Below are 140,217 nucleotides of genomic sequence, written 5' to 3' on the forward strand. Positions count from 1 at the left end.
CCTGAGTTGAGACATAAACAGAGAGACTCATCCTCCCTTGGGGGGCTGGCCACCAAGAATTTGATCATCCTCCATGAACTGGTTTTTTTCTCTCTTTCTTCTTTTTTTTGGGGGGGGGGACTGGCTCATGGGGGAGGAAGGACATGGGAAGACTGGGAGGTGTGATCGGGATGCATGATGTAAGATTCACAAATAGGGGCTGGAGAGATGGCTCAGCGGTTAAGAGCACTGACTGCTCTTCCTAAGGTCCTGAGTTCAAATCCCAGTAACCACATGGTGCCTCACAACCATTTGTAATGGGATCTGATACCTTCTTCTGGTGTGTCTAAAGAGAGTGACAGTGTACTCACATATATAAAATACATACATCTTTTTTATATATGTAAAAAAGATTTCCAAATAATAAAAAATTTTTTTTTTTAAGAATAATAAAAATAGAAGAAGTTGCCCAATGTTGACTTCTGGCCTCCATACACACACACACACACACACACACACACACACACGGGAACAAGACAAAACTTTAGGACATTGCTTGAATTCGGCTGTGATCAGCACCAAAAGAAATCTGGAGGCAATTTATTAAGAAACACAAAGAGGGAGATAGTGTGTGTGAATGAAAACATATGAGTCAGAGGCCTCTCACTCCTGCCTTTGTAATTAGGGAAATTGTCTCACGGGTCCAATAACAGACATCCCCGAGGGTACTTGTCACTAAGGTATTCAGAAGTGTCTGGAGATTTGGATGCAGTGATACATCCGTAAGGAAGGGAATAAGGATAGTATGTGATATGTGTTGCCTGTTTACCTCGTGATTATGCTTTCTAAATTAGGCCATGCTGGCCACTAATTCATTATCCTCTGCCTCGGCCTCTGCAATGCCGGGATTTATTAGCCACAGTCTGTGCCAACTGTCCATTCTTCGACCAGAGCAAGGATCAATGGCGTAGGTGCACCTACCACAAAAATGGATTCTTAGAGCCTGGCACCAGGTAGCGGAGGAAGCTAAGACACAGAAAGAGACCTTCACCACAGAGCTTCCTGCTTCAAGAAAGCCATCCTCACCTTTACTAGCAGCCCTTAGGAAGCAGAGGCAAAGGCAGAGGCTGGTGGAGCTCTGTGAGTTCAAAGCCAACCTGGTCTACATAGTGAGTTACAGGCCAGATGGGGCTATACAGCAAGACTGTCCGAAAAAAAAGAAGGGAAAAGAGAAGCACTCGGTAGCCAGCTGTGGAGGAGTAAGCCTGTGGTTCCAGCACTTCGGAAGTCGGGGCAGAAGGGTCAGGAGCTCAAGGTCGGCTTCCGCTGCATATTGGGTTCAAGGCAATCTAGACTGCACGTCTCAGAAATGAAATTAAAACAAAACCAACAAAACAAAACCCCGTCTCACAGTAGAATGATGAAATCACTCAACAGTTGAGCCTTGCGATTTAGGTGTCATTGCCACCTTGTGGTAGTAACTTTGAATTGAGCCAGAATGACAATTAAATTTTTTTTTAACTTGTTTGCTTGTTGGGTCTGGAAGGTGAGTAGGGTGTGGGCCAGCTCCGGCCACATAATGTGTGAAGGTCATGGGTCAATCTGCCTGAGTCAGGACTCTCGGTCCACTTTGCGTGTTCCAGGGATCAAACTTGGGCCCTCAGATTTAGCAACAAGCCCCGACACTTGCTGAGCCATCTCCCAGACCCCTTCCCAGACCCCTCCCCAGACCCCTCCCCACCCTACCCCACTTTCTTTGAGATAGAGCTCACTGTATATCTCTGGCTGACTTGAAACTTGCATGTAGACCAGGCTGCCCTCAAACCCACAGAGATCCACATCTCTTAAAGGCTGGAACTAAAGATATATGCCACTTTGTCAGGCTTCCTTTAAAAACAAACAAGCAATAAGAACAAACAAACGAGATTGGCCCAGATGAGTTGTACATTTTGAGACTGTATCAGGAGGCCCATGTGTGAATGTCATAGTTACAGGTCAATCACATGCTGTAGCCTTGAAGGTAACTAAGAAAGGCAGTAAAGGTGAACAAGCTGGCTTCAGTGCATTGTTTTCCAAAATTATATGTAGTATATTTTAAGATAGCAAAAGGTTTATCATGGTAAAGCACACACTAATAACATAGCCATCTATTTAATATTGTTTATTTGTTTTGAGGCAGAATCTCTCTATGTCACCAAAACAATTCTCTTGCTTTACCTCTCCTGTTGGGATTACAAGCATGTAACCTCAGGCTGGGCCACACACTCATTTACTGACTTTACCACGTATCATGTGCTGTATGTAATTTTATGAGATACACCTTTTAATCAGTGTGTGGTTTGCGCACGTGTATGGTGTGTGGGGTGTGTGTGTGTGTGTGTACATGCACACGTGCACCTACACATGGACAAGTGGAAGTCATTTCACCATGAGGGTCCTAAGGACTGAATCTGTCAGGTTTAGCAGCAAGCCTTTGCCCACTGAGCCATCTTGCAGGCCCCAAGCCACACTTCTGTACGATTGGCACAGCATTCCCACCAACATGTGAGTAGTGCACCCGGCTGGGTTACACTGGCTAGGACATCACTAGATGATAAGAATTCTCCAGCTGCCTCGTCATCTTACAGAGTGATTAAGCGTGCTGCCTGCTGTCTTCCCTCTGCTGAAATGTCATTATGCAGTACATTATACAGTCTTCAGTTTCAAGGGTCTCGTTCATATTCTTTCTTCCTCAGTGCCAGGGATGGCGCCAGAGGCCTCAGACATGCCAGGCAAGTGCTGTACCACTGACCTACATCCTCAGCATGAGTTATCAATTATTTTTGACAAGTGTATACACCTTTGTGATGAATGTCCTAAACAATATATAATAAGAGTGGCACACATGGTGTGGTGACACATCCCTTTAGTCCCAGCACTTGGGAGGCAGATCTGTCTCTGTGAGTCTGAGGCCAGCTTGGTCTACACAATGAGTTCCAGGACAGCCAGGATTATCCTGAAAGAATCTATCTTGAAAACACACTCTCTCACACACATACAGTTTGGTCTTGGACCCTGGGACAAAGAACTGAGGCGCATATTTTACATTTTGAAGTAGGCCTGGCCTCCAGGTTCTCCCATCATCCCTCAGTTCCTACCTGACATATCCTGTCCCCAACCCTGAACTTTTCAGCCCAGGGGCTGGGCTGCCTTCCCCCAGAGGTTCTTCCCTATGTAATCAAGATATTTTGGGCTCTCTCTTCTCTCTTTTCTCTCCCCACTTGTGCGCCCTTTCTCTCTTACTCTTACTCCCCTTCCCACTTTCCCATGGTGACTGTCCTGGCCTCAGTCCCTGGGGCTAATGAACTCACTTGAGAGCAGCCTCCCAAGAAATCTGCATTTACTATAATCTAATCTGGCTTGAATTGGCTCATTTCACTGACAGAGAAATAACTTATCATATATAACATATATGATATAGATACGTAAAGGTCCAAAAATCGATGAAGGAAGATCCCAGACTAGGATAGTATGCAAAAACAAAGAATGTTTATTCTGCAAAAACAACCAGTATGCATGAGTCAACCAGTTTTCTGAAATGGTGACCCCAGACAAAGGCTCAAAGGCCTTATAGGGAACCAGGGAAACTGTCTAGAGAGAGTAGGTAATCTGAAGTTTCCTTGGGGGGTGCTGGGGGGTCACAGGTGGTCAGTGGTTTGCTTTCCTTTGTCACAAACATTCAATCATGTGATCAAATAGGGCTGCCCAGCACGGAGGGCTCGTTCTGAGATAAGACGGTTCCCATTTTTGTGGTTTGTCCCCAGGCTGTTCTTTGGGAGGGGATTTTATGATCTTGTTCTGGATTCTATGGTCTGTCCCTGGAGCTGGTGCCCTATGGCCTAGTTCCTGGAACTTCAAGTCTGTTCCTGGAGCTTTCCAAGGCCTGTTTTCAAAATCAGGCCTGGCCCCTAAAGGTCCTTTCAGATATATATCTTAAAACTAACATCTGAAGGAATCCATTCTTGGTATAGGGACTTTATACCAGGCATCTAGTTAGGGTAGTCTTCTCCCGTTATGGAGAACATTCCATTTAAACTTCTTTTATATACGTATATATTTTAGAAAACTTCGACAGTAGTAGGTTCTCATGTGGCTTTTCTTTTCTTTTGTTATTTTTTTGTTTTTTGAGACAGGGTTTCTCTGTGTAGCCCTGGCTATCCTGGAACTCACTCTGTAGACCAGGCTGGCCTCCAACTCAGAAATCCGCCTGACTCTGCCTCCCCCATGCTGGGATTACAGGCGTGCGCCACCATGTGGCTTTTAAAAAGCCCCTTAGTGTTAGTTTCCCCCTCCGAGTTCCCCTCCACCCTGACGTCCCATGCTCCACCACATCTCAGCCTTCTTGTTCCATTTCCTACCCGTTATCCCTTTATAACACTATATATGCTCTATTTCTGCATCGTGAAAGGTCTCCTCCTCCCCAAATGGTCAAACTACAGAGAATAAGAGACTTTGGAAAGCTCAGGCCTAAATGAGATCCTTATATCACACTCCTCCCTTCAAGCCTCAGGGACCTACAGGGGTGCGGGGTAAAGACCAGAAGTGGTGGATGACTCCAAGGAAACAGCATTTTCCAGACACACAGGGCAGATGTGCATATGAACCTCAGAGCAATCAAGACCCGTGCAGTTCATACCAGATAAAATTCCAGCTTGGGGGCTGGAGAGATGGCTCAGCAGTTAAGAGGCTGCTCTTCCAGAGGTCCTGAGTTCAAGTCCCAGCAACCACGTGGTGGCTCACAACCAACTGAAATGGGATCCGATGCCCTCTTCTGGTGTGTCTGAAGACAGTGACGGTGTACTCACATACATAAAATAAATAAATAAATCTTTAAAAAAATTTTTTTCTCATCCCAGCATGGAAGAGGTGGGTGTGAAGCCCCACAGCTCCCTAAAGAGCTATTGACAGGCATTTGGTTGCAGCTAGGAGAAGGAACAGGAGGCTGACAGGAGGTGATGCTTCTGAGGGGGGTGCGGGGTCAGAGTAGATCTGGAGCCTCTCAAGAGAGGTCTCTTTCTTCATCAACCAGGTCCACAAAAATCTGGGAGTTAAGATAGCCACTGTGAAGAGACACTGTCGGTATGCGGGAAGCTTGGCTACAGCACTTAAATTGCCCCCTTAATCCATTCTAGCCACAGTTGAGATCCCCCTTTTGAAAGAGGAAGGCATCACCAAGGCCGCACAGCAGTAAGCCAAGGCAGGCTGCGCGGCAATGAAAGACAGGTTCCTGCCCTTCCCAGCTCCCAACTGCGCTCCGTGGGGATCCCGAAAGGAAGACCCGGCAGCTGTCGGAAAAGTTAAAAGGAAGAGGTGTTGCTCAGGGTTCCGGGACCTCTTCCGGGAGGTGGAAAGGACCAGGGGTGCCAAGATCACACCCTGCCCACACCCACCTTTGCAGAGTGTGGCAAGCAGGATCTTGGGCAGCTTTCAGGCGGGGCACGAGGCAATCACCACGGAGGGAGGAGCTGACAGCGCTAATGCCACACCCATCAACTCTAGGGAACAGTAAATATTTAGCGAGTGCCATTAGAATAGGAAAAAAAATCTTTTTCACCTGTCTCTGGACCAACACCCAGGAGTTGCAGAAAGGAGCGTCGGAAGTGAACAACTTTCTTAAGAGGAAGTGGACTAGGTTGGGCACCCTATTTTTTTTTTTTTAACCACCTTTGGGTCAAGACTTCTGTTAGACAGCATAATGTCTAATTAGTTCACTCTGCTCCTTTGGAACAATGTCGCACATGTCATTTTGGCTAATAGTAAAAGGCCAGCTCCCTGCCTACATTTATCCGCCGGAGAAATGAGTCTGTCCATTGCACAACCCAGTCTCTGTCTTCACTTGGGTATGGGGTTTTTGTTGCTTGCTTGCTGACTGTGGCTTGCGTTGATACTTCTTGGCTTGGTTTGGGCTTTCTGAGACAGGGTCTTTCCATGTGCCCTGGCTCTCCTGGAACTCTGTGGACCCGGCTGTCCTGACACTTACTGGTGAGGCACTCTTGCACCAAGTCATCTCTCTAGCCTGGCCAGGAACTGTAGTTTGCAGCCACATCTGTGGCACAGTGGTGTGGATTAAGCCTGTCTACAGCAGGTGAGCATGATTACAGCCCCTGAGCGATGGACGGCCTCTTCCTGTCTCTTCTCCTGCACAGGTATGAGTATGCGCGTACTCCCCCCTACACAGGCATGTACACTCACACAAACAGTCATGCACACAGGTAAGCAACAAATATTTTAAACAAATTTATCTATCTATCTATCTATCTATCTATCCACGCAGGTGCTTACTGTATAGCGCTGGCTGACCTAGAGCTATGTAGACCAGGCTAGCCTCAAAGTTACAGAGATTTACCTGCCTCTGCCTCTGGAGCACTGGAATTAATGGTGTAAACCACTATGTCCAGCCCAGCCCCCTCCCCTTTTTAAGATTTATTTTCTTGTGCTGCAGAGATGGCTCAGCAGTTAAGAGCACGAACTGTTCTTCCAAAGGTCCTGAGTTCAATTCCCAGCAACCACATGGTGACTCACAACCATCTGTAATGAGATCTGATGCCCTGTTCTGGTGTGTCTGAAGACAAGGATGGGACAATGTACTCACATACATAAATAATAAATAAATAAATCTTAATAAATAAATACATAGATAGTCGGAGCTAAGACTGTTGCCTTGTAGAACTATAAAATGGCAGAAATGTGCTCACAGCAATTTCAGCGATTGTTAAAAAACTCTATTCTAATCACAAACCCAAATCATCTAACAAAAAATTTATTCAAAAAAAGATTTATTTTCTTTATGTGTGTTTTGCCTACATATATGTCAATGTATGACATGTGTGCCTGGTGCCCATGGAAACCAGAAGAGGGCGCCAGAGCTACTGTAACTAGAGTTACAGACATCTGTGAGTCAGCCTGGTGCTGGTAACAGAACCCAGGTTCTCTGCAAGAACAACTCATGCTCTTGATCACTGAGCCGTCTCTCCAGCCCTGCCCAGCCTATTTTTATTTTTAATTCTGTGGTATGTGTGTGTGTGTGTGTGTGCAGGTGAGTGATCTGTTTGAGAAGGCCAGGGAGAGGAACTGGAGCTCCCGAAACTGGAGTTACAGGCAGTTTTAAGTCACGGAACATGGGTACTGGAAATTAAACTTGGGTTCTATTCAAGAGCAGTAAGTGCTGAGCCATCTCTCCTACCCCTAGTAAATCTTTTAAATGGGGGTCGGTGTTGGGGTTGACCAGTTCAAAGCCCTGGCTCGGGGTCTGGGTGGTAACCGAGTTGGTTGGCCTGCCAGCTCTCCTGTACCCACACCACCAGGGCCAGGACTGCTGTGCATACATACAAGCAGAAGGCCACCAGCTACCCCGCGGCGAGGGAAGGCGGAAGACACTTAGAGGTGATGTGGTGACGAGATGGGAGAGAAAGAGAGTGGAATGGTTTGAGCACTATGAAGAGGGGCGGAGCTAGAGATGCGAGGGTGGAGAGGAACAACCAATGGGAGTAGCCTACCCTGCCACCCGAGGCCACGGTGACGTCCCAGCCCATGCTGCTACTGAGAGCCGAGTCTGGGTCCAAGGCCGTGAAACAGAAGGGGTGCGTGCCACCATCCAAGGCCTTCACCAAGCTGACCCTGCTCCTCCCTGGCTGTGGCACTCAGGAGAGTGGCTGTACCTTGCCTGGGCGGCACAGTAGAGCAGGCCTGGAGGCTGGTGGGGCTGCACAGGTGACCTAACCCTTCCACTTGCTGGCTTTAGCATAGGGTGAGCTAGCCAGGGCAATGCTGGAGAGCTGGCCCTGGTGGTGTGGGAGCCGGAGAACTGGTGGACTGACCAACTCGGTTACCACCTAGGCCCAGAGCCAGGGCTTAGAGTTGGTCCGCCCCAACATCTGCCCCATCTGTGAACTGCTGGAGTGTGTGAAGGGGCAGATCCCGCAGAACCAAAACTTCAGGATCTCCATGACACAGCGCCACCACAGGATATCCGAGGGAGTCCCAGTGAGGATCCGGTATTGATAGTATAGCAGAGGCCTCAAAGCAGACCACTGACTCCTTACAATGAAGTGCTGGGAGACTGTTGTGTGCACTGTGTATTCAGATGCTGATTTCTGTGCCCAGAGGTCTGGTTGCAGTCCAGATGTTGGCTTTGTAGAGCATCTCCTGTCTCGATGTGTAAAAAATGTTTCCCACCACTTCTGATTGATTAATAAAGAGCTGATCAGCCCATAGCTGGGCAGAGGGAGGGAATTACAGAGAGAGAGAGATTCTTGGTGTGTGTGTGAGAGAGAGACAGAGACAGAGAGAGAGTCTCCGTGAGAGGACAGATGGAGCAGGAACAGCCAAAGCAACAGATGACAGATGAAAATGGGGCACACAGCTGGGTAGAAGGCAGCTATGAGTGGGTTAGAATATGGTTAGGGCAGATGAGGGCCCTGCCCAGTGCAAGAAGCTGGTTAATACATATGCCAGGTCTCCATGTCATTATTTAGAGCAAGGACAGGCGTAGAAAAAGCTTCATAGTTCTACAATGAAGTCATCTGCAAGTAATGATGTGTAGATGTGTTGTCACTGTATACTGTAACACACCACAGCTTCCATGGGAGAGATGGTTTTGGGTTTTGTTTGTTTTTTTTTCTTTTGTTTTTTAATTTTGTTTTTATTTTTTATTTTGGTGGGGAGAAAGGTCGCAAGGGTGGCGGGCAGCTAAAAATCAACAAGGCAATGAGTGGAACTGGGATGTGTAAGACCCTAAAACCGAGGGTGCCCCAGCACCCCACACCCCGGAAGGCGACACCCAAATCACTCACGAGAAACAATCTCGATGCAATAGCATGAAGATTTCTTTATTCCAGAATTCTGGGTTCCATAGCCGTGCACCACGCAGGGCTAGAGGACTATGGACCCCCAGTGCCGAATTGCGACAGCTTTTATAAGTTTACGACAGAGCCCACGAATCACAAACCAGTCATTTCTTAGCATGGAGAGCCCGCGAAATGGGAGCCAATTGATTTGTACCACTCCATAGTTTTTAGGCCAATCAGTTTAAATTATCGGAGCCGTGCTCAGTGGACCAATTAGTTTCCTATAATGTCTACAGCTGCGTGAACTCCTGCTTAGGGGTAAAGTTTACAGAAAATAAGCTTAGCACATTTCCTGTTACCCTATGGGGCCAGAATCACCTATTCAAGGCCTTTCTGCTAGATCTAAACAAAGGGCGGGCTCTGGAATGTGACCTTTTACCTAGTTTCTAATAAAGCGAGATAGCATTTTAAACTCCTGATTTCTTGGGGTCATTAGAGTTAGGCTGTATTATTTTCTATCCTTCAGAATGCATAATGTAAAATTCACAAAGAGCCAATTAAAAGGATACACACACACACACACACTTACACACACACATTTTTACAACTGTGGAAGGAAGCCAATGATGGTAGTTTGGTAATAAACACAGTTAATCCCAGCACTCAGGAGGCAGAGGCAGGCAGATCTCTGAATTCAAGGCCAGCCTGGTCTACTGAGAGAGTTTCAGGACAGCCAGAGCTACACAAAGAAACACTGTACCAACCCCCGCCCCTTTCATATCCCAAAAAGCAACGACAACAAAAACCTGTGAAAGGAAAGGAAGGCAATCAGACCCTTGAGCTAGCTAGCTTGTAAAAGGAACTGTGCAAGTGGTGCTCTGTCTGGAACTCTAGGTCTCTTACGCAGGCCCACTCTGAAGATGAGAACTGGATGATAGTCCTTCCAGCTGTGTGGATCAAAACAGAACTCCCTCCATGCACCAGCGGAGAAGAAGGGTGCTTGAACAGATGCCTGTGGCCCAGATGATGGTCTTGGGGTGGCTTTTGGAGATAGAGAACCACAGGAAGATCTTGAGGGAGATGCTGGGTTCTCGGGTGCCTAGAGAAGTTGGCCAAGAACTATAGAGGTAGTGTGGAATAAAGCACTGCCTCCTTCCTACCATGTGTGTGCACAACCTAGTGTGGCCAGTGGGTGAGAAAGAGGCGCAGGGTGATGCCCACCTCTGCTTAAGTACCGGGGCCATGGCGGTGCTGTCCACCTGTTCAGTTGAGTGGTTCTGGGTCGATGGCTGACTTTTGGACATATTAAGTAAAGGAGTCTATAGTATACAAAGGAAGAAGAAATATTTCCTATGTGAACTGCAGTTTCCAGAACAAAATTAAATGGTATAGCTATGTTTAAAGATTGTGGAGCTGGAGAGATGGCTCAGCGGTTAAGAGCACTGACTGCTCTTCCAGAGGTCCTGGGTTCAATTCCCAGCAACCACATGGTGGCTCACAATCATCTGTAATGGGATCTGATGCCCTCTTCTGGTGTGTCTGAAGACAGCTACAGTGTACTCATATAAAATAAATAAATAAATAAATAAATAAATAAATAAATAAATGAATAAATAAATCTTAAAAACAAAAGAAGTCCTCAAAAAAAAAAAAGACTGTACAAAGTGACTGACTGATTAGAACTTTGTGATTGTGGGGACTTGGAATGTTTTGGCTCTAGAGCCAAATTACCCTGGGCTATCTTTAGTGCCCTAAGTAATTACTTAATTATTAGCATGTCCTTAGCCTAACTTCCTTGTGTCTATCAGGTAAAACCTTCTAGAACAGTAGCTTTCATCGACCCCAGGGTTAAGAATCTCATCAGATAGTATCCGAGACCAAAGCAGGGACTCCCCTTCGTACTGTAAGCCAGTTACATGGTGCTCCCACCAACGTACTTGAAAAGGGACATGATTTATGACTTTCTTTTGTTGTGTAACCATAAAAACTCATGAAACTTTCTCCCCATTGCAACAAAGTAATTTCAGTCATCGATGTGAGTCCAAGTGGCTATGGTCACTTACATTTTACACTACAATAAACACTACAGCCTTTGTGCCGAGAGCTCTTTTGCAGCACCATTGCTATTTCTACTAGTACCCTGTCCACAGCGTAGCTGTGCCTGTCCCGTCTGCACTCCCAGACAGCTCCTTAAGGCTCGGTCGAGAGCTTTACGATCTCTGGAGTTCTCAACCCATGGGGCACCTAAGGCCATCAGAGAACACAGATGTTTGCATTAGGATTCATAAGAGTAGCAAAATATCAGTTATGAAGTAGCAACAAAAGCAATTTTATGGTGGGGGGGTCACCACAGTACAAGGGTATTGAAGGCATTGAAGGGTCTCAGCATTAGGAAGCTTGAGAACCACTGGACTAGCAGGTGGCAAATGATTGGCGTGCCACACAGTAGGTGCTCATCCTGTCTGCTGCGTGGCAGCCTGTTAAGTCCTCCTTGGATGACAGCAAGATAAGAGAACTATGCAGCAGCTAGGTCTGTGGTAATGAGACTGCTGACACCCCCTATTAGAGAGGGTGCACAGGACGCCACTGGCAAAGGACACTCCCTTAGGAGGACAGCTTCCGCTCCACCCTGCCCTGGTTAAGAATGCTGAAGTATGTCAGAGGTCCAAACACTAACAGGATTGGGAGTTTGTGGTACTCCTGTAAATAACCCAATTCACTTCTTAATTTACCAAGCTAGTCTTGGAGTCTCTTTAAAAAAAAAAAAAAAGAAAAAAGAAAAAACTCTTCCGGTATAAGGTTCAGTAATAGAGTGCGCACCTTGCCTGCCCCAAGTCCTATGTTCTATTCCCAACTACACATAAACCAGGAATGGTGGCTCATTCTTTCAAATCCCGGCTAACAGCACACTAAGAAAATCCTCCTTATGGGGGCTGGAGAGATGGCTCAGTGGTTAAGAGCACTGACTGCTCTTCCACAGGTCCTGAGTTCAATTCCCAGCCACCACATGGTGGCTCACAACCATCTGTAATGGGGTCTGATGCCCTCTTCTGGTGTGTCTGAAGAGAGCAATGGTGGTGCACTCATATGTATAAATTTAAATTTAAAGGATGCATTACCTTTAAAAAAACAAAAAAGAAAAGAAAATTCTCCCTGGACTTGAAGTTCACACACGTGAATAGCATCCCTCCCTCCTATGTACGGAGCCTGAGCACAGACTCAGAAGCAAAATGACAGAGAGTTTCAGAGTCAGGCATCTGAGGAGCCCAAGACAGCCAGGCGGTGGAGCCTCTCGGGTTCAGACCGGGCCTCCCACTTAGAGTGGGTGCCAACACCCACTGCGTGTCCCAGCAAGCACATGGGTGGGTGTGGACACTTTAGACTTCAGGAAGGGTGGAGCAGGAAATGGGCTGGGGCCAGGGAAAGTGGTCTAGAGACAAGCTGGCCGTGTTGGCCCTGCCATCTGGCAGGCCCAAAGCCTGCTTGAGCTCACTTAATCCAGCCCAAGCTAAATAAGATCCTATTCCCTTCGTCTATGAACTGGAATTTGTGAATCAGACGTCACGGATGAGCTGCTGCTGCTGTCATTGGGGAGTGGCAGTGTTTCCGGAAGGACTAGCCCCGCCCCAAGCTGGGCAGGTGGCTGGAGGTGGCTGGAGGGCCCCTGGTGAGAATAGGAGTGTTGGTCTGCCCAAAACACGTGTCCTGGCCTTTACCCCAATATGGTAGACCCTGGCCAGTGACCCTGCTAGTGCCCAGATTTAGGCATCTCTACTCTAACTGGAACCCAGCCCCTGTGTGGGCCTTGACCCTTCTCCTTCTAGAGATGCCTGCTCAGTTCCTTCCCTGGTGTCATGGCGGCTGTACCTAGTCTGTCTCTCATTCTCCTCTCCATGGCCCTCATAGCCTTCTGGGAGTTATCTGCTAGTAGTCTGTATTTTCAGGCCTATCTTTACCCTTTAAGATTTTATTTTTAGTTTTCATTATGAGTATGTAGGGCAGTTATTTGTGTATGAATGTAGAGCCTTCGGAGGCCAGAAGGGGGCGAGAGTTCCCCCGGCGTCCGAGTTACAGAGCAAGAGCGGTACCTGCCCTTAACCGATCGATCACTGAGTGAGCGTCTCCCCAGCACAAGCCATTTCTTGGATTCATGAACATCTTCAGGCCAAAAGAGAAAGAGCGGGCAGGCATGCTCACAAGTTCGCCTGGGGAGTTGGTGGCACTGAGTGTGGTGGAGGACTTGGCATGACGTGGGCTACCCCCGTCCTTGGAAGGATGCATAATTCAAGATCCCTGCTTCTTTGAAGCAAGTAGAGCCATTGGTAGGTATTCTGGCCGTGTTAATAGAGGTCTGAAGTTCAAAATGAGGGAGGAGACAAATTCCAGGGCCTCTCTGTCCCTTTCTCACTTCGATGTGAGACAATGACAGACGGGGCAGGAATCTGATAAGCAAGGAAGAGCTTCCCCAAAGACTCACTGTGTGCAAGGGAAAGGAAGCAGACAGGGGGCGTGACAGATCACTGGTATTTCTGCAGCTTAGGAGGCCAGAGTCGAAGCTGGGACCCTCTCAAGCCATGGGACAGCAGATCTCTTGGGCAAAAAGTTCTGATCAAAGCCTTCTAGTGATGAAAACGGCAGGTAGTGAGTTTCCTCTCCATCACTGCAGGATCAATGACTTTGTAGGAGGAGCTGCTGCAGGAGAATCTGTGTGGAAGGTGGGCATATGGACTCTAAGGACTGCTTTGAGGCTTCCTCTACCTTGCTTTACAACAGAAAATCATTCTTAAGTGTTTGCTTGGCTCAGCAGTCGAAGGTGTCTGCTACCTACCTCGAGGACCAAGGGGCACTTCAGGCAGGGCTCTACCACAATCTGACTGTAGAGGTAGGTGTCTGCCTCGCTGCCCAATGTCACCCAAAGAACCTCCCTATTGATTCATTATGCTTTCCTTTCTTCTTTATATGAAATGATTGTTTTTAAAGAAAAAAAAATTATGTGAGTACACTGTAGCTGCCTTCAGACGCACCAGAAGAGGGCATCAGATCCCATTACAGATGGTTGTGAGCCACCATGTGGTTGCTGGGATTTGAACTCAGGACCTCTGGAAGAACAGTCAGCGCTTTTAACCACTGAGCCATCTCACCAGCCCTGATACTGCTTTTCTTGAAAAGAATCTCATCTACATTCTGTGGAAATGCAAGCGGGCACAGAGGACCTGAAAAACATGATACTGTTTTCCTTTTTCTAAGTGATTGGATTTTAGCATTTGTTTATTATTGTGTGTACGTGCATGTGTGTGGAAGTGTGTGTGGGTGTATGTGGGGGTGCTTGTAGGCCAGAGGACAACTTTGTACGTCCTGTTCTTTCCTACCTTTTTGTGATTTCTGGGTGTTGATCTTGGTTGTCAGGCTGTGTAGGTTTCTCTGCTGAGCCGCTTCAACATTATTTTTGATTGTGAACTGTAGTCCAGGCTGGTCTTGAACACCTGGCGACAACCATCCTACCTCAGTCTCATAAGCCCTGAGAGGGCAGGTATTAGCCACCAAGGCCAGTTCAGCAGGCCTCTCTTACTATGTCCTAGTGAGAGGACATTACAGAGTATGGGACTAAGCCACGGAGTATGTAAAGGACGCTGTCGTTTTGTTTTAGATTTATTTTGTGTGTTTGAATGTTTTGCCTGCAAATATGCATGTGTGCTCTGTGCATGCCTGGTGCCCAACGAAGTCAGAAGAGGGCTTCAGATCCCCCGGGACTGTAGTTATTGATTGTTGTGAGTTATCATGTGGGTGCTTGGACTCAAACCTGGGTCCTCTGCAAGAGCACTCAGTGTTCTTAACCACTGAGCCATTTCTTTAGTCCTTATATAGTGTAATTCTAAAAATATATATTGCCAGTTAGTTGTCCCCACTTCATGGTATCAGAAAAGGTGCAGAGGTGACAGGCTCATCAGTTACGAGCATGTTACGAGCTGTTGCAGAGGATCCAGGTGTAGTTGCCAGCATCCCTGTGCTCAGTCAGCCGTAACTCCAGCTCCCGAGGATCTGACGCCCTCTTCTGAGCTTCATAGGCATTTGCACTCATACATGTGCAAACCCACACACGACCACACAGACACGCATGTAAGGAAAACGGTTTAAAACATTAAAAAAAAACAAAAAGCAAATTTTAGGGGCCAGAGACACGCATCCTTGGTTATAGTGTTTTACAGCCACCCATAACTCCAGGGGCTCCAACACCCTCTTCTGACCTTTGAAGGCACCAACATACACATGGTGCCCACATATACATACAGGCAAAACACTCATAAAATAAAAGTAAATCTTAAAAAAAAAAAACTTTAAAAATGTTTTTCAAGGGCCGGGCGGCGGGTGTGGCGCACATCTTTAATCCCAGCACTTAGGAGGCAGAGGCAGGCGGATTTGAGTTTGAGGCCAGCCTGGTCTACAGAGTGAGTTCCAGGACAGCCAGGGCTACACAAAAATAAATCTTTAAAAAATCCTTTAAAAAAGTTTTTCAAATCAGTTTCATTTCCCTTCACCTTCGTAAAGTCTGCTGTCTCCACCCCTGGCCCGGCAGAACCCTAGGACGGAGGCAGAGCCAGAACTATCATCTCTGTGTTGTATGTGGGTAAACCGAGACCCAGTTGGGCAGGCCTGGTTGTGCTGCTTGGAGGAAGGAGGCAGAACACCCAAGCTCAGGGGTTGCCCGGGCTACAGAGTAAGGTGTGTGTGTGTGTGTGGGGGGGGGGCAGAGTACACAACCTCTCTGGGATCCTGTCTCGATAAACAGATAGCTGGGGATGGATCAGTAGAAAAGCATTTGGCCAGCACTCCCAAAAAACGCAAACTCAGTCCTCAACACAGAACCAAATAAACACTTAAGTGAGGTCTGAATAAGGAAAGTGGCTTGTCACAGATTTGGCAGAGGCGCCCATGGCTCTCTTCCCCTCCCCCTGCCTCCTGCTGCCCACCCGTTACTGTCATTCCTTACTGCCGCCTGGGCTCTGTTTTGTGTTTCTCTCTGCTTCCTCTCCCTCCCACTCCTTGCTTTAATCAACACAAGGAGTCAGCCTTGCAGCCTGTCCAACCCTTTGCTCGCTCTGGATGCCAGCCAGCTCCAGCCCTCAGGCCCAGCGTCCTGTCACCACAAAGTCAGCCTCAGCCTCGAGCCTTGAGCGAGCCCTTCCCAGGTGTCAGGATGAAGAGATTAACTTGGGGTGACACCGAGGCTGCCAACTGGTCACAGATAAGATAAGAGTGAAGATCAGCACAATAAATAGGTTCCAGCCTCCCTGTCAGCCCAGCCCACACTTGGCTGTGGTCACATAGCTCACAGGCAGCATGGCTGTTCCTCTGTGGTTGGTCACCCTGACCTTGGTTCCCCTCCTTGCCATGGACAGGGGTGAGTGGGCAGAACTGGGGCTCTCTGAAGCTTGATCTTAGTAGGTGAGCTTGGGAGTGGGGGTGGAGGCGAGGCCTGGAGCATCCTGTGAGGCCTGGGCTTCCTGCATAGCTCTTCCGTCTGTGTTCATCCTACTATAGTAGGCAAAACACTGGGAGACAAGGGATGGGTTCAGTCCTGCCTCTGGACCAGAGCTGCCAAGTCCTCATCCCTTGGAACTGTGAAGTAGGATTCTATTTCAGTTTGAAGATGCACTGAGCAGTCCTGGACTGGAGGCTGAGGAGACAGAAGGAACAGTCAGGCCTCAGGTTGACTGTGGGATAGTGAGTGCTAAGAGACACTTAGGTGTAGTAGGGGACCCAAGACAACCATTTGAGCATAAAGTGGGGGCCTTGGGTGGTTAGACACATACATCAGAGGTGGACTTCCTCAAGGCCAGGAGCATCTCGGCAGTCTCACAGCTGCTGTCAGATACTTTTCTTGTCCTTTAACATAGAACGGAGCAAAACAAAAAAGGCGCCGTCCCAACAGATCTTAAGCTTAGTGGGAAGGTGGGGCGGTAATAGACAATAAATAGTAAACAAGAATATGATAAGGATTAAGAAAAGTATGCAGCTGGGTGATGGGGACTGGGAGGGAGCTACGGTGTTAAATCAGGGGAGGTCTCTTAGATTCAGGTTTGAGGAGAGCTTGAAGAAGGTGAGGGGGTGAAGAAGGTATTTTGGATAAGAATGTCCTGGTGGAGGAACTATCCAATACAAGGGCCCTGAGGTAGAAGCGTGGTAGAGTGTTTGAGGTGCTGGGTGTATGGAGGGGGGTGAAGGGCATGGGTACAGAGTAAGAAGACAGGAGAGGAAGGAAGGGGAGGAGGGGGAGAAGAGGGGAGGAGGGAGAGGGGAGGAAGGGAGAAGCAGCTGAGAGCTATGTTAGGCAAAGTCTTGGGAATCAAGGTGAGAACCTTTCCCTCCGAGTGAAGAGGGAGCCAGTGTCAGGTTTGGAGTGGAGTTAAGTTAATCCTTTAAAGAATGTACTAGTTTGTGTGTTGAGAACATACAGAACAGGGAAGCAGAACTAGCCTGAGAGTCACATTACAAAGCAGTGTGCCAAGGACTTCAGGGCCGTTGACCCCATGCCCCACACCTCCTGCTGGTCCCAGCTGGGAGCAGGGTGAGGAGGAAGGGGCCTGCAGTCTCTGGTCAGACACAGGCTGCCTCCCCCAGGCCTGTTCCCCATTTCCCAAGCACCTCCTCCTGCAGTGGGAGGCCCTTGTAAACATTTCACATTCCAGCCCTGCTGGAACAAGAAGGGTGCACCTGGGTCAAGGCAAGGGGCTCCTGGGGTGAAAGATAAGTTTTCACAACCCTAGGAAGAAATTCTGACTGTGTAGGGTTCTGGACTTTCCCACACCACGCTTTAGTGCTCGATTCCTGAATATTCACTGGGTGAGGCACTGATGAGGAGCCACGGGGGGAACCCCAAGAAACTCAAGTTCATAGGAGGCAGGGGTGACCCGGTGAGTGGGACAACATTTGGTTTTGTGACAAAGCTCAAATCCAGGTCTCCTCAAGGAACTGTGGAGGACAGTAGGGAAAGGTTCTGAGCCTTGGGAGGATGCTATGACGGTGTGTGGTGTGTGTGTGTGTGTGTGTGTGTGTGTGTGTGTGAAGTGGGGGGACCTGGGGCATCTCAGGCAGCAGGTCTGCATGAGTCAGAGAAGGCACTGCTTCAGGACCATGAGCTGTGAGGGACCCTTGGGTCCTAGGGACATTGAGGATATATTAGATCGCAAGCCCCGGGAGCAAGGCTGGGGGCGAGGTCGGTTCACACGGGCCCTGAACATGTGGCTGCGACATGCTGGTCCAGAGGGAGTTGAGTAACAGTGACGGGAGCCAGAGTCCCCATCATTTAAAAGCGTTCTGCCTTTTAAATGTTTGACATTTCTGTTCTGCTACAGAGCTGGGTCTCACTTGGGACTTCTGGTTGGTCTACCTCAGCCCCCTAAAAGCTAGGACCATAGGCCTCCCCAGCACATTTACTCAGCCATTGTAGTGCTTTTCTCCTAACAGTTACCAGCCATGGCACACGTGGTATTTCTACTCAGTACTTCTTATGGATGAACGGTGACAATGCACCTCTATGTCTCAAACCTCTACCAAGATATAGAACTTGGGGACTGGAGAGATGGCTCAGTGGTCAGGAGCACTGACTGCTCTTCTGGAGGTCCTGAGGTCAATTTCCAGCAACCACATGGGGGCTCACAACCATCTGTAAGGAGATCTGATGCCCTCTACTGGTGTGCATGAAGACAGAGCTCTTATATATATAAAATGCATGAATAAGATACAGAACCTAGCTGGGCAAGGTGGTACACTCCTGTGATCCCAGGACGAGGCAGAAGCAGCTTAATCTCCATGTGCTTGCGGCCAGCCTGATCTGCATAGGAAGACCTTCTTAACAACAGCAAACAAGATACACAATACAACAGAATGTTTCCATCCCTCCAGAAATTTCTTTCTTGCTGGTCCATCCTGAACTGTCCCTGTCTCAGAGACAGCAGTAATGTTCAGGGCTCAGAGGCAAACACACACACACACACACACACACACACACACCCCTCACCCCACACACACCTCACACCCACACACACACCTCACACCCACACACACCTTACACACACACACACCTCACACCTCACACACATACCACACACACACACACACACACACACGCGCGCACTTCACATGTACACACACCTCACATACCTCACACCTCACACACACACACATCACACCTCACACACACACACACCTCACACACACACCTCACACACACACACAAACACAAACACACACACATACCACATACACACACACCACACACACACATACACACCACGCTGATCTGCCTTCTCTGTCACACTTTACTGGCAGGTCTGTTCTAGCTGTGACACGAGTGGAGTCTCACTCCACGGAGCCTTTTGTGTCTGCTTTCTTTGCTCAGCTAAATCTTTTTGCAGTTTAGCTTCTCTATGTGCGTGGGGTGCTTCCAATGTTGTTGTTGCTGTTACTCTGTTTTATCTTTTCAAAAGAGTTTACTTTTTAAGATTACACATGTGTGCTAGTGTGTGGAGTATGTATTTATGAGCGCAGGCACCCGAGGAGACCAGAAAAGAAGCATTGGACACCCTGGGGCTAGAGCTGCAGGCGGTTGTGAGCCCTTCAGCACTGGTGTTGAGATCAGAACTCAGGTCTTTGCAAGAGTGGTATGTGCTCTGGGCTGTCCCTCCAGCCCTGCGTAAGGATTATTTCAGGCGGGGTCTTTGATGTCGTCTAGGCTGGCTTCAATTTCCTCATCTTCCTGCCTCAGCCTGACTACTGGCCCTGTAGGCGTCCTCACTGTGGTGGTTTGGGTGAGAATGGCCCCACAGGCTCCGGCATTTGGACGCTGGCTCCCCAGTTAGTGTGCTGTTTCGGAAGGTTGTAGAACCTTTGTGAGGTGGAGCCTCCGTGGAGGAAGTGCATCACTGGGACTAAGTGTTGTGTGTTTCCAGTCTTTGTGCGAGGAGTTGAGGATGTGAGCTCTCAGCCTCTGTTCCGGCCACCACGCCTACTACTTATGTCCTTTGCATGATGGACTCTTAATCCCACTGGAACCAAAAGACAGAATAAATTCCTTCTTTAAGAAGTTGCTTTTGGTCATGATGTTTTATCCCAACAATCAATGAAAAGTAATGAATGCACACATGGCTTGTTGCTCTTTATTTGTGTGTGTGTTGTTTTCAGACAGAGTCCTACTCTGCAGCCCTGACTGATCTGGAACTCACTCCACATGAGGTCCAGGCAGGCCTCGAACTTGTGGTAATCCTCCTGCTCTGCCTCTTGAGTGTACTTGTTTTCCTTGCTGTATAGTACTCCCGCTGTATTTAAGTTTCACACTTTATCCGTTCTCCTGTGGGAGGACATTCAGGTCATTTCTAGCTATGACTGAAAAGCTTGAGCATTTTGGTGACAAGTTTGGATTCACATTTTGATCTCCCATTGCCAAGGTGACAGAGCATACCAGGGTGACAGTTTTAGTCCCTTTTTCCTCTCTGACTGGGAAATCTCCATGAAAAGGTCAAATCAGCTAAGCTTGCAGTACATGTGGGACTCTGATGCTGGAGGCAGCTCCCTTTGCATCACAGTTTTCTGCTCCATATGGAAACGTAGCCCACTTCCCGGCAGCCCACCTCCTGCAGCCCACTCCCCGCAGCCCACCTCCCGGCAGCCCACCTCCCGGCAGCCCACCTCCCCGCAGCCCACCTCCCGGCAACCCACCTCCCCGCAGCCCACCTCCCGGCAGCCCACCTCCCCGCAGCCCACCTCCCCGCAGCCCACCTCCCCGCAGCCCACCTCCCGGCAGCCCACCTCCCCGCAGCCCACCTCCCCGCAGCCTCGTGCACTGCAGGGCTCCTCTACATGAAAGGAAAGAGCTCATCCGGCTCTGGATAGCTCTGCAGAGGCATCCAGAAGCATCCACCCCTTCCCCCACCTTCAGAGCCACTCTTCCCCCCCACCCCCATCTGGGCCTTAGACACAGCTCAAGGTCTCTCGCCCACCCACATACCCGTGGTCACACAGCTTTGCTCACGTCCTGTAAGAGGCTCAGCCAAGCCTTCCGGGCACTAACTGTGTGCGTGGGGAGTCCGACTTGGGATGGTGTAAGTCCTAGCTCTGCCTTACAGGACCATGTCATTCAAGCCTTCTGAGACTCTCACAGGTCAGCCAAACGCTCCAGCAGGCAGACCTGAGCAGGCAGACCTGAGCCTGAATGCATTACTGACAAGTGTGGGAATGCTCCCTGGCCAGAGGGAGGGAGTTGGCTGATGTGACCATGTGTAGGGTGGCCCTGCAGGGAGCTTCGGAACTGTGTGGCACCTCAGCATGTTCCAGAGACACCCCATTGTCAGGGGATGTCTGTGATGCGGGAGGCAAGGCTGGCTGAGGCAGCCCCATTCCCCAAGGCTAATTCCACAGAGGGAGGGACTGACTGTGAAGGGACTGGGTGTGCTCGCACTCCCAGCAGCTGGGGCTGGCGGTACCTTAGGCCCGTGCTGGCCTCTGGCTGGCAGATACATTTACTGCCTCCAGTCACTCTTCTGTTCCGGTGGTGAGAGGTGTGGAGAGAACCAAAAGACATATTTGCCATGTCCAGCATACAGCTAACAGCTGATTTATTTTATTATTATTATTATTATTATTATTATACAGGACACAAAATTCCCACTGGGATCTGAGTAATTAGAAGCAGGTTGATTTGTCACTCCCCAATACCAGACTTTCTGACTTTATTCACATAACTCAACACGATGTCAGCTTTCTGGTGGTCCGGCCCTCTGAGTCTGTCTGCCTTTCCTGGAGAAGTCGAGACTGAGGGCCAGGTGCCCCGAGCAGGAGGGGTCCCCAGATTCTCCCCTGGCAGCCAGAGCTCACAGCATCTTGCTTTGTTCTTTTTGTCCCCCAGAGCTGCCGGTGTCAGCGGGGAAGCTTGCTCTCTCCAGAATGGTAAGGCCGTCGTCACTCTGCAGCAGTCCTCTCGTCCACTGGAGGTCAGCTCTTCTGCTGACACCTTCAGTGGTCACAGGGTAGCCTAGGTGGCCTCCTGCACTCGCGTTTTCCTCAGAATACCTCCTCCGGACGGAGCAGGCCCAAGCTTCAACCCCGGCCTCAGCCCTCAGGATCTGACTCTGTCCTGTTCTCCAAGGTCCTTTCCTCCGGTTGGTGGTCACCCAGCTAAGCAGGGCACCTCACCTGCTGTGCTGTGTAGCACAGGACCGGCTGCAGGTCTCAGGCCAGAGAGGTCACACCCCGCCAGAGTGAAGGCTCTGTGAATGTCGCTCTTTCCCAAGCTCATCTCCTCCTTCACCCCCACTGCCACAGACCACCCCAGTCAGGCATGGGGGTCCCTGGGATGAGGGTCCTAGAAGACTAGGTGGGTAAGGATTCGTCAGTGACAAACAGAAACAAACACAGAGGCAGTTTGAGTATGAGTGTATTTTGTAGCTCTCAAGCAAGGGTTTTTATACATTTAAAAAAAAACCCAGATATTACAACTCTTAGAAGATGTGTACAGTGAAGCATCCATGAATACCACCATTATCATTTGGCACTGTAAAGCACAAAAATCAAGCAAACATTACAACTCTGAAAAGATGTATTCAGTGAATCAGAAACAGAATGGGTAATATCATGATTATTTGGCACAACAGAATTCATCCAAGTATTACAACTCTGAAAGGATGTATTCACTGGGAAGTCATCCAAGGCTAGTGGCATATTTCCAAGAGCAGGTTAATAAATCTTTACGGTCAATTATTGTTTAACATCTAATGCCTGATTTTTCTTTTTTCTTTTTATAAATCTTCAACGCATAAATTTAAACTGTTTTAATTCTTTTTGAGGCTTTCTTTACCATATACCAAAGCTCACCTCCGATGACACACGTACAGTTATATGAAACTTTATTGCTGGGAAAGTTTTTAATCTATCATAATACTATTATATAATTTTGTAAATGATTTATAAAGTGTTGGTTTCCCCGGAGATAAGGTCATGTTAGTGGCCCTGTCTCAAGGGATGTTTTTTCTCGCTTAAGATCTTGGCTTAGGCTATCAGGAACATGTCGTAAATAAGAAAAGGAAGAAAAGAAAACAAAACAGATAAATTGCCATGAAGCTACAGCTCAATATTTTGTTCTGGGCAAGAATTCCACAACCGGTTCCGGGAGGCTTCCTTCTTTTGAAATTTTTGCCTCAGTCTGTGGAACTTGTCACACAGATTCTACTGGGGTTGGTGTGGCACGTCACTCTAAGTGCGCAAACACCAAACTGCGCTGCCAGGTTCCACCTTGGGTCTCGCACCTCCAGTGGCAAGGTCCAAGCACCAGCCTCAGGATCGTCCCTATCCGTTAGTCCAAGCAGACCCAGCTTCACGTACTTGGTTCCAAAGAACCAGGTGCTTCACGTGCCGACTTCAGCCAGTCCTCGCGAGGCGAACCCTGCTATGTACCATTTTCGCTGTGGAGGAAGCTGGGACGCTGAGAATGGGGACGGCTCACACGTTTGCAAAGCCTCAGTGGCTGGCTGATCTGGGCTCTCTGGAGCGCAGGCTTTAGGTGTTATGTTTTTTGAAACAGGGCCTCGCGTGGCAGAGGCTGATTTTCAGCTACCTCATGATAAGCTTGACCTTGGGATCCTCCTTCCGCGTCCTAACTGCTGGTCTCACAGCTGTGCACCGCCATGCTGAGCGAGCCCTAGAGCATGGGTATCTTCCACTCCCCTACACTGCCCCCGCCCCCCACTCTATCTTTGATCCAAGCTCCAATCCCAGTCTTGGGTCAGTTCAGTCCGAGAAGCTTTCAGTTGGAGTCTGAGCTGTAAGCCACTCCCCCCACTCCCCACCCCCCCACCCCTGCACCATTTCTCCAGCCTCCCCACAGAGACCTGAAAGACCACGTGGAGGGCTGGGGGAGCTCAATCAGTAATGGCTTGCCTTGCAAATGTGAAGACCTCTAGCATCCATATTATAACCCTGACCTGGCGCTTGGGAAGCAGAGGTAGTGTGGTGGTTTGAGTATGCCCAGGGAGTGGCACTATTTGGAAGTGTGGCCTTGTTGGAGTAGGTATGCTGTTTTGAGTTTGAGCTTTAAAACCCTCATCCTAGCTGCCTAAGGAGTCAGTGTTCTCTTAGCAGCCTTCAGATGAAGATGTAGAACTCTTGGCTCCTCCTGCACCAGGCCTGCCTGGACGCTGTCATGCTCCTAATTAAAATGCTGTCCTTGTAAGAGTTGCCTTGGTCATGGGGTTCCACCATTAAATCCCTAACTAAGACAGTTAGGAACCCCCGGAGCTTGCTGGACAACTGGCCTGGCCTCCTTGGTAAGTTCCAGACTATGAGAGCACCTGTCTGGAAAAAACCACCACATCCAATGTTCAGTGGCCTCTGCATAGCACACATGCACATATATACACACACATGTACACCCCCCTCCACATACACAATAAAGATCATATTGGCCTTGGTGATTTCAGGAGCCCCTAGGGAGTGAGACACGTCCTAGGAATAATGGATCACTGTTTACTAGGTTCAGAATTGGACCAGGAGCAGAGTCTCTAGTTACATCTTCTGAGAAGCATATGAACCAAGGAGCTCTAGGCACAAGCTTCTTACACACACACACACACACAAGAAGGATGTCACACACCATGGCTCAAGTAACATAGGCTCCAATTTATGTATATACATCCAGTCGTATGCACAACACACAAGCAAACACACCATGGAGTCCTGAGTAGCTGATTTCACATTCTAAGCAGAGCCTGTGGGCACATGGCCACTACCTCTGAATCCCCACCCCCACTACTTGTTTTCCACAGCCCATCTGTGAGCACATGGCCGAGCTTCCAAATTGTCCCCAGACACCTAACCCGATCTGTGGCACGGATGGGGTCACATACGAAAATGAATGCCACCTCTGCGTGACCCGGATGTAAGTTCCTTCCCATCCAACATGTTTGGATGGCCCTCTCTCTGGTGCATGCTTGACTGAAAGGAGCAGGGCTTCATCTCATCTTCCTTCAAATACTAACACAGCCAAAAAAAGAGTCCTTAGATATCTGTCTGCTGGAATGAGCTAAATGCATCTCAAAGCAAGCATGGGATCCCAGGTCAAAAGTCAGAAACTGACAGGAACCAGGGGAGGGGCAGAAACCCTGAGATATTTTTCCAGATCTGTCCCTGACTGATTAATCTTATCTGATCTTTCATTCCTCTAGACAACTATTATCTATTGAGCACTTACTTTGGCTAGTTCTGAGAGCCTCTCTAGACTCTTGGAGTCAGGCTAAGAGACAAAAAGAAGCCAAGCCAAGAGTCGGCCAATAGTAGCACAGCTCAAGACCTGGAGCACACAGGAGCGGAAAGGGAGCAGGGCTGGGCAGACTAGAGCAGGTGAGACCCAAGCTCACCCTGTAGCAGCATAAGTGGAAGCAGCTAGCAAAAAAGAGCAGGAAATACATTTCTAAATAGGAGAAAGGGAATTTGGAAAGGTCTGTAAAGAAGTTAGTTTTTGCTTAGGGAAATCAGGAAGCTGGATGTAGTAGAATGTGAAGTGGGTGAGGTCATGAGATGAGTAGAGGTTAGACCGAGACCTAGGTACATTAATTAGATCATCTGCTTGGTCTCCATTTCCTCACCAGTAAAATTATCAGTCGGACTGAGCCTGGCGAGATCAGGGAGACATCTCTGGCAAGCACAAAGCTGTGTAGGCAGATGTGGACATCTGTATTGGAGAAAATGGAAGATAGGCTCCTGGCTCTGAAAAGGGTCATGCCAAAATTCATGGTTAGGAGATATTTGGGGGAAGAACTGACAGGCTCAGTCTACTACTGGGTGGGCGTGGAGGGTGACTGGAGTGAGGGCGAGAGCACCTGCCCTTCCTCCCTTCCCTTCCTCTTTCTGAAACAGGGTCTTGTTATTGCTATCCTTGGAGATCTCTGGCCCTGCCGGCCGGGCGGGCAGCAGGTTCCAGCAAAGGAGAAAGGGCACAAGGGGGCGGGGCTTACCTCCTCTGCTGCCCTGCAGCTGCTCTGGTGCTGTGCCCTGGCAGCTGCTGTGGCACTGGTTGCACCAAGCCGAACTGAACTGGTGGGAGTGTTGGCCAGAGAGTGGAGTGTAGGGGAGCTTCTGGTGGCAAACGCTTCTGGAGTGTTCTCTTCCCAGTCAGTGTGACAGCTCTTGGGGTGACAGATGCTCTCACACACCTTTATTCCTCTGGATAGGATCTTACATACAGTTTTGGGGTGGGTTGGGGTCCAACAGCAGGTGCTTCCTATTAGCTTGGTCTGAGATGTTAAGGGTGCCTCATCTACATGTGAAGGGCTTGGGGGCGCTGCCCCTACATGACTCGGGAGCTGTGGCTATGTGCAGGGATCTGGTGCCAGGGATCAGGCGAAGCTCCTACCATCCATTCAGGGTCCTCAGGGGCTTCAAGCCCTAGTTTGACCTTACCAAGCTCCCTCTCACGGTCCACCGCCCCACATGCTGTGACCCAGAGTGATCTTGAACTCATGGTTTTGTTTTCTTTTAGTACTAGGAATTGAATACACAGGATCTCCTACATGCAAAGCTAGCTACATCTGTGTCTTTTAGTTTTAAACAGGGCCTGGGTTAAGTTGTGTAGGCCTTGAACTGGTTTTATAAAGTTCAGGAAGGCGTTGAAGTCAGAATCCTTTGCCCAGCCTCCCGCAGTTCCAGGCCTAGTACGTGTTACTTATGACCTTGGGTGACAAGTGGTATCCCTTGCTAAGGTCGGGGTTATAAGGGCAACCTTGGGAGTCAGTGGTGTCTGTAGACAGTTGGTCTCTGGTGTATCTTGGTGGGGCCATGATATACGTGCAATAACAGATAGGACAGAGGGTTGGCAGCCATCAGCAAGTGTTGTTAGCTGAAACCCTAGAGATCTGGAAGTTCCCAGGATATATGTAGGAGGGCAGTTTATAGGGGAGGGGTGCTATCAGATCCCTCAATCCGGTTTACATGTGGACATTTTTGAAGAGGGGCTCAGTAGAAGTCTAGTTGGACTGGGCATAGTTCAATCATCCTTTGTAGTTCCTACAGTTAATGACCCGATTCTTATCTTCTTTGATTCTAGGAAAACCAAAAAGGACATTCAGATCCTGAAGGATGGGACATGCTGAGCCAGGAGGTGCACTCGAGTCGTGGGACTTCAAGCTGGAGCCCAGTGATGCTCCAGAGGCTACGACATGAAATAAAAGATGCAGTCTAAGCTCGCGAAGTGGCCCAGTCTTTGGGAACTCTGGGGAGGTGGCAGCATGGGATGGGACCAGCCTCAACAGCCCTCCTAGCTGAATCTGTTATCCAGCTGCCCTGGTGGTCCTCAACCTTGGTACATGTCCCAGTTAGAGGTCCCAGTTTCCTTCCATCTGTTTGAGGTCAGACTCTGACCCCGGCGCACCACCCAGTGTTCTACTTACAAACCTGAAGAAGATGAACACCCGAATAGTGTGTGGTCCCGTGGTGCCTGGACCCATGAATGGATTCATCCTGGGCTGACCAGCATTTGGAGGCAATGCACACAAATGCACACGAGCCAGACAGGGCGTAGCTGGCATTCAAGCAGTACACACTGTACAACTGAGCTACTTCTTACACTAGTAAACTATTCTGTTTTTTCGACTGAGACACAATCGAGTGCCACAAAGTATTTATTACTAATAAGCATCCAAAACTGGGCAATGTTCTATGCCCTACAGGTGCTTTCCTGAATAGAAAAGCATTTTTCCTAGAAAGCCCTGGATCTCAGGTCCAGCCTCAGGTCAGGTCCTAGCACAGCAGGATGACTGGCATACCTGCCCTGCTCAAATTAACATCCACCGACTGGCTGACACCAGCTGGACCCCAACAGTCTCAGAGGTGGGATTCCCATGGAAGAGACATTCGATCGTATCCTCAAAGATGAACAGGAGTCACCTACCAAATGAGCAGAAGTAGAGGAAAGAGGGGCTGTCCACAGAGACAGCAGTGGGTATAAAGACCTCCCCCAGAACAGTAGAAAACAAGTTGGATCCTGGGACCTGGGAGACCAGAGTGTTTTCAAAAGTGGAAACTTGCCAGGCGGTGGTGGCCTACGCCTTTAATCCCAGCACTTGGGAGGCAGAGGCAGGCAGATTTCTGAGTTCGAGGCCAGCATGGTCTATAAAGTGAGTTCCAGGACAGCCAGGGCTGCACAGAGAAACCCTGTCTTGAAAAGGGCAAAAAAAAAAAAAAAAAAAAAAAAAAAAAAAGTGGAAACTCTTCCAAGAATGACAAAATAAGCATTTCTGTGTCTATTACTCTCTAGTATCTGGTGCCAGATTATGTGACTGGAAGACCGATTCCTATAATTACAACATGGCTTAGTTTCTAACAGTTTCAAGTATGTTTCTTTTAATTTAATCAAAAGACTGAGAGCATTGATAGGATATATGGGTTAAGAAAGTGCTTGCATTATCTGCTTAACTGAGGAAATAAAAATTATGCACTATTAAAAAAAAAAAAGAGTTGAGAGAAGGTGCAGAGAAAGGGACTCATGTCCTTTCTTCTGAAATGTGTGCTGGGCGTTGAGACAGGGTCTCACAGGACGGTACAGGCTTGAACTTATGGCAATCCTCCTGCATCAGCCTCTCTGGTGCTAGGATTATAAGTGTAAGTTACCGTGCCTGGCAGGGACAGCAGGGTCTTCATCCTAAGAGGCACTGGAGCCACTGGAGGCTTGTAAATAGAACTCTCACATATTCTAGCATCTCATAGGCAGCTCCAAGGAGAATAAACTAGAGAGGGTCAGAGACCAACTGTCTTAAAGAGTTTTAAATTCTGTTGCTATGATAAATACATCCGTCCCCCAAAGCAACAGGTTAATCCCTGATGGCAGGAAGTCACTCAAGCTTGACAGGGTGGTCACATTGCATCCGTAGCAAAGAAGCAAAAGCAAGGACAAATGCACGCCTGCTGGCGCTCAGCTTGCTTTCCACTCATGCAGTTCAGAGTTCTCTGCCTAGAGTATGGTGTCACCCACTGTGGATGTGTTTGCCTTCCTCAGTTAACATACCTAAAAAAATCCCCTCAAAGACATTCATAGGCCAACTCAACTTAATTTAGACGCCAAGGAAACTCCCTTACCTGATGATTCTAGATTGTCAGGTTGATAGAACTAATCCTCAAGGGGCTGGAGAGGGTTGTTCTGCAGTTAAGAGCACACACTGCTCTTACAAGAGTACCCAGCACCCATACCAGGGAGATCACAACCACCGTTAACTCCAGCTCCAGGGGCATCCGGCACCTTTGGCCTCTATGGGTATCTGTATGAATGCACCACACACACTGTGTAAAAATACATCTTAAAAAACAGACCAAGTGTGTATGACCACGTGACAGTTAGGAGCAGAGATTAAAACCACGGGCTGTGTTTGGGGAGTTAGTATACCTGCCTAGCAGCCTTGATTCCCAGCACTACAGAAGAGGGAAGGAAGGAAGGAAGGGAGGAAGGAGGGAAGGAGGGAGGAAGAGAGGGAGGGAGGGAAGGAAGAGGGAGGGAACTGGCTAGGAGCTAGCTGGAGATGGCTTGGCAGTTAAGTGCCCTGGCTACTCCTGCAGAGGACCTGGGTTCCATTCCCAGGACCCACATGGCAGCTCACAACTGTCCCAGAGCCCATGCTCCACTCTGGCCTGTGCAGCCACCAGACACACACATGGAGCATAGTCACGCCTGCAGCCAAAACATCCATCCACATACTGCAAGTGAATGTGTTTTAAAAGCGCACGGTTCGGACATAGAGCACCTGGCCTTGTGCTGTAGCTGTGCTGCCTTCCGCATCTCCTCAGATCACTGACATCCAGACAGTGCTGGGTGCTGAGTGACTCTCCGTGTACGTGCCAGAGGACAACCTCAGGCTTGCTTCCTCTAGGGCCATCCACCCTGTTTATCCTTTGTAAAACAGGGTCTCTCAGTAACTAGGCTGGCCGGCCAGCGAGCCCCAGGAATCTGCCTGTCTGTACTTCCCCAGTGCCAGAATTACAAATATGTGCTACCATTCTCAGCTTTAAAAAATAAAAGCATGGGTTTCCAGCATCAGACTCAGATCTTACTTGTGTGGCAAATGCTTCACCAGCTAAGCTGTCCCCAAACCCCACAGCAGCTTCTTGTTAAATGGGACCCAGAGCCAAACAGCTGTCATATAAAACAGAGAACAGTTCCAGTAAAGCTGGGCGTGGGCTGGGTTGGGTCCTGAGTCCAGACTGTCTGTTTACCTTGACTGCCAACAGGTCGGGCGACTTACCTACCCAGTCCTAAGTCCCTGGGACTTCAGTGAATCCCTCTTGGTTATAAAATAAGCCTCAGAGTGGCTGGTAGAGAGCCTAACCCCTGAGCACTATGCTAAAAAGTCAGCTGACAACAACTAATTTAAAAGGGTTCTAATGCACAAACTCACTCATACAAACAACAGCAGCAAATAAACACTATATACAGTTGTGTACACCTGTAATTCAAGAACTTAGGCGGCAAGGACAAGTTCAAGACCAGCCTAGGTTATATAGTAAGACTGTCTAAAGGAGGGACAGACAAACAGACAGACACAAACATTTAGAGGCATGGGGGTGGGGTGGGGGTGGGGGATGGGGGTGGGTGGGGAGAGCATTCCGAATACTCTCAAGCTTGATGACATACGGAGCACTTACTGCCCTTCTAGAGGAACCAGGTTTGATTCCCAGCATGCCCACGGCAGCTAACAACTTTCTACCTCCAGTTCCAAGAAGAGCTGATGTTCTCTTTGGGCATCTGTGGGCACTGCATGCACACTACACATGCAGGCAAAACATTCATATATACAAAGTTAATTAATGTAAGAAATCTAAAACACAAACAAAACAGTGGTAGTGGACGTCCACAAAATCAACAGGCACAGCCTCAAAGGACACGTAGAGCCCAAAGGGTGTGGTTAACAGGCGTTGGCAGCCGGTACTCAGACAACTGTCTTTGTCTTCCTAGGCCACTGGTTCTGAACTGGCTGCAGGGAGAGACTACTTAGTTGATACTGGGTTCTTGACAGTTCGGAGGTTTGTTTAGGGGCCAGGCCATTCACAAACCAACCACAGGGACCACCTTAGAAGAGCACCTCGAAGCCAGGCAGTGATGGCGCACACCTTTAATCCCAGCACTCAGGAGGTAGAGGCAGGAGGATCTCTGTGAGTTTGAGGCCAGCCTCGTCTACAGTGTGAGTTCCAGGACAGCCAGGGCTACATTGAGATATCCTGTCTCAAGAAACCAAAAACCCAAACAAACTAGCACCTTAAAGCCAGGAATAGTGGTGCTTGCCTTTAATCCCAGTACTTAGGAATCATAGGCAGGTGGATCTCAGGTCTACACAGTGAATTTCAGGACAGCCAAAACTACACAGATTAAAAAAAAAATGTCAGCTGGGCAGTGGTGGTGCATGCCTATAATCCCAGTACTCTGGAGGCAGAGGCAGGAGGATTTCTGAGTTCGAGGCCAGCCTGGTCTACAGAGTGTGTTCCAGGACAGCAAGGACCACACAGAGAAACCCTGTCTCAAAAAACCAAAAAAACAAAACAAAACAACAACAACAAAAACGTCACCTTGAAACCAAGGCCTGTGGCTGGAGAAAAGCAGTGGAGGGTGGGGAGGAGCAGTGGAGGATGGAGAGCAGCAGTGGAGGATGGGGAGGAGCAGTGGAGGATGGGGAGGAGCAGTGGAGGATGAGGACAAGGTCTTTAAACCAACATCCAGCCAGATGTCCTGGAATCAGGTCACAGCAAGACAGCAAGGTACTCTGGATTGTCCAGATGCCAAACTTTTATCCAACATTCCCACCTGCATTCCACTTCCTGGTGGTTCTGGTCTTATATCTACAAACTGAAATCACAGGTCATGAATCTGAAGATGAGGGTGCTCTACAAACCTGGAGCTAGCTCCAGATGAACTAGAGCTGGCAACTCCTGGGCGGGGAGGCCTCTCCTAGAAAGGCAGCTGCTGGACGGCACAACCACACAGAGCCAAATGAGAAACAGGAAGTCTGGTTCAGGTTGCAAAGACAGTACTTTTTCATTGAAAACCGATGGAGGAGTAGGGAAATTGACATTTGGCTAGTTGCCCCTGGCAGCCTTGGAGAAACAAGCAACTTCTGTTCCAGAGAGGGCAGGGCTGTACAGCCGCTCTTCAGGCCAGCACAGCCGCTCTCTACTGCACTTCATTCAGCCAGGGCCAAGTTTGTAGACTGCAGCCGCTCTGTCTCTTGGCAGATGTATTGCTCCACCGTGTCACACTCTGCTAAGAACACCTGCAAGACAGACACAGGCGGTGACACTCCGGGCCCTCCTAGGACAAGCCAGCCACTGCTCAGACAAGGTTCTTTAGTTAGCCATTCTGGGGAACCCGTAGATTAGACTCTAAACAGCCTGTGCATGGATGCCACAGGCTCCCAGCCCGACTCCCAGGTTCAGGGGAGTAAGGGATAGGGAAACAAAGGACCATGGTTTTGACTCTGATCTAGGCCAAAAACTCTATAAAAGGAGTTTCTGGACACAGCAATGGCCCTTACCAGAACTTTCTCAGACCTATCTGCTCTCCAGGGAATGTGTCTAAACCGATTAAACCAGGCACACAGGGACAAGAATCCCCTTCTTGGGTTCACACTAATAAACAACAGCAGACCATGTATCTTATCGGAGTTGTACACTACCGCATTTTGAACGGATAAACACACATACCGACACACTAATATGTTACAGCTTGTCATGTCTGACTCACCTGAACCTTTTTCACCAAATTCTTCCTTTTTAGCCTGCTGTCTTTAAATTTTTCTGGTAGGACCTATGAAAGAAACAGATGACACCACATAGCCCATCAGCAGTGACAACGACATGAGACATGGGAGATGCGCCTGACATCACACAGGTCAGAATGTGAGTGAGATGTGCACCGCCTCTCTAGGCCTGCATCCTAGGTGGCTCTGTGCCTGGCTCTTGTCCCTATGGCTGCTCCTTTCCTTGGCTGCAATGTCTGGGCTGTGACCTGTTCTGAAACACAGAGTTTGTATTTTACTCTTTCTTACATTTAAATAGTACTATGCCAGGAAAAGTACCTTCTGTTGTTCTGGTTTTTTGTTTGTTTCAAGTTCCAAGGCCAGAGAAATTCACTCTCGAAAATGAAGTATCAGGCCATTGGACACCATTACTATCATAAGTTAAAGAAAATGTGGGTCAATGAGTCAACAGCCTCCCAGGATCTGGCTGTGAAGTCTGTGGGGGAAACTAGCTCGGCAGCACCACCAGCCACGTGACTTAGGAAAACAAAGACCCATGTTTCCTTAGCCACAAGATCATAGACTTCTTGGGCTCCGGGTCCATGAGTGCACGTTCTCTCTCTCTCTCTCTCTCTCTCTCTCTCTCTCACACACACACACACACACACACACACACACACACACACACACACACACACTCCGTTTCATTATATTCATTATACTGGTGGGCTGTAAACACCTAAAGATCAGAAAGTCCACATACTCACCCAGAACCTAGCATGCTCCCGTGTTTCCTCCCTCTTGTTGTGATAAACACTATCGATTAGGGGAGGGGTTTGTTCGGCTTACACTTCTAGGTCACAGCCGTGATCAATGACATCAGAGAAGCAACTTAAAGCAGGACCTCGGAGGCTCACTGCGGCTGGCTCACTCTGGCTCATGCTTAGCTTTCTTTCTTTCTAAGGTTTATTTATTTTATGGGTGTTTTGCCTGCACGGATATCTATATCACATGTGTGCCTGGGACTTGAGGAGGCTGGAAGAGATCACCGGATCCCTTGGAACTAGGGTCACAGATGGTTGTAAGTTACTATGTAGATTCTGGGAATCAAATCCAGGTTGTCTGCAAGAGCAACCAGTACTTGTAACCACTGACCCATCTCCCTGGCTCAAAGCTTTCTTATAAAGCCCAGGACCATCTACGCAGGGAGGATGCAGCCCATAATAGACTGTCACTTACCAAGACAGCCTTGCCCTGATGTGCCCCAGAGGTCACACCGATCTGGGTAATCCCTCGGTTGAAATGTACGTTTTATGTACCTCCAGGCTGTGCTAGGTTGACAGTTAAAGATAAGACACATAAACCCTGGCACATAGCAGTAGGTGTCTGGCATCCCCGAGTAACAGATTTGCCCAGGTAACCTCAGGTGTAATACTGATAGAATGAAATAGACTGAAATAATGCCACTAAAGACTAGCACCTCTGGGGCTGGAGAGATGGCTCAGTGGTTAAGAGCACTGACTGCTCTTCCAAAGGTCCTGAGTTCAATTCCCAGCAACTACATGGTAGCTCATAACCATCTATAATGAGATCTAGTGCCCTCTTTTAGTCTGCAGGCATACATGCAGGCAGAACACTGTATATATAAATAAAATGTTTAAACAAACAAACAAATAAATAAATAGGCTAGTACCTCTGAGTTGAGTATTTACTTACCATTGTGTCAATCTCCTCCAAGATCTTCATGAACTGCTCAATTGTTGCTTTTATTTTCCTATCAAGTTTGCAGAGAGCCTCCGCTTGCAATTCCTTAGCCAGAAAACCCTGAGAAGGAATAAGGCACTACTGCAAGTGTTTGAGACTCATGGAGAACCATGCCAATAGACTGGTGAGCAACCCAGAGTTCACCACTGATCTAAGAAGCCAGGCTGTATCTCAGACCTTCATCCCTTAGGAAAACTAGAAATGCCAGGCTTGGCCAGTCTAAGGATACTACCAGGGTGCAGACTGCGCTTTCCCTCACAGTCCACTGGGCCTCTGAACGTCTACTGAGAAGCTATGGTGCAGCCTTCCACAGGTGTATACACGCACACAAGAAGTAGACATTAGGAGAAGAGACTGAGGGCCTGAGAGATGGCTCAGTGGTTAAGAGCACTGACTGCTCTTCCGAAGGTCCCGAGTTCAAATCCCAGCAACCACACGGTGGCTCACAACCATCCGTAATGAGATCTGATGCCCTCTTCTGGTATGTCTGAAGACAGACAGTGTACTTACATATAATAAAAAATCTTAAAAAAAAAAAAGAGAGAGAACAGATTGACATGCTGGGTATAGTGCAATGCATCAAAGGTTGGCATGAGTTGTCTTTGTCAAACACTGTGTGGTGGTTTGAATAAAAATGGCCCCCATATATTTGGATGCGTGGTCATTAGGGAGTCGTGCTACTTGACAAGGATTAGGAGGTGAGGCCTTGTGGGAGGAAGTGTGTCACTGGGGGTGGGCTTTGGGGTTTCAAAAGCCCAAGCCAGGCCCAGTGTCTCTAACTGTTGCCTGTGGGTTGAAATGTAGAATCCTCAGCTGCCTCTCCAGCAGCAAGTCTGCCTGCATGGCGCCACACTTCCTGCCATGATAATAGACTAAACCTCTGAACTTTAAGCCAGCCCCAAATATATGCTTTCTTCTTCTAAGAGTTGCTGTGGTCATGGTGTCTTCATAGCAGTGGGACACTGACTAAGACTCCAGCTTATTTTCTGAGACAGGGTCTTTTACTGAATCTGGAGCTTGCCCAGTTTGGCTAGACTGCGTGGGCAGTGAGTGGCAGGGACCCAATCCTCCTGTCTGTGCCTCCCCAGCACTGGGATTATATAGTGTGCCATCATGTCCAATTTCTACATGGATGCTGGGAATCTGAACCCAGGTCCTGATGCTGTGCGGTAAGCGCTTTATCGGCTAAGTAAGCCACGTGCCCAACTTTGGCTTAAGATCTTAAGCAAGTCACTTAAACTTTCCATGACTCATTGTTCTCGGAGCATGGAATGCTGAAGGGGAAGATGTGCAGACACTCCCATATAATTCACGGCACAGACACACACACAAAAACAGAGGATGACAGCATTATTGGTTTGGTTTTGAGACAGGATCTCATGTAGTACAAGCCAGGCTCCAACTCACTGCATAGTCAATGCTGAGAAGAGCTGGGATTGCAGGTGCGCAAACCCACACCTGGGTCAGGTACACTCACTGTCAGTAAACCACCCTGCTGTTCATTTGCATCTCTTTCCCTAGTCATCAGTTAGTGGGTGGCTGAGCTGAAAAGCAGGAATTTCTCAAGATGGCTATCAAACTGGAGTGACGAAGGCATATTTGAAAACACACAGCAAGAAGCTCAAACATTACTCAGAAATCCAAACTCAGTTCTTTCTAAGTCAATCACAACTACTCACATCGAAATCAATCACAACTACTCAAAAAGGATCCGTGTCTAAGGTCACCCAAAGAAGCAGTGTACATAAGAGAAAAAAATCAGGTAAAACTGATTTAAAACGGAGACTAGGTTAGGTAAACCATGATATACTCACATACAGGAAAATATGGCCATTTTCAATGACACAGGACAATATTAATTTTTAGTCAATAAAATAACTTGGTTTACCAAATGTACAGCATATTAAATTTTAGTTAAAATATTTAATGAGCTAATAAGATGAAAAATACTTTTCAGAGTAATAGCATCTCTGGGTCACATGTACACACCTGCACACAGGACGCACAGTGGAGCGCAGAGTTTAGCATGTGAAAGGCCTGGGTTTGAATCTATCTATATGCATATTTAAAACTTCTGTGTACGCATCACAAACTAATTTTATAATTAAGACGCAAAACAGGACTGGAGAGATGGCTCGGGGATGAAGAGCGTGTACTGTTCCACTAGCCGACCTGGGCGTTGTTTCCAGCACGCACAGAGACCCACAACCTCACACAACTCCAGCTCTGGGGAGATCTGAGAGCTCTGGTCTCCCTGGACACCAGCACGCACCGCACACACTCCCACACAGACACAGGCAGACACACACATAACAAATACTTTATGATGTATTTCATACTTTAAAATGAAATAAGTTGTTTTTTAAAAAGCCAACCAGGCAACAATCCGACAGCACTCCATCCACAGACTAGAGACGTTACCTGCCGGATGCCAGAAAGCTCTTTGTTCAATTCTTCCAGGTGGTTAGCTGTCTTCTCTACAGATACCTCCAAGTCTTTCAGCTTCTTTAACTCAACCTCCTCTTCTGGATTGCTCTAACACAAAGAATAAAATGAGGTCAGTAACGGATCACCCACAAAGACTGAACTAGCCTCTTGAGCGAGCGTCTTGCTCGGAAAGCAAGACAGAGGGTTAGACGACGGGGTTCCTATCTGTAAGGCCTTGCCCTGGGGGAGGGGCGGTGCCGAGCAAACATTGTAGTGAGAATCCTGAGGGCCTGTGTGCAGAGAATGGAGCCAATCCAAGTGTCAGGCTCAGCCTCAGCCCTGTGCTGACCCCAACCCCCACAGCTAGGGTAGAATGCAGCAAGGACCAGGGAGAACTCACTGCTCGTCCAGAGGACCTGGCTTCGGTTTCCGCCACCCACACAGTGGCTTGCAATCTTTTGTAACTTCAGTTCGAGCATACCCTGCCCCTCTTATGGCCTCCATGGGCATCCGGCAAGCATACTGTGCGCTCATACAAACGCAGGCAGCATACTAGCATACACAAAATAGGATAAGTACATCTTTATAAAAGTAGAGTGTGAGCAAGTTCAAGTGAGTGCCACTAGGGCGTCCAGCGTGGGAAGACTGACAGAATTCAAGCAGTCCTTCGTTTTGTCTTGACAGCTAACCACCCGGAGAACCCACCATCTAGTCTCATTTCTCTGCCTCACTTCCTAAATGCTGAGATTACAGAGAATGTGCTACTGCACCCAGCAGTACGACAATTTTTTTCCCCAGGCAGTGTCTCAAATAGCACAGGGTGGCCTCATGCTTACTATGTAATAGGAGGATGACCCTGAATTCCCGATCCAGCTGCCTCTATCTTCCCCATGCTAAAATGAAAGATGTGTGCCACCAGGTTTGGTCCAAGACTATATTCTTTTAAATGGAAATGCCGCCCTTCAGTTGAATTCTACTATCTAACACTATAGCGACCATGCAACACTCTTCCTGAATGCTCCTTGTACTCCAGGTACCTTGCCTAACATGTTACCTGGGCTACTTCTCTTTTAAGCTTTACCACACGCTGGGCCTTAATGCAGTAAGGTGACCTACGGTCCCAAGGCCCAAACAGGGGGAATGGACTAGAATTCAGATGTGGACTCCCTGATCCTAACCAGTTCCAACAGAAGTGACTACAGCTTTACCAAACTGAGACTGCGGTGCCTCCTGCTGCCCCTTCAGCGAGACAGTTACGACACTGTTCTTCCTCTCCCCACAGCTGGCAGCCAGGGCCAGCGGCTCCCTGCTCTGTCACACTCCCCTAAGCTGTCCGTTCTTGTTTGTGGCCTAACCCAAGCCCAGCCTCCTGGAGGCTCCAAGATCAGACGCTCATTGCTTCCAGGTAGCTCCCTCCTACCTGCCACCCCCTCGGCCGCCTCACTGAGTAAGAAACCTTCTCAAGTTCAGCAGTACCACTGTGTCACAATGCAGGGCTGGGCACAGTGGCTATCACCTCAGGGGCCGCAGCCTCACCTGTCACCAGCTAACTCTTTTTCTTGCCTCCTTAGTGCTTCAGTCTGAGCCTTTCCACTCAGAGTTTTCTCCTTGTAGATTTTAGTAAAAAGAAAGGCTCCTTAAACTTGAACACGAGTACCTACTTGTGACATCTACACCTTTAACCTTAAGCTCTCTTGAAAATTTTAAGTAATGCCTGTTTTTGGAACATTTTAACTAGAAGGAGGAGCCACCAAATACAGAAGCCATACCATTCAGACAGCACAGTGGTTCCTAATTCCTAGAGAGAAAGTCTACGCAACAGAATAGAAACGTGCATATGATGCTACGACCAAACAGATAATCTCATCAGATATTATGTAATGAGGCATTCACCAATGCTGAATCTGTGTAACTGATTTGGTCTTTTATACAGAAACATGCATTTAAGACTTTAGTCAGGCTGGAGAGATGGCTCAGTGGTTAAGAGCAAGGACTGCTCTTCCAGAGGTCCTGAGTTCAATTCCCAGCAACCACATGGTGGCTCACAAGCATCCATAATGGGATCTGATGCCCTCTTCTGGGATATCTGAAGATAGTGATAGTGTACTCACATACATAAAATATCTTTAAAAAAAAAAAAAGACTTTAGTCATTCAATTATGAAGAGTTTTGATGGAAAAAGCAATTTACCTTTTCACCAATTAACATGATTCGGCAACCATTTTGCATTCCAAGTGCTGACAACGGTGTTTCCATTTCTTTCAAAGATTTTCCTGGAAAAAAAAAAAAAAGGTGGGGGGAGAATGGCAGGGTGGGGGTGGGGAGGGAACATGACAAATGGTAACATCTGTACAAGACTGAACTTAGACCAGCCAATGTACAAGAAAGAGGTGGGATTAAAACCTCACTCCTGGCAGTGACTCCTAGCAGGTCTGCCTTACTCCGGGCGTACCCTGCACCTAAGAGTATTTGGGCAAACTGGACTCAAATGGAGGAGGGGAGATCTAAGCAAGGAAGCGAATATGATCAAATACATTGTGTAAAATTCTAACAAAATGAATATAAGTATTATTCAAAGACAGAAATACAAATCTAATCTAAAAGGGGACTGGAGAGATGGCTCAATGGTTAGGAGTAGTGGCCTCTCTTCCAGAGGACCCAGAAAATGGGGCATGATGATGCACACCCACTCTGAGCACTTGGGAGGCAGAGGCAGGCGGATTTCTGATTTCGAGGCCAGCCTAGTCTATAGAGTGAGTTCCAGGACAGCCACAGCTATACAGAGAAAGCCTGTCTCGTAAAAAACAAATCCAAAAAACCAAAAAACCAAACAAACAAAAAAACCCCAACAAACCAAAACAAGGCATTTCATGTTTGCTTACAAGAAAAGGGTAATTTCAATGTTGGTGGCACAAACCTTTAATCTCAGCATTCAGGAAGCAGAGGCAGAGGCAGAGGCAGAGGTAGAGGTAGAGGCAGAGCAGAACTCAGTCGGATCTGAGTTCAAAGCCAGCCTGGTTTATAGAGTTAGTTCCAGGATAGCCAAGACTACAGAGAATCCCTGTCTTGAAAAGCCAAAACCAAAACCAAAAAAGGCAAAACAAAACAAAAAGATAAATTGAAATTTTTTTTTTTGAAACTGTCTTCATCTGATGTCATTTGTTGATATTTATCCTAAACAAAAACCTGAAAATGCCCCTACATGATAGTTAATAAAAATAGTATTCAGGGGCTGGAGTGATGGCTCAGCGGGTAAGAGCACTGACTGTTCTTCCAGAGGTCCCATGTGCAAATCCTAGCATCCACATGGTGGCTCACAACCATCTATAATGGGATCCAATGCCCTCTTCTGGTGTGTCTGAAGAAAGCAACAGTGTACTCACATAAAACAAATAAATAAAATCAAAAAAATAGTATTCAGGAACAAAAAATTAATATAATTCACATAACAGATAAAATTCTTTAAAACATTTAATTACTGTTTTATGTGTAAGGGTATTCTGCCTGAATGTATGTTTGTGTATCATGTGTGTGCCTGGTGCCAGTGGAGATTAGATCCCCTGGAACTCGAGTTACTGACCGGTTTAGAGCCTCTGTGTGGGTGCTGGGTCCATTGGAAGAGGAGTCAGTGCTCATAACTATAGGAGCCATCTCTCTGGCCCCTAGAGTTATTGTGAATTTATTTTAATTGTGTGTGTGTGTATATGTGTGTGTGTGTGTGTGTGTGTGTGTGTGTGAGAGAGAGAGAGAGAGAGAGAGATGTTATTTCTCCAGCCCTAATATAATTTCTATATATCAGCACCATCATCAGAACCAGCCAATGCACTCTGCCCATCCCAGCTCCCCTTTCATTTACTCAAACCTCTAATCAGCACAATATCAATGGCAACAGCAGTATCTGTTATCATACTAACAGAAACTGGTCAGTAGGCAAGTTTACTGCAACATCAATGCAATCATGCAGAAGTAGTAGGAAATACCACATGAACATATAATGAGGAAAGGATATAGCCTAGCCAGAGAAAATTGTCCATATGTGTTCTCAAAAATCTTGACAATTGGGCTGGAGAGATAGCTCAGTGGTTAAGCGCACTGACTGCTCTTCCAGAGGACTTGAGTTCAATTCCCAGCAACCACATGGTGGCTCACAGCCATCTGTAATGGGATCTGATGCCCTCTTCTGGTGTGTCTAAGAACAGCTACAGTGTACTCATAATTTAAAAAACAAAAAACCATCTTGACAATTCTGTCATCACATTACATCAAATCCAGCTATTTGCAAACTCTAGTGTAGAGTGGTCCCTTAATAAATATCTGTTAAATAAACAAATGAAAGAAAATGGTTCTGCTTTGAAAACTGAAAGCTGGGGGCTGGAAGAACAGCTAGGTGGCTAAGAGCACTTGCTGCTCTTGCAGAAGACCAGGTTCTAGCGCTCACATGGCAGCTCACAACCCTCTGTAACTCCAGTTCCATAGAAGTCGACATCCTCTCCTGGCCTTCATAGACACTGCACACACATGGTACACAGACATGTAAGCAGGCAAAACATCCATCCACATACAGAAAACTGAAAGTCACCATCAGGGAAGACCAAGCAGTTTAAAATTTGCCCTTGCCAGGAAAAGACTTTAATTCCAGCACTCAGGAGACAGGAGGATCCCTGTGAGTTCGAGGCCAGCCTGGTCTACTTATTGGGTTCTAGGTCGGTCAGGGCTACACAGAGGAACCCTGTCATGGAAAAACAACAACAACAACAACAGCAACAAAAAAACCCTAATAAATAAAGTAAGTCCTTTAGCCATAGTTTCATTCATAATTTCATTCAAAGATGAATGAAAACCACTTACCCTTAAATATGAGCTTCTGAAAAGGAAGTGGAACTCCTGTGGCCTCTTCAACAAGCTGAGCTAGGTCTTGGACAACTGGCTCACTGCTACCTTGCTGTGGAGTAACAAGAAGGTCATACCTCTCATTGCCTGGAAAAAGAAAAGCATTCAGTGAAGATTAACTATTTCACACAAGCCTAGATATAAACTGATGTTGTCTTATGGAGCTAAGCACTGAATTCAGCTAGGTAAAGGATGCTGATCACATGTCCAGAAGCATATAATGGGAACTGGCGTGCTCTATTGAAAATGCCTGACTCTTGAGCGGAGGACTTGGTTGTGCTCCTGAGAACCCCAGTGTTGTCGGGCTGCTCAGGTTAGGGTCACACTTTCATCTCTTCATATCTACCTATTTCAAAGCTTGTTTTTGTGTCTTCTTGAGGATTTGTTTCCACTAACAGAAAAAACTATTTTAATGATGGCTGACATCTTAAGCAATTATACATAATAAACTGTCCAAGACTTGTTCTACGCACTACCTCAAAACCTCAGGCCACCATTATAAAGCAGCTATCAGTCTAATTAAGACTCTGCTTGGGAAAACTTTCAACTGTTGAGTCAGAATTTGACCTTGTATCCAGCTGGTTCCAAAGCCCACACTTTTCCATCACAAGTCGCCTGCCTCCTGTGGCTTGGCTGTCCTATCATCTTTATGGCATTGGTCTTGTTTACCCTGATGTCACCAGCAAGGGACTGTTTTCCTTCAAGTCTTTCATACTGGGCACACCTAAGTACACCAGAGTGAACGGTTAGTAAAGATGAAATCAATCAAATAACAGAGAAGTTTTTTAAACAGGTACCAATTCTTTTCTAGGTAAGTGGAGTGAAAATTCAACTTTAGACTACTCTCCCAACCAGTCAAGGGTAAGAAGGAGCCCTAGTTCCTATTTGTGCCTCACAGACCGGAAACCCTGGGGGCGGGGGAGGGGGGAACACCTCCATCTCAAAGTTTTGTAAAACTGCTGGATATAGAACCATGGATTAGGTGGCAAAGTTTGTTATTCTTTCCTAACCGATTCTAAGGAAATTTCATGGTTTCAGTTTTCCCGTGTACTTCCCAAAGTTTTTACTTCTGTGTTGATTTCACCAGATGTCCAGAAAGTAACTCCTGGACTCATGGCCCATTGAACCTGTGGTTCTATGACATCCAACACACACTACTCAGTAAGTAAGAACAGCCCGATCACGCACCAAGTTCGTACTCTCTACACGAGTGGATGTCGAGAACCACAGAAGTTCTATACATAAGAAGGCCTAATACAAGCCTGACACAAAGACCCACGATTAACTCAACTTTGCTTCCAAATAGAGACCCCAATAAATGTCCAGGGACATAACAGACCGGCCACACGGAAAGACGTCCTGTCCCCAGCCTTAAGCAAAAGCATCCCCCAGAGATATATAACCAAGAACCTATGTTTCCTTTTCCCAGGACTACACATTGCCAAACCCACAGATCCCAATACGACCTACGGAACCCTCCTTGGCGCTCACTGTGGGTGACGATCACGCTTAGCCTAGGTGTTTCCATTTCCTCCGTCTGGACCATCTCCTCGGTTTGGGCCATGCTCTCGGTCTGGGTCACCTCTTCTGCCACGGTTATCTCCTCGGTCTGGGTCGCCTCCTCGATCTTGATCACCTCCTCTACCTGGGTCGCTTCCTGGGTCCCGGCCACTTTCTTGCTGCGGGCCACTTTCTTACTTCTAGTCAACTCCCTGCTGTGAGCTACCTTCTCGCTCTGAGAAGAGCGGGGCCGGACTTTCTTCTTCACCCGCGGCTTGCATGCGCCGGCGGCGGCGCCCCTGGTGGATCGGTCATGCCCGCTGGCTGCACTGCGGACAGATGAACGCTGAGAGGGAGGCAAGCCGCGCTCGGCCCGGGACTCCGACTGGCGCGGCTCCCGGGCGGACCGAGGGGCGCGCAGCCGGGGTCCCAGCGGCTCCCGGTCGCCTCGCGGTCGCCGCGCGCCGCTGCGATCCGCCAGGCCCGCGTTTGTTCACAGCGCGGCGGTGGCTACCGGGCGCGCAGCCTTGCAACCCCGCCCCACTACTCACCAGTTCCGCCCCATCTACTCGCCACGCCCTCGGAACTGACCCCACTTCAGGCCCCGCCCTATCCGCCCAGCCGCGTCTAAGCCCCACCCACTCCGCCAAGGCACCGCCCTATACCTCCTCATAAGCCCCTCCTTCAGAAGTCTTTCCACCTCTCCCAGAGCTCCCGCGATCCTTCTCCGGAAGGAGAAGCTGAAAACCCGGAAAAAGGATCGGGAAGCTCGGGCAAGAACTCTGCGCTTGCGCATGGGGGGCAAGCCGGAAATTGAAACCTGAGCGACTACGCTTCCGTTTCTGGTTTTTCTCCAGTGTTTGGGTTTCCTCGCCGCCGGCCAAGATGAACCGATTCTTTGGAAAAGCGAAACCTAAGGCTCCGCCACCTAGCCTGACTGACTGCATTGGGACGGTGGGCATTTGACTTTGTATACCTCTGACACTCCGTCGCGCCCATCCCGAATTCGTACTCCACCCATTCCTGGTTCGGGCCCATTAAACCTCAGTCTTCTTCATCCCCACCCCTTTCATCCCTGTTTTCCAGGTCATCACTGACCACACAGACCAGACACGCTAATCTCATCATTCTCTCACCCTTTCTGCACTTAGCTCCTTCCGATGCCCACTATGCCCCACCCTTCTTTCTCGCTTTGGTTCCCACATTCCTACCTACCTTTCCTATGTCACTATACTTGGTCTAACCTAGCCTTTTAAAAATCTTTTTCATTCTTCTCCCTTTGCCCATGTCAGGGTTAACATATCTGTACCTTAGTTCTTGGTCTGAGTAGCACAGAATTCTGAATCTTGGCCCGTCCTGATCACGGAAATGGTTTTAGATCTCATCTTGATTGGTTCATTCCTCGCTCCTTGATGCTGAGTCCCAAACTGACTAGTCTCCCACTTGGGAATTCTCAGCCAGTCGAGTGATTCCCAAATTGTTTTCCTCAAGAGAGAGCTGCTATATCTATATTCCTTCCTCTCCTCCTGCTCCTTTCCATGTAAACATATTTGATAATTATCACTGCATGTGACATTTTCCTCCAAGGTGGATAGCAGGGCAGAATCCATTGACAAAAAGATTTCCCGGCTGGATGCTGAACTAGTGAAATACAAGGATCAAATCAAGAAGATGAGAGAGGGTCCTGCTAAGGTAAGGTTGGTGACAGCTGTTGTAGGAAGTACTGTGTAGGTGAAGGATGCAAAAAAATACACAGAATCTGGGAGAGAAAATACATGTGAGGACCTATTCTTCAGGGAACAGAGACATAAACAAGAGGGAGGCCAGGTTTTAATGTGGTAGATAGAAGATGCTGTAATGGGAATTGGTGTGCTCTATTGAAAAGGCCTGACTCTGGAGAGGAGAACTTGGTTGTGCACAGAATCCAGGGGTTGTCAGGCTACTCAGGTTGGACTAGATATAGCATGTAAGATCAGTGTTCTGATATTAACACTACTTAATAGACTATGTATATATGGCCATCTTGTTTTTTTCCCAACTTTATAACTTATAGTATGAACCAGGATATCACTCAGCTTTAGTTTTCTCATCTGTTCAATGACGATAACATATACTAATGAGTGAGGATTAATTAACAAGTCACCTACGTGACATTATGTCTACAGTATCGTAGTATTTGATAAGTTTGCATGAGGAACCAACAGAGGAATCAAAGGTTGATGTGGAGGTTCTCAGATTGTGAAAGGGAGAGGCTGGTGGGCTGGTGTAAATGGTTTCGAACATGAGGATATGATGGTGATTTACCATGTATTTAAGTGCAAAGCAACCGGATATACACAGAGTGCTCTGCTGGGGCTGGAAGTGGACATGAAATGCCTAGGAAAAGGGAGAGGACTTGAGGACACAGAGAGTGGGTTGCAAAGGGCGCTAAGATGTACCAGCTGGGCACTGGAATGATCTGTGCTCGAAGCTTGAAGAGGAAGAGTAGAGTGAAGGAGCCTCTGTGTCTGCCGTCTTGGAGAAGACACAAGTAGGTGCAGGTGTGCCAGTGTAGGGGAGACGCCTTTTGCCCTCGTGTTCCCCTTCTTATTAAGTCTGTTTTTCTCCTCAGAACATGGTCAAGCAGAAAGCCCTGAGGGTTTTAAAGCAAAAGCGGATGTAAGTCGTATGCACCATCTCCTTTCTAAGAACAGTTCGAAATCAGAAAGTGGAGAGAGAGGCCTTCCATTCTTCCCGGCTTTCCTATCGCTTTCTAAGTATTCTTGATTTCATTACAAATTTGCAAAAGCTTCAGATGTTTAATGTCACTAACTTGAGTTTGGGTAGCCCTGTGGGATTATTTTGGCTGGCAAGGTCGGTATGGTTTGGTTTTCCTGTTGTGGAGTCAGTAGAGTCAGTATGCGCTTTTTGGTTTTGTTTCTCAAGTTAGGAGTGCTAAGTACTCATTCTCTCTCACCAGAATTAAACGTGAAGGATCACAAAACTAACTTACTTTCTTTCTTTCCTTCTTTCTTTCTTTCTTTCTTTCTTTCTTTCTTTCTTTCTTTCTTTCTTTCTTTCTTTCTTTTTTTCTTTCTTTCTTTTTTTCTTTTTTTTTTCTTTTTTTTGGTTTTTTGGTTTTTTGGATTTGGTTTTTTCAAGACAGAGTTTCTATGTGTAGCCCTGGCTATCCTGGAACTCACTCTGTAGACCAGGCTGGCCTTGAACTCAGAAATCCACCAGCCTCTGCCTCCCAGAGTGCTGGGATTACAGGTGTGTGCCACCACCGCCTGGCTACAACTTATTTTCAATTACTGTGTGCCAGTGTTTGTGTAAAACCCATAATACGTGTGGTGCCCACCCTTGTGGGCTGCTCAGCCTGCGAGACCGTCCATGGAGCTGCACACACTAGGCATAATCAGCATGTAGGAAACCAGGAAAAGTTAAAATGACTTTATAACAATCAGATGCTGTCTTCCATTTTTAAAAATTTATTAAATCACACAGGAAAAAACTAATAATGCCTACAATGACCATCATGAATTACAACTGTTGCCTTCTTGGTGGCAATTGTTTTTAAAGTATTTTGGTTTTCCTATGGAAGGAATACAATTTGCCTTTGATGGCCTGGACCTGTTATCCTAACAAACGGGAGGACCCGGAGCCTATGAGCATTGGCTACATAGAGAAATTAAGGCTAGCCTTGGCTACATAAGACCCTGTCTCAAATAAGTGAATAAACCAAGCTTGGGGGAACACAACCTGTAAAGCTAGCACTTAGTATACGGAGGCAAGAATGTCGGGGTTTCAAAGCTACCCTTGGCTAATAAATTCTAAAGTAACTTGGGCTACATGAATCCCTGCCTCAAAAAAATAAAAATAAAAGGGATATAGATTTATTGCAGAAACTTGGAACATATATCAAACAGAGGTAAAGAAAATTTATCTAGATTCTTAGGAAACTGAAATTATGTGTCTATTATATTAGCTATCTTCCCCCCCCCCCCCCTTCCTTTTTCTGTTTTTAGAGACAAGGTTTGCTATGTATTCCAGCCTGGCCTCCAGCTTCATCCCCCTGGCTCAGCCTCCAAGTTGATAGGATTATAACCTTGTGCTACAGTGCCTAACTTAATGGAATCATTTCCCGATTTCCTGGACCATAAATTGCCTATTTTTCTTCTGCTAAATAGATGGCTGCTTTCATGTTGTATAAAGATGGATCGTGGTGACATAAATTGTTACTATTACATAACTTGATAGAAAACATTATTTTAAACAGTATTTCAAGTATCAGGCATTATATTAAGTCTGATGGATAGCCTAAATCATGAATATAATTTTGAGTCTGAAAAAATGTTTCATATATGAAGAATCTTAAAAAATAGTCTTATCCTTTGCCGCAAGAGTTCCACTTCTGAGAATTCATCTTGGGAAATAACTAGAAAAATATAAATAAGATGAAATATGAGCCAGGCCAGGAGTGGAGACACACCCACATTCCCAGCATTTGGAAGCTGAAGCAGGAGGATCACTATAAGTTTGAAGATGGCCTGGACTACAAGACCTATTCTCAAAAAATAGAAAAAAAGCAGCATATACTATGTTGCTAATATATAGCAATATATTATCCAATATATAATATATTAGATATATTCCAATATAACTCAAATATAATCCAAGGGAAAAAGACTTTGGAGGGATTTTGTAAGAGTGGGTAGTTTTAAAATCATTTTGGTTTTGGTTTGTTTGTTATTTAGTATTAATGCTGTTTTCTCCTAAGGATTTCTACCTGGTTCACATTTCTAATTCTCACTTGACCCCAAAAAGGTACGAGCAGCAGAGAGACAACCTGGCCCAACAGTCCTTTAACATGGAGCAAGCTAATTACACCATCCAGTCACTGAAGGACACCAAGACCACGGTACACCCCAAGCTCCTTTTCCCATTTTAATTTAATTTAATTTAATTTTGTTTCTTTGGTTTTTTGGATTTGGTTTTTTTGAGACAGGGTTTCTCTGTGTAGCCCTGGCTGTCCTGGAACTCACTCTGTAGACCAGGCTGGCCTCGAACTCATAAATCCGCCTGCCTCTGCCTCCCAGAGTGCTGGGATTACACGCGTGCACCACCACCGCCCAGCTCCAATTAAATTTTTGTTGTTGTTGTTGTTGTTTGTTTTTTGAGACAGGGTTCCTCTGTGTAGCCCTGGTTGTCCTGGAATTCACTCTGGGCCAAGCTAGCTTTGAACTCACAGAGATCCTCCTGCCTCTGCCTCCTGAGTGCCGGGATTAAAGGTGTGCGTCATCATCTCCCAGCTTCATTTTCATTTTTAATCTCATATACTTTTCTATGGTTTTTAAAAGATGGTTTAGGAAACATGACATTCTGTGTTTGGGTATTTTGCGTGCATGTGTATGTAGTACCAAGGGAAGTCAGAAGAGGGCATGTGACCCCTGCATCTGGAGTTACAGATGGTTGTGAGCATGTGGAGGTAGGACTCTGCAAGAGCGACAGATGCTCTCAACCACTGAGACATGGCTCCAGCACAAACATGACTTCTCGGGGCAGTGTGTTTTCTGGGCTGGGGTGGAAGAGTGGTTGGATGGTTGCCTAGCAAGTACAAGTATCTGGGTTCGAATCCTTGGTACTTCAAGATTAAACAACTACATTGTGCTTTCTTCTACCCTTTTTTAGGTTGATGCCATGAAATTGGGAGTAAAAGAAATGAAGAAAGCATACAAGCAAGTCAAAATTGACCAGATTGAGGTGAGCCATCGGGCTGCTGGGTTTGGCAAGATGTGTACTTGTTGCAAGGTTGAGAATAAGCATTTGTGGTAAGAAACTCACAGAAAAGGGATGAAATCCTGGTCCTGCTGTGTGCTAGTGTTGTGACTTGAGGAAAGAGCAGGATTTCATCCTTGCTAATGCAAAGACCCAGGTAGCACATGCAGTTATTACGCAGGTAAATTAAGTGAACTAGCTCAGGTATTGTTCCATTACAAAAAGGGAGTGGGGGGATCTCGTGATGTAGCCTAGGCTGGCTTTGAGCCTGTGGTCTCGTGCTTTGAGCACGCACCGTGACTGCTAAGTGAGGGTGTGACTGTAAAGTGGAATTGCACCACAATTTCTGACTGAGATTAGTTCTCTTTTTTTAGCGTTCTAGTAATTTTCTTTATATTTTGGCACTAAATTATTAGCTTCTTGAAGTTAGCATGAATCTAGTCTTATAGAGGTTAGGTTTAGGTTTTGGCCAGGAAGGAAAGGGCCATGAGTCTGGCTGCTGTCAGGTAAACATCCTACACGGCAGGCAAAGATGGCAGGGAGTGAGTCATGGCCTGCTGAAGGGAAAAGCCTTCCTTTCTGCATCTCTCTCTCTCTCTTTCTCTCTCTCTCTCTCTCTCTCTCTCTTTCTCTCTCTCTCTCTCTCTGTTTGTTTTTTGGGGTTTGGTTTGGTTTGGCTTTAGTTTTTCGAGACAAGTTTCTTTAGCCCTGGCTGTCTAGAACTCGCTCTATAGATCAGGCTGGCCTCCACAGATCTCTGTCTGCTTCTGCCTCCTAAGTCCTGGGGTTAAAGGCGTGTGCTATCACCTGTCCCAACCAGAATGTCTTTCTTCTTGAGGGAAGGGATTTGATTTTGTTCATTGAACGCATCTTGACCATACTTAGGGTCCAGAAAGTATTTAATGGTTAAAGGCAATGACATGCTGTTCCAGGGGAGCTGCATTTGTTAACGGGTGTATTTTTCTGGCTTCACAAAGGCTTCCTCTGCTCATCTGTCCTCACATGAATGGAATGAAGGGAATTGCCCCCTTTACACTGCCCTTGACCAGTGCCAGTCATTCAGATCTCTGCTTCCATGGCAATAGGCACTGTTACAGCTTTCAGGAAATTCACTGAGAAAAACAATCTGTGAATGCTCATTTGTTTAATACCATTTACAGTTTACTGTTCACTAAAATATGAAAAGTAATTTTATTTTCTGTATTTAGGTCTCTTTGTAGTGTTTTATTTTTTTCTTTTGACACAAGTTCTTGTTTTTAAGTCCAGGCTAGCCTGCTTCTTACTGTGTGCTAGCCCACCCCAATCTCCTATATTCTGGGATTTTGGTCATGTGCTGTCGTTCTTTTTTTGGGGGGGAGGGTTGTTGTTATTTATTTGTTTCTTTTTTATTTATTTATTTTTTTTAGACAAGGCTTCTCTATGTAGCCCTGGCTGTCCTGGAACTTACTCTGTAGACCAGGCTGACCTCACACTCAGAGATCCTCCTGCCCTTTACCTCCCGAGTACTGGCATTAAAGACATGCGCTACCACTGCCCAGCTTCTCTTGTGGTTTCTATGAGAGCTGTTTAATATGAACGTAAGAAGAAGGTTTGGTTATTCTTGCTTCTTTCCTTTGTTTGTTTGTCCTTTAAGACTTTGTAATTATGAGTGCATGCATATATCTATGAGTGGGTTTATGCATGTGCATGCAGTCTCTTCTGAGGCCGGAAGAAGGGGTTGGGTCCCTCGGCGTGAGAGCTGCGGGTACCTGTGCACTGTGCTTACCTGTGTAGCTCAGGACCTCGGAAGAGCAGCACTGCTCTTCACCACCAACCGACTCATCTGCCCAGCTCCAGCTGTGCTGTGCTGCCTGTGGAGGCAGGGTGTCATTCTGTGCCCAGGCTCTTGTAGAGTTTACTCTCTCCTAGGCTAGCCCTCAGTTGTATCAGTCCTCAGCCCCGGAAGTGCTAGCCTTGCCTTCAGCTTCATTCTGGCTTTTGGCTTTGAATGCCTCCCAGTCTCCTTTCCATTCTCCTTGTCTGCCGCTAATAGATTTGCCAGCATGACAGACTTCATATATGTATCTTTTGGCTGTGCTATATACACTTTGAAATCTCCTTAGTTTTATTTTTCTAATATAAATTAAAATATTTTTATTGCTTTATAGCTCTAACTTTTGAATAATTTTTTGTTTGCATATTTAACTGTTTTTATCCTTCTATATTACAAAAACAAAAACAACAACAAAAAAAACCCCGACTTTAGGCCAGAGTGATGGGGCACACCTTTTGTCCCAGCACTCTGGGGACAGAGGCAGGAGGGTCTCTGTGAGTTTGACATCAGCCTGGCCTACAGAGTGAGTTCCAAGACAGCCAGGGCTACCCAGAGACCTTGTCTCAAAAAAGATCATTTTTATTTTATTTTTAAGTATATGTATAGCTGTGTATTTGCTTTTGTGTGAATACAGTGTTCATTGCAGCCAGAAGAGAACGGACCCCAGGAGCTGGGGGGAGAGGCAGTTGTGAGCTGCCCGTTGTGGCTGCTAAAAGCCAAACGCAGGTCTGCAGCAAGAACAATCCACAATTTTAGCCAATGAGACCCTTACCCACCCCAACTCCCTGTTTAACTTTTTTTTATTGTTTTATTTCACAGAACATTAGGCCAACTATGAGCTTTAGATGAGCACTTCTGTTTGTGTTGCTCTTCTTTATCTAGTATTGATTTCAAAGGTATATTAACCTGATACTTTGCATGATAACTTTCTTTTTCTCTTGCTGTGTCTATTCTAGACTATGTAACTAGAAACTGTGTTCATAGGCTGCACTATGGTTGCAGGCCTATAATCTCAAGACTAGGAAGTCAGAGGCAGAAGAATCGTAAGTTCAAGGCCGGGGGCTGGAGAGATGGCACTGACTGCTCTTCCAGAGGTCTTGAGTTCAATTCCCAGCAACCACATGGTGGCTCACAACCATCTGTAATGGGATCTGATGCCCTCTTCTGGTGTGTCTAAAGACAGCTACAGTATGCCCATATGAAATAAAATAAAACTTTTTTTTTTTTTCAAGACAGGGTTTCTCTGTGTAGCCTTGGCTGTCCTGGAACTCACTCTGTGGACCAGGCTGGCCTGCGCCTCAGAAATCCACCTGCCTCTGCCTCCCAGGGGCTGGGATTAAAGGATTGTGCCACCACTGCCTGGCTAAAATAAATCTTAAAAAAAAAAAAATAAGTTCAAGGCCAGTATAGGCCACAAAGCAAGACCCTGTCTGGAAAAAAAAAAGATAGCCAGGACAGGTCTATACAGAGAAGCCCTGTCTGGAGAAAAACAAAACAAACAAACAAACAAAAAGATACAGAAAAATATTACTCATCTAACGATTTGAGAAGCTCCTTCCCAGTTTTCTGGAGACAGGGTCTTACCCATAGGTGTGACTGGTCTAGAACTCATGACAGTCCTCCTGCTCTAGCCTCAAAGTGTTGGGAATCCCATGCCTAGCTAGGGATACTTGTTGATGTGTAATTCCTTAGACCTGCTTTGAATCATTCCTCTGTTACTGTTTGCTCCTCTTAGTAATTGCTCTGCCTGTCCTCTGTGGGAGGGTGCCTCGTGTGACCCTGGCCTCCATGTCCTGTGGCTCTTAGAGGTGCAGACAAGCATTCTACTGTGTATTCTCTCCACCGTCATGTGGAAAACCAAACTGGCCACCAGGAAGGGATTGGACTTTGCTGCTCTGGACATTGTGCCTGGGGTCTCTGCAGACACGGCGGCCAGCAGGGTGTTGTCCCAGGGGAGGCAGAAGGGAACTTGGTTCCACACGGCTCAGTAGTGGTGTTGGTTCAAGCTTCAAGATTTTGACACCAGATGCTTTATTTTAGGCATACTTAGCAGAGCACAGTTTGGAAAAAAGATTGCTGGTGATAATTAGTTCAGTCTCGTGCACAGCAAACTTAAGGCATGATTACAGTGACTTTCTTATAAAATGCAAATGACATCTTCCATAAAGATATGTTTTATAAATTAAGCAAGCAGGCTCAACATAAAATGCTCATGATAAGGGTTTGTGGGAGGCTTGTATCGTAGTGGCCATACAGGTAGTGCAGAGGTCACCAGGTTAACTACCTGTGCTCCCATGTTTGTGGGCAGACAACAGGTTATACATCTCTCCCTTTGAAGAGGCAGCCCTTCCCGTTTAACGTTCTTGGTTTCCCTGGTGCTCATCTGAGAATACACGTGCCTACGTGCTTCTCCAGGGAGCCGAGTGCAGAGTGTGGCCTGCTTTGTTTTCAGCAGTGGCCTCCAGTGGACTCCTACTCTGTATATGAAGAGCACACTGATGTTTGGCCGGCTTTTTTGGTGGTGGCAGCATTGAAAATTGAACATAGGGTCTTGTATATGCTAGGCAAATGCAATGCCTCCCCCCTCCCCCTATATATCGGTTCACTTTCTAAAATTTAGACACGGCATTACTAAGATGCTCAGGCTGGCTTTAAGCTAAGCAATGTTTTTTATATATTAGTGTAATAAATCTTATAGCAGCCATATGCAGTCTTAATGATCTCATTAAGAAAATGAGTCTTAATGATCTCAATAAGAAAAGATTTACTTATTTTTATTTAATGCATATGAGTGTTCTATCTGCATTATGTATGTGCCCTGGATGCACGCCTGGCCAGCTCAGGCGTCAGACTTCCCTGGAAATGGAGTTAGAGATAGTTGTGAGCTACCTGTGGGCTCTGGAAGACTCAGGTCTCTGTGAGAGCAGTAAGTGTTCTCCACAGCTGTTGCCTCCCACCATAGGTGCTAGGAACCAACTCAGGTCCTTGGACGAACAGTCTGTGCTCTTAACTGTGACCCATCTCTCCTGTCTAATATCCCATTTCTTTAAATAAGGATAGAGGGTATCCTCTGAGGGTATGTGCTCAGGGGTATGCTGAGGGTAGAACTGAGGGTAGAACTCAGCGGAAGAATACGTGCTGACCATAATCAGGACTCTTGAGTTCATCCTAGTACCTCCAAATGGGGTGGGCTTAGTTTCAGGGTTTTTGGTTTTAGATTAAATTTTTTTATCTTATGTGTATTAGTGTTTGCTTATAAGTATGTCTGAGCACCATCTACCCCACGGGGGCCAGAAGAGGACATGAGGGTCCCTTGGGACTGGAGTTACAATTCAGCGCTGGGAATGATCAAACTCAGGTCATCTGGAAGAGCAACCATTGGTGCTGGAAATTGATTGGCCATCTCTGCAGCCCCGGAAAGGCTTAGGCAATGCTTCTCACTAAGCAGTACACGATTTGTGCCGGGACTGTAGCTCAGGGAGTCCTGGCTGAGCACACAGAAGGCCCCCTTTCAATCTCCAGCACCACACCAGGAAAAAAAAAAATGGAAGCCAGAAGTTGGGCCTGGTGGCATACACCTGCAATCCCAGGATTTGGGAGGTGGAAGCAAGAGAATAGGAATCTAGGGTCCCCTTGAACTACGGAGTGCATTTGGGCCCCTCAGGAGCATCTTCTCAGTTAACTGAAGCTGGTTTCTAGCTGCTGTCACGTGCAGATGTGAACTGACAGTAATTGAGAGCTCGTTATATAATTGGCATTTTTTAAATTTCTATTTTGGGCCAGCGAGATGGCTCAGCAGGTAAGTGCGCGTGTCTCCCAGTCTGGACCTGAGTTCAGCCTGTGCTGTGCACATAGTGAAGGGGGAGAACCAGCTCCCACACGTTGTCCTGGATGTCTGCTCATGCGCTAATGGCACATGCTCCCATATGCTACACGCACATACAAAAACACATGTGTATAAATAAACGAATGAATGAATGAATGAATAAGTAAATAAATAAATGTAATTTTTAAATTAATTTTCCCATTCCTAAGATTCAGAAGAAAATGTAGAGGCCAAGAGTTAGTTGAGGAAAGTAATAAGAAAATAAAAAATAGTTGGAAACCTCGTTATAGAAGGCTCATTTTGGGTACCCTTAGCTGCTTCAGGGATCTATTGTTCGCTTCTCAATAGAATTGCTTTTTTTTTTTTTTAAGACCTATTTATTTATTATATGTGAGTGCACTGTAGCTGTCTTCAGACATTCCAGAAGAGGGCATCAGATCCCATTACAAATGGTTGTGAGCCACCATGTGGTTGCTGGGATTTGAACTCAGGACCTTCAGAAAAGCAGTCAGTGCTCTTAACCGCTGAGCCATCTCTCCAGCCCTAGACTTGCTTTCTTATACTTCTAATGATGATGATGACAATGATGGAGCTGGTGAGTTGGATCATCAGTTGAGCACTTACAGAGGACCAGAGTTTGGGTCCCACAACTGCCTATAACTCCAGCTCCAAGGGACCTTGGCCTTGTCTGGCCTCCTTGGGCACCTGCATTTACATATATATAGACACAGGAATAAAAATAAGGTTAAGAGTCTGGGGAGGGGGCAACAGGTGTCTTGCCATTGTCTGACTGAAAAGGCTGAAGAAAGCCTCTTACAGCCCAAGAAGCAGGCTGAGGAAATGGACGAGGAAGATAAGGCTTGTAGGCAGAAACAGAAAGGGGTAGAAGAAACTCGGGAGGTAGAAGCCAAGGCTGAGGGGGCCACAGAAATTGAACCTTCAGGTACAAAAAGGTTCCTTGTACCTGAAATGACAGAGACCTGTTCCATTCCTGTTTAAACCTCTGAATTCCCTTCTGTGATGTCTTTGCCACCTCTAGCTAGAGTGAAGTGTCAGAGCCTGCCATGTGTTATAAGAGACTTCCTTACAGGAAGTCTCCAGAGGCCCACTGTCTCCAGTTCCTTCAGCCTGCTGGAATGAAAGAAGAGAACTCTGTCTTATGTCTGTCTATAGGATTTACAAGACCAGCTGGAGGATATGATGGAAGATGCTAACGAGATCCAGGAAGCACTGGGCCGCAGCTACGGCACCCCAGAGTTAGATGAGGACGACCTGGAAGCGGGTGAGTGGGTGCTATGAGCGTGTGCTCGCTTCAGAGTTTGAAAGGAGCAGCTACCTGGGACCTTTCCTCAAAAGCTGCTTAAAATTCCTTCCAGAGCCAGGCAGCGGTGGCACACCTTTAGTCCCAGCACTCAGGAGGCAGAGGCGGGCAGATCTCTGTGAGTTGTTTGGTTTACAGAGCAAGTTCTAGAATAGCCAGGGCTACATAGAGACCTGTCTCAACAAACAAACAAAATTCCTACCAGGATGCCAGGCATGGTGGTATATGCCTTTAATCCCAACTTCCCAGAGGCAGAGACAAGCCGATCTCTGGCATGGTCTGCATAGAGAGTTCCAGAACAGCCAGAGACAGAAGTGAGATCATCGGACTTGAGCATGGGTGCCCTTAGCTGGTAAGCTGGTAGACCTGCCTGACTCCTACATTTATAAAACCCCCACTAGCAGTGAGAGAAATATAAACTTCCTGATTGGAGTCTTCATTGTAAGCTCACTCATGATTGGGAAGAAGTATGAGATGCCATTGAAAGCACAGAGTGGGGACGCTAACATAGTGCTAGGGAACAAGCACGAGACCCGAGCAGTGAGTAGGGTGGCCATGAGAAGTGGACAGGGCCATCGAGTAGGCGTAGGGAGAAGAGTAAAGGCCGTGACAGGCGGTGCTGGCCTAGACTAGGCGATGTTAGGAGACACGGAGAGATGGACCGCGACAGGGAGGTGTGACGATGCTTGTCGGTCTAGCATGGCTGAGCGAGCCCATTCTGGATTTCCTGTGGCTCCGTCCTGCTCTGCCTCTCCCCTCCTTCCCGCCTTGTTCTTCCTGTGCTCCATTTTTACCTAGACCATTTTTCCCATTACTTCAATTTTTTTTTAAATTTCTGGCTTGAGTTTTCCTCAGTGACCCCCTACCTGGCCTGGCCACTCCTCGTGCCTGTTGGTTTGACTTCGTTATCCCCGCAGCCTGACTTCGTCCTAAGGCGCTGCCATGCTGTTCAGTCCTCCCGGGCTCTTTGCGAGTTTCCTTTAACATTCATGTTACAGTTGTATCTGCATTAGCCAGTTCTCAAGCAGAATTTTGTTGTCAAGTCTGGGACCCTGTAAACCCGTGGAGAGCTGATTGACTTTTTATCTGTGTGTGTGTGGGGGGGGGGGGCAGTTATTGTTTTTTTGTTTTCATAAATGTTATACACTAGTTCCCTTGAAATTTTCTTATAATGATCACCTTTCATTTTGTACCTGTAAATAAATCGCTTTCCCAAGGCGGGTGGTCTTCTGAGTTCTAGGCCAGGCAATATAACATAGCGAGCCCCTCCCAGAGTCAGATGAAAATGATTTACAAGTGATCCCTTTCCCTTTGCATTCTGTTTGCTCACTACAAATCGGCTTTTTGACATGAGGAGCCAGTGTTTCTTCCCATTTTTCTATAATGTCCCTATTTAATTTCAGAGTTGGATGCTCTGGGCGACGAGCTTCTGGCTGATGAAGATAGCTCCTACTTGGACGAAGCAGCTTCCGCACCTGCAATTCCAGAAGGCGTTCCCAGTGACACAAAAAACAAGGTACGTCTGTCCTTATGGCTGTAGGTTAGACAGTCCAAGAGAAAATTAACTAATGCATCCATGGAGAGGAGTTTTCTTACAGATTTATTTATTTCCTGTGTATGAGCTTTGCCTGCATGTATTCCCATGCATAATGTTAAAGGTTTTATGTCCACCAATTTGGAAATCTAAAATATAGTCTTTGTTTTGTTTGTTCAATTAATTTAGACAGAGGGTCTCTGTTGTCCTTTACTCCTGAACTCAAGCAATCTTTTGGCCATAATCTCTCAAGTAGCTGAGTCTGTGGGCAGCCCACTTCTCTGCTTGGCTTTTGAGTGGTTATATTAAAGAGGCCCCACTCCGAGCTGGCAAGTTGGCAGACGACCCAAGTTCAATTCCTTGCACCCACGTGTCAGCCCACAACTGTCTGTAACTCCAGGTCCAGGGAGACCTAACGCCCTCTTCTGACCTCCACAGACATCAGGTGTACACATGGTGCACAGACAAGCACATAAATATTGAGAGACGGGAAAGGAGGAAGAGCATCCCACCCTGGACACATTAGTCAATTATTTATTGGATTGTTTAAACTATGAAGTATAAAATTTAAGTATAGAGCTGGAGAGATGGCCCAGCAGTTAAGAGCACTGACTGCTCTTCCAGAGGTCCTGAGTTCAGTTCCCAGCAACCACATGGTGGCTCACAAACATCAGTAATGGGATCTGATGTCCTCTTCAGGGGTGTCTGAAGACAATTACAGTATACTCATAAATAAAAAGTAAAAAAAAATTAAGTATAAAACTTAGTAAGTCAGGCTGGAGACCTATCTCAGTTTACAGAGGGCTCGCCCAGCATGAACAGAGCTCCGGGTCAGATCCCAGCCTCACTGACCAGGTGTGTCCACCACACACCTAGAATCCCGGTACTGCGGAGATAGAGGCAGTAGGATTAGAAATTCAAGACTATCCTTGGTTACAAAGAGACTTGGCAGCTAACCTTAGATACATGAAGACCCTGTTTGGGGGTGGGAGAGAAATCTTTTTTTTTTTTTTTTTTTTTTGATTTGTTTTTATCGAGACAGGGTTTCTCTGTATAGCCCTGGCTATCCTGGAACTCACTCTGAGACCAGGCTGGCCTCAAACTCAGAAATCCGCCTGCCTCTGCCTCCCAGAGTGCTAGGATTACAGGCGTGCGCCACCACGACCGGCTGGGAGAGAAATCTTAATGCTAGAAAGATCCTAGTTCAGCAAAGGAAGATAATTTGCATTTCTGACACTGACACATCTCTTAGCTCTTTTGGGCTTTTCAATTCCTAGCATATGTGAAGTATTTCCTGTGATTATTGTTTAGAGCAATTTAGGTGTTGTATGTAAAGGACTTAAAACCTTGTCTTATACTGTATAATTGTCATCATAAACAGAGTGTGCTACAGCTTATAAAATCTCTCTCTTAGTTGCTCATGTAATGTGTTATTTGCCATTGAATATTTATAGCCCTTGTTTTGTGTGCTCTCCCTTTAAGCACACTGAGTACTCACAGTACAGTAGACAGAATGTTTGAGCGGGGGTCCAGGCCTAAGTCTGCCTTTATTCACTCTATAATTCTGAGTGAATTAGAAATTTGTGTCTTCTCTCTTGTCTTAGGGTTACCATTGCTAGAATAAAACACCATGACCAAAAGCAAAGTGTAGAGGAAAGGACTATTTGACTTATACTTCCACACTGTACTTTCTCTCTGAAGGAATTCAGGCCAAGGACTCTAACAGGGAGGAACCTGGAGACAAGAGCTGACACACAGGCTGTGGAGGAAGGCTGCATATCAGCTCCTCTCCGTGGTTTGCTCAGTGTGCGTTGTGACAGCACCCAGGACCATGTGCCCAGGGATGGCCCTTTGTGGGCGGGGCCATTCCCCATTGATCTTTATGAAATGCCCAATAGGCTTGCCTATAGCCCCTCTTACAGGGGTGCTTTCTCATTTGAGGTTCTCTCCCTTTGGAGACCCTGGCTTATATCAAGGTGGCAAACTAGCCAGCACAGCTCTGTGTATTTCTTTCCCTTGCTGTCCCAAATGTGAGAAACAACAGGTAGGGGTTGGATAGTTTCTTAGGTCTTAATAGATGGTCTCTGAATTGCTTCTTATATTACCGCCTCCTCCCTTGAGCTCAGAGTAGGTGGTCTCAACTCTGTCTTCTACCTACTCCACTCCATCACCTCTCTGACTTCTTAAAAGTCCCAGGTGCACAAGTTGCTTTAAATAATTATATAATCACCTACTATTTAGTAATTATGCTGAAGCTATTTTTGTGAACAAAGTGTGAGTCGCCTTTTCAGTTTCCTAGTAACAAGTCCCTGAAGCATCTGTGTTTTGTTAGCACAGGGTCCCACACATACTAGGCACGTGTTCTGCTACTGTATCTTCAGCTCTTCCCGTCTTTAGGGCACAGATCGGTGTGAAGATGGGACTTTTAACAATATTGCCTAATTAGTGGCAAAACATAGTGTGGGAGGTGACTTGTCCACCTGAGACAGTCCCCTTCAAGACTTTGCCAGTCTGTAGAAGATGAAAGTGAGAGCAAGCATTTAGGGGCAAGGACTCCTTCGCCTCTCCCCGTGGCTGCCCAGCGGCCTCTCCTCTCCTCTTTCTGGGTTTATTTCTGTGTGTTTCCTGCTCTTTCTTTTCCACCCTGCAGAAGACCTCCAGCGTTAATCCTTCCCAGTTCTGACTGACTAAGCAAGCCCCCTCTGCCCTTTTAGAGAAGGCTTATTGTCAGCTTCTGAGTAGGAATTTGGTTTTCATTATTAAACACTTGGGTGAGACTTTTGCCCACTAACTGTGACCATGTTACTATGACCACGTCAAAGAGCAGCCCTGACCCTTAATTTCTTCTCACAGGACGGCGTGCTGGTGGATGAATTTGGACTGCCTCAGATTCCTGCTTCCTAGACTTGCAACATTCCAGCACGTGATGTAACAAAACAAAAAGAGTATTCTGGGACTAGGAAATAGTTCCTGATTTGCCAAACAGATTTAGGTTTCTTTCCTTTCTTTGAAGGAAAAGCTAATTACACTGCTCCTATAATTTTTTTTTTTCCGTTAAGGAATTCATTGGTTGGGGGAAGCTGTCTTTACTAAAATTTGATTTTTTTTTTTCTCTTAGGAAAGACTAACTGAAAAGTACCTTTGACTTTGTATGACTTGTTTTCATTCATTAACAATAATCTGAAATTAAACCAAGGAGATGAGACTCTAAATTCTATGGTAGTGTAAGTACAGTCTCAGTGTGATGATACATTGATAAGGTAAAAACTATTGATGAGATTGAGACTGTTGATAGTATGCCTCAAACCATTGTCTATTGTGGTATTGTAGATGGTTTAAGTGATGGCCTCTTTTGATAGGTTTTGTTGTGTCATGTGAGCAAGTCATTACGCTATCTAATGTTGGAATGAACTATCACTGCTGTATCATGAGTTACTATTTTGGTTCCATGGTTCCCTCAGTATACTAGCCTGACTTGTAATGAATAATGAATATTTCTTGATATTTAATGTATAGGACATTTATTTATACTCAATAAATATTTTTCAAAAGGATATAATTGTAGTCTCACGTTAACCTAAAGCCTCCACAACAGAACCAAGTGTTGAGATAGAAAGGGAAGAACAGAAAGCAGTCTCAGCTTGGGTTTTGGACGTGTCTTTTTTTTTTTTGGGATTTGGTTTTTTTTCAAGACAGGGTTTCTCTGTATAGCCCTGGCTGTCCTGGAACTCACTCTGTAGACCAGGCTGGCCTCGAACTCAGTTTTAAGTTTCCTGTGTTTGGCTGTTTTGCCTGTGTGTATGTCTGTGAACAATGTGTGTGCATTGCTTCACAGACTTGATGGTTGTGAGCTGCTGTGTGGGTGCTGGGGATTGAGCCCAGGTCCTCTGCAAGAGATCTTAACACTGAGCTACTACTTATCAGGGTCTTGACCTCTGGAGTGGTTAACCTTGCTAGTCAGCCTGACTGGTTTTAGAACCATCTAGGAGACACGCCTCTGCACATGCCTATGAGAGATTGTCTGGATTGGGTCAGTTGAGGCGGAGGGCCCACCCTGACTGTCGGTGGCTTGGTCTATGGGATGGGGGTCTGCACTGATGAAAAGGAGAAAGGAGCCCGGCACAAGCGCTCACCACTCCACTTCCTGATGCAGTGTGAAGACTGCTGCATCCTCTGCACTGCAGTCCCCCACAAACCCCTGTGGCTGGCGGACTGTACCCCCAACTGTGAACCAGAAGAAACCCTTCTTTTTAAAGTTCTTTGCTTTTTGTCACAGCAACCAGGCAAGTAGCTTAGTTTTCCTTCTCTTCCAATCCATTCCTTCTCCAGCCTGGCTCAGCAGCTCACGTTGTCTTGTATGCCAGCTTTTCATGTGTGTGCAGAGCAAAAAATAAACACATATTGACTATTAGCTGCTTCAAACTCTGTACCCATCCAGGGACCATCAAAAAGCAATCAGCCCCTTCCTTCAAAAGTTCGCTGTCTAGGTACAAGTGCATGCCTTAAGGCACGCCTTAAACCTTCTCCTTGCCCACAAACCTCACTTTCTCAAGCCTTCCATGAGCACACACAGTGCTCCTTGAAGCCTCTCTTGGTTCACCTGCCTTGTCTGAAGTTTTCTTTTTACCTGGCCCCGTAGTCTTTTATTCTATGGACTCTTCTTTCTCCCTCAGCCCCTGAGGTGTTTTCTTCTATTATAGGTATGACTCTTGAGTAATCTATGGATTTCGGGGATTACTTATGTACTAATGACTCAAAATAATTGTCAGAAGGCTTATTTCCCTATTCTTGTTTCCAATTCTGGGTGTTTTCATGTTAACATCTGTGATGGCTAGCCTTAATTTTCAACTTGACACAACTAAGAATCCCAAGGGAAAGAGAATCTTAGTGAGGGATTGCCTATATTGGACTAGTCTTCGGGCCTGTCTGTTGGCATTGTCTTGAGTTAACTGATATGGGAAGCCACAGCCCCCTGTGGGCAGGGATCCTGAAATGTGTGACCTGAGAAACTGTAGTAGTAGGTAGTGGCAGTGTTGCAGTTTACCCACTATGCTTCCTTTGCTTGCTTGTTCTTTAGTGACCTCAGCCACGCTAGTGGCCTTCACTACTGACCTCACATCCATGCTTCCAGCGCTGGGCTTCCTAAGTTTTCAGAATCCTACCTTTTATGTTTGTTTGTTTGTTTGTTTGTTTGTTTATAAATGTACACCATACTTATTTCATTCCAACCCCCCAACTCCTACATTTTCAGAATCCTACTTTTTATGTTATGTTATTTATTTATTCATTTATTATTTATTTATTTATTTATTTGGAAATGTACACCATACTAATTTCATTCCAACCCCCCTCTCCCAGCTTCAGTTCCTCCCATATCCCCCCATGCTCTTGGACTCATGACCTCTTCTATAATTATTATATGTATATGTATGTATAGCCTACTGAATCCACTTAGTTTTGCTCACATGTGTTTAGGACTGAATACTTGAGACTGGATAACCTGTCAGTGGCTCATTCCTGGAGATAACTGACAGTTATCTCTCTTCCTCAGCAGCCATTGACTACCTACAGTTCATCATCAAATGGTGGAGCGCTGTGAATCTTCTTCCATTCAGGTTGGTATATGAACTAGAGTTGTCATTACGCAGGTCGTCTTTAGGCAACCATATTGCTATGATTTTGTGAGTGCGGCCTCTCTCTCCTATGTAGAAGGGGCCAACTCAAGGCAAGCATCCAACCTGCTTCTCTACCTCATTCACTCCTCATGCTCCCCCTCCTAACATGGTCCCTGAGCCTTGGGTGCAGAGATCCTGTTAGAGATGGAACTCTTGGAGCTGGGTACCCCGTGACCTTGTATTCTTTACATTTTAACCAGCTGTGGATCTGTAGTAGTTTGGGTCACCTACAAATATCCAGCTCTTTGCCAGACAATTATTTGGATGCCCCAAACTCTCAAAAGCACCTCACAGTCACATGGCAAAGACAGATCATCACCTTTCTCTAGACCCAGATCTCTGGTGTTTTCCCTTCCAGCTAGTGAAGCCATTATCCTGCCACCTAAACAGAATGCTGTAGAATTGTCTTCAATGCCTACATTTTACTTCATCCTACATAGCCAACAAATCATTAAGCCTTGCTTTTAAAAACTGACATTATTTATTTAGGTGGGAGACCATGTGTCCGTGTGGAGGCCAGAGGACAACTTGCAGGAATCAATTCTCTCCTCCCACCATGTGGTGGTTCCTGATGACTGAACTCTGGTCACCAGACTTGGCAGAAAATACCTTTATCTGCTAAGTTATTTCACTGGCCTAAATCCCTGGTTTTAACTTATTTCTCAAGCCCGGTTCCCTTCTCAGTTTTCAGTGGCCTAGATATATCTCACATAATCTTTGGAATGAAAGACCTGCTGTCTCTACATGCACAATTTCACTTCCTAGAATTTATCATGTGCAGCTAATCTTAATGATATATATGTACACACATACACACACACACATACACATGTATACATACACACACATATATGTGATTTAAAATCACTAACAGCTCCCTAAAATCAAACTGCCTGTAACTCAAGCTCCAGGGGATCCAGTGCCCTCTTTTGGCCTCCAAGAACACCTGGACACATACGATGTACATACATGCATGCATACATACATACATACATACACTCAGACTAGCATGCTCAACAGAGAGAGATTTTTAAAAAGTCCATTAGCAATAAAAACACAGCAACCCAACAAAAAAGAATAGACAACAGATATAAATAAGCAGTCTAAAAGAGGAAGTCCCTAAGGCTATCAGGTAATGTTCAACCAGGAGGGTGGCAAGAAGGTTCAGCAGGTAATAGCATGAGCTGCTAGGCTGATGACATGAGTCAAATCATTCGGACCCACAGGTGAAAGGAGAGAACCAACTCTCACATGCTGTCCTCTGACCTCCACACACATATCATGATACATATGTGTACACACACAGACACACACACACAACACATAATTTTAAAACACCTTTTTAAAAAAAGGAATGTGTCAGGGCCTGGAGAGATGTCCCAGCAGTTAAAAGCACCAGCTGCTCTTCTCAAGGACCTGGGTTCAATTCCTAGCACCCACATGTCAACTTACAACTGTCTGTAACTCCAATTCCAGGTGCTTTGATACCCTCACACAGACATATTCAGGCAAAACACCAATCAATGTTCATAAAAATAAAGATTAAGAAATTTTTTTAAACAAATATTCCAATTCAACTTAGAACGTGGTGTTATACTTACAGCAGTAAAGAGACTAAGATAGAAAGATCATGAAACTAAAGGCCTAACTTGACTTTAAAGTGAAGCCAGTTTTTAAAAAATTTTCAAATTCAATAATTTAGAGAAAACCAAAATAAGATGTTTCACCTACTGTGCATTGGGGCACACATCTTTAATTCTGGCACCTGGGAGACAGAGACAAACAGATCCGAGATAAAGGCCTGTCTGTCTACATAGAAAACTCCAGGATGGGTCTACTTCATGCTCCTGGAGAAGTCTGAATTATTTGAGAAATGCATATTCTTCATTTATCCAATCTAGTAATGCAATGTTGTATTTCAGGGAAAGTTAGGTTCTACAAAATCAGATTTTTACCTTATATTTTGCTTTCAAAGCTATCTTATCTCACGGGGAAGTGGTGGCACATGCTTTTAATCCCAACACTTGGAAGGCAGAGGCAGGCTGATTTCTGAGTTCGAGGCCAGCCTGGTGGACCCAGTGAGTTCTAGGACAGTCAGGGCTACACCAAGAAACCCTGTCTTGAAAACCCCAAAATGATAAAAAGAACTTCTGGCCGTAGATACGATCATTTGGGCTTTTAGGCTGGTTAATTTGGTGCTGATGATAAATTGCCATCTTCGTTTGACTTTGTAAACCTCAAGCCTTTATTCAAGTTTGTTAAACATTATACATTGGTCTTTGCTGTGCTCCTATGATCTGGAGTGAGATGTCATTTGAGAACAAGTAGTGTGTAGCCTGCTAAGTTCCAAAGATGCCAGTTGACTTTGCAGCATGCTTACAAACTTCCCTTCTCTCCCCTCCCCTCCCTACTTGGCTCTCTGGTGGTCTCATTACTGCAGGTAGTAAAAATACAACGCTATCATGTCTCACCTTTTTGGGTGCCTTCTTTTCAAATATTCCTGGAGGATTCCTAAATTTGCTGGGTTAGGGGCAAGCTAAGCCACCCAGTAGAAGGCTTCTTAGTCTGTAGACATTAGAAGGAAGTGTAAAAGCCCTGTAACCAAAATGGTCACAGACATCATGGAGTATGTTTGAGACAGGGACATACCATGTTGCTCTGGCTAGCCTGGAACTCACTATGTAGAGGAGAGTGGCCTCTAGAGTCACAGAGAACTGCTGTCTCTGCTGCCGGAGTGCTGGAATTTAAAGGCCTGGGTCACCACACCTCACTTTGGAAGATTATATTTTACTATAAAAGAGGCTGAGACAAAGAAGATCCTATTGCAAGACCCGTGCCAAGGTACAACCTTGAGAAATTACGCCATGCAAGATCTTGTGTATAAGAGGTTTATTGGGGAAGGATAGAGGGTCTAGGAAAGGAATAGAAGCAGACAAATAGACATGGACCCAGTCAGACGAAGCAAATCCATGATGCAGAGGGAAGGGGAGGGGATGCTGGCAATAGACAGCTGCTGAGTGGCAGGGACTGGGGGTGGGGGTGCCCTTTCCTAACACCGGTCGGTCGCACCTCCTGGAGGCAAGTGTAAGCAGTTGCCCTGGGGGCAGGCCAGCACAATGCCTGTATACCAGTAGGGGCTACATCGCGACACCCTGCCCCCACCCCCACAAAAAACAGTAACTTCAAACTGTCTACCTCAGTTGGTGTTCATTTGTCTTTGTTACTTGTACAGTTTGTGGCTCATTTCCAATTAGTCCTTTAGATACTGTTTTGCTTCGTTTTACACAGACAGGGATAGGTAGCCCAGGATGACCTGGAACTCAGCACATTCCACCCCACCCCACCCGCTCCGATTCAGCCTCCCTGGTCCTGGAGTTGTAGGCTACCACCACTGGCAGGTGACCTTTTATTGTTCTGCAGTCTTTTCCTCCACAATGCCCTTTGATTACTACAGTGCCCTCCTCCTCGCCGCCTGCGTGAGTCACTCCAGGCCGACTCTGATCTGAAGGACATTTGAAGCTGGGCAGATGGCAGGACTTGACAAAAAGGCGTTGCAGCTGGAAAACCCAGCAGCTCCCGAAAAACAATTATGCAAGTTCGGGCGGTAGACCCCGCGGTCCGGACCCCCTCCAGCCCTCGTCCCCCCACACCCCTCCCCTCCCGCTTCCGCCCGGGCCGTCGCTTTTGTCTGACGTCCCAAATGCGCCATTTCTCGGTTCAGGTAGCACCACCCCTTTGGCCGTCTGCACGCGCGTAGGAGCGAAGAGTCTCTCGGCGCCGGAAATCCGGGACACGTGACCAGGTGACAGCCTTCGCTCGGTGGCGGGGCTCGCGTGAGGTGCTGCGGCACGGGATGGCGGAGGCGCCTCCGGTCTCAGGTACTGCCCGGCCCCACCCCCACCCCCACGGCCCGCGCGGCACCTCTAGGGTCTAGCAGTCTTAGTCGGCAGGGTTCGGGCCACTGCGGTGGCAAGTGGGGCGCGTGCTGCGCCGGGGACAGTGGCTCGCGAGGGCCAAGCCACGCGCGCTGCACGTACGGAACCCTCCATCTTCCACAGGATGGTGAGGCTCGGCCCCTGGGTTTTCGAGGAGAGCGGGCGGGTTCCGGCGCCAAGGGAGCGGCCGTGGGCGTCCAGCGCCCCCGCGGGGTTCCTTCCGGCTTTCCCTGGGCAGCGCGGCGCAGAGTCCGGCGGGCGGGCGTAGGCGACTCTCCGTAGTGGGCCCTGGAGTCCAGCACAGAGCTTGCGCGCGGTGCTAGGGGTGTGTTCTCAACCCTCTCGGAGTGGCGGGGTCCGCGCGCGCGGGCGGGCGAGCGAGCGAGCGGGCGGGCGGGCGGGCCTGGTCCTGAGGGCTTTGAAATCCCATCTTGCGGTGCGTGACGCGCGTGATCCAGTCTCAGTTACCTCATCTGTCGGCCTGGAGTTAGGAAGCTAATTCCCAGACCCTCCCTGTTCTGTCCCTTAATTGTTGGCTGACTTTCCCTCCCGGAGCAACCCTGAGGTGGTTAGAGACAGCCTCATTTGACTGTTAATAGGAGTTATTTCCATTTTCTTTCAGGCGGATTGGTAGATCCGGGGTTTCAAGTTTTGTGGACAGCAATCCAAAAGAAACGTTTTGCATGGGGTATTATTAGTGCACATTCACCTAAATGTGAAAATGAGCCAAGAAACTGGGGCGATAGTTGAAGTGTTTAAGAACAGAAGCTGCTCTTTCAAAGTAGTCACGTTCCGCTTGCACAACCACCTGTAAGCCGTAGGCGATCTGACGCCCTCTTCTGGCCACGGCGGGCATCAGCAAAAACACGTGGCATATATCCCATCCCCTCCCTCTTCTAAAGCTCTCTTGCTAACACTGGCACACACGATGAAAAGAAAAGGATTTGGGTTTTTTTTTTTTTTTTTTTTTTTTTTTTTTTTTTTGAGTAAACCAAATGTTTCAGTGGTGTCGACATGGTGGCGCACATCTTTAATCCCAGCACTAGGGAGGCCAAAACAGGAGTTCGAGTCCAGCTTGCTCTACACAGGCCAGCCAGGGTTACATAGTGAGATCCTGCCTGGGAAGGGCGAGATGGGGGGTGGAGGCGGAGAAACAGCGGTTTCTTTTACTAGCAACAACACACTCTTAACTTTACAATTTAAAGGGGGGGGGGGGGACGACACTTGTCATACACTATGTAGATTTGACTTAAAGGCCTGCTCTTACTGAAAATCTGCACAGCAATGTCCGATTGGTTTGAATTACAATTGCGCTTCTGTCAAATTAAGGCTGTGCCTGTACTATGTGACAGGTCAGGTGTCTTTTTCCCTGTCGCGGTTTAAAAGCGGAAGAACACACTGCCTTGGTATGCCCTAGTCTTGATGTGGATATAAAAGTCATCTTGGAGAGTGGAGAACTTAGGCAGATACACTGTCATTCTCCCCCTCCAGGCCTTCACCGGCCCTCTAAACCGAGTCTGGTCATCTTCTCATCCTCATCCTGACTTACGTCCACACCCTTAGACATTTGGAGCAGAGCTGAGTGAGGGCTAGCTGTGACTCTAGTGTTAGCCTCTGGGACTGTGCTCTAGGTTACCACCGACATGCCCCAAAGCATTTGCTGAGTCCCTGTGCTCAAGAAATCCCTGCTCCCTGGTGCCTGTAGTCTTCGTTCTCACCGTAACATCCTGTCTAGCTCACCCACTTCCGGAAGCAGCAGTTCTCAGCCTTCCTAATGCTGTGGCCCTTTAATACAGTTCCTCAGGTTGTGGTGACCCCCAACCATAAAATTGTTTGTTGTTCCCTCTTAACTGTAGTATTGCCACTATTATGAATCATAATTTAAATATCTGTGCTTTCCAGTGGTCTTAGGGGACCCCTCTGAAAGGCTTGTTCTATACCCCCCAAGGACTCACAACCCACAGGCTGTGGTGATCCACTGCCCTGAGTGAGGTCTTTAAATAGACTGGTCCAGGATAAACTTTTCCCCCTTATTATTAGACTTTCTAGTGCCAGCTGGTTGGCTTACTCTCACCTTGCTGGGTTCTGTTGGGTGTCTGGTCCCCTTACTTGTGTTATAATGATGCCTTGGTGAGAGCACATCTCACTAATGGAGGAACATCTACTTAAAGTAGTGAACTGTGTCTCACCTATCCCTTTCCTCAAGCCTCTTTACAGATTTTTCTTTTATTACACTGTGCGTTGTTGTATTTGTGTGGGGGTATTGACTCCCCTGGAACTGGAGTTAAAGCCAGTTGTGACCTGCCAAATGGGTGCTGGAAACTGAACATGGATCCTCTGGAAGAGCAGCCCGTGAGCTCGGCCATCTCTCCAGCCCTCTCTAAGGGTTTTCCTGAGGGTTTTGGCTTAGGTCTAGTAAAAACCCAACTGTGTGTGGCTGGTCAACACGAAACATCCTTTCCCAGGCTACAGGGCAGCTTTCCTGACCTAGCCCCCTTCTCCATCCTTGCCTCAAGCAGGGGAGAACTGTACGGCACCTCTTTGCACCGTTTACCCATTCCCACTTTTAAATGCACCTCATCTTTCTGGGGTTCCTCTGCCACTCTGAGTTTCTCTGATCTTGCCGTTTGTGAGGCCCTTCACCCCATCCTCAGGACACTGCCTGTATGAAAGTGTTTGGGACAAATCCTGGACTGAATGAGATGTTTCTCCATGGCCTTTATGATCTCACCAGTTCTTTACTATGTTTCTATGGTACTGCTGCCTTGCAGTCAGTGTGCAGTGTAAATATGAGCAGAAGTCACCAGTGCTACATGCCGTCCTACCGTATCCTAAGGGAGAATTCTGAGTTGCCTTGGAGTGTGTGCCTGCATGGCCTTGGGCAAGCTACCCAGTGTTCTCATCAGCAGTGTGAAGGTTAAATGAGCTAATGAAGCTGGGGAGATGCTCAGCTGCTAAGACCACTGTTCTTCCAGAGGACCCAAATCTGGTCCTTAGCATCTATACCAGGTGACTCACAGTTCCTGTAACTCCAGCTCCAGGGGATCTGATAACCTCTTGTCTCAGGACACCTACTCACACATGTTCATACCACAGAGATACTTACACGTACATATTTAAAACGGAATAAAGAAGTTAACACATGCAAAGTGCTTGGAAGAGTGTGTGGCCCATGTTAAGTACCAGGTTTTACCATTAACCTTGAAATCCACAGGTTTTGCAGTATACTCATTGAGTCTGAGTTAAGATAGTTGGTAGTTCTAAGAGCAGTAATAAGGCACTATTTTAACCACTGTAGGAGGGAGTGCTATTAACTTGTGCTATTAGGAGCCCTGGCAACTCTGATGTAGGGATTGTGTTCTTCATTACACATAAGGAAAAAGGAGCTAAGTAACACATTAAAGCACAATAAAGCAGGACATGATAGTGTACCCTAATCATATGACTCAAAAGATTGGGGCAAGGGTATTGCCTTTTTGAAGCCAGCCTGAGCTATATAGTGAATTTGAAGGCAGCCTGGGCTACATAATGAGGTCTTTTCTCAAAAGACAGATGATTTAAAACAAACAGTAAATGGTAGGCCAGGACTTAAATTCACATTTTACATACTGTTGATTGCTTCCATAACTCTGACAGATAGTTCCTCCCTTCCTCCTTCCCTCCCTCCTCACAAGACAAGGTCTCATAAACCAGCCTCAGATGTACCAAGATTTGCTTGCCCTGGCAGATGATTTCTTTGGGTTTCAGGAACTGAGCTGGCTGTACTCAGAATCACCTTGGCAGGGAAGTGAGTGGGCTGAGATTAAAGTAAGGTTAAAATTTAAGACATAGGAATTTTATAACATATTGTAGGAGTTACATATGAAAAATCCAAACTATATTTCCAGGGGGAAGAGAGAGATTGCATACTCATGTGCTAATATTGTCTGTGTGGAATCTTTTATGTGCCAGGATAATCCTTTAAACTAAACATTGTTGTCCCTAGTTACAGACGTGGTAACTAAAGCCAGGGGTGGTCAGGTGATAGTCCATTCAGACTTTAAACCCATTTCAGCTCATTTTGAAGCCTGTTGGCTGCTGTTATGCAATACTGCTATAGTGTTTTGAAAGACGATGTGAACTTCTCATCCCTAAATCTGACCTTTGTTTTTATAGAGACAAAGTCTTACTGTGGAACCCGGGCTATTCTCAAACTGGTGATTGTCCCGCCTAGACCTCTCGATGTGGGAGTAGAGCATGAAGCAGCATGCTCTGCTCTCTTTCTAGGGTTGGGTTGGGTTATAGGTTCTCCTGCAGCTCAGGCTCTCCTTGAATGTGAATCCTGAGCGAGGGGACTACAGTACATACTACCATTCCTGACTTTGTCTCTCCTAAGATTTCTGAGTAAATACGTATTCATAACGCTAGATTTCCTAAGCCATCAGTGGCTGTCTGTCAGTGTCCACTAGACATGAGGTACTCATCATCCTTCACAGGTACTAATGGCCTGAGATTTTCATGAGAGAGAAATCTCATTAAGCCTGTTTTATTGAATGATTTTAGGAAAATATTTTTCAGTCGTGCCTGTTAAGAGTCTTATGGGCTCATTTCTTACCAGGTGTCTTTTTTGTTTCCTAGGCGCTTTTAAATTCAATACAGATGCTGCTGAGTTCATTCCTCAGGAGAGAAAAACTTCGGGTCTAAATTGTGGGACCCAAAGAAGACTAGATTCTAGTCGGATTGGCCGAAGAAATTATAGTTCGTCACCTCCCTGTCACCTTCCCAGACACATCCCTTACGATGACATCTCTGCTGTTCATCAGCACAGCTATGCCTCTGGAAGCAAACCTAAGAGTCCACAGGGTTTTTTCCAGTCATCTAATAGATCACTCAAGAATCACGGTCTTCAGAATCAGCCATGGCAGAAATCAAGGAATGAAAAGCACCAAAACAGAGTCAAGAAAGCCCAAGGGCTCACTGAGCAGGCATCAGATACATCTAGCTTAGAAAGTGTAGCCAGGTCAGAGAGTGGAACAAACCCTGGAGAACACAGCCCTTCCGAGAGTGAGAAGGAAGTGGTTATTGCAGATCCCAGGGGAGCGAAACCCAAAAAAGCAGCGCAGCTCACATACAACTATGGCAGAGGACCAAAGGCCAAAGGGAGACTTAGAAGCGAGTGGGGTAATAGAATGAGCCCAAAGTCTGAGGACGAAAATACCAGACCTGTGGCCATTGCCCACACTGACTCTTCAGATGCCTCCTGTAGAAAACCTGGAGCAGATCCGTGTGTGTGCAGGCGGAATGAGCAGAGAAGATATCCCCAGAAAAGGCCTCCCTGGGAAGTGGAAGGGGCCAGACCACGGCCAGGCAGGAACCCACCAAAACAGGAGAGTCAGCGGCATATAAATGCAGGGCCCAAAAACAACATGCCCCCCATTCCAAAGGATAATCTCAGAGAAAGACCAACGAAGTCAGCCTGTGACACTGGGAATTTGGCAGTTGTCAGCAAGTCTTCCAGAAGGGTTGACCAGGAGAAAACTGCTGGAAGGAGACAGGATCCCCAAGTGCTCTCTCCTTTTCCCAGAGGCAAACAGAACCACATGCTGAAGAATGTGGAAACACATACAGGTAAGTGCCTGGAGGGTGGGAAGACGGCGCTTGCGACTAATTTTTAAGCAATACATTCACATAATTGAGAAACCAGAAAATAAAAAAGATAACACAGTGAGATCTCTATCTTAACTTCAGCACCTGCTTAGATCCCGCTACAACACGTTGCTGTCCTCAAATGGTAATCTTTTTATTTTCTTGTTTGGGACAGGGTTACAAGCGCTCTGACGCTGAGCTATATCCCCATATCTTTTTCTTTTTTTTTCTGAGACACAGTCTTTATACAGTAACCCAGGATGACCTTGAACTTATTCTATAATTCAGGCAAGGCTTGAACTTGTGATCCTCCTGCCTCAGCATCCTGAGTGGCTAGTACCACAAGCCTATACCACCAGGCCCAGGATTTTTTTTTTTAGTTTCCTACGATAAGTTCTTGTGTGGTGCTTTAGATGTAGACAGAGATGATACAAATATCCGGTTATATTCTTCTCTTGAGTTGTAGCAGAAGCAGGACCAGGTAACATCAGTGCCTCTGCTGCTTACAGCCTATAGCATCTCCTCTCATTTTTTGCTCCATTGCTGTGGTCCTGTCTCATGTCTTCATTCTTTCTTCAGTTCTTTTGCTCCATCATCAGTGAACAGCTTTTCCAAAACACATCTTGAGCTTGTCGTTCCTCTGTTCTCTGGTTCTCCTCACCGTGAACTCTAGCCTCTACTCTCCTCGCCATTCCCATCCCGTTGCCTTACTCTGCCATTTCTTACACAGTCCTTCCTGTCTTGTCTCTCCAAGCTGTTGGATGCAGTTCCCTCTATCTACAGTGCCTACCCAATGAGCAATGTAAACTTTTTTGCTGCAGTTTCGGTCTTTGTTTTTGTTTTTGTTTTTGTTTTTGTCTGGTTGGTTTTTGTTTGTTTTGGTTTTTGCTTTTTTGGCATTTTGTTTGTTTGTTTTGGTTTTGTTTGGTGTTTTGTTGTTGTTTGGGTTTGTTTTTGCTTCTCTGTGTACCCCTGGCTGCTCTGGAACTTACCCTGTAGACCAGGCTGACCTGACCTCTAACTCAGAGATCCGCTGGCCTCTGTCTTCCAAGTGTAGATTAATCTCTCCTCGGATTAAAGGTATGTACCACCACTGTGTTTATTTTCAATATTTTAGATATATGTATGTGTACTGTGTGTGCTTGGTCCCCATGGAGGCCAGAAGGAAGAGTCAGATCAGCTGAAGTTGCAGCTGATCGTGAGCCGCCAGTGCTAGGAGCCAACCCACATCCCCGGGGGAGCGGACAGCGAGTGCTCTTAGGCATCGAGCATCTCCCCAGTCCCTTGTTTTTTGTTTTTGAGACAAGACTCTCATTGTGTAGCCCTTGCTAGCTTAGAACTTGGTATGTAGACTAGGCTGTCCTTGAACTCACATTAACTTGAGTGTTTATGTATGCTGAGAAGCTGTCTGAGGCCAGAAGAAGGGCATCAGATTCACTGGAACTGAAGTAACAGGAGGTCATGAGCTACCCCAGGGCTGCTGGGAATTGTACTTAGGTCCTCAGTAAGATTAGTACACCACTGAACCATCTCTTCAACAGAACTCCTTTCAGACAGGTTCTCACCATGTAGTCCTGGCTGTGTGGGAGTCCCTTTTTAGACCAAGTTGGCCTAGAACTCTCAGAGCTCTGCCCTCCGGTGCTAGGATTAAAGGCTTATGCTCTAGTTCCACCAGAAATTACTGATGTTTCAAAAGCTAATTTAGTTACATACCCAGGGAGCCTTTTCTTACCCTATGGTATTTATGTCTTCTAGTCCTTAACAAATATGTCTTTTTATATCATCATATATACACTAATGTTTCCAAATTTATCACTTGAAACTGTAGTTTACATACCTGACAGTGTCACTAGTCTTAGGCTAGTTAAGAACATACTTTTCTTTTTTTGTCTCGCTATGTAGCCCTGGCCTCTGGGTGCTGGGACTGAAGATGTGCACCACCACCACACCCAGCTTTTGTTGTTATTGGTTGGTTTGGTTTGGTTTTTTTGATTCGGTTTGTTTTGGTTTGGTTTTTGTTTTGAGATGTGGGTCCCTTTTGTAGCCCTAGCTAGTCTGGAACTTGCTCTCTAGACCAGGCTGACCTTGACTAACAACTCTTCCTTTCTCTGCCTCTGGGGGCTGGGTTAGAGGCATGGGGCACTATCCTTGGCCTAGATTCCATATCTTTCTTTTTTCCCCCCTTTGGTGCTCTTGCCACACAACTCTTGAAACACAGTTGTTAGTCAGCTCTGACTGTTACACAGAACATGGTTATGTTGGATGGGAAACTTTCCTGTAAGTACATTCTGTCCTTTGGTTCTGATTTTATCTTCCAAAAAAGCACATGTTCTTCCCTCACAGTTACCATCCTGCCCCCTTCTTTGTAAGAAGCCTTTTACGCTGTTTGAAAACATTCCTCATTTTGTCCTGAGTGTGTATTTATCAAGACAAAGAGCTAGGTATGGCAGCCAACATACCTTTAGTCCTGGCATAGGGAAAGAAGACTGGGTTTGAGGGTACCCTGCCGTACTTCTCAAGACCCTCTGTGTGTGTTGGGGTGGATTGCTTCAGGGCACAAGCTCTTCCTCATGAATTTTACCTTATTAGTCTCTTTTTGGTTAATGTGAGACTTTAGCCTAAATCATGAAGCTGCCACCTGCCCCATGGCCTGTTTTTTCACTGACCTACCCCTGCTCCCATGTTTCTGTGTAGCCCAGGCTGGCCTAGAATCCAAAACCGCACTGCTTCTGCCTGCATAGTACTGGGATTAAAAGTGTGCCACTATGCCCAACTGTCACTGAGCTCTAATCTTAAAAGATACTTATATATATATATATATATATATATATATATATATATATATATATATATATATATATATATACCTGTTTATTTGTTTGCTGCTGCATTTTTAAAGGAAAATTCTGATAATCAAGTTATTTTGCCCACATACACTACTCTGAGAGTTTATAGCTATCCAAAAGCCAGCCCCCCAGTTTTCTTATATGATCACAGTGCTACCGCCACACAAAGTTAGCAATACTTTAATGACTTTATCTAGCACATAGTAATCAGACCCCTTGACTATCCCTCAGCCTACAGCTCAAATCCACTCTTGAAATGTCAAAGGTTTCGTTTTCCATCTGTTTGTTTTTCTTTTTTTTTAAAGATTTATTTATTTATTTATTATATGTAAGTATACTGTAACTGTTTTCAGATACCAGAAGATTGTGTCAGATCTCTTTACAGATAGTTGTGAGCTGCCATGTGGGTGCTGGGATTTGAACTCAGTGACCTTAGGGAAAGCAGTCTGGGCTCTTACCTGCTGAGCCATCTGTCCAGCCCCTTTTTGTTTGTTTTTAAATGCAGGGTTTTTCTGTGTAGCCCTGCCTGTCCTGGAACTCACTCTGTAGTCCAGGCTGGCCTCAGAAATTTCCCTGCCTCTGCTTCCCAAGTGCTGGGATTAAAGGCGTGCACCACCATTGCCCAGGTAGTTTTCTGTTTCTTTATAAGTGTAATTGATGTGGAAGGCCTGCCCCATTATGGACAGTGCTACTCCTGGCCAGGCAGTCTAGGGGAGGTATGAGAAAGATAGCTGAGGGCGAAAGAGATGGCTCCTCAGTTAAGAGTACTGGCCGCTCTTCTAGAGGACTTGGGTTCTAGTTCCCAGCGTCCATATGGCAGCTCAAAAACGATCTGTAACTCCAGTTCCAGGGGATCTGACACCCTCACAGAAGCACATGCAGGCAAAAAAAATACCAATGCACATGAAATAAGAATAAATTAATTGAAAGAAATAAAGGTAATTGAAGGAAATAGCAAGATAGTAAAGCACTGGTACATCCTGGCTTCAGTTGTTCTGGGTGCCTGCCCTGACTTCTTTGTAGGCTAAAATAAACCATTTCCTTCCCACTTACTTTTGGTGATGGTGTCTTATCACAGCAATAAAAAGTAAATTAGGATAGTTTGTTTCTGGTTTTATTTTTTAAGCTCAAGGACAGTTTAATTGAAGTTTAAAAGGAAAACCCCAGGAGAGCAAGCTGTAAATCTTAGCAGCTGCCTGAAGAGAAGAATTGGTGAAGGGAGCACAACCTTTGAGTCAAGCTGGTGTGGAGGTTAGCAGCAACCACAGAGCAGGCAGAGCAAAGCTCTCCCAGCAGTTAGGGAAAGCAGGCTTACTACAGACAGTTTTGTTTTTGAAAGAGCTATGTGGATGGACTCACTGGTGCTGCAGGTATAAGTATCTGAGGCTTTGGGGGTTAGAGACAGAAATAAAAGATTTATTGGTGTATCTGAAAAGTTTGCAGTCAGTTAGCATTTCAGTTGGGTCTCTGTTCTCCCAGTTATTTCAGTGGGTGTGTCCTTTGACTGGCACTCTGTTCAATTAGAATCATACAGTAGACACAGTCGTGGCTGAGAAATGCTGCAGAAGCCCTAGTGGGAAAAGGCCTGTGGGAACTGAAAAAGAGCCAGTGGTCAGGCAGCTTGCTCCTAGCGTGGGCAGAGTCTTGGCAGTGAAACCTGACAGTTTACCAGCTCAGAGCAGCTTCAGAATTCCACGTCTACCATGTTTTGCATATTAGACATACTTTGATGAGACTAAAGAGAAGGTTAGTTACTATTGCCAGTGAGATATTTTTATTTGTCTAGGACCTCTTTGGAGTCAGTTATGTGTTATTGTGGGTACCCACTATGTCCAAAGGAACCACTCTAATAAAAGTCTTTGCTCCCAAAGAGACTATATCCTGTGTATGCAGTTAGATAATGAGTAATGTAATATATAGTGCATATTTTATCAGATAAGTTTTGTTTCCTTTTTTTTTTTTTAATTTTATTTATTTATTTATTTATTTTGATTTGGTTTTTTTGAGTCAGGGTTACTCTGTATATATAGCCTTGGCTGTCCTGGAACTCACTCTGTAGACCAGGCTGGCCTTGAACTCAGAAATCCACCTGCCTCTGCCTCCCAGAGTGCTGGGATTACAGGCGTGCGCCACCACCACCACCCCGGCTTCCTTTTCTTTTTATAAGACAGGGTCTGACTATGTGGCCTATGTGAGCCTAGGAGTCTTGATCCTCTCCTTTCTGAGCACCCCATGTGCTGGGACTCCAGGAATGTACCATGATGCCTGACCCGATCAGACAGTTATAAATTGTTGAGGAAAAAAAAAATACAGTATGGAAGAAGAATAGATAAATTCCGGAGAGTGAATTGTAATTTTTTGTAAGTGTGGCTGAGTAAGGAAGTCACATTTTGAGTAAATACTGGTGTGAGTGCGGGGCTGAGCCATGTAGGTATCTAGGGTAGGTCTTCTAGGAGGAGTACGGTGCATACAGGCCCCAGGCAGGAACCTACCTGACTAAGAAATAGGGAAGTTGGTGAGGGCTTCAATAACCATGTAGGATATGAAGAGCCATATGAGGAGTACTGTGAGGATTTAGGCTTTTATAGTCATGAGATGAGAGACTAGGGAGGTGATTTAGCATGTAAGAGCATTGACTGCTTTCTTAGAGGACCCAGGTTCAGTTCTGGCACCCACGTGGCAGCTCGCAGTGGTCTGTACCTTCTGTTGCAGGGTATCTGACACTTCTAGTCTCAAAGGGTATATGCAAGCAAAATACTCATGCATTCGTTGTTTTTTGTTTCACTTGACAAGAACTGTACATCTAACTTTCTGTACCTACCCATCCCTGTCCCCAAGTGGGAGTTGAACCTAGGGCCTCATGGTGCCACGCAAGCACTCTCCGGCTGAGCTGTATTCTGCCTCCCTTTGTATTTTAAGGCAGTATCTCACTAAGTTGCCTAGACTGGCCTTGCCATTATTCTGTGTCAGGCAGGTCACAAACTTGTGATACTCCTGCAAGAGTGCCAGGTAGCTGGGATTACTGGTATACAGCCACCAGACCACACTTAATTTGTGGTTTGCTGTTCTTACTGCTGTAGTCAAAAGTAGGAAGACTGCTAGCAAAAGGGCACTGTAACAATCCAGCTAAGCAGAAAGCAGCATAGACCAGAGTCAGAACACAGAAAGTAGATTCTAAACATAATCTGCAAGTTGCTGACATAATGTGGAACTTGTGAGAGAAAGCTCTTGTAAAGGACTTACCAGTAACTTGTGGGGTTCCACAGTTTGTAGCCATCCATCAATATAAATATATGATGTGTATCTCGGAAGCCTAACTTCACTGCAATTGGATTATAAAACGTTTGTTGTAAGACAGTGTAGTGGTGGCTATCTGCAATTGTAGCCTTCTGGAGGTTGCTGTGGGACTGAGGTTAACCTGATCAGTATAGCAAGACTGTCTCAACAACAAAAAAGTTGCTTATTGATAAACTATAAGTATTGAATACTTGAAAATCTAGCTGGGTGTGGTAACACTGGAAAAGGTGTGAATATATAAAATGGCAATTTGCAGGATAAAATCAAAACAATGGATGATTGTAGAGCTCTTAAGTCTATTCAGTGCTTACTATTATTTATTATTTAGTTTGGGATAAAGTTTTATTAAGCCAGGCTGGTCTTGAAAGTGTGAGCTCAAATGAGTTTCCTGAACCCTAGGAGTACAGGCCTGAGCTATGGCTCTGTGTAATCTGGGTAGATTGAGGAGGATGTTTCCCTCCTGAGGGAATCCCTTCCTGAGGGTCTCTTCTCTCAGTCCTCTATCAGCCACATCTGCCCTTTCTTGATCTCAATAGTGTGAATAGCCACTTATTCAAATCAGGTGTCCATTAAATCTGTTAGATATCCTCTCAAATGGCTCATTTCTTCATTGACTGAAGTGAGGGGTAGTTGTATATGTTTCAGTTTGTTAATTTTTTTTGTTAACAGGTTCCCTGATTGAGCAGCTAACTACTGAAAAATACGAGTGTATGGTGTGCTGTGAGTTGGTGCAGGTCACAGCCCCGGTGTGGAGCTGTCAGAGCTGCTTTCATGTTTTTCATTTGAACTGCATCAAGAAATGGGCACGCTCTCCAGCATCGCATGCAGGTCGGTGATTCCTGGCTCCTGGGAGCATCGTTTTTTTAAAGAGAACAGTATTCGGAAGTAAAACAGCAGGACAGAATTAATACACTTGCAGGGGTGCAACTCAGGATGAGAATTAATTAAGACCATGAATCTCTTTCTTAAATGTCTGATAATAGTATTTTCATGGTGTGAATTCCTATAAATTTATTTATTTTTTGAGACAGGTCTCGCTAAACCAGGCTGGCCTTCCTTACAGATCCTGCCTCTGTCTTCTGTGTGCTGGAATTAAGGGTGTGTGCTACTATTCTAGGCCAGAGTTTAATTCTTTTTTAAACTGCTGCTTTTTCATGAGGGTGCAAAGATTGAGGCTAGGGCCTTGTGTAGACAAAGCACATTCCCTACCAGTGAGCTATATCCCTAATCCAATTTACACTGTGGAAAGAAATTGTATTTAATATATATTCATTTTCGCTCTCCCCCCCACCCCCCAGATGGCCAGAGTGGTTGGAGATGCCCTGCTTGTCAGAATGTTTCTGCACATGTTCCTAATACCTATACTTGTTTCTGTGGTAAGTTTGTGTGTACACACTGTAGCACTTACTCACCTTAGTGGTCCTCAGGTCTAATTTCAGAAGTCACTGATAAGACCTGAGAGTCATAAGAGGACAGCAGAGGACGTGTTGCTGTCCTCATGTTTTGTGTCACCAGTGGGTCATAGGCCTTGGTGCTGTAACAGCTTTGACATTCTAGATTTAAGCAGCATGAGTAAAAATAGTGTTTAATAAGAAATCAACCATATGTCTTTATAACAGAGAAATTTTCTATAAATTGATAACAAACTATCCCTGTATCTTTCTTCTCTGTATAATAGTTTTTCCTGGTTTTGTTTTCAGACAGGTCTCACTGTGTTAGCCCTGGCTGGACTGAACTTACTAGGCAAACCAGGCTGGACTTGAACTCACAGAGATCCAACTGCCTTTGACTTCTGTGCTGGGCTTAAAGACATGCCACCCTTAAAGCCCAGCCACTCTTCCTGTTTTTTAATAGCATCAGCTTTCTTTGGTTCAGATGAATTCCTACTCCTGGCTGTATGTCTTCTTTTTTCTCCTTCCTTATAGTGATTAATCTAGTTGATTTTGTTTCTTGGCGGTTTGTTTCTCCCTGTGAACCATGAGATTTCTGCATCTGCCTTTGTTGACTCACTGAAACTGTATTCCAAAGACACCAGTCCATGTGACCACATAGACTTACATAATAATTACCCTTTTTGCAGCATGATTTTTTTGACCATTACTTTCGTAAAAGAATTAGCTTGTTCTATTTACTTTTTTTTATACTATCTTAATTGTCCTAACCAACTTGCTTATAGTCCTCCTTTTTTCCCACGATGCCTAGCTATTACTCAGTCACTTGATTTCTTCACTAGCAAACGTGTTCTCCATCCCACCCTTTCTGTGGTGCTGGGCTCAAACCCAGGACCTCATGCAAGTTAGTCAAGCACTCTACTACTGAGCTATGCCCTGCTCCCCCTTTGTTAGATCTTCATTCAACTATCTCACTTCAAATGCTGTTTTTTCCCAAAGGAAGCTCCTTTTATAAATCCCTTCTCACTTTAGCTTCTCTTTGTGTGGAATCTGCTGATTGTATATGTTTTATTACCAAAATCTGAGATTTGGATTTTTTTTTAAATGGGAATGTTTTAGGGTTTTTTTTTTTTTGTTTGTTTGTTTTATTTTGTTTTGCTTTTAAAGATGTATTTATTGTTATATGTGAGTATACTGTAGCTGTCTTCAGACACTCCAGAAGAGGGCATCAGATCTCATTACAGATAGTTGTGAGCCACCATGTGGTTGCTGGGAATTGAACTCAGGACCTCTGGAAGAACAATCAGTGCTCTTAAACATTGTGCCATCGCTCTGACCCGAGTTTTGGATATTAAATCGATATTAGTAAAGGAATGAATATTCTTGATCGAGTATGATACTGGAAAGATAATGTAAATTAGACGTAAGAGGTGATTAGGAAGTCGGACAGACAGAAAATAGCAAACCTTAATTATCTTAAAGGATATATGTTTATTTTGGCTTTTTTGAGATAGCATTTCTCTCTGTAGCCCAAGCCTAGAGAGATGTCCTTGACGATTCGTACAGTGACATTGACTATGAAAGTGCAGCCCTTTTGTGCCTCCTGGGAAGCGTTAGACCCAGGCTCCTCCTCTGTGGGTTTCTGTCTGTTCATCCCACAGCCTCTTCCTGTTCAATCCCTTTCTTTACCCACCCCATGAGCTCCCCCCAGTGCTGGAGCAGATCCCAGGGCATGGACCACGTTAAGAAATGCCTTACTACCTAGCTGTGCCCTGGCTCTTGTCTTTCTTTCCTTCTGATTGTTACCCCAGATACTTGCCAGTTTAAGAAGATTTGTTAATGGCTTATTTAGTAAATATCTTTAAAAATAGATTGTGTTCAGTAGTCATAAATGTCATTTTCTTTTCTCTTCCTTTTTTTTTTCCTATTTTTTCGAGACAGGGTTTCTGTGTATAGCCCTGGCTGTCCTGGAACTCACTCTGTAGACCAGGCTGGGCTCGACCTCAGAAATCCACCTGCCTCTGCCTTCCAAGTGCTAGGATTAAAGGCCTGTGCCAGCCGGGCTGTGGTGGTGCACGCCTGTAATCCCAGCACTCTGGGAGGCAGAGGCAGGCGGATTTCTGAGTTCGAGGCCAGCCTAGTCTACAGAGTGAGTTCCAGGACAGTCAGGGCTATACAGAGAAACCCTGTCTCGAAAAAACCAAAAATCAAAAAGGCCTATGCCACCCACCACTGCCTGGCATGTCTTTTTCATAGATAAAAGTTACTTATCTTTATCTTTTTCAGGTAATCTTGACATTAAGATTAACCATGCTCAGTAGATTGTATGATAAATAGCATTACAGCCAGCTCTTTCTGAATGTATGATAACATAGGTGTTGTACTGAGGAAAACCATCCTCAAGTTCCATACTGTCTATTTCATAAAAGTTGAGAATGTGGTTGAAATTTACAGCGTTGACTCTCGCATTTGATATGTTGTAGGCAAAGTAAAGAATCCTGAATGGAGCAGAAATGAAATCCCACATAGTTGTGGTGAGGTCTGTAGAAAGAAACAGCCTGGCCAGGACTGTCCACATTCCTGTAACCTGTAAGTTGGAAAAATAGACTTCTGGGGCGTCCCCATGGAAGTGCTTTGTTAGTGGCATTAAATGTGCATACTGTTGTAACAAGAAGGGGGAAAGTGAAAGGAACCATTTGCTGAGCACTGAATCTTTAGCAAACACTCTACTAAGTAGTTACATCCTTTCCACAGCCTAGTGATGTGTGGGTATGATCATTTCCACTTTACAGATGAGGCTCAGAAAGGCCAAGTGTCACACCCATGTTCCAACGCTAGGATGTGATGGAGCTGGGTGTCAAAGCCAGTAATTGTTCTGTTGTTTTGTACTCCTGGCTCTAAGAAGAAAAGAGCTTCCAAAACTTACAGCCATTTGTAGGACAGCCAAGGAAAGACGTTTATTTGTGCAGCAGCCTGTATGATAGTACTTTGAGGGTGTGAAGAATATTTGTTTCTCTTTCTCACAAATTCAGTTGCCTACTGAATTAGACTTTACTCCAGTTGCCTTTAATTCCCAAAGGATTATATTTGCCATCATTTAGAATGCCCCTTCCCAGAATACGAATTGCAGACAGACACTTGTAAGCTGGGTCTTGAACATAGGTTTTCTGGAAGAGCAGTGAGTGCCCTTAATTATGAAACCCATCTCTCCAGCCTGTAGACTCTAGTTTTTTGGGTTTTGTATGTTTGTTTTTATTGTTATTGTTATTTAAAGACATGAAAGTAAGAGAAGGGGACGAGCTAGACTGGGGAGTGAGGATAAGAGAAGGCAGTGTGTGGCGGCGGTGGGTGAACAGCATCAAAAATACATGATACATGTGTATGGAACAGCCATAAAAATCCCATTGTGGAAGCCAGAGGAGCTTTTGGTGCAGTCAGTACTACGATTCCACCTTTCCATGGTTTGAGGAATGAAAGCCAATAAATAGGTCAGTAGGCTTAGAGTGGGCGCCTTGCCCTGTCTTACTCTGTTCTGTGCTTTGAGACGGTTTCATGCTATAATCCTGGTTTTGTTTAGAGTTTTTACTTTTGTCTTTTCTAAAGTTATAACCTATTCTGAGATAATGCCGCCAGACATTTTCTGCATAAAAATATTATTCATTCTTGACTTTCTTTGAAGAAATGTTACTGTGTGAGCAGCTGGCTAAAACTCACCTTGTAGACCAGGCTGACCTCAGATGTGCAGGAACCCACCTGCCTCTGCCTCCTTGGTGCTGACGCTATGTGCTGTCTCATCTGTTTAAAATACAGCTGTTTCTTTTTGTTTGGTTGGTTTTGTTTTTGGTTGGTTGGTTTTTTGGGGGGTGGGGGCATTTCGAGACAGGGTTTTCTGTAGAGCCCTGGAGCCAGGAAAACCAACGCATACAGACTCTGCCTCTACTACTATTCAGGCAGCTTGCTTATGCACCCCTGACCCGCGTGCTGGGTAGTGCCCCCACACACACACACAGTGCTGGGTAGTGCCCCCACACACACACACAGTGCTGGGTAGTGCCCACACACACACACACAGTGCTGGGTAGTGCCCACACACACACACACACACACACAGTGCTGGGTAGTGCCCACACACACACAGTGCTGGGTAGTGCACACACACACACACACAGTGCTGGGTAGTGCCCCCACACACACAGTGGGTTGGGCCCTTTCCCATCAGTAATCAGTTAAGATGGTGTTCCAGACATGCTCACAGGACAGTCTGATGAAGGCAATTCTCTGATTGAGGTTTCCTCTTCCCTGTTGTGTCAGGTTGACAAAAAAGATGGGCTCTCACGTTGCTGTGCTCACAGTGGACATAGCTGCGGCAGCTTTGTTTTAGTTTCAGTATGTAGACATGGTCTATTCATTGAAGCTTTCTTTCTTTCTTTTTTTTTTTTTTCTCCTTTTCCCCAGTCTCTGCCATCCCGGACCCTGCCCACCCTGCCCTGCTTTTACAACTAAAACATGTGAATGTGGACGGACCAGGTAAAATTAGAGTTGGCCTGTAGAAATCAGTTTTCATATGTATGATTTACTTGTGAGTGTTTAACCTAAAAGATTAGTAAACAGAAGTGAGTGGTAGGTATAAAGTCATCCCCTGCTGTCCCTGAGGCCTAGGTTCCAGGACCTCTGGGAAGGAAAGGATAAACCAGCAGAATCAGGATACTTATTGGAACAAGCTAGAGTCAGTCCTGTCCCGGTCTTGTTGAGTAGTGTGCTATATGCAGTACGGACATGCTTGATCCCAGGAAAATACTGTTATGCTTCTGGTTTGAGTGTGACAGATCTGGGCGCACGTTGACGCCTTTCTTTCCTGGTTGTTAGAGGAGGACAGGCAGCTCCAGGCAGCGACAGTGGAACCCAGACTTGACCCATCCTTCCAGGGTTCTTTCCTTCCTGCATGCTGCTCAGTGGACCAGGACAAGTTTTCAGAATTAGCTTTTCTTTGACCACTAATTAGAAAACAGCAAAGAAAGAAAGGCAGAGTAGAAAATAGGAAGGAGGGAGGAAGACGGGGAGGCAGTGGGGACAATATTGAAATAAAAAATGGTAGGAGGGGCGAGAGAGATGACTTAGTGATTAAAAGAGCATGACTGTTGAAAAGGCCTGAGTTCCAGTCCCAGGACCCATGTTGGGCAGCTCACTCCAGTTCTGCAGACTATGACATTGCTGGCCTCCACAGCCATCTACATGCCTGTTTACAAACATGTCTAATTATAAACCAAACTAATTAAAAATTCAAAGAAAACACTTAGCAAAAGTTGGGGAGAGCAAAGTCAAGAGAAACGCTTAGTAGGTATTAAGGGCTTGAGCTTCGCTGTCACTCAGTCTGTGGTGGGAACTTCAGAGTGATATATTGTGTCTGTCTTACAGGCACACAGTTCGCTGTGGTCAGCCTGTCTCAGTCCACTGTTCTAATGCGTGTGAGAACATTTTGAACTGTGGTCAGCACCACTGTGCTGAGCTGTGCCACGGGGGTCAATGCCAGCCTTGCCGGATCATACTGAACCAGGGTGAGTGGTGTCCACACCTGTTAGCACTGCTCATCGGCAGTTCTGGAATTGTAGCTTTACAGAAGCCTGCCCTAGAGGGAGAGTCCAAGGGACAGGGATCAAAACCAAGTCCACAGTGAGGCATCTAGTGATGCTTAACAGGGATTCTGAATGAAAGACTGAAAACCAAATGTTGGCAAAGGTAAGCGGCTAGCATCTTCATACGGCGCTGGCAAATGTATGAACTGCTACAGTCACTTTGACAACTGGTCAACCTCAGCATACTTATAAGTAAACTTGTGAATTTAAGCATGTGTATGTTATGACCCAGTCAGACCCTGCCTCAGAATAGAAGAAAAGGGGAAGAACAAAACTCAGCAAAGAAAGGGCTGCTGGTAGAACAGGTCGCTCTCAGAAACTCCTGGCTGCTGGAGTTTGTTCGCCAGTTCATTGGTTCCAAAGTACTCATTATTCCCTGTCTGTATTAGTTCATCCAACAAATACTTACCTGATGAGATGTGAGTTTTAGTATCACAGTGGGTAAAGATGCACATGTTCTTATTTGAAGATAGAATGTCCCTTTTTTTGTTAATGTGTATGGATGTTTTCCCTATGTATATGTGGGTGTGCCGGTTTGTGTTGCCTGAGTGCCTAGGGAGACCCAAGGACACCAGATTCCTGAACCCCGAATTACAGGCATGTAATTACATGGGTGCTGAGGAATCGAACCTAGATCCTTTGTGAGAGCAGCCAGTACTCTTAACCATTGAGCTATTTCTCAGCACTGAAAAAAAAATATGTTTCAGTCATGAGTTTTTCCTCTAACCATATGCCAGAAGTTGTTTTTGATTCTGTTTAATATACTATTTTATGGTTTTAATTTTTTTTTTGTCTTGCCTAGAACTTGCTGTTAAACCAGTCTGTTCTTGAACTCAATTACATTTATTCTGATGTTGATTTTCTGGACCAGTAGATAACCTAAATTGTCCTTAGAAAGAAGTTAGCATTTAATTAGTTCCACTGTTTAAGTTTAGTTTTTACTCTTGCTCACCATTTATCATATGGACAAGTTATATATGTATAGACTAATTTGTGATAAATATCCCTTGTGAAGAAAATGTAAAGTGATACCAGAAAAATTATGTAATTTAATGAAAATTAGGAGCTTTTTTTCAGTAGCATGGACCTTTTTTGAATTCTGTGAATGCTCTCAGATCCATTTTACTTGTGTTGAAGTGTCGGTGGGGAACTAGGGATCAGTCCCTCTACATCTACCAGCCTAGCTTGAGGTACCCTATGTACACATCCAGAGAGTCCACAGCCCATGCTGTTCTACCATTGTCCTAGATACCAAATCAACTCTAACTTTTTGAGGTAATCTGTTTACAAGATATCTGCGGCAGCACTAAGAGATTGGCAAAGGAGCAGAACTTTTATTTCCATGTAAAACTCTTAGATGGGTGAGAGAGCTGCTGTATAAACAACATTAATTTTTGCATCATGTCTGGTCTATACTAATGAACATTTATAGGTTGTTAGGAGTATTTTAAAGCATGGATTGGTTATTGATTTGTCCTTTAAATTGTGCCCTCAAGTGTGCTACTGTGGCAGCACCTCCCGAGATGTGTTGTGTGGAACTGATGTGGGAAAGTCTGATGGATTTGGGGACTTCAGCTGTTTGAAGATATGTGGCAAGTAAGAGTTTCCATTTTATGTTTTTAGATTAAAGTTTCTTTTAGATTAAAGCTTCATTTTATGTAACAGTTATGCAATTAATTGTTGTTTTTCTTCATAGGGACTTGAAGTGTGGGAGCCATACCTGTTCTCAGGTTTGCCACCCTCAGCCTTGCCAGCCGTGCCCGCGGCTCCCCCATTTGGTGCGATACTGCCCTTGTGGCCAGACACCTCTCAGCCAGTTGCTGGAACATGGAAGTAATGGTCGCAAAACATGCATGGATCCTGTCCCTTCCTGTGGAAAAGTGTGTGGCAAGCCCTTGTCCTGTGGTTCCTCAGGTAACTCGTTGACCTAAATTTGTTTTTTAAATATGTAGGAGATGAAGAGATATCTCATTGATTAAGACCACTGGCTGCTCTTTCAGAAGACCCAGGTTCAATTTTAAACACCAACATGGTGGAACACCGTGGTGGATTACAACTGTCTGTCTGTAATATATGTATATATTATATATTTTATATATATATACACACACACAGACACACATGAAGGCAAACAATTCATATACATAAAATAAAAATTAGATTTATTTTTTAAAAATGTAAATGTTTAAGAGTAATGACATTTTCACCAAGTAATGTTAAATACCACTCCTAAGAGCAGAGGTTCTTATAAATGTAATCAAGTTTGGATAGGTACTTTTTTCTTAAACTACAGTTGTGAAATACAGATACCCAAGTCATCTCTCTAGTTTTATTGCCAACACCGTCAGTTCTCTTCGCTGCCTAGTGCTAACATCATATAGACTTTTACTGATCTAGCATTCCACAAGTGTTTAAATGTCATCTTTTCTAATAGGAACATGCAAAAACAACCCTGGATGAGACACTTAAGAACGAATTTCTAAGTGCAACAGTCTCAGCTAGTTACTCCCTTCTAGATAAGCTCCTCCCCGTAGTTGGGGATGGCACTCTGACTGGGTACATACTTTTCTTAACTTTCCTTGCAAGCAGACTGTAAGCATCCCTGGTAAAACTGGTTCTGTGTAGCTCAGCCTGGCAGCCTCTCTGGGACTTGGATGACAGATGTGAGCTATCATACCCAGATCATATGACCTTTAAAAACTGAAAACAGGAGATAATTCCTTTTGCATTGTTGAGTTAGTAGTCATCTTTCTTGTGGACCTGTTACCCTGACTAAAGTGATGCTGTGGGGCCCGCTGAGGTTTCTCAGGCTATCTGCTCTGCACCTGTGTGTGTGCAGTTTGGATTTTAATACAGGTTTTCTGAGGCTTGTTGTTTATTAAGGTTGTTTGTAGCCTTGGCTCTTGTTGCTTATTCTTAGTAATATTCTTAGTGTGGCTGCCTTCTGATCTCTAATGATAACCTTCCTTCTTCCTCTTTTATGGCGTCTGGTCATTTGTATATAGAAAATTTCATTGGAATTAAATATAAAGCAATTTTGTGAGTTTTGTTTGTGTCAGGGCTGTCGTACTGCTTTGTTTTCTGAGACAGGATCTTGTATGTAGCTCAGGCTGGCCTGGAATTCACTATGTAGCCCAGCTAGCGTCTGTCAGCCTATTCCTTGCCTCAGCCTTGCCTCAAAGGCAGGACAACAGACATGCACCACTGCTCCTCAGTGACTTGAGTTCTGAGTGTGACTTGGTCTTTGCAGCACGCACCGGTTTAGCCTTGCAGTTACTTGCTGGCTTCATTACTGAGTGAGTGCTGTAGAAAGCTGACTTTAGAAAAATGAAAGAAGGCAGCTCAGGTAGAATCCCACTGACTAACAATGTATTTTCCTAAGGAAAGGCAGACAGGCTTGGTCCAGTTTCGTTTTAGTAAAATGTGATGTTTCACGTTTCTTTTATGCACTAGAGGAGATCAGTGGAGCAACCTACCTAGACTTTTCCCTCAGTCTAATTTTAAAATCCTGTGTAGAGAAGAACTGCGCTCTCTGTTCTATTTTACATATTGTCATTTCTTAGGGCTTTCTTTGGTTTGCTTTGGAAAGTCTTATGTAGCACAGACTAACCTTGAACTTTCTTTGTGTATGAAATAAAGACCAAATGACTTCTAAGTGAAAGATGGAAAGATGGTCAAATCTCCCCTTTCTTGAAGGGCGTAGCTTTGCTTTATAATGGTTTCACAGCGTAGCCCTATCCCTAGTCTTGGCTATTCTGTAGGCAATAAAAGAAACCCTAACTGAGATGGGTAAAGAGGGGAGACTGCTGTGCAGACTGTGGTGACCTGTGCTGTTGGGCCTCGGAGCAGGCGAATCAAGGGCTCCTGAGGGAACTGCAGTGCCATGGCAGATTGTCGTCGTACCCCGGGGCACAGTGTCTAGCCCAGGCTGATCTAACACTGAGCCTCATCTCCAGCCCCTAGCAGGATGTTGTGTGTTTATTTCCTTTGGTTTTTACTTTTTGATAGTTTTAAAGAAATGGTTTTGAATGAAAAATTTTCAAATGTTACAGAACAATGTGGAAGAACATTGAGTCCCCCTTTCCCTTCCTTCTGCCCCGACAGAGGGTGCTCTAGAGCTCTGGACAGTCTCCTGTATTACACTTGCTTTCTACAATTACTAATACATTCATGTTGGCTGCAGGTGGAGAGGCCAGTTCTCATCTTCTACCATTATCCACTTTATTTCTTGAGACACAGGCTCCTCTGATGAACTTTGCTGTTTTGGTTAGACTGTCTGGTACAGCCTAGCTTCTTAGGTAGTTGTTGGGGATCTAAATTTGGTTCCTCATTCTTTTGTCTTTTACTGGGTTTCTCTGTGTAGCCCTGGCTGTCCTGGAATTTGCTAATCCTTTACTTTGGATGTAATTATGTATGCTTATAATTCCATCACACTATCTTATCTCAAAAAGTAGGGGGTGGGGGTGATCCACACCTGAAATCTCAGCAAATGGGAAGTGAGGGTCTGAGGAACCTTTAGAAAATAATACATTCTCTTAATTAAGAGCTATACCTGGGCTGTCGGTGGTGCACGCCTGGTGCACACCTGTAATCCCAGCACGCTGGTAGACAGAGGCGGGCGGATTTCTGAGTTCAAGGCCAGCCTGGTCTACAGAGTGAGTTCTAGGACAACCAGGGCTATGCAAGAGAAACCCTGTCTTGAAAAAAACCAATCCCCCCCACCCCCCAGAAAAATAAGAGCTATATACACTAGACCATAGTATTGGCCAGCTAGTTCATTAGAAATAAACCAGGAAAAGAGATGTCTAAAAGGAGCCTTTCTGGACTCAGAACAAATTTCAGACTCTTCTAGAACACATGTAATAGGGTCAGACTGCTGAGTAATCTGGACGCCAGGCTATACCTTTTTTTAATAAAGTCTAGTGAATTAATGGAGTCTTGGGCCTGAATGTAGTCCAGACAGCCTAAAAGTTACTTGCTAAAATAACTGTCATCTTAAGTAAATGTGTACTTCCAAGGCTTTGCTGCCCAAAGAACATACTGTGAGAGAAGTAGATGACTTTAAAGTAGTCTGGCCACATCACAAAATAAGTCAGTCAACCAAAAATGTAGAAGGTGTTGTCACAGGCCTAATCCTAGCACTCACTTGGGAGACAAAAAAGCTAAAAAGTTCAGAGTGCCTGAGCGGTTTTAGAAGGTCAGCACACTAGGGTGTTAGTGGTGGCACAGGCCTACGGCCAGATCTTTGTGACCTCCAGGACAGCCAGGGCCGTGCAGAGAGACCCTGTCTTGAAAAACAAAAACCCACAAACATTCAGTGGGGGTGAGTAAGGTTATTTACCAGAAGCCATTCATGTAAGGAGAAAACTGATTCCCACAGTGTCTTCTGACCACGACATGTCTGCCATGGCACTCACATGCTCACGTATGTGCATGCATGCGTACATACATACATACATACATACATACATACATACATATATACATACATATATAATACAGTACCCTTTTGCAGCTTTGGGAAGGGAGGCCTTTAAGGCAGTTCACAGCTGCTATAATTGTAATTGTGTGTGGTGTGCCGAGAAGGAAAGCAGCACAGCCTGCTCGTGACGGAAGCCAGATGTCAGATTAGGAGAGCTTCAAATACCTGCTATCAGTGTGTTCATTAAACCAAAGGCTTAGTCTGAAAGAAAGGATGAGACTCACATCAAATAGAGACCATCAGTAAAGAAAAAGAAACTAAAGCCAGGCATGATACAGTATACCCATAATCCTAGCACCTGGGAAGAAGAAACAAGAGTCAGGAGTTCAGATCATCCAGGTCAGAGTGACCTTGAGGCCAGCCTGGCATACATTATTTTATTTATTTTCGCGCACACACATATATCCCTGGTTTCAATCCACGTAGCATGAGGTAGACGGAGTATTGCTGGCGGGATTGCGAGCTGAAGATGTAGCTCAGTAGCCAGACTTATAGAAAGCCTTTGAGTCGATCTTGATCCCCCTGGCATTTCATAAAATGTTATGAGGAGTAAGAGATGGAGATAGGAGGATGGGGAGTTCGAGGCTCCCTCCGTCTTAATCTAGTTATCTGTCAGGTGAATGCAGGCTGTCTGTGGCTATGTAGAGAGCAGCCCCAATTGAAGGAATTATGGATTGTGGCTTAGGAATTGTCTATGATCCCAGATGAATTTCAGAGCCCAGAGCATTACATTGAAGTTATCCACAATTAAATTTAAGGGAGATCTGAATGTAATGCAGTGAACTTAAGACCTAAAGCAAAGGTCGGGAAGTCTTATGTTTTGTCCCAGCAAGCAACATGCATCCAAAGCCTATTCCAGTGACTGATGCTAGACTCTGGAAGGGCCAGCCTACTGGATGGCGGGAAGCTGAGGAAGACAACATGTGGTAGTGAATTTGGAAATATCAAAATCAGTCACTGCAGATGTCGCTCCCAACTCTTTTCCTTTTCTTGCAGATTTCATCCATACCTGCGAAAAGCTCTGTCATGAGGGAGACTGTGGGCCATGCTCTCGCACGTCAGTTATTTCCTGCAGGTGTTCTTTCAGGACGAAGGTGAGTCTGAATACTGTTAGGATCATGGTTGTCATTGCCCTTTAAAATGGTGATTGTGGGAGAGGAGGAACAAATCATCCAGCCTTACCCCAGCTTTACTCACTGAATCCCCCCACGGAGAGTCTGGAGGGTCGTTCACCCCAAGTATAGATGTGAAAGAAGACAGCACTACTGTGTTAGCCACATGAGCTGCTCATATAGCCAACACGACCACTTAATTCTCATCTGACCTGAAGGCCAGTGCACCCCAGGACCACTCATAACATGATAATTTGTAGACTAAATTGACTGAAAACTGTCAGTCATGGTTGCAGGAAAGGACACAGAATTAGTCAGTAGACAACCATGTAGGAAAGACTCCAAGGAAGGAACAGATGTGGAGCTTCCTGACCTTCCTGCTATCTGTGTGTGATAATATGTAGGAATATTTCAGCCAGGAAGGCTCACAAAAGCCTGTGTGTTGAACATGTATTGTCATCCTAGTGTGATGATTACATACCAAGCCAATCTCAGTCTCTCCAGACTTTGGTGGCTATTGTGTAACCAAAGCCTCGAGGCTAAAACTGTCCAGTATGGCCAGCCTCCTTTTATGTCGTATGCTTAGACTATCCAGACTATCCAATTGACACAAGCCATAGACAAACAGTGGCATTCAACTAAATAGTACCTCCTGAGAGCCAAGTTCAGAAGCCAGAATTCAGATTTTTATTTCAGCCCTAGGTAGTGTGATTGGGCATCTGACGGTCATTCTGCAGTTGGGCTTTAGTGCCCATTTCTGTTTCTAACCAGAAGAGGCATGAAGTCTTTTATGGCTGTCTTAAGGATGGAGCCTTCTAAGTAATGATCTGCCCTGCTTTTCTACCAGGAAGCCATTTTAGTCTGTGTCAGGACCTCCTCTAAAGACCATAGGCTAGGATGAAGACAGACCTTAACAGTTGGTGCTTTTTGTTAAAGTAGTTAAGGTCTGAGCAACAACCAATTCCCACATTATTTTGAGGATATAATTTGTTTAATGGATTAGCTTCATAATAAAAGGAAGAAGAAAACATAGTATCATGCTTTATGATGGCAATTGTGTAACGCTCATGGGGTATTTATACTGAAAGCCACAGTGTGTGGCTGTAGCATTCTTACTTTGTAAATGCCAGATTAATGACTGAAGGAGTTGAGGGTGTAGCTTAGTAATAAAGCTTGTGCTTATCATATAAGGCTTGAGTTCAGGCTTTGAGATGTTTCCACTTAGTGATCACCAACGTTGTAAGGACCACAGGAGCTCTCATTTAACTACATGGATTTTAATTTTCTTTGTTTTGTTTTTCAAGACAAGGTTTCTCTGTGTGGCCTGGTTGTTTTGGAACTCTGTAGACCAGGCTGGCCTTCTTGTACCATAGGCTTGCCTGTCTCTACCTCCCAGGTGCTGGAATTAAAGGCATGTGCCCCCATGCCTAGCTAAATGGGTGGTTCACAAAATGTTTCTTTTAATGGGATGAAAGTAAATTTGAATAAGTGTCATTTTCTTTCTTTCTTCTTATTGGTTTGTATTTTGTTCTTTTGAGACAGGGTCTCAGTCTCACTGTACCTCACAGTACTGCCCAGGCTAGCCTTGAATTCAAAGCTTCCTGCCTCAGCTTCCAGAGTGCTGAGATCATAGGCATCATACCCAGCCAAAAGGCTTCCGTTTCTTACACCGCTTCACATCTGTTTACAGTTTGCAAGTTAGTAAATTAGAGCCATTTTTACAAAGTGCAGCTTCTAGGCAGCTCCACCCCTGCTGCCTCATACTGATTCAATTCCCCATACATCATCCTTAACACATATTTTCTACATGATCTTGCCCAAGCAAATGGCATGTGGAAGCCTTTGGGCTCCTCTCACAGGGTTGAAACCATGGTTAATAGTGGTCTGTGGCCCAAAGGCCTGCTTATTTTCTTGCCTGTGGTATTTTCAGGGCACGTGTTTCCCTTAGGTTAAATGGTGGCAAGTTATTTGCTATTTTCGATTTTTAAAATGAATCTTTTATGTTTTTAATGAGTTAACATTTGGAGACATAGTCTCACTGTGTTGCCTGACTGCCCTTGAATTCATTGTCCTGACCCTGCCTCCCGAGAGGAGGCTTTACAGGAGGGGAACAGCTCATCTTCAGTTTTCCACTCTTACATCTGCTTTTCGTGGTTTTTTTCTGTCTGTACCCTGGTCAGGAAATCATGTTTTGATATCTTTAGACACCACTTTTCTTTTCAGACTTTATAATTCCTAATCTGCTCTGGGCTTCTAGACCAGACCACAAAGATTGGTGGAATTACATTGGAATTGTATTGCATGAAAAATCAGGAAATGTGGAGTCTCGTGGTTGAAGCACACTGACATAGTTGGGGTAGCTCTAGGATGGGGCCCGGAATGAGCATGTTGTGCTCTGTGTTCTTCTGCAGGGGTCATTTGAATTACTCCTGAAGTAACTACTGTTCCTTTCTCTTTCTCCTTAGGAGCTTCCATGTACCAGTCTTAAAAGTGAAGGTATGGCTGAAGGGGGCACAAGGGAACTTTGTGGAATGAAGACACTGCCCTATGTAGTCATAAAATACTGTTACATGTTTATCAGAATTCAGTGAAGAAACATTTATGATTTGTCCATTACATTTATAACTTTTATGGTAAAAGGAGAAAAAAAACATCCATTGAATTCTACTATTTCTCTTCTTAAAAATTGAGCTAACTACACTCGTGTCTACATCTTACTTTGAAATACATTTTAAAAATAAATTGAACCCCAGTGTGGTGTTCCAGACCCACAGTTCCAGAATTCTGTAAATGGAGGCAGGACAATTGAGAGTCTGCAACATTGTCTGAGCCTCTAACAGCAGTTCCAGGCCCACCTGCATTATATCCCTATATTGTCACCTATTTTGAAATAAATATGAGGCGCCCATATCTCAGCTGGTAACAGCTACCCAAGCCTGATGCCCTGAGTTCACTCCTAGAACCCGAGTGAGCCAGATACGGCATAGCTCCACCATTGCGGCCGGGTGGGAAATAGATGAGACACTCCGTCAGCCCAGTCTAGAGTCTCTTAAAGCTACAGACAACAAAATCCCTGCACAAACAGGGGAAGAAAGACGCCCAAAAGTTGTTCTATGACCTCCACCATGCATATTGTATCAAACACAAAAGTAATTGTTTAAAGGGGGCTCTCTTAGGGATGACTCAGTGCAGTCACGAGAACGAGAGTTAGATACTAAGCTGGGCGTTGTCTTCGTGCTGTCCTCCCAGCTCCAAGCAGCTTCCTGTTCCAGCTTCCGGCCTGGCTAGGAAAACTGGAGCCATGTTCAGGGAAGACCTTACACAGAGGACAAGGCAGAATAATAGAGGACATCTGATGTCCTCACCTGTGTACTCTGTTCACAAACACAAGCACAAATCCTTTAAAAAGGCAAGGGCTCTGAGAGAGTGCTCAGCAGTACTGGCTGCTCCTTTAGATGACCTGGGTTTGGTTCCCAGCTCCCACCCAGGGCCTTGCAACCATCGGTAACTCTGTAACCATCTGTTCCAAGGAACCTCATACCCTGCTCTCCTGACTTCCTTAGGCCCCAGTCATAGCAGAGGACATACACATTTATTTGTTTTTTTGGGGGGGTTTGTTCCTAGACAAAGCCTGGCCTGGTTGCTAGGTTGACAGGCATGCATTGCCATATCTGTCAATAGCTTTGAAAATATAAGTTGTGGGTGCAAATGAAGCTGGATTTATTTTATGCTCATGATACCTGACCCCTTGGTGCCTGCCTGGTAGGCCTGTGGGGGGGTCTTCCTTCCTTAGCCATTGGTCCTCATCTCCGACTCTGCCTACCAGTCCCTGTCTTGTCTAGCCACCCGTATACAGGGCTGGCCTAGAATTCACTGTGCATCGAAGAATAATCTTGAACTTCTGGTCCTCCTGCCTAAACCTTCTGAATCCTGGGATTACAGACATACACTGCCCCACTTAGATTATGCAAATTCTAGCCCAAGCAGGGATACACAGTAGTGGCCAAAACAGACAAACCTGTTGCTCTGGATGTGAAGTGGGATTCGATCTTCATTTCTATGGCCACTTGTATGTCTTTGGGGGAAAGATCTCTTAAGTCTTTTGTGCTTTTTAAAAGCTGGGTTGTTCTTTCTGTTGTCAATTTGTAATATATATCTGGATCTTGGATGCTTATGAGGTATGTAATTTATAAATGTGTTTCTGTTTTGTGAGGTTTTGCCTTTTTTTTATGGTGTCCTTCAATTTCATACACAAAAGCTTCTTGTTTGATTGAGTGTGTGTTCTCTGCCCTTTGTGTGTGCCTTAGGTATTCTGGCTTTTGTTTTCACCCCCTCTTCTTTTTAGTGGGGATTGAACCCAGGGCCTCACATTAGAACAGTGCTGTAACACTAAGCTAGCCTAACTCTCTTTACTATAGAAAGTATATATAAAGCATAGATGTACATACCGCCTTTTCTTTTGTGTGTGTGGTGCCAGGGCCCTGAGCGGACTACACAGGCAGCCTGCCCCTGAGTGTTTTCTAGAGCCCACATGAAGTTTTGTTGGATATATATGTACTCCATGTACAGAAAATGTAGATGGAGCACATTTTCTCTTCTCTTACCCATATCATGTATTAGTTAGCATTGGTTTTTGTTTTCTCAGGTAAAAGTAATATTCTAAAAGCATTTTATCATTAATTTATTTATATTACATTTTATATTTCTTCAGCCTATATTCACTCGATTGTATGTTAAATGAATGTTTACATCTTTTGCATGTTTTTTCTTTAATCGGCTGTAATAGATGCTACATTTATGTGCGACAAGCGGTGTAACAAGAAACGATTGTGTGGACGGCATAAATGTAATGAGATCTGCTGTGTGGTAAGTGAACTTAGCATCATTGTTGGTGTTATCTGATTCCATTCATTTAGAAGCCTCAACCTCCTGGAATGTGTCCCAGATTTAGAAATCGGCAGGGGGGCCCCAAACAGCCATCAGAAAGCTCCCCTAGTCTGCACGCAGACATGGCCGTTTTAGGCTGTCTGTGGCCTCCGTTCACATAGAGAAAGACAGAGAAGGCCTCCAGCCCTAGTCCTCTTTTAACTATGGAGCCATCTCACAGATAAGAGTGGTCCTGTGGGTGGCTTTTGTTCCAGCACTGACTGGTTGTGGACTTAGCAATTTGAGCTTTGGGTTTTATGCATTCATTGGGCCAGATCAGAGGCCAGAATGGGTTTGCTGGGTTTGCTGGTTTGTTTTTTAAATGCAGATTTTCCATTTATTGCCCTAGCTGACCTACCTAAAACTTGCCTTGTAGACAGGGCTTGCCTTTAACTCAAAAATCTGCTTCTGCCTCTGTTTCTGCTTCCTAAGTACAGAATGCCAAGTAAAGGCATGTTCCATGACACTTAGCGCAGTGTTTTCTATTTTGCAGCTAGGGATGTAGTAAAGTGCCTGCTTTACAAGTACAAGGGAGGACCTGCTGGGAATGGGGCCTGGAGTGGCTAGCACTGGCTGTTCTCCAGAGGACCCACACTCAATTCCCAGCACCCACGTGGCAGCTCACAGCTGTGTAACTCCAGTTCTAGGTGACATACATGCAGATAAAATACCAATGTACATAAAATAAATCTTTTTAAAATGCTGGGCATGCCGGCAAATGAGGCACAGGTCTTTGGCCAGAGAACTTTCTGGAACTACCAAGGAGATCCTGGGTACTGCACAGTCTGTGGGCTGCAAGGTGGATGGCTACCACCCGCATGACATAGATGACATCAACAGTGGTGCTGTGGAGTCCCCAGCTAGTTAAGAAGAAACAAAATATTTCAATAAAAGACTATCTGACCAAAAAAAAGAAAATGCTGGGCATGGTGGTATGTGTTTGATTCCTAGTACTGGGGAGGCAAAGACTGGAGAATCCTTGGAGCTTCCGTGCCAGCCTAGTGAAGAATTGTAGAATAATGAGACCCTGTCTCACAGGAGGCAAAAAATATTCTGAGGTTGGCCTCTGGAATCTGCACGCATTCTCACACAGACACATGTACCCTTAAGTGCATAGTACGAAAAAAAAAGTTTTGTTTTAACAAAATGAAGTGTTGGGCTGGAGAGATGGCTCAGCGGTTAAGAGCACTGGCTGCTCTTTTGAAGGTCCTGAGTTCAAATCCCAGCAACCACATGGTGGCTCACAACCATTTATACAGTGTACTCATAGACATAAAATAAATAAATAAATCTTTTTTTTTAAAAAAAAATGAAGTGTTTTATACTAAGGTTGATAAGTCAGTGTTTGGAAGCCTAGAGTTCCTCTGATTGTCAGAAAACTCAAACAACAGCAGAGCTAGTCCGGTGAGGTTCATCCGGTGTCCAGCTACAGTGAGTGCTTGGCCCAGGCTTGGCTCCCTGTTTCCCCTCCCCCTAGTCTTGATGGTTCTGAAGCCCTTCTCATATAGTTTCCTTCTTAAATGTGCAGTTTGTTTTATTTTTGTTTGTAAAGTGGAGAAAGTAGTGTTAACATGTAGAGATCTTTCCTTCTAGGACAAGGAGCACAAGTGCCCTTTGATTTGTGGGAGGAAACTCCGCTGTGGCCTTCATCGGTGTGAGGAACCTTGTCATCGAGGGAACTGTCAGACCTGCTGGCAGGCCAGTGAGTGCCTTCACTGTGGACTTAGAGTGTCTGGAGCACTTGGAGGCAGAGGCAGGCAGAGCTTTGTCAGTTTGAGGTTAGCCTGGTCTACATAATGAGTTCCAGGCTACACTGCATGTAGCCAGAGCTGTAGAGAGAAACCCTGTCTCACAAACAAAAGTTTCCTAGAAACTTTGAGCAATTAGTTTGCTTAGATTAATATGGGTTATCGAACTGATAAGTGTTTATGTTTCAAACATGTTGAGACATTTTATTCTTAGCCAAACACAGTAATGCATCACTATAATGAAGATAGAGGGAACAATTAAATCACACGTATCTGTGCATATCATTATATTCACGTACATCTTGTTTTGCTTCATCTTTTCCCTCAGGCTTTGATGAATTAACCTGCCACTGTGGGGCCTCTGTGATCTACCCACCAGTTCCCTGTGGGACTAGGCCTCCTGAGTGTACCCAAACCTGTGCCAGGATCCATGAATGTGACCATCCAGGTGAGTCACTTCATGTTGCCACGCCTCACGGCCTGCTTATACCCAGTCATTTTTAATGTGCAGTCCCCTGGCCATGTTGGTGCAGCTGCCCCTTGTCCTCTGCATCCGTGTAGGCATGTGTGATCTAAGACACACCGAGCCGCAACAGTATGCTCATCTCTTATTCTTTAGTATTGTGGCTGTCAAGCACACCCAACAGTTTGAAAGAATCCCTAGTTTCTTGTCTTTCAGACTTCTCTGTTTTCTCTACTTTTTATGCATATTTCAAAATTAAACATTGTTTTTACAAAATTAAAGATAACCTAGTTAAAGCCAGTGGGCTAGGTCAGGTAAAGTTTGATTTCCTGGTCTCTTGTGGTGGAAAGATAAAAAACTAACTTCTGGGAGTTGTCCTCCCCTCTCTCATCGATTTTGCCTCTTGGCACTCTCTCCTCTCTGCCCCTCTTGGGCTCTCCTCCCCTCTCCCTTCTCTCTCTCTGCCTTTCTCTGCCTCCACTACCCCATTAAATCCTATTCTCTGTCCTGAATAAACTCTTCTTTATACCCAAAAAAGAAAGAAGAGAGTTGCCTTCTGACCTCCCCACACATGCCATGCCACATACACTCTTACATGCGCGCACATGCGCGCGCGCACACACACACAGATCGAGAGAGAACACTTAGGTAAATAATAATGTAACAATAAGTTATTGAACTTGGCTTTGTTTAGAGAATCAGTATTAAATTATTAACCCGCCACTGTGGCACCTCTGTATAATTTAACTTATACAAAAATGTAAGCCAAAAGATTGGTGTTATGTCACTTATTATGTATGCTACTTTTTAAAAGATTTATTTTTAATTGTGTGTGTGTGTGTGCACGCGCGTGTGTGTCCGTGAGTGCAGAGGCCAGAACTCAGTGTCAGATCCCCCTGAAGTTATAAGTGTTTGTGAGGTTCCTATTAGATTTCTATGAACTAAAAGTAAGGTCCTACTAAATGTAATGATTTTATTTATTTGTTGAATGTATTCACCATTGTTCTCTTTAAACAGAAGAGGGCATCAGACCTCATTACAGATGGTTATGAGCCACTATGTGGTTGCTGGGAATTGAACTCAGGGCCTCTGGAAGTGTAGTCAGTGCTCTTAACCACTGAGCCATCTCTCCAGCCTGAATGTAATGATTTTGAATTTGCTTGTTTTTTGTTATTATCTTTATATGTTTTAGAGTATGTTTATTGGGGTGTTTTCTGGGGGCTTGAGACAGTCTTGGTTTATAGCTAGCCTGACCTCCAGCTTGCCGAGTCATGTCAGGCTGGCTTCAAATTCTTGATCCTTCTGCCTCCGTGTCCTGGGTGCTGAGATTACAAGCATACAGCCTCATATCTCAACAATGTAATACCTCACTCACTTACGTAATCGTTTTAAGTTCTATTTGGGTGCCATAGCACACACAGAGGTCGAGAACAGCCTTCAGGAATTGGCTCTCTCCTGTTAGGTCCTGAGGACAGATCCCAGATTGCTGCATTTGGTGACAAGCATCACCACCCACTAAACCATCTTGCCCCACCCCACACACATTTTGTTTTTATGTGTCGTACGGGTGTTTTGCTAACAGTTGCCTACAGTGTCCACTAAAGACAGAGTTGGATCCTCTGGAACTGGACTTACAGTTATTTGTAAGGTGCCATGTAGAACTTGGGATTCAAGTCTTGCCTGCTAATCTATCTCTTCTGCTCCCTAACACTGATTTTTAAAATAACAGTAGAGTGACCTGTTACATCAGTGGTTCTCAACCTTCCTAATGCTGAAAACCTTTAACTCAGTTCCTTGTGTTGTGGTGACCCCCAACCATAAATTTATTCTCATTTCTATATTTCATTACTATCATTTTGTTATGAATTGTAATGTAAATATGTTTTCCAATGGTCTTAGGCAACTCCTTGTGAAAGGATTGTTCAACCCCGCTCCATCTGTTTCTCCTAGAAAGAGGCAACAACCCGCAGGTTACTGGATAAGCCACCATTTTTCTATTCCATTTTATGTTATTGGATATTTGTTTTTAGTTTTTTTCTGATAATTGCTACAGGTACCAAGCCAAAAACTTGAAATCACACTACATTTTCCCTGTACCTAGTGTGGTTGCTAACTGTTGTCTGGGATCATAGTGGATGCTGCTGCGTAACAGGATTTTTCCTGAGGAGACACAAAACATACATCCACTCCCCTATATAGAGGACCCACAATAGATCAAAGTACAGATACCACCAAAATCCAACTTGCTGAATCAATGACTTTTACTGGTGTTATTTATAAGAATGGGTGAGGAATTACTTAGAGGAATGGGAATGACTCAGTAACATTTGTATAAGCATAATCCACCCCCTTAGAGTTCACAGCTCACAAAAGCAGAGAACCTAAAGCACACCTCACAGCCTACAGGCAGCAGATTGGAGAGTGCCCTTTCCTCCAATTCCTCCTGGGCAATCACTGCCCAGTTGATCTATGCCTCCTCCAAACAGCTTTGCTAGGACTGACCTAGTGAATCTGGTTGGTTTCAGGGACTTCCTGGAACTATTTTGAACTATATAGTTCTGGCTTAAGGAGCTTCCCTACAGGGTGGAATGTTTCTGTCTCAAAAACAAAAAACAAAAAAACAAACTGATACACAACAGGTGCATTGTTTCATTTACCAAGCCTTATGAAATGACTCAGGGCACTAGAGATGGAATGCCCACACCACACTAAGTCTAGCCATGGGATCTGAACTTAACTAGAGGACTTGCTTCAGTTTTTTAAGTTATTATAGTAAAACGGAACTAAGCAATTTTAAGTTCATTTTTGGGAGTCATTCCAGCATGAAATGTTCAGGCCAGTTCCCACCCAGCCCCTTTTTTCTACCACTTGCAGGATTATAGGTGAGGTCCAAATCCTCCTGAGTAGTATCCTTAATAAGAATTTTTCCTTGACTTTGTTCTCTCTCTCTCTCTCTCTCTCCTCTCTCTCTCTCTCTCCTCTCTCTCTTTCCCTATCTCCCTCCCTCCCTCCCGTGTGTGTGTGTGTGTGTGTGTGTGTGTGTGTGTGTGTGTGTTTAATATACAGCATGGTGTCAGACAGAGGGAACTTAAAGTTTGGTTCCCAGCATCCACGCTGTCTCTCCAGCCATAAAAAAAAATTAAAAAATAAAAAGAAAGACATCAGGAAGTATTGGAAGCTCAGGATAGAATACTTGCATTGATAGCAAGGAAAGTAATAAGCAGCAACATATTAAATCATTTTATAAAAAGCATTTTGTATGGATACCCATGTAGTTTGCCTTCATGTGTGTGTGCACCAGTTGAGCTAGTGACTGAGGACAGAAGAAGGTGTCAGATTCCCTGAAACTGAACTTACAGATGGCTTTGAGCTACCATGTGGGTGCTGGGAATTGAACCTGGGCCCTGAAAGAGAAGCCGGTGCTTTCAGTGTTGAGCGTGTGTCCAGCCCACCATTGAAGCCTTTGTATGGACTAGATGATAGCCGTCTGGACACTTACCAGTGCAGTCGAAAACAAAGCTGAAAGTCAAACACAGAAACGATGGACCAGAATGACTCTCTTGAGACTGATGGGAAGGCTACGCTGTTTCTAGAACGTGTATGCCTCTAGAACCCAAATTTGAATCCTCTGGGAGAGCAGCAAGCTTTTAATTGCTAAGCCATCTTCCTAGCCCCAAATGTTCATTTTCAGTACTCAAATATAAAGCAAGATATGTTTTACTTTCTTGTGACCATTTAAGAGAAAGTCCTAAGTCTGAAATTTGAAAGTCCGATGCCATTTATAACATGGTTATAGTATTTGTGACCTTTTTAGAAATTATTCCTAAAGCTGTGTTTCTGTTTTGCAGTGTATCATTCTTGTCATAGCGAGGAGAAGTGTCCCCCTTGTACTTTCCTAACTCAGAAGTGGTGCATGGGCAAACATGAGGTAAGTTTTCTCTCCTGAGTGTTCTTTGTTCCAGTCAGAAATGTATAATTTAGCCGGGTGGTGATAGTGCACGCCTGTAATCCCAGCACTCTGGGAGGCAGAGGCAGGCGGATTTCTGAGTTTGGGGCCAGCCTGGTCTACAGAGTGAGTTCCAGGACAGCCAGGGCTATACAGAGAAACCCTGTCTAGAAAAAACCAAAAAAAAAAAAAAAAGAAAAGAAAAAGAAAAAGAAATGTATAATTTAATTGCTTAAGCATTGTTAGTCTTAGTTCTCAAAATAAATATAGTCAAGGAAGCAGTGCTTTCTGACAGCACCTCTTTCATTTTATGTTAAAATTTGCATACAGTAAAAGTTACCAGTACCTGACAAGATGACTCAGCAGGTAAAGACCCTTACCTTATAAACCTGACAACCTGCATTTAATCTCCAGAGTTGACCTCTGACCTTCACGTAGATGCTGTAGTACACTTGCATGCATGTACACACACAGTAATAATAAAGTAAAATAAATTTTTGCAATTTATTTTATGTGTATGAGTGTTTTACCTGCATGTATATCTGTGTGCCAGTGGAGACCAGAAGAAGGCATCAGATTCCCTGGAGCTGGAGTCACAGATGGGGTTCTGAGCTGCCATGTGACTGCTGGGAGTTTAAACCTGGGTCCTCTAGAAGAATAGCGGGTGTTCTTCTGAACTGCTGAGCCATCTCTAACCCTGTAGCATCTTAAAATCTGATTACAACCAAGAAATGCAGCTGAGTTGGCCATGAGAGTTCATGCTGGGAACTGACTTGGGTCTTCTGGAAGAGCAGTGTGTGCGCTCAGCTCCCAGCACAAACTTTTTTACAGGCATATTTGGGCCAGCAAGATGGCTTAGTGGGTAAGGGCACTTTCTACCAAACCTGATGAGCTGGGTGTGCCCCCCAGAGCCCGGTTGGTAAGGGGAGAGTCAACTCCACAAGTTGTTCTCTGACCTCCTCATATGTGTACATGTGTGTGAAATTCTTACAGGGTACATTTTAAATATTGTGTAAAGGTTGGAGAGGTAGCTCGTCTGTTAGAAGCACTTGCTGCTCTTCCACAGGAAGCGTTCCCAGCATCCACATGGCGACTCAAAAACCATTTGTCATTCCAGTTCAAAGAAATCGTATGTGCTCTTCTGACCTGAGAAGGCATAAGCCATGTATATATACATGCAGGCCGAACACTTATGCAAATAATTAAATAAAGTGTTAGAGACCAGTGTATATTTAGGAGCCTGCCAGATGGTTTATGGGTAAGAGATGCTTGCCAAGCCTGCAACCTCAGCTCAGTCCCTGGATCGCAGGGTGGAATAAGAGACCTGGCCTTCTCAAACTGTCTTCTGCCCTCTGCACTCGCAGGGCGTGCGCGGGATTACACACAAGTGTTTACTTACTTATTTACTTACTTATTTATATGAGTACACTATTGCTCTCTTCAGACACACCAGAGGAGGACATCAGATCCCATTATAGATGGTTGTGAGCCACCATATGGTTGCTGGGATTTGAACTCAGGACCTCTGGAAGAGCAGTCAGTGCTCTTAACTGCTGAGCCATCTCTCCAGCCTACAAGTGCTATTTTTTAAATGCATATTTATTACAGAAAGTTGGGAAAATACCATTTTGACAAAAAAAAAAAAAGAGCCAAATCAACAAAAAATACTTTTTGCAAGGGATTAAACCAAGGGCGCACATGTTAAGTGTACTGCTTATTTTTAAGTAACACAACTGACACAGCCTATATGTGTTGTATCAGAACAGAACAGAGGAGAGTTTTAATGAGAAATTACTTAGACCAGTGTAAGAGTGGGGAAACACTGAGCAGCAGTGAGCAAAACCAAATAAGCAGCGTGCGCCTCCCTCTGCTCCCAGCTTGTGGTGAGCTGTGATCAGCCGCTGCGCTCCTCCCTGACTTCCCTGCCATATGGATCTAACCTGGCAATATAAACCAAACAAAAACTGCTTCCTACCTCTGTGACTTTTTCTTTGGGTATTCTGTCATAGCAATATATCATAAGTAACACATAAATAGATTAGAACAGAGGACAGCACTGAGGAATGAGGTTGTGGCTGTGATAAATCTGCCCATGTTTTGGAGGAGGAATGTGGAAGACTTTGGAACTGGGCTGCAAAGCAGAGCTAAATGGGCCATTCTAGTGGAAGCATGGAAGAACTGTGTATGCTTTGAGGACTGATTCTTGAGGTTCCCAAGGGAAACAAGAACTTTATCAGGAACTGGGCCTTATATTTAGTATTTTGGCTAATAGTCTGCGTGTGCTGACCAGACTATGCTGAAGAAAAGCCATGATTGGTGAGAGATCAGCACCACTGAGGCAGAACCTTCTATGCCTCCTAGAGACAGTAAGTAGGAAGGATGTCCTTGGGGTCAGCACAAAGCAGCTAACAGAGCTGCTGTCCAGGGGGCAGGCCATATCTCAAGCCTGCAGCAGAATTTGACATTGTAGGAATTACCTACCACATGATACTAGTTTTGAAGGCACAAAAAGGTCACGGAGACCAGCTGGAGCCAGACACTATATGGCAGGGTCCAAGTCCCTACAGAGAGTCGTGGAGGAGCCATTGGTGAAAGTGAAGCCGCAGTAGCAATGGAGAGAAACCCCACATTGTTGGAGATGCCAGAACCGAAGGGAGCTGCTGGTGTGGAGTGATCCAGCCGGGGAAAGAAGCTGCGAGTCCTGTGGATGTGATTGAAGAAATACGGCTACCTAAGCCCTCTGGAGCCTGGAAGATACTGTTATGATTGAGCTCCACGGTTGGACATTGAACTACAGGATTTTGGTTTTGCTTTAGCGTAGCTGTTTTTATGCCCTAGTTCTTCCCTTTTGGAATAAGAATGTTTAAGTGTGTAACTTGTTTTTTATTTTGCAGGATCTCACAATTAAGAAACTTTGGACTTTTAAAGAGACTTTGGACTTTTGAAGTGTTGGAATTTTTGAAGACTTTGGGGGGCTTTTTTGGAGTTGGACTATATTTTATATTAAGATATTACCATGAGATTTGGGGACAAGAAATGGAAAATTATTACACAAAGTGACATGTTTGTGTGCCTAGTTGACATGGGATGAATTGTGCTTGTTTAACTGTCAACTTGACAACCTAGAATCACCCAGAAAGAGAGTCTTAGTGAGGAATTGCTTAGATCAGACTTGGTCTATGGGTGTGTCTACGGGGGGGTTGTCTTGATTGTTAATTGATGTGGCAGACAGCCCACTGTGAGCCCACCATTCCCTAGGCAGACAATCCTAAACTGTGTGAACAGAAAAACCAAGCTGAGCAGCAAGCAACCAACATGCATGTATTCCTATCTCTCCCTGACTGTGGATGTCATGTGACTCGCTGCAAGTTCCTGCCTTGATTTAAATGCAATAATGAGCTGTAACCTGGACTTGTAAGCCAAAAATAAACCCTTTCCTCCTCTATGTTTCTTCTTGTCAGGCTATTTTATCACAGCAACAGAAATGGCAAGGCTCCTGTGACTTGTGTATCCCCAGCCCAGTGAAAGAAAATTGTGGCCAGGCAGTGGTGGCACATGCCTGTAATCCCAGCACTTGGGAGGCAGAGTCAGGTGGATTTCTGAGTTCGAGGCCAGCCTGGTCTACAGAGTGAGCTCCAGGACAGTCAAGGCTACACAGGGAAACCCTGTCTTGAGAAACCAAAAAAAGAAAAAAAAGAAAATTGTATAGCCAGGGATATATGGTACATGCTTCTCCTATACCAAGATGACATATTTTCTAATTTTACTTCATATCATAACTCTTAAGTCTCTATAGAGTGTGTGTGTTTGCTTGCTTTGAGGTAGGATTTTATATTGGCCTTGAACTTGCCATATAGCTAGCCAAACATCTTGAACTCCTGTTTCTCTTGCCTCTGTATCTCAGGTGCTGGGATTACAGGCATGTGCCACCATATCCAGATTGTGAATTTTACTTTCTCTGCTAGTTTATCTACCATGAAATATTCACTTATGATCTTTAGTCAGTAAATAATAATTGAATACCTAATTTATGCCAGGTAACAGAGGTGGTGTGGGGTGACAAAGAAGTTAACAGAACTGACACACCCCTGCCTTGATCATTCAGGCATGAATGTATCAATAGAAATAGACAGTTGTACACAGAGTAGTGTGAGGACTGCGGTCCTAAGGTGATAGATCCTGCCAAAGAAGGCATTCTAGGGGAAGTAAGTGTACAGGACACTAAGATCTCATAATCAGGTGTAAGGCATGGCAGGCAAGTGCCCAGCATGAGCAGAAGGTATCCCCAAGTCTAAAGCCATTGGGAGCGTGTGTACCCCCGCAGCTGGACACAAGCATGTACTTGTAATCTCAGTATGAGATTGAGCGTTTGAGACCAGCCTGGGTTACCCCATGTCAAAAGTCACATCTCTACATTTCTAGAGCTCTCAAGGGAATCTGAGTGAATATATTAAAAAAAAAAAAAACCCTGAGGCTGAGCATAGTAGTTGATACCTGTAATCCCAGCACTTGGGGAAGTGTACGCAGGAGGAGCAGGAGTTCAAAGCCAGCCTACACTAAAAAAATCCTGTCTCAAAAAAAAAAAAAGAAAAAAAAGGAATCTTTGATCCCATAGTCCCATAGTAATAAATTTCCAATGTGTTTTCCAGCCATGGGAAACCTAGAAACAGGTAATTTCTCAAGAAATAAAATGAGTTGAGAGTTCCTGTTGCCTCTTCATTTTTAATTGTGAGTGTTTGTGTGATGGGGAGAAGTGTGTGTCACAGTTTTGTGTGGTGATAACACAACAGCTCAGAGGAGTTGGTTCTCGTCTCTGATTTGGGTCCTGGGAGTTGAGTCCAGCCCCCTGGCCTTGCCAGCGTGTGCTTTACCCACTGCGCCAGTTTGCCAGTCCTTGCCTCTTCTTTATGACAGTGTTACCTGAAGTTCTGAGACCATCAGCTGAGAGATGTGATGAAATAGTTGAATATTTAATCCCAATACAGGCCTGCAGCAGTGCCAAGGGTATCCCTGTACGTTAGTTTTCCAACTCAGAGCCCTCTCAGACTGGCTGGCGATACAACTCACCCTCCTAGTTTGTTGTAGAGGTTGGAGGGAGGGAAGTTGCAATGTTAAGACAGGGTTTTTTTAGGTATATTTCGAAACTCATTCATCCTACCTCAACCAAGTCTTGAGTGCTAGGGCAGTCAAGCCAGAGAAGCAACTCTTCCAAACTGTACCACCATCATGGTTGTAGCATTTTAAAAGTATTCCCTAGTTACCTGGTCTCATCTTCCCCAGCTAAGAACGTTTGTTGGATCACACGTGGTTGCTGCCACAGCTTTATTCCTAAGTAGAGTTCCCATTTGGTTTTGTTTCCTAACCACTTGGACTTTGAAAGTCTAACTGTTGCCATGTGGTAGTGGTGCTTGCCCTCAATCCTAACAAAGAGAGGCAGGCAGATCTCTGTGTTGGAGGCCAGTCTGGTCCAGAGTGACTTCCCCGACAGTCAAAGCTACACAGAGAAACCCTTTCCCTTAAAAAAAAAAAAAAAAAAAAAAAAAAAAAAAAAAAAAAAAAGGCTGGACACAATGGCTTGCACACGCATCAAATCCTAAAATCAGGACTCCAAGGCTACCCATGATTGCATTGTTTGAGGCCAGCCGCGCTACCGGAGATACTGTTTTCAAAAATTCCCAAACAGGTAGCTGTGTGGTTCTGCAGGTAAAGGAACCTGCCACCAAGCCTGACGATGGGCTGGGTTTGGTCCCTGGGACTCGCATGATGGAAGCCAGAGAACCAACTCCTCCAAACTGTTCTTTGACCTCTGCATGGATACCATGACGCACATACTGAATTAATGCGTGTCAAAACAAAACACAGCTCTTTTCTAAAGAGTCTAAAGTCTAGGAACATAACTCAGTGGTACAGTACTTAACCTAGCACGCCTGCCTGAGACTTCCAGTTCAGTCTCAGTCCTGCAAAAAATAGACGGTAAAAGAATGCATTCTAAGAATGAAAACTCACCCAGAGCCCACACAAAGATGAGAATCTGGCTACTTCTGTCTCTCCTAGTTACGGAGCAACATCCCCTGTCACCTGGTTGATATCTCCTGCGGATTACCCTGCAGTGCCGTGCTACCCTGTGGGATGCACAAATGTCAAAGACTCTGTCACAAAGGAGAATGTCTTGTGGATGAGGCCTGCAAGCAGCCCTGTACCACACCCAGAGCTGACTGTGGCCACCCATGTATGGCACCCTGCCACCCCAGTTTACCCTGCCCTGTGACAGCTTGTAAAGCCAAGGTAAGTGTTAACTCAGCTACTTATGAGTCCAGAATTGACTTCAGCAGCCTCCATATATGCATTCTAGGGACTGCAAGTCACCAAGAGAAATCATAGTCTGTGCATGATACCGTGTAAGGTCCTGGTGCTGAAAACATAGTTGAATGGAAGAAATGTGTGGTCACCTACAATAAAACAGGACAGATAGTAGTAGCTAAGTAATGACTCAGATGGTCAGGACTGGGGTGTCATAGTGGACTAGTTAACCCTCTTGGAAGGTAAGTGGAGGGCTTAGTTTGGTCTGAGGAATCACGGAAGGCCATGCTGCAGAGGTGAAGACAGACGGATCATCTTGAGTCAGCTAGGCCTTGGATGGACCTGCGTCAATTATGTCCACTGGATTCAGTGATACTAGCTTTATTCTAGATTTGCCCTTTCAACTAGAAGAAGGGACGTTGTTTCCAGAAAGGAACCTTAGGACCAGGACACGTGCCCCCCCCTCACACACGCACACACACACACACACACACACACACGTGTTCATTGCCATGTCCTCGGTTTACATGTGTGTGGGGTTTGGATCTTCAGTCCGGAGGGAAACTGATGCAGCTGTGCTCCACTATGGCTTGGTCTGAGAAGGGCTTTAAAAGTGAAGACTGCCTGACTCTCATGCAGTTCTCATGTGGGAAGTCACGCCACGCTAACTGATGTTTCAGGTAGAGTTACAGTGTGAATGTGGAAGAAGAAAGGAGATGGTGATTTGCTCCGAAGCATCCGGGACTTATCAAAGGTTAGTGCTGCAGAGATGCTCAAAACGGGTGGCTTTGCTGGAATGGGGAGTATGTGCTGCTTCTCTAGTGCTAGAGACACTTGAGGAACTGCACGCACGGCCGTGAATGGAGCTCCAGCTCCAGCCCGAGGAGGTTGGTGGGGTTCTTGTTATTTCTGGGTTGTTTGGGGGTTTCATGACATTTCACATTTGCTTATTTATCGCCTGTGTGTGTATGTGCATGTATGTGTACATGTGTGCACATACATGTGTGCCACAGTGCATATGTGAAAGGAAAAGGACATTTGGGGGAGTTGGCTTTCTCCCTCTACAGTGTGGGTTCCTGGGATCAAAATGAGATTGTCAGGCTGGCTGCAAGCAGTTTTCCCATCCTGCCAGTCCCTTGGGAAGATTTTAAAGTAGAATCTTACATCTAGGGCTGGAGAGGTGGCACAGCAATTAAGAGCACTCTGTTCAAAGAACCTGAGTCCGGATCCCAGGCAGCTCCTGACCAGACCTCAGCTTCAAAGAGTCCGCTGCCCCCCTTCCCTAGCCTCCGTGGCCCCCTCAGACTCCCACAAACACATGGCACACACACATGCACACACAATAATTAGGCAAATAGAGAAGAGGCTATCCTAATGTGTTTGCCATGCTTTACGGTACCTTTATGAGCCAGTCTGGTCATCTGGCTCAGCAGGTAACGGCTCATACAGACCTGATAACCTGGGTTCCATCCCTGGAGGGAGGTCCCTTACAGGAGGAAAAGAGAACACTTCCACCGAGTTGTCCTCTGACTGCCACACGTGCATCATGACATATGTGCCCCACCAACACATACATGCATCATGCATACGCAGTAATACTAAAAATATTTAGGCCAGGTGGTGGTGGCGCACACCTTTAATCCCAGCACATGGGAAGCAGAGGCAGGCAGATTTCTGAGTTCGAGACCAGCCTGATCTACAGAGTGAGTTCCAGGACAGCCAGGGCTATACAGAGAAACCCTGTCTTAAAAAAAAACAAAAAAACAAAACTATATAAGTGCCTTTTCTTCCCTTTCATTTGTAAAAGAAACACTTTGCTCCCCCCTCCTTTCCCCCTCTTTCCTCTTTCTATCCAAGTACACCGTGAGACAGAACAGGACATGTCTTGAAGTTAGGTAACTACTTTAATAGTTTACCTTTTCCTTTGTTAGCACAGCTAAGGCACTGTGTCTCCTCACAAACGTGCTTTTTGACTGTTCTGGTAGATATCCTTATAGCCTCCTAAAGCCTGGACAGCCACGTGATTGTACAGAGATCTGAGTAGAGATGGACTGTTAGTGAATGTCTGGCTACACGTCTCTAACTAGATGTGCAGGCATGCCGTGGCTATAGGACCGCAGGTGTGCACCGATGTCTGACTGACCGTTAGTTGGTTTTGTTCATTATTTTTGGTTTTGGAGACAAGGTTCTACTTTGTAATTGTGGCTTGTCAAAACTCACTGTGTGGACCAGGCTGGCCTCGAAATCACTGAGGTCGACCAGCCTCCCAAGAGCTAGGATCAAAGGTGTTAGCCACCTTGTCTGTTTGAATAAAGTATTAGGCATCAGCCTAGATGTTCTGGAGATAGAAAGTCATGTTAACTCTTCGTGTGCAACTGCTTAGAATCTAACTAAGGATATATATCATAAGCTTCCATGTAGTACTAATAACACTAATAACAGATGAGCTTCCAAGGCCACACCGGCTAGCTTGTGGTTGGTGGGCTATGAGGAAGTGTCCCTGTCACTAGCACAGGGTTCCTATGGTCCTACAATGCCTCTTTTTTTTTTTTTTTAATTTCAGAATAGCTGCAATTTCTATGGCCTCTAAAATAACGGACATGCAGCTTGGAGACTCAGTGGAGATCAGCAAGTTCATTACCAAGAAGGAAGTCCAACAAGCCAGGTAATCCTGAAAGTGTACGATGCTGCCTTCCAGTTAAGTAGTTTCTACAGGAATTCATATATCTCAGCCCTCCAAGGTAGAGTCTCACCCAAAATGGGTATTCAATAGATGTAGATATTGAGATCGTATGTCCCACAGTCACTGTGAGTCCTGCTTAGAACTCACCAAAGACCCAAGTAGGTTTTCCAGGCCTTGCTTCTGTCCATGACAGAGAAAGTGACAGAGATCTGAACGCGTGTGGCTCAGCCCACAGAACCGAGATCTAGAGTAGACTGAGGTGGGGGACAGTCTGAAGCCACTAAAGACTGCTAGACCCCCTATAACTGGGAGGCCCCCCATCTCCCTTGAGAAGAACCCATTTAGACATCTTAGGGAAGACAGACTCTGCTGACAGGTTGTGCTAGTCAAGCCTGAGAGACGGATGGCCTCATAACTGCGGCCGGGCCTTCAGCTGCCGTGCTCTCATGTCTGCCTGAGGTGGACTGACTAGACAGGAGCCGTGGAGCCTGTGCCCTGACCGCTGTTTCATTTGTCCATCAAGGTTGCAGTGTGATGAGGGGTGTGCAGCCCTGGAAAGGAAAAGGTAAGTGGCTTCAGGAGCTCGTGTAAGTAACGGGGGAGGGGGCAGCCCCTTCATGTAAGCAATGGGGGGGCAGCCCCTTCTCGTGTAAGTAATGGAGGGCAGCCCCTCCTCGTGTAAGTAACGGGGGATTACCCCGCCACCTGCTCTGGCTCTAACCACTGCCAGCCGAGGGATGTGCTCATGAGAGCTGACTGACTGAGGTGAGCCCCTCAGGGAGCTTCAGCATGTGCAGGAACAGCAGTGTGCTTTTGGCATAGTGTCAGCCTCACGTGGCACACACGCTTGGCTGTGGCCTGGCCAGCTTCCCAATCCAGCAGAGGTAAGAAAGAGGCTGTAAAACATGTTGACTGGGTGATGTTATAGTAAGTAATGTAACATAAGGACCTAGGAAGACAGCTCAGTCTATAAGATAGTTGCACAAAAGCGTAAAGTCAGGGCCCTAGCAGTCACAGAAAACTTGGGCATGATGCCTGGATGGCGCGAGGTGGAGACAGAAGGAAGCCAGTAGCCAAATCAGCCGGCAAGAGCCACGTTCACAAGGACACCTTGTCTCAAAAAATAAAGTGGATCCCAATGCTCTGGAGGCAGAGGTGGCGGATCTCTGTGTTTGAGGCCAGTGTGATCTAGATAGTGAATTCCAGGGCAGCAAGGACTATGTAGAAAGACGTCTCAAAAGTAGAACTTCTAGTCTGCACATACACAGTGCAAGCCAAGCGTGGTGGGACACACCTATAAGCCTGGGAGACGGAGACTAGGGGATTCTTATGCATCTGAGGCCAGAGTGGGTTACAAGGGTATGCCTGAGGCCAGTCTGAGTAACTTACTGAAAGACTGGAGCTGTAGCCAAGTGGTACCTCACCCCACAAAGAGCTTTTGTTCTTGTTCCTCTCCCACCCTAGTCCCCCACCCCATTTCTTTATCATTTTTGCAGTGCTTAGCATCAAACCCAGGGCCTCGCTTGCACCAGGCAAACACTAAGGCAGACTGATCTTCCAGAATGTAGGATCTACTTCATTTACTGAGACAAGGCCTCTCCTTACTGCCTATTTGGCTGCCCGCTGACTAGAAGGTCCCACGCCTTCTGTCCACATCCCCAGATCTTGCTTGTTGCTTGGCTACCTGGTGGTTTTTGTTTGACAGGGTCTCACTCTTGTCGCTCATCCTGACCTTGTACTCCCTAGGTAGATAGGCTTTGCCCCCTGAGAGCTAGATGTTGGCATCGTAGTATATACCACCATGCGTAGGTTCCACTTTGACCTAGTAATGTATGTTTCTGTTAGATATGAACTTAGTAGTAACATTGCTAGCTTAGTAATATATTCATATGTTCAGTTTTTGTACAATCTACCAAACTGTATTTCACTTCCTCTAACAGGGTAAAAATTTCTGCTGCTACACATTTTTGTTAGAACTCTTTCCTTTTAGTCAATGCTTGTGACTATATGAGAGGCTGTATAGTCTAGTTTTAACTCAGTAATTCTTTTCCTCCTCTTCCTCCTCCTATCTTGCAGCATTACAGAAATGTTCCTCTGTGCTCTTTTTTTTTAATTTACTTATTTTACATGTATGAATGTTTTGCCTGAATGTATATATGCCTACCATGTACATGCCTGGTGCCTTCAGATATCAGAACAGGGCATAAGGTCCCTTGGAACTGGAGTAGTGGATGGTTGTGAACCACCATGTGGGTCATGAGAACAAAATCTGCGTCATCTGCAAGAGCAATAAGTGACTTAACCATCTCTCCATCATCCAGCCCCCTTATTTTTTAAAAATTTATTTGTGTCTGTGTGAATGTATGTCACATATGTGCAGGTACCTAAGGATCTGGAGTAAAAAACTCAGATCCCCTGGAAAAGCAGAGACCTCTGTTGACTTGAACATCTCTCTAGCTCCAGTACTCTATTCTCTTTCTTTTCTTTTCAAAGATTTATTATTATATATGAGTACACTGTAGCTGTCTTCAGACACTCCAGAAGAGGGCGTCAGATCTCATTACAGATGGTTGTGAGCCACCATGTGGTTGCTGGGATTTGAACTCGGGACCTCTGGAAAAGCAGTCAGTGCTCTTAACTGCTGAGCCATCTCCCCAGCCATACTCCTTATTCTTAAGCATCTAAGAAAGCCTCTCAAGACCAGCCTACCCTTCTCTGAATAATCAATAGCTCTCCTATGCTACTTATTTAGACCCATCTATTTTGTGTATTTTCTGTGAAAACAATACATTTGCCCTAGATTGCTTTTTTTCTTTTTTTTTAAATATATATATATATAGGTGTTTTGCCTGTACATATTCCATGCACTACTTGCATGTCTTGTGCCCATGCATACCAGAAGAGGGTGTCAGGTCTTCTGGACTGGAATAATAGATGGTTATGAGCTGCGATGTGGGTGCTGAGAATTGTGCCTGAATCCTGGAAGAACAGCGGTGCTTCAGCTGCTGTCTGTCCCTCCAGCCCCAGTTTCACATTGTGAAGTAAAGAAAGATCTCACGCCATCCACGCTGAAGACACTCTCCACACAGTCGTCACCTAGGCCTCTCAGTTGTCACCTCAGCTGGCGGCACTATCCAAGGGCTTGTGTTCAAGTAACCCTGCAATAGCTCCCGAGTAGCAACGCTTTCTGATTGTGGAGTGCTTGATTGGGGTATTTCTTTTTATTGTTTGCTTGCTTACCTAGAGGTATCTGTGATTTTTGCTGATTGGTTAGTTTTTGAGATATGATAATCCTAGCATCTGAGAGACAGAGGCCAGAGGATGTCTGATGTTCAGGGGAATCCTGCCATACAGTGTTTCGCTGTTTCAAAACAAAACAGAGAAGCCAAAAGGCCAGGCATGGCTGCACATCCCTGTAGTCCCAGTACTTGGAAGGCGGAGCCAGGACAGACATAAGGAGTCTAGCCGGGCAAGTGGTAGTGCAGGCCTGTAATCCCAGCACACTGGGAGGCAGAGGCAGGCAGAGTTCTGAGTTCGAGGATATACAGAGAAACCCTGTCTCAGAAAAAAAAAAAAAAAACCAAATCCAAAAAAAAAAAAGGAGTTCAAGACCTTTCTTGGCTCTTGCTGAGTTTGAGGGCAGCCTGGAGTATGTGAGACCCTGTCTCAAAAAACAAAGTGTATGTCAGGGGTGACCTCTGTAGTAAAAGGGGGTGAAAGTTCTTAACTTATGTGAAAACATATGCTGAGATTACTACAGTCTAGCCAAGCTAACGACCGTCTCTTACTACACAAGACTTGTAAATTAAAGCTTATCGTTTATCTTAGATTTGTAGGCATGGAAAACAACAAAACAGTATGGGGCCAAGGGCGGAGCTCAGCTCAGAGAGTGATTGATTGCCTAGCATACAAGCAGCCCTGGGTTTGATCCTAGGACCACATGAACCTGGTGTAGTGTAATCTCACTCAGAGGTAGGAGGGTCACAGTCACCTTAGCTATATAGCCATTTTATGTTGTGTGAGACCATAGCTGGGGCTGCAGAGATGGCTCAGCAGTTGGGAGCACTGACTGCTCTTCCAGATGGTGGCTCACAACCATCTGTAATGGGATCTGATGCCCTCTTCTGGACTGCAGGTGTATGTGCAGCAGAGCACGCAAACATTGAATGCCTTTTGTTTTTGTTTTTTTGTTTTTGTTTTTTTAAGCAGATAGCTAAGCTGTTAAAGAGCTGTCCATGCAGACCTGAGGCCAGAGTTTGCTTCCCAGCACCCATGTAAAAAGCCAGGCGTGGGGCATGTGCTCGCTCTCTCGGGCCAAGGAAGCGGCATGGGACCTTTGGTGCTCAGTGTTCAACTCAGCAAGCCCCAGGCCCAGTGAGAGCGCCTGTCTCAAAAACCAACGTGGACAGCATGGAGGACAGCACCCACGTGTACACACACACACACACACACACACACACGTCCACCCACCTACCCCAGAAAGCCAGAACGTTCGGGATTCAGGAATCACTAGGGAGTCTTGAGACAGATCCCCGTGAGTCGGGAGAACCACTGTATGTCTCCCCTCCTCTTCCCCTCTTATTCATTTCTTTCTCCACCGCTCTCAGGAGATTGGCAGAGGCCTTCGACATCACTGACGACTCTGATCCTTTCAATGTGCGTTCTTCAGCATCGAAATTCAGTGACAGCTTGAAAGAGGATGCCAGGTGTGTAACTGCTTATCCACCTTCCTGGCCGTGCCTTGTGAGCATGTCTCATTAGCATTATACAATATGGTAATGTATAATCAGTTATGTCTTTCCTTCCATTATTAAGCCAGATAAAGTAGACTTACGTTGTAAGAAATGACATGTTGTTTCGCTGTTCATGCAGAACTCCGCAGTGGTTGAGGAGTGGTCCTCACAGTAGGAGTCTAGGCCCACCAAGGGCTGTTAGGTTGTGCTGAAGACGGATTGCTGAGCCACCTCTCACCCATCCCACAGTCACAAGGTCCTTATCTAGGGCAGTGATAGCTCCTGCTCTGGCAGCTCCTCTCTGCAGTTTGCCTGCCAGTATTATCCTCTCTGTACTGTGTGGGCAGAAGGGGCGTGGAAGAGGTTCCCAGAAGAGCAAGGACAGGCGGAGTTAACTGCTACCTTCTCATTTCAGGAAAGACTTGAAGTTTGTCAGTGACATCGAGAAGGAGATGGAAACTCTCGTGGAGGCTGTGAATAAGGTTGGAGTAAACATATCCAACTGGGCATTTCTCTGAGACCAGCTGGATTTAGGGAAAATATTAATAAATACATTTCAGAAACACTATTGGCCTAGAGGGTTATAGGAGAAGATTGCACATTTCTTTTGTTTTGTTTTTGTTTTTCGAGACAGGGTTTCTCTGTGTAGCCCTGGCTGTCCTGGAACTCACTCTGTAGACCAGGCTGGCCTCGAACTCAGAAATGCACCTGCCTCTGCCTCCCAAGGGCTGGGATTACAGGCGTGCTCCACCGCCCGTCTGTGTATTTTCTTTTTTGTTTTTTTGTTTTGTTTTGTTTTGTTTTGTTTTGTTTTGTTTTTTGAGACAGGGTTTCTCTGTGTAGCCCTGGCTGTCCTGGAACTCACTCTGTAGACCAGGCTGGCCTCAAACTCAGAAATCCACCTGCCTCTGCCTCCCAAGTGCTGGGATTACAGGCGTGTGCCGCCACCGCCCGGCTGAACATTGTCAATATCAAGCCATTATTGAGTTCATGGAAACTTGGATTGCTTCCATCTTAATATAAAAGATGTCTACAATTAAATTGAGTATATATTAATAATAACCCTCAATTGAACTTGGTGTCACACACCTTTAATCCCAGCACCCAGGAGGCAGAGGTAGGCAGATCATTGTGAATTTAAGGAATTGTCTCTTGTGGGAAGGGTAGAGGAGTCAACAGTAATAACTGAATGATTTCAAGTTAGAAAACATGCAAGGCCCTCAGATGACTGAAATGTCGCCTGTGAGATAGCACACTCTTATTTTCTCAGAGTTGGGGCAGAATTCCTTGTGGGGAGACTAAAGATGAAGAGCAGGGGACAGACTGCGGAGAATGAGCCCCAGTCTGCCAGGATCTCAGGGTGAGCCCTACGAGGAGAGGTGATGTAGTGACCTGGGTGTAGTGACGAGGGCCCTGCATCCCACTACTTAGAGACAGATGGGTAGAGCTCTGAATTGGAGGCCAGCCTGACCTACATAGCAAGTTCCAAGATAACCTGGGATACACAGTAAGATCCTCTCTCAAAATAATAATAATAATAATAATAATAATAATAATAATAATATGGCTCCTTGTCTGGTCCTGGGTTGAGGTCCAGGTGGCTCTGTGTAGGACACCTGACATCTGAGTCTGTGTGCCTGATCTGCACACTCAAAGGCCTGGTTACAACAGACTCCTACAGGGATCCAGAGCTTCTTGTTTTTAAGTCTTCTGTGTATTTGTTTCTTGGAGTTGTCACTCCTCAGTCACGGGCTCCCTCAGCTCCACCCTGTTCTCCTGTTTGTAACCCTGCCCATCTGCCTGTGCATTATAAGTTACAGAGTGTGTCAGATCCCAGGCTCACACTCTGATTCAGTCACAGGCTCACAAGATGACTCTGCAAGTCTGACAAGTTTCTCCCAGAAACCCACAGCAAAAGGATAGAACCAACTCTCAAAACCATCCTCTGTCCTGCACAGTAATGATGACAAAGATCGGAACAATGTCTTAAATAGCTCTGGTCTTGTGGTGGTAAGGATAAGTCATGAGCATTTCCTGTTTCCAGGACCTGGAAATAATCGATCTTCCCTCCTTCCAACCAGGGGAAGAGTAATAGGAAAAGCTACAGCTTCCCTCCCATGAACAGAGACCACCGCCGAGTCATCCATGACCTGGCCCAAGTGTACGGCCTAGAGAGCGTGAGCTACGACAGCGAGCCAAAGCGCAACGTCGTGGTCACTGCCATCAGGTGGGTTGACCGTGCTGTCACAGGGAGCTAGCTCTTCAGCAGGACAGGCAAGACACTGGGCGTCACTGCCTGCTTTTATTATTTCCTCTTCCTCCCGGAGGGATGGAAGGAGATACGTTTCTCTGGAATCGTCTTTGTACCATCACCTGAAGATCCGAGCCAGAGAGCCAAGTGCGTGCCTCACTGCCCTAGTGCCCAGGTCTCACACCTGCCCTGATCCATCGCAGACGCTGGAGGTGGCCTCTGCAGGCGGAGGAGTTGGAGCGGAATGCCTGCTCCTCCCTTCTGTGCTCCTACCCCTGTCTCCTGCCTCGCCCGCTGACCTCCCTGGCTCGAATCTTGGCATGGTGGGAACAGAAAAAATGCTGGACTCTGACTCTGTGTTGTCATCAGAGAAAATGGAGGTGGTGGCGTGAGACAGGAAGGGATGGGAAGGACCTAGAATCTCCATCTGAACCTGAGGGTGTGGGGAGAACGTCTCAGTGAAAAATAGTGACGTGTGTAGCGATAGAGGGAGTGGGCTTGCAGTGCTGCAGGTCGGGTGGGTGGGATGGACGGGCCAGTGCGGTTGGCCAGGCTCTAGACAGGCAGCGGTGGCAGGGTTTCTGGCTCTGCTGTTTCTGCTGCTCTGATTCTCTCTTCTTAGCACTCTGCTTCCCTCCTCACAGAGGGAAGTCCATTTGCCCTCCTACCACGCTGACCAGTGTAATTGAAAGGGAGACACAGACGCGGCCTCCACCACCAATTCCTCACCACAGACACCAGGCAGACAAGTAAGGATTCTTAGCTGCTTTCTGGTAGAGCTCATGCCGGCAGGGGAGCTGGGTAAACTGCTGGGGTACAGCTGCCATTGCAGGCCTCCTGGGGCTGGTCTTTAAGGTCTGCTGTCCAGGACACATGGACTGGGGCATCAGACACGGTTGGAGATCCTTAACTCCTGAAGACCCAGGGTCACCGCCCCCGGGAAGAAAGGGCTGATCGCTCTTTGCTTTCGTTGCAGGCCTCCTGGGAGCAGTCATTTACAGAAGATAATGAAAGAGCCAGTGATTGACTACTTTGATGTCCAGGACTGAGAAGATAGATATATTTAGATAAAAGAATGATTCTGTGTAGTGGAGACTCATTTGCCAGCAGATAAATCATGCCCCTTCCTGCTGCCTGGCGGATCCCCAGCACACACGCTGTCTTGTACTGAAACAGCCAAAGCATGAGTGTGTCAGAACCCCCGTGTCTGCTCCTGTCCACAGACCTCTGGCTGTGTGGCCACTGGATTTTTAGTCAGTGTGTTTGAAGAGGCTCCTCACACCATCACTGTGATCACTAAGAGATTGAGGAGTATCAGATTTTATTTGGATAAACCAGATTTTTTCCCCAAACTGGCTTTGTGGCACCTAGCCATCGTCTCGCTGTCCCATTTGTTCTGGTGGGCCTCACCTTCCTCATGAGGCAGATATGTGAAGCCCTGACCATTAGTAAACCATGTCTAGAATCATGTCTTAGACCTAGCCATCTTCCCCGAGAGCTACCGGGCGTCTCTGGGCTGGTCGGCTGCTTTATAGAATTCCATTTTTCCCAATCCCTGGCATTCTTTGAGCATGTCACCAGGCCTGCCCAGGGACAGTTTAACCGTCTCTCATAATGATGAGAGCTTAGGACAGGCCCTTCCACCACATTCACAACGGTGGGGCTGTGAGCATGTCCACTGCAGCCCTGAGTCCTCACATGGATGGAGGTACTGGTTGCTTTTCTCTAGGCTATCAGCAGCCACGCTGACTCCCCTGCACCTGAGCTCTGAACCACTGTTCGAATATTCGAGTATGTGGACGGGGCAGGCCTTATGCCAAGCACCCTACTGTAGGCCTCCTTCAGTCTCCGTTAAAGCAGGCGTGCCCATCTGTGTCGTCGGCCCCTCTTCTTCACAGCCTGGACTTCTCTTCGTTGTCTTTTGGTTTTGGTTTTTTTCAAGACAGAATTTCTCTCTGTGTAGCTGTGGCTGTCCTGGAACTCTCTCCTGTAGGCCAGGCTAGCCTCAAACTCACAGAGATCCGCCTGCCTCTGCCTCCTGAGTGCTAGGATTAAAGGCATGTCCCACTACTGCCTGGCTTCTTTTTGCTTTAAAATAAACTTTGAGCCTCCAAAACTTGAAATCATTAAACAAGGCACTTAATTTTTACTTTTTTATTTTGTTTATTGAGATAGGATCTCGTTAAGCTGCTTACACCTGTTCAGATCTCAAACCCTCGCCTGCCTTCCTCAGCCTGCTGAGTGCTGGCATTACAGCTCTACCACCAAACCCAGCTGGGAGACACTGAACAGCTGGTACAGGAAAAAACCAGGCTGCTCTTTAGTCCTGACCACAATCTCCATGGAAACCATGGCAGCAGGGATGGGTGACTGGAGATAAGGGATGGGAACAGCAGAGCCTCTCTTTCGACCTGTTTAATACAGGATCTGCGGCCTTTCACAGAACAGGAAGTCTGCAGCTGTCATCCAGGGGTCTGAGTAGGTGATGTGTGTATGCAAGGGGAGGAAATCTGACTTCTGAGCTCTAATCAGAGCCCAGGGAATTCTAGCCCTGCTTGGCCTGGGATGTGAGGGTTAAAGGAGTCACAGCCTGGGCATCAGAGGCAGAGTCCGTGAGCGCAAGGCTCAGGTCTGAAGGATGTAAGCATCTTTTGTCCACAGCACTAATCACAATGGAGTGATACCTGTTGGGCCTCTCCTGGTGAGTGGCCCCGTGCCAGTCTCGCGCTGGGCCTGGAGAAGCAGGAGTGAGGAAGGAGGCGTGAGGAGGACTGACAGTGACTAGCTTCTGAGGCTATCAGAAGAGGCTATCAGAAGAGATGACTCAGCGGGTAAGAGCACTAGCTGCTCTCCTAGGGGACCGGGTGCAGCCCAACACCCACATGACAGCTCACAACTGTAACTCCCGTTCCAGGGCATCTGACATCCCTATCCAGACATACCAAGCAAAACACCACTTTCCATAAAATAAAATATATTTTTTTAAAGATTTATTTATTATATGTTAAGTACACTGTAGCTGTCTTCAGAAGCTACACCAGAAGTCAGATCTCTTTATGGATGGTTGTGAGCCACCATGTGGTTGCTGGGATTTGAACTCAGGACCTCTGGAAGAGCAGTCAGTGCTCTTAACCGCTGAGCCATCTCTCCAGCCCTGATAAAATATATTTTTTAAAAAAATGTTCTGACTTCCCAAGCCATCTTAAAAAGAAAAACTTCTGGATATGGTCATAGACTTGTCTCCCTGACCTCTGGCAGAAAGAAGTGTGTGGGAGAGTGACAGCTGCTTTGAGACACGCCCAGGAGGCTACAGAGGTCGCCCGGCTGAAATGATGGGGCTGACTCTAGGCGGAAAGTCAGGTCAGGGAAGTAGGATAGTAGGCCAAGGGTCAGCAGGAAGCATGCTTCTCTCGTCCCCGAGAGGACCCCAGGCCCCAGCGAAGGCCGGCCATTCTGCGTCTTCTTCACTAATCTTTATGGGTCGGAGATCTCCAGACTGAGTTCTTAGTGGTAATTCTACTGTCCAGCATGGCTGGCTCCCTCCGAAGGCTCCTTTCCTCGGGGATGGCTCCCTGAGGGCCACCCAAGTGGACAGAGGGGTGCTGTGTGTGGTGCGAAGAGGAGAAGCCTCACTGACCGCAGGCCTGTGAGAGACAGCTCTGGATCCTGTCTGACCATACTCCAAAGGCCACGGTGAAGAACGGCTTCGGGGCAGGGCCTGTTCTATAGATTTCGGTTTGAGGAAACCCTTCCTACACTGCTAGACTTGTAAATTCCTGTCTCAAAGGAAAACTGAACGCCTCTTCTAAAAGAAGAGACATGGCCAGGCCAGGCCAGCACCTCGGCCTTCACTGACCTAACCTCAGTCCCCCACACCCAAGAGAAAGTTCTCACACAGCACACGACCTCTACATAGATCTGTGCCATCTCCCATGGCATTTTAGAATCCAGGGTTCCCCAAAGAAATTCTGGAAGCCTCTCTGGTCCCTCCGCTGACAAAGACCAAGCTTGGAAGAAACAGATCCTTAGGTTAACAGCGTGTGATCCCCATCGGGGCTCAGGGCTTCCGTGAGTAGAACTCAGGTGGAAGTCCTTTCCTGTGGGCCGAAAAGCTTGTAGCTTGGTGTCCTTCTAGTACATAGACTTAGGAGACGTGAGGGCAGAGAGCCCAGCTGAGCCCCAAGGAGCCTGGGTTGTGCCTCAGTGGCTCTGACCCAGACACTGCCTACATGGGTACCGGGTCCTGCATCCATAGTGCGGAGTGATGGTCCCTTCCCCAGTGCTGCGCAGACGCTGCTTCCTCCCAGTGAGCTAGCTCATGCTTCTCTCCTGTGTGCTGGGCCAAGGCATCCTAAGGGGAGGCGGAGAGTCTGTGTGCCACCGGGCATCAGAGCCTCACAGTCTCAGCAGGCGGCGTGGGGGTGGGGAGAAATGGAGCAGTGGTCAAGTGGCCCTGGCAAGGTTGGAGCTTTCAGTGACCCCACTTGGCTCTCCTGCTGTGCCAGCGCAGCATAGCTGTGAGTGGAGGAGTCTAAAGTCCGTCTCTCCACCCTTTCCCAGGAACCTTTTATAACAGTGGGTAGCAGGTCCCGAGATAACCACCTGGTCAGCATCAAGCTCGACCACGTTCATCTTACACTCCCCAAAGCTCCTGAAAGTGTTACATTACCTTCTCAAGATTACTCATGAGCAGCAGGGAATCGGGTCCTCACTAGCTATGGGGTCCTCCCCAACAGAACAGAGCTTCTTTGGAGACCCTGTGGGGCGGGATGGCAAGAAAATGCAACAGAACCAGCTGAGCCCCTCAGAAGACAGGACTTTTTCTAGAGTGGCCACTAGAGGGCAGTACAGAACCCTGAGCCAGAGGGTGGGGTATACTTACCCATCCGCAGGAAAGTACTGTCGTTCAAACTTTTTGTTTTGTTTCTCTCCCCCCCCCCAACCCCCCAGACAGTTTCTCTGTGTATGTAGTTCAGGCTGTCCTAGAACTCACTCTGTAGACCAGGCTAGCCTTGAACTCAGAAATCTGCCTGCCTATGCCTCTGCCTCCTGAATGCTGGGGATCAAGGCAGTTCAGACATTTCAGCAGCAGTTACAAACCATATTCATTTCTTTGATATTGGAGATGACTGATATTTTCCCTGTTTGTTGTTCTATAGACTATAGACCCAGGGAGAAAACACAAACCATGCAGCTACCCAAAGGGAAACTATTCCAGGCAGATGGAACAGTCACGCAAAGGGCTCTGCTGTGGAACCATTGCCATGAACTGTGGAGAAACAGCAAGACCAAAAGGCCGCGGGTCAGCCAGTAACAGGAAGAGCAGCTATCCAGAAGATGACGGGATTTGAGGATGTCAGGCCTCGGGCTTTACTGGCCAATGGAAAACATTGGCTAGAGTAATGTGTAAGGTCTAACTCAGAGCACTCATTGTCCTTCCAGAAGACCCAAGTTTAGTTTCCAGCACCCAAATCGACACTCACACAACCTCCTCCAGCTCCAGAGGGACCCTGTGGCTTCCACAGGTAGGCACCACCCACATACAAAAGAAAGGAACTTCAAAGTGATAAAAATAAATAAGGGATCCAGTCCCTATAGTAAGACTGCAAGGGCAGGGCAGTGGTGGTGCACACCTTTAACCCAGCACTTGGGAGGCAGAGGCAGGCAGATTTCTGAGTTTGAGGCCAGCCTGGTCTACAGAGTGAGTTCCAGGACAGCCAGGGCTACACAGAGAAACCCTGTGGGGGTCGGGGGGGGGAGCCTGTAAGGACGAGCATCTTCAACGGTTGTCACCCACTGGTGCCATCCAAGAGAGACAGCAGTGACTGTGGTGTGTAGTGTGGCTGGGTTCTGGATGCATTTTGTAGATAATACCTAAGGGATTTGTTGACAGCTGCAATGTGGGATGTGTGTGTGAGAGAGAGAGAGAGGGGAGGCAGGGATGATTTCAAAGTTTTTCACCAGAGCAGTTGAGAGATTGAATTTGCCATTTAGTCAGGAGGATGTGGGGGGAAGAGGCCCTGGAGATGACAGTCTGCCGAGTAGAAGGCCATGCGTGGGAGTCTCAAGTCTCTGGAGACGGGACTGGGCTAGGGAGCTAATACACAGTGATTTTTACAAGACAGAGAGGTCATGTCCAGAGAGGGGATGGAAAAGAAGATACTAGGATGGTCCCAGAGCACTCTGGGACAGGCCAGGACAGAGGGCCAGAGCAGGGGTGCCTCCAGCACTCCTGGCCTTGTCCCCTGCTCTCCCTGTGGTTCACACCCCTGAGCCTTTGCTCCGCCCAGTCCCTTTAGCTGAAGCTGGGGGTCTGATAAGCAGGAGTTCTTGCAGACACTACCAAGCCTGTCCTATCTCTAGGAAGAACAGAAACTCCTGTCTCTGAGCCTCATCTTTATTTTAATAAGCAAAATCAAGTAAGCAAACTGAAGCTCGCGGAGTTCCCAACAACGTGCCAGGGTTTCAGAAGCAGACAAGGAGGGAGTTTTGCTGTTTTGTTTTTGAAACAATGTGTTTCTATGTTGCCCTGCTGCCTTCAACTCCTGGGCTTTTAAGCAATCCTCTTGATTCAGTCTCTTGAGTAGCTGGGACTGTATATAAGCTCTGTGCAGCTAGGCCTAGCTGGCTTGTTGGAGGGGGGGGTAGGGTATGAGAAGTTTGTGTGTGTGTGTGCGTGTGTGTGTGTGTGTGTGTGTGTGTGTGTGTGTGTGTGTGTGTGTGTGTTATTTAATTGTTCTTGTTACATAGTATATTTGACAGTTTAAAGTACAAAGCTAGTGGAGGTCGTGTGCCCGGCATAAGCCCTGTCTGTCTTCACAGCACTGGCAATGTGAGGTGGGAGCTTTTACCTCAAGTCATACAGCTAGCGAGGGCAGAGCAGGAGACTCAGATCCAGGATGGTGGCTTCCTGTGCTTTTAAGTGTTTCATATTCCTTATTATATGGGACGTCTGGAATCTCCCTAAAACCTACTCCTTCCACTGCAAGGTCAGTGCAGGGGTGGGTGTGGAGTCGAAGGTTACACCAATGGGGTGGCCACAGCCTCCTCACAGAAAGGGCATCAGCATGAGGTGGCTGTTCCTACTTCCCGGCCTGCAAGACTCCGTCTGGTGGGAAGAAGACCATCCAGACCACAGTGCAGCCGGTGTCCCCAAGCTAAGCCTAGAGAGAGTGGGAGGGCGGGACAAACAAGGAGTAGGGGACTCTCCCCAAAGCTGGGCCACCAGGCTGGGACCCAAACCCCCTGCAGTGTCTGAGAGGGGCCTGGCATGGGGCCAGCTGTCCCTGCCTCACTTCTCTGCCCCTTCGCAACAGCACAGTCAACCGGAGCAGGGGCAGGATGGAGAGAGAGGTCATAACACAGGTCTGGAAAAGTCATCTGGGAGACCACGGAGCAGCAGCAGATCCAAGGCTCATTGTCTAGGCGGGAAAACAAGGCCGGCAGGCAGCCGGTGTGTGCTGCGACAGGAAGAACGGGAGGGGAAGGTGTGCTGTCACTCCCACCCCACCCATCCTGGCTGCTCCCTTCCTTCCTGCACTGGGTCCTGGCTTTTCTCCTCCAGGGAAAGCCTTACTTCTTTCCCAGACGTGTCCTCTACTCTTCCCTGGGCCTGGCCTCAGGCTCCCGGGCCTCACCTCTCTGACCTCATCTCCTTCCCTCCCTTCACCACCTTTGCAGCGGTGCAACGTGCAACTCGTCCAACCTCTCAGGCATAGGCTATACACTGGCTTCACCTTCAACCTGGCAGGCTCTCCCCGAGGGATCCACAGGGCTCACCCTCCGTCCCTGCATCTTCCCACTCCCCTCTTAGCATCATCGCTCACACTCCATGGATTGTACATGAGTATAAACTCCAGGAGAGCGAGTGAGCGAGCAAGTGAGGACTGCCTCGTGTCTCTAGCCCTGAAGCTCTGTGGTGTCGGCCCCGGTGTAGACTTTCACCAGTATCATCTGAGGACCCAGAGGACTGATCTGTGGATGGAGTCAAGACTCTTGTGACCTGACACTGAGCCATGAGAGCACAAGCTGTTACAGGAGCCAGTCATGGTTCCACAGACCCGGGATCCCAGCGGAAGGGTTAACAGTTAGAGGCCAGCCTTGGGTACAGAAAGAGAATGAATCTCAAAATAACAACATAAAACTTATTTCCAGTGTGACGGCTTAGCAGGTAAAGACACCTACATGGAGTGGATAGGGGGAAAGACTCAATAAACTCGGGCTGTAGTGTGGTTCTCGGTTCTAGTAAAGGACACTGTACACCACATTGCTCTGTCTGCACTGCTGGAAATCAATCTCTGACCCACAAGACAATCTGTGATCTCCCTCTGATCCCAGAACCCTTGGGGTATCCCTCTCCCTATTGCTTAGGTCCTTCCCTGCAGGGATCTATCCCCTCCCCACCACACACATACACACACAAACACATGAATACACATGTGCACACACACACAAGCACACATGGGCACACATGCACACACACACATGAATACATGTGCACATGCACACAGCACGCATAGGCACACATGCGTACACAGACACGCACACACGTGCACACACTGCAGTCCTCCAAGCCTCCCTCTGGCTCATGAGGCTTTTTCATGTCACTTAACCTGTTTGAAAGATTTGCCTGCCTGCTTCTTCCTTCCCAACTCTAGAGTCAATTCCTCCAAGCAGCAGGAAGGAGGAAATTAGATGCCAAGGCCTTAAAAAGCTTTCCCTCCATAACAAGCAATACTGAGAAAATAAAAACTGATTCTGGCAATGGGTTTCAAACATTTTTCAACCAAGTATGGTTGGTGGTGCAGGCCTTTAACTCCAATACTCAAAAGGCAGATGTGGATGTATCTATGAGTTTCAGGCTAGCCTGATCTACATAGCAGAGTTCTAGGGCAGTCAGAGTAATGGTGAGAGCCTGTCAGAGGAAGAGGAGAAGCAGGAGGAAGAAAAGGAAGAAAAATAAAGAAGAAATATATACATATGTATACACATATATGTATCACAGATGGAAGACACAGACACAATATGTGGTATTAAATTTTTTAATTAAGAAAAATTGGAACTGGGGAGTCGGGGATTTAAGTTAGTTATAGATATTACCCAGCATGCACAAGGCCCTGGGTTTGCTCCCCAGCGCCACATAATAAATTGGGAATGGCTGTACACACTTGCAGTCCCAGAACTCGGGAGGTGGAGACCAGAGGATCGAGAGTTCATGGCTAGACTTGGTTAAATAGAATTCCAGTCAAGGCTAGCCTGGACTACGTAATACCCTGTTTTAAGGAAAACATGGGTGGAGACCTAAAAAGCCACTGAGGAAGGCACTGACCAAAAAAAAAACAAAAGTTGAGAAATTCTGATGTAAACTCTTAGCCTCGACTTCTGGTCCCCCATCTGGTCTTTCTCTCACTGTTCCCCCAGCACACACACTGACACATGAAAGTCCTCCAGTCTGTCTGATGTCCTTTATATCACTCACCCTGAGCCCCCAAAGTAGATATTCCCCCCTTGAGACCCCACCTCCTAGAGCTGGAGAAAGATGGGAGTCTTTTGACCTTATGCTCTAGTATTAAGAGCCCAGAAGGACCCTAGAATCTGCCAGGCAGGGTGGTAAATGCCCGTATCCCCAACACTCAGAAGAAAGAGGCAGGAAGATCACCACAAGTTCAAGGCCAGCCTGCTCTACATAACAAGTACCAGGCTAGAATAACTCAGAAGCTCCCAGAAGAACCTAGGAGGGAGTCCGGGTGCAGGAGGTCCCTAGGAGTGGGTGCCACGGGTGTGAGGTGTGCTTTATTGCAGTAGGGCTGTGGTCACACATAAGCTCTACTTAGAAGCGCTCTAGAGGCACAGAACCACTTATGGGCGCAGAACCATCGTTGGGTGATGCAGTCATCTTCTGGTTTCTTGCTGTGTAATTCTCCAGTCTTTGAGGAACCTGTGGCACGCCGGGGTGAATTAAGCACAGGTATACAATGCCGCCTAGGTAGGAGCCCAGAAGGGGTGCCACTACCGGCACCCACCACCAGTTGTTCCCAGCTCTGCAGACAAAAAGAAGGAGACGTGCTAAGGACACCGTGCTCAGGATGCCACGTGTATCCAACTCAGAACAACATAGGGAGACAGACCATCTACCCTAAGGGACTCCTGTCCTTAGCCTGATCCAGGGACACGGTTGACGTCCGATATCAGGATCTGCATCTGGAGATCGTTGGACCCATCCTCCTCCCGGACCACCTGGAGACTTCCTAAGACCCTCTCTGTGCACCATAACAGTTCATGCCTCTGCATGCAGGGACCCCCCAGCAAGCTCACGGGAATGGGGCTTGTACCTGAACACTTGTTTGCCCCATCCAGCAATGAATGTGAAGAAGCGGGGAGGCAGGTCACGGGATGGGTTGATTGCATAGCCTGAGTTCATGCCTAGGGAAATCCCGAGAGCGGCAACAAGGATGCCTATCACGAGGGGCTCGGTCCCTTGAAGTGCTGGACTGTTCTTCTTGTCCGTGATGGCGAAGATACACAGTTGGAGCATTCCAGTCACGAATGCCTGGGGAGTAAAGGCCAGAGCAACCCACTGGGGACAAGTCACAGGCGCCCAGCAGGACCCCAAATCTGCAGTGGCAGAGATGTGTCTTGCTTGGTACGATCCCTTGCAGAAGCCCTCTGCTCTCTTTCTCACACGGGACTTGAGGTGGGAATGCCCTGGTGGCTAACCTGACGTAAGGTGGGAATGCCCTGGTGGCTAACCTGAGGTAAGGTGGGAATGCCCTGGTCACTTCACTGACCTCATCCAGGAAGCCCCGCCACAGCGTCATGTGTTCAGGAAGATAGGTGGCAAAAATGTTTGCAGTGGACTTGGAACCTGTCACCAACAGGTTTCCGCCTGCAAAGTGGTTAATGGCACCTGTGGAGACAAAGATTGAGCTAATCCCCCACTGGGATCCCTAGAAGGAGGTTGCAGCATGCGTGGGTGGGAATATTTCAAGGGCTTTACTCTGATAGGGTTTGGGGGTTTTAGACGAGGGTGGTTTTAGACGAGGGTGGTTTTGTTTGTTTGCTTGCTTTTTTTTTTTTCTTTTTTCTTTTTCTTCCAGAACAGGATACCAAGATGGAGTCCAGTCATGCTTCAGAAAAGGAGGCTGGAGGGAGGCAATCCAGGAAGAACGCTCACCGTAGAAAATTAAGTAGGTGGTGGCTGCAGCCGAGAAGGAGCCCAGGAACTGACCCAGCACATACACAGGAAACTTCTTCCAGGCCATTCTGCCTAGTGCACAATTGGTGAAAGTTACCGCGGCGTTCATGTGGGCCCCTGTGGGTGCGGTGGGGGACAGAAGAAAAGAAATGAGCGACAGAATGACAGCACTTGCAACAGCGAATAGGAGTTTATGGGTGTCCTCTGTGACAAGAACTCCCTCCTTTAACCCTTAAAAGACCACACACAGCATTCCCATCTCCATCTCTACCATAAGACAAGTGCAGGAGGAGAAGCTTAATCTTTTGCCTAAGATAACCCAGCTAGTAAAGACAGTGAGTCAAAGGGTCCATGAAGAGTCTGGGAAGACACGGGCAGAGGCCAGGGTGTCACAGAGCTTCTCCTCCCTCTGAGTCACCTAAAGGTGACTCTCTAGTTGTGCCAGGGAAGGTATTGAAGGAGGGAGAAACCACCTCAGGGAAGACCTGGCCTTGCCTGTAAGGCCAATATGGACTCACTCACCAGAGATGCCGCCTGCCACGTGTATTCCCATGGTCACTCCAAAGCCAAAGCCCAAGTTGACACCGAGATAGCTGCCAAGCTTTTCTCCAAGAACCATATGAGCCACGGAACCAAGGCCAAACACCTGTAAGGGAGACCTTCTGAGGGAGTGGCCAGCCCAAAGCCCTCCATCAGAAGAACACTCTAGCCCAGCGTTGTGGCGCACGCCTGTAATCCCAGCACTTCGGAGGCAGAGGCAGGCGGATTTCTGAGTTTGAGGCCAGTCTGGTCTACAGAGTGAGTTCCGGGACAGCCAGGGCTACACAGAGAAACCCTGTCTTGAAAAAACCAAAATCTAAAAAAAAAAAAAAATACAATAGTGATTCAAAATGGTTCCACCTGTTCCGTTTGCCCTTTTTAATGTGGCTACTACAAAATATTAAATTATATTTCTGACTCATTATATTTCTCTTGTAACAGCTTTGTTTGAGATAGAAAAAAATGAAAGAATTGTGGATATGAGAGCTAGAACCTCTCAAAAAACAAACAAACAAAAAGCAAACAACAACAACAACAAAGAGCTAGAACCAACTCTGTCGAGGGATGGGGACCCCAGGGCCTGGCACAGCGCTGAACCTGTGTGGGACTCAGGGTGGGTATCAGAATCAAGCTGGAGCATATATTGAAATGAAAGAATGTCATAAACACAGCTGGGCGCTGGTGACACACCTCTTTAATCCCAGCACTCAGAACAGAGGCAGGTGGATCTCTGAGTTCGAGGCCAACCTGGTCTACAGAGTGAGTTCCAGGACAGCCAGGGCTATACTGAGAAGCCCTGTCAGAAAAAAAAAAATCAGAAACAAAAAATAAAATGTCATAAACACCAGGGAGAGTTGGCATCCCAAGAAGGGCACAGTCAGCTCCGCTTGGCAGCCTGACTCACATGTATAAAGGTCTAACTAGCATTCCTTTGGGCGTGACACTCCAAAAGTCACATGGATTGAGTGCCTGCCGGGTGGTTGGGCCTTGGAGGCGGTGGAGGAGTCCCAGAGACAGAGAAGCAAATGGTAGAAAGGAAAAGATGGAGGTTTTTGTTTCACTTTGGCTTTTGGAGACAATGTATCACTATATTACCCACAACAGCTTCAAGCACCTAAACTCAACTTCTCCATCTGCCTCAGGCACGCACCACTTTGTCCAGCAAAGATGATTTGGAGGGACCGTGTTGTTGGATTCTTCTTGCTTGATGTACTAAGGGTGGAATCCAGGCCCTCATTCACAAAAGAAAGTCCTCTGCCAGTGAGCACAGCCCCACCAGATAAAAGGAATCGAAGGAACTTGTATAGATTGCTGACATGTTTGAGTTGTTTGGGGTTGAGAGACTTAGGTGGGCTGAGAGAGAGAGAGAGAAAGAGAGAGAGAGAGAGCAAGTGCCTGGGCGAGTAGGTGTGAGGTGTGGGGACTAGAGGGAGGGCATCTGCGCAGGCTGAAGGAGACAGGTCGATGTGCAGGTAACAGGTAGGAAGTGAGGAGCTGCACGAAGCCCCCATAACTTCCTCTAGTGAGCAGGAGCTCAGACAGACAGCTTTTAGTGGTGGGCACAGTTGGGAAGAACCAGCCTTAGCGTAGTGACGCACACTGTGGTCCCAGCACTCCAGAGGCAGAGGAGTCAGTTCAAGGCATTGTGTGTTCTGCATAGTACATTCCAGGCCGACCAGGGGCCAGGGCTATACGTACAGTGAGACCTTGTCTCTAAAAAAGAGGGGAGGGAGCTAAGGAGTTAAAACACGCACCAGGCAAGTGTGAGGATCTGAGTTCAAATCCACCGAAACCCAATTACAGGCTGAAGGGTGTGCTGGCCCACCAGTAAAGCCAACCTCAGAAGGCAAAGACAGGGAGTATCCCTAGAGTGATCTGGCCAGAAAGGGTAGCCACATCAGCAAACTGTAGGTTTGACTGAGAGATGCTGTCTGAACGAGGAAGATGGAAGGGATGAGTTGCAACATTGATCTTGGGCCTCTACATGCATGCACACAGCACGTGTGAAAAACAGAAGAAAACAAGCAAGCCGGCCAGGTAAGGTAGCACATGCCCGTAATCCCAGTGTCGAGGCTCGCCTGGAAGACATGGCAAGACCTTATCCAAAAATCAAAAGGCTTATGGCTCAGAGCACACACACTGCACCCCTGTCTTCATGGAAACCTAATGCTCTGCAGAGAAAGGCAGTTGAACAGGCCTCCCTGGAACCTGCAGGAGCCCAGGGCAGGTGCGGCAGAGCCCAGAGATGACCGGACTTGCAGTCCGGGAGAAAACGCAGCCTGAGAGGACAGGAACTGACGGCTGTGGAAGAAGACCAGGCAGGGCTGACAGGCCTGGGAACGCATGGGGGAGCTTTAGACAGAAGGTCTAACTTCTGTCCCACCAAAGTCAAAACCACTGACACAAGTCCTCCTGCCTCCGTTTCTAGAGTTCCGGGATTACATGTATGTGCCACCACACCTGGCTTCAAAGCCATTTGTTAATGGTGATGAACGTGTGCCCAGGCTTCACACGGTGTGGTCCTGTGCCAGGCCTGCCAACTGGCAATGCATGCTGCCCTGACCCATCCAGCACTCGGGTTGTGTTGGGGTAGCTAATTTTGGAAGTTTCAGCTGCTCTTGAGAAATGAGACTGTCTGGGAACACTGGCCCTTCTCTCCACTCTCCATGACAACAGACAGCTGGACCAGATGCAGCGACGCCCTTATACAGACTGGGGCCCTTGCCCTGTGGTGGCTCACATGCAGAGCCGGGTCTCCAGGGCCATGGTGGCTCCAGACCTTCCTCTCCCTGAGGAAGTGAATGTGGCCCAGCCCACCAAAGTCCCAGCAACAGCCAGGAAACCAGCTCCGAGAACAACGGACCTCGTCCAGGCACAGTATGTAGGGCCCAAGGTCACAGTAGCCTTTTTTGGCAGAACTGTTCCCCTAGTGATTTACTGAACTTCCTACAACCACACAGCTCCCACCTCCCGGCACAGGACTGCCAACTGAGAGTAAGAGCAGCCACCGCACACTGTCCGCCGAGGCCCAGCCTCGCCCAGCTCTTTTCACGGGCATTGATTCTAAACCCTGCCAGGGAATGAGCGGAGCAGAGGCTGCCGCTCCCACTGCACAGATGGGACCTGAAGCCCCGTGCTCTGGAAGTACCCAAGAACCGAAAGCAAGTCAAGCAAGTCGCCTTATGGAGAGAGCTGACCAGCCAGGATCCTAGCAAGCCTGCCGTGTCTAAGGCATGCGGGATGGCCAAGGCAGATTGGCCTGGCCCGGATTCCATTTAGGCTTGGGCAGGTGATTTGTTCTCATAGGGCCCACCATTTCCCCCATCTGTAAAATGGGGGTGATACTAGTACCCGTCTCAGACCTGGTGTGATGGCACACATCCTTAGGCCCGGCATGCAGGAGGCAGAGGCAGGAGGACCTCTGTGAGTTCAAGGCTAGCTTAGTCTACAAAGTGAATTTCAAAACAGCCTGGCTATATAGAGACCTTGACTAAATGAATAATAATTTAGTGCCTATTTTACAGGCCATTATAAAGATTTGGGTCTGTAAAGATTTGACCATTGTAAAGATTTGCTTGGTATGCAGTAGGTGCTCAAAAATAATCAAAATAAAAGGAAGGAAGCCTAGCGTGGTGGTATATACTCTTAATCCTGGCTTAATCAAGAGGCTGGGGCAGAAGGAGCTCAAAATTGAAGTTATTGAGGCTACTTCCAAATATCCTGTTTCATTGTGCTAGTCCTGGGGTTGCTTGTGTTTTGATGCAAATTCCACTTTCCTGGGCAGGGCTGGGAACGAGGAATGAGTCAGTAGGCAGGACTTCCTGGTTGGAGAGAGGAAGAGAGAAAGCAGGAGAGAGGTCTGTTTGGATGGGGATAGTTTGAAGACCAGATGTAGCTATGACTGTCTCTGTCTCCCGGTTTCAATGGCGGATCCATCAGGGATTGACACTGGAGGATTTAGATTTAGTAAGGCTTACAAGATTAGGGTTTTAGTGGTTGCACCCAGCGATTGAGTTGCTATAGTTTCTGAACTAAGTTTGTGTGGGTTTGCCTGAGGGGCTCCACAAAGGCTGTGGAGGATTTGAGGCACAGGGTTGGTATGGTGGTGACCCTCCAGTGCTGGCTGGAGAGACTGTGGAGTTCAGAGTCAGAGTCTCCACAAAATAAAAAAGGCCAGCCATTGCCCGCCAGTGCATGGCCAGACAGGCCGCTGGGGCAGAGAGCTGGCGGCACAAACGTGGGAACATGATGGTTTAATATTTCTCACAACACTGTTTTAGATAGATAGATAGATAGATAGATAGATAGATAGATAGATAGATAGATAGATAGACAGACAGACAGACAGACAGACAGACAGACAGATAGATAGATAGATAGATAGATAGATAGATAGATAGATAGATGGATGGATAGATAAAATTTTTAAAGAAAAAATGTCAGGTGTAGTGGCACATACCTTTAATCCCAGCACTAAGGTGGCAGAGGCAGGCAGATTTTTGTGAGTTACAGGCCAGCCTGGTCTACATAGTAAGTCCAGGATAGGCTATTACACAGAGAAAGAGATGACTTAGCAGACTGGCACTGGCTGCCAACCCTGGCAACTGGAGTTCAATCCCCCAGACCCGCGTAGAGGAAGGACACAACCCACCCCCCAACTCCCGTGAGCTGTCATCTGGCCTCTCAACTCACACTGTAGTAAACTTGTGTCTACACAAAGAAAAAAGTAATGAAAACATTCAAAAGGAGAGACCGGGGCATCACTCCGCTTTGATCCCCAGCACCACCAGAAAAGAAAACCAAAACTCCAAGTTAGGCAGTGCCGCACCCACCGTGTGCGAAGTTCCCGCTTCCCCTCCATCTTCAGGGCGCACCTCCGGCCTCCTACATTCCAAGGTTTAACAGCCCTCACAGGACTGGAATGCCTTGTCATAAATGAATTACTTTGCTCTGAGTTGAGGAGGATCAGGCTGTCCTCCCCACAGCTCAGAGGCAGAGACACTAAGGATGCAGGTGAGGGATGCCGAGAGAAAGAATAGGTAGGGTGCCTGTCAAAATAAAGACCCTAGCGACATGCATGTGCACATGTACACACACACACACACACACACACACACACACGCATGCATGCATGCACACATGCAAGTTTTAAATTTTATCTTAATTTTAAAAAAGCCAGCTAGGTGGTGGTGGCGCACGCCTTTAGTCCCAGCACTTAGGAGGCAGAGGCAGGTGGATCTCTGTGAGTCTGAGGCCAGCATGGTCTACAGAGTGAGTTCCAGGACAGCCAAGCCCATACAGTAAAACTCTGTCTCAAACAAAACAAAACAAAACAAAAATAGGCTGGAGATATGTCTCAGAGCTTAAGAACACTGGTTGCTCTTCTGGAGGACCCAGGTTCAATTCCCAGCACCCACATGAGACAGCTCGCACGAGATCAAGAGATCCAACCCTCTCTTCTGGTCTCCAGAGACACCTGCCCTGGCATTACAAATACCCACACACATTTGTAAAGCTAAAAATAAAATATTTTTAAAAATTAATAATAACAAGGAGCTAAGCATACATGTGTGCAACATATGTGTACATGTGGCTGGTGCGTGACCTCCTTCATGTAAGTCTGCAGCCTGAAGCTCGTGTTCACATTTGCCAACAGAGTCCCTAACCTAGACTGTTAGAATGCCCATGGGCCATTATACACCTGAACCAGAACACAGACCCAACTCCCGAGCCCAGACGCTGGGATTCCACACACCAGGACACTGGGAAACCAGGCTCGGACCCAGGGAGTGACCTGCTCTAGCCAGCTGTTGACAGTCAGGATTAGGGACAAAGCCTAGATGTCCAGAGTCCCTCCCACGTCATTAATTCTGAACAATTTTTATAACCACCCTCATAGTGAACTTTACCTCTTTGGTTCCAGCCCAAGCCTCCTCGAGCACCAGCGCCCCCTGTTTAACCGTTCCCTAGGTCCCTCCAATGCCATCTCATCCACATTAGCTTCACCTCTGAGCCTGTCCTGACACTGCGCTCCAGAATGGACCCTCAGAGCTTACCCTCATCTGTGGCTGCAAAGTCTCCCTGATGCATCTACAGTTCTTGAAGCATCTGTCTTCTTGCCCATCCCTGGCTCCATCATCCCCCAGTCTCCAACCTCCCCAGTAACAACAGCCTGATGGAGAGCTCCTGTCCACAGCTACCTTCTAAAATCTAAACATGACCGTAGCATTTTACTACTTCTTCAAAAGCGTGCACAGTGTGACTGATGGGAGTGGGGTGCTCATGCCCCCCCCAGGCGTGTGTGTGTGTGTGTGTGTGTGTGTGTGTGTGTGTGTATCAGAGATCAGCTTTACGGAGGTAGTGTTCTCCTCCAGCCTTACCTTAGCTCCAGGGACTGACTGCTCATCGGAGTGGAGTTGCGCACCGAGCACCTTTACCTGCTGAGCCCTCTACCCTTCCCTTCTTTCCCACTTGACAGCCTACCCATCTCCCTCAGATCAGTTCTCAGCGGTCTCCCCACCTCTCCTGATGTAGCACAGCACTACTGGTCTTGAACTTGCTACGGAACAACAAGACAGACAAAGGCCCCAGACTCTCCGTGCCCCTCCCTGCCTCAGCCTCACAGGTGGGCATCTTCTAGCCCAGGTCTCACATCGCTTCCTTTTGGTTTGGTTGGTTAAGTCATTGTATTGGTTTTTCCGAGACAGGGTTTCTCTGTGTAGCCCTGGCTGTCCTGGAACTCACTCTGTAGACCAGGCTGGCCTCAAACTCAGAAATCTGCCTGCCTCTGCCTTCCAGGTGCTGAGATTAAAGGCGTGTGCCACCACCACCCGGCTGTTTTGTTTTGAGACAGTTCCTTGCAGGAGAACTCTGACTAGCCTAGAACTTGCTATGTACAGCAGGCTAGCCTCTAACTGGCTTCAACCAAGAAGCCAAGAAGCCTTAGGCCTCCCAAGTACTGACATTATAGGCAGGAGTCATCAAGCCTCGCTCTTCAGTCTCCTCAGTACGGGTTTTCTTCCCACCCATCCACCAGCCTCCTCTCTATCCTGGCCTACGTGAGCCTTTTTCTGTCCCAAAAACATCTGATGAGAAAGGTCTCTTCCTCTTCTTCTTTCCCAGCCCCCAAAGCAGAGGCAGAGGAAGAAATGATTTGACCCTGGGGTCAACAGTAGGGAGGGGCTCTGTGCCCCCACCCACCCACCCACCCAAGGCCCCCCCACCCACTCACCATCATGACATAGGTACTCAGGAACTCTGCCAGGAACTCTCGCACCATAGTCCTCTGTAGCACTGATCGAATGGTCTCGAGCACAGACCCGGGGGCCATTGTGGAGTTGTGGGTAGACCTGAAGCAGCAGACCAAACCAACAAACAGAAAGGAGATTCAAGTCTGCCTCCTGCCCATCGGCCCTTCAACTCACCGCTGAGTTAATGGGTAACCCAGTCGCCTCTCCCCTTGTACCTTCTCCTGCCCAGGGCGGTAAGGGAGCTGGGATGGAGACACCCAAGAGCGTAGGGACATGGCAGGCACGATGGCCCAGCTAGGCCTCTTCCTTCTGCCCGGCACTGAACAGGTAGGAGGGTTGTGCCAAGGCGGCCGCTTCGCAGGGGGGAGGGGCTCAGTTGTGTCTCTCTCCAAAGAGCTGGGGTTTAGGAACAGTGGGGAACTCTGTCCATGAGGTTTGGCAACAGCACAGAAGCCTGAAAACAAATACTAGGTTCTTCAGAAGATGGGAGGGATTCAGCAAATGCACTGGGCTCTATAACCAGGCCGGCTCGGAGATGCTTGGGAGTGAATGGATGAACGTGCGCAATGGAGAAGAAAGGAGAGACGGTCTCACTTCCCAGTCCCCTCAGTGCCAGGCCCAGAGATGTGTGTGATCACTGACTGAATAACTGAGAACCGGGCAATCCATTTCTTGCTCTTAACCAGGTTGACACCAAGGCTTCCTAAGGAAGCCTGACACTTGACAAACAGGTACCAGTGTCTGTTAGGAGGTGCAGGGCCGGCGGCTGGGGAAGGTGTTGAGTCTCAAGGATGAAGAGGAACGGGACAGGCGTGGCTTAGGTGGGCCTTGGGGAAGTGGGGAGAGACAGAGTCTAGATATGTAAGGCATCAGTACCTAGATGTCAGCCGTGACGTGACGGAGCGGGAGCACCAAGGACTTTACCCTTGGCTTCCGGCTGGGGTGGAGGAGAAGGGGACCCTGTCTGAGTTGAGACCACAGGAAGAAGAGGGGGGCTGGGAGGTGCGGAGAAGGTTGTTTCCACCTGGCATCCGAGTTGCTGGTCTTAAGTGGGTCTAAAGCCAAGAAGGAAGACATGGCCGGGACAGCCATGTCGTCAATGCAGAAGGAGCCGCTGGGTCTTTAAGTCCAGTGAGAGGGCACAGAGGGCGAGCGCCTGTACCTCATGGCACTCAGCAATGAGTTGGAATAAGCACGCTAGCCTGAGGGGGCAGTGAGGACTACAGAGATCTAGAAACCAAGGAAGGGAACTAGGAATGATGCATCGGCTGCTGCGGCTGCGGCTGCGGCTCCGGCTGAGCAGGGAGTGGGACCGGAAGGACAGTAGTCTCAGGAGCCGTACTGAGGGGGGCTCATTGGAAATGAGTGCAGGGGCTGAAGGAGTAGCCACGTGGCCAAATATGGGCAGAGAGCGTCGGAAAAGGGAAGAACTGGAGGGCGGCTGAGCGCGTGTACAGAAAGCAACTGAGGACAGCTCCGCTCTCCAGCCGGGAGAGCAAGGCTCGAAGCTTGAGGCTTGAGGAGGTCAAAAGATCCGAGTCCTGACAAGTACAGACTCTGGCTGAACCCAAGAGTCAGAAGGTGATGGATTTGGTTCAGCTAGTCGCCATTTACACAGGGCAGGCAGAACCTGTTCACGAGTCCTGTAGCCTCCTCTTGATCTTCAGAGCATCCCTTAACCTGATATCGGCTGTGCTGTGGGGACTCAGACACGGGAGGGCTAGGCTGCAGGGGCGACTGGGTGGGTGGAAAGGGGCCTAGGTGAGCAGCTGTCCTGGGGGGGGGGGGCTGGGGA

The 140,217-nt window shown here is 46.6% G+C and overlaps 5 protein-coding genes across 6 annotated transcripts in view; 3 read left to right on the forward strand and 2 right to left on the reverse strand.

Moving 5' to 3' along the window:
* The first annotated feature begins 15,932 nt into the window (after nucleotides 1–15,932).
* On the forward strand, nucleotides 15,933–27,023 carry Spink4 (serine peptidase inhibitor Kazal type 4). Its single transcript, XM_052176256.1, has 4 exons — nucleotides 15,933–16,203; nucleotides 21,706–21,746; nucleotides 24,617–24,729; nucleotides 26,893–27,023. The coding sequence occupies exons 1-4, from the start codon at nucleotides 16,143–16,145 to the stop codon at nucleotides 26,936–26,938; spliced, it is 261 nt and encodes an 86-aa protein (XP_052032216.1). The 5' UTR covers nucleotides 15,933–16,142; the 3' UTR covers nucleotides 26,939–27,023.
* A 4,812-nt stretch (nucleotides 27,024–31,835) lies between these two features.
* Bag1 (BAG cochaperone 1) lies at nucleotides 31,836–43,634 on the reverse strand. Its single transcript, XM_052176257.1, has 7 exons — nucleotides 43,112–43,634; nucleotides 41,600–41,728; nucleotides 38,942–39,024; nucleotides 36,746–36,859; nucleotides 34,277–34,384; nucleotides 32,566–32,628; nucleotides 31,836–32,095 (listed from the first exon to the last, which is right to left on the reverse strand). Exons 1-7 carry the CDS (start codon nucleotides 43,203–43,205, stop codon nucleotides 32,006–32,008), a joined length of 681 nt encoding a protein of 226 aa, XP_052032217.1. The 5' UTR covers nucleotides 43,206–43,634; the 3' UTR covers nucleotides 31,836–32,005.
* A 167-nt stretch (nucleotides 43,635–43,801) lies between these two features.
* Chmp5 (charged multivesicular body protein 5) lies at nucleotides 43,802–60,503 on the forward strand. The gene is made up of 8 exons (XM_052176258.1): nucleotides 43,802–44,095; nucleotides 44,729–44,833; nucleotides 45,753–45,799; nucleotides 47,948–48,041; nucleotides 48,812–48,883; nucleotides 55,711–55,819; nucleotides 57,262–57,374; nucleotides 60,246–60,503. Exons 1-8 carry the CDS (start codon nucleotides 44,027–44,029, stop codon nucleotides 60,294–60,296), a joined length of 660 nt encoding a protein of 219 aa, XP_052032218.1. The 5' UTR covers nucleotides 43,802–44,026; the 3' UTR covers nucleotides 60,297–60,503.
* A 6,296-nt stretch (nucleotides 60,504–66,799) lies between these two features.
* Nfx1 (nuclear transcription factor, X-box binding 1) lies at nucleotides 66,800–121,587 on the forward strand. Of its 2 annotated transcripts, XM_052176259.1 has the most exons (24): nucleotides 66,800–66,945; nucleotides 71,620–72,609; nucleotides 79,440–79,598; nucleotides 80,069–80,146; nucleotides 82,645–82,750; nucleotides 84,617–84,688; nucleotides 85,577–85,716; nucleotides 87,291–87,390; nucleotides 87,491–87,708; nucleotides 92,273–92,370; nucleotides 94,854–94,884; nucleotides 97,175–97,254; nucleotides 98,908–99,016; nucleotides 99,391–99,510; nucleotides 103,374–103,453; nucleotides 109,526–109,756; nucleotides 110,452–110,525; nucleotides 112,335–112,436; nucleotides 112,978–113,019; nucleotides 117,062–117,160; nucleotides 117,603–117,669; nucleotides 119,269–119,414; nucleotides 120,083–120,187; nucleotides 120,415–121,587. In XM_052176259.1, exons 1-24 carry the CDS (start codon nucleotides 66,921–66,923, stop codon nucleotides 120,485–120,487), a joined length of 3,345 nt encoding a protein of 1,114 aa, XP_052032219.1. In that variant the 5' UTR covers nucleotides 66,800–66,920; the 3' UTR covers nucleotides 120,488–121,587. The 2 variants fall into 2 exon arrangements, with proteins under 2 accessions (XP_052032219.1, XP_052032220.1); XM_052176260.1 differs by lacking the exons at nucleotides 109,526–109,756; nucleotides 110,452–110,525; nucleotides 112,335–112,436; ... (4 more) ...; nucleotides 120,083–120,187; nucleotides 120,415–121,587 and adding an exon at nucleotides 106,366–106,916 and having other exon boundaries at nucleotides 66,805–66,945.
* A 6,921-nt stretch (nucleotides 121,588–128,508) lies between these two features.
* The window catches only part of Aqp7 (aquaporin 7), a 12,766-nt gene continuing 1,057 nt past the window's right edge, over nucleotides 128,509–140,217 (reverse strand). The window contains exons 2-7 of the mRNA XM_052176263.1: nucleotides 138,404–138,521; nucleotides 131,155–131,278; nucleotides 130,612–130,749; nucleotides 130,226–130,344; nucleotides 129,770–129,987; nucleotides 128,509–129,478 (exon numbers count right to left, since the gene is read on the reverse strand). Coding sequence (XP_052032223.1) covers nucleotides 129,268–129,478; nucleotides 129,770–129,987; nucleotides 130,226–130,344; nucleotides 130,612–130,749; nucleotides 131,155–131,278; nucleotides 138,404–138,502 — 909 coding nt within the window. The 5' untranslated portion in view covers nucleotides 138,503–138,521 and the 3' untranslated portion in view covers nucleotides 128,509–129,267. The remainder of the gene's footprint in view (nucleotides 129,479–129,769; nucleotides 129,988–130,225; nucleotides 130,345–130,611; nucleotides 130,750–131,154; nucleotides 131,279–138,403; nucleotides 138,522–140,217) is intronic.

This window comes from Apodemus sylvaticus, chromosome 3 (genome assembly GCF_947179515.1).
Source record: "Apodemus sylvaticus chromosome 3, mApoSyl1.1, whole genome shotgun sequence".
Lineage (NCBI taxonomy): Eukaryota > Metazoa > Chordata > Mammalia > Rodentia > Muridae > Apodemus > Apodemus sylvaticus.

Excerpts from the sequence above, each read along its gene's own strand:
- Spink4 (XM_052176256.1), top strand. The coding sequence starts at position 16,143 with ATGGCTGTTCCTCTGTGGTTGGTCACCCTGACCTTGGTTCCCCTCCTT. Across the intron at positions 16,204-21,705 it reads CCTCCTTGCCATGGACAGGG|AGCTGCCGGTGTCAGCGGGG; the intron begins GTGAGTGGGCAG and ends TTTGTCCCCCAG. Across the intron at positions 21,747-24,616 it reads AGCTTGCTCTCTCCAGAATG|CCCATCTGTGAGCACATGGC; the intron begins GTAAGGCCGTCG and ends TGTTTTCCACAG.
- Bag1 (XM_052176257.1), bottom strand. The coding sequence starts at position 43,205 with ATGGCCCAAACCGAGGAGATGGTCCAGACGGAGGAAATGGAAACACCT. Across the intron at positions 39,025-41,599 it reads TCAGAAGCTCATATTTAAGG|GAAAATCTTTGAAAGAAATG; the intron begins GTAAGTGGTTTT and ends TTTTTTTTCCAG. Across the intron at positions 36,860-38,941 it reads TCATGTTAATTGGTGAAAAG|AGCAATCCAGAAGAGGAGGT; the intron begins GTAAATTGCTTT and ends TCTTTGTGTTAG.
- Chmp5 (XM_052176258.1), top strand. The coding sequence starts at position 44,027 with ATGAACCGATTCTTTGGAAAAGCGAAACCTAAGGCTCCGCCACCTAGC. Across the intron at positions 44,834-45,752 it reads TGAGAGAGGGTCCTGCTAAG|AACATGGTCAAGCAGAAAGC; the intron begins GTAAGGTTGGTG and ends TTTTCTCCTCAG. Across the intron at positions 45,800-47,947 it reads GTTTTAAAGCAAAAGCGGAT|GTACGAGCAGCAGAGAGACA; the intron begins GTAAGTCGTATG and ends GACCCCAAAAAG.
- Nfx1 (XM_052176259.1), top strand. The coding sequence starts at position 66,921 with ATGGCGGAGGCGCCTCCGGTCTCAG. Across the intron at positions 99,511-103,373 it reads CCATGAATGTGACCATCCAG|TGTATCATTCTTGTCATAGC; the intron begins GTGAGTCACTTC and ends TCTGTTTTGCAG. Across the intron at positions 113,020-117,061 it reads GCAGCCCTGGAAAGGAAAAG|GAGATTGGCAGAGGCCTTCG; the intron begins GTAAGTGGCTTC and ends CACCGCTCTCAG.